Source organism: Symphodus melops (genome assembly GCF_947650265.1).
Source record: "Symphodus melops genome assembly, chromosome: 5".
NCBI classification, from domain to species: Eukaryota; Metazoa; Chordata; class Actinopteri; order Labriformes; family Labridae; genus Symphodus; species Symphodus melops.
In genome coordinates this window covers 23,094,054-23,238,232 of record NC_136695.1, presented here as the reverse complement: position 1 = coordinate 23,238,232, position 144,179 = coordinate 23,094,054, and the positions used below count along the sequence as shown (strand labels likewise).

The 144,179-nt window shown below is 39.5% G+C and overlaps 11 protein-coding genes and 2 long non-coding RNA genes across 13 annotated transcripts in view; 9 read left to right on the top strand and 4 right to left on the bottom strand.

The window, feature by feature from the left end:
* Window positions 1-18,717: 18,717 nt before the first annotated feature.
* LOC306823963 (uncharacterized protein) lies at window positions 18,718-20,998 on the bottom strand. The gene is made up of 5 exons (XM_079343917.1): window positions 20,945-20,998; window positions 20,103-20,360; window positions 19,469-19,765; window positions 19,111-19,386; window positions 18,718-19,018 (listed from the first exon to the last, which is right to left on the bottom strand). Exons 1-5 carry the CDS (start codon window positions 20,994-20,996, stop codon window positions 18,918-18,920), a joined length of 984 nt encoding a protein of 327 aa, XP_079200043.1. The 5' UTR covers window positions 20,997-20,998; the 3' UTR covers window positions 18,718-18,917.
* A 3,671-nt stretch (window positions 20,999-24,669) lies between these two features.
* Window positions 24,670-32,427, bottom strand: LOC306823962 (cell adhesion molecule CEACAM1-like). The gene is made up of 9 exons (XM_079343916.1): window positions 32,204-32,427; window positions 31,358-31,672; window positions 29,552-29,827; window positions 29,152-29,415; window positions 27,655-27,924; window positions 27,379-27,493; window positions 26,517-26,551; window positions 26,364-26,404; window positions 24,670-25,738 (listed from the first exon to the last, which is right to left on the bottom strand). The coding sequence occupies exons 1-9, from the start codon at window positions 32,247-32,249 to the stop codon at window positions 25,523-25,525; spliced, it is 1,578 nt and encodes a 525-aa protein (XP_079200042.1). The 5' UTR covers window positions 32,250-32,427; the 3' UTR covers window positions 24,670-25,522.
* Window positions 32,428-34,540: 2,113 nt separating this feature from the next.
* On the top strand, window positions 34,541-40,782 carry LOC306824017 (cell adhesion molecule CEACAM6-like; the record flags this gene model as incomplete). The annotated part of the gene is made up of 7 exons (XM_079343974.1): window positions 34,541-34,583; window positions 35,608-35,922; window positions 37,757-38,032; window positions 38,165-38,431; window positions 39,653-39,922; window positions 40,049-40,300; window positions 40,673-40,782. The coding sequence occupies 7 exons, from the start codon at window positions 34,541-34,543 to the stop codon at window positions 40,780-40,782; spliced, it is 1,533 nt and encodes a 510-aa protein (XP_079200100.1).
* A 3,849-nt stretch (window positions 40,783-44,631) lies between these two features.
* On the top strand, window positions 44,632-64,827 carry LOC306824016 (cell adhesion molecule CEACAM5-like; the record flags this gene model as incomplete). Its single annotated transcript, XM_079343973.1, has 7 exons — window positions 44,632-44,670; window positions 45,637-45,951; window positions 47,717-47,965; window positions 48,129-48,389; window positions 49,331-49,600; window positions 64,209-64,460; window positions 64,730-64,827. The coding sequence occupies exons 2-7, from the start codon at window positions 45,702-45,704 to the stop codon at window positions 64,825-64,827; spliced, it is 1,380 nt and encodes a 459-aa protein (XP_079200099.1). The 5' UTR covers window positions 44,632-44,670; window positions 45,637-45,701.
* On the top strand, window positions 50,377-51,277 carry LOC306823499. The gene is made up of 3 exons (XR_013779008.1): window positions 50,377-50,456; window positions 50,633-50,664; window positions 50,759-51,277. It is a non-coding gene; the product is annotated as an uncharacterized lncRNA (long non-coding RNA).
* A 3,738-nt stretch (window positions 64,828-68,565) lies between the features above and the next one.
* On the top strand, window positions 68,566-81,298 carry LOC306823277 (cell adhesion molecule CEACAM5-like; the record flags this gene model as incomplete). Its single annotated transcript, XM_079342731.1, has 9 exons — window positions 68,566-68,988; window positions 70,025-70,339; window positions 73,842-74,117; window positions 74,254-74,517; window positions 75,740-76,009; window positions 76,138-76,389; window positions 78,810-78,880; window positions 79,925-80,045; window positions 81,072-81,298. Exons 1-9 carry the CDS (start codon window positions 68,946-68,948, stop codon window positions 81,296-81,298), a joined length of 1,839 nt encoding a protein of 612 aa, XP_079198857.1. The 5' UTR covers window positions 68,566-68,945.
* LOC306823495 (uncharacterized protein) lies at window positions 70,717-73,758 on the bottom strand. Its single transcript, XM_079343061.1, has 4 exons — window positions 73,296-73,758; window positions 72,108-72,171; window positions 71,856-71,912; window positions 70,717-71,760 (listed from the first exon to the last, which is right to left on the bottom strand). Exons 1-4 carry the CDS (start codon window positions 73,470-73,472, stop codon window positions 71,093-71,095), a joined length of 966 nt encoding a protein of 321 aa, XP_079199187.1. The 5' UTR covers window positions 73,473-73,758; the 3' UTR covers window positions 70,717-71,092.
* Window positions 81,299-85,797: 4,499 nt separating the features above from the next.
* On the top strand, window positions 85,798-92,312 carry LOC306824015 (cell adhesion molecule CEACAM5-like; the record flags this gene model as incomplete). Its single annotated transcript, XM_079343972.1, has 7 exons — window positions 85,798-85,840; window positions 86,659-86,973; window positions 89,431-89,706; window positions 89,843-90,106; window positions 91,325-91,594; window positions 91,722-91,973; window positions 92,236-92,312. 7 exons carry the CDS (start codon window positions 85,798-85,800, stop codon window positions 92,310-92,312), a joined length of 1,497 nt encoding a protein of 498 aa, XP_079200098.1.
* Window positions 87,817-89,241, bottom strand: LOC306823498. The gene is made up of 4 exons (XR_013779007.1): window positions 88,887-89,241; window positions 88,693-88,741; window positions 88,454-88,510; window positions 87,817-88,357 (listed from the first exon to the last, which is right to left on the bottom strand). It is a non-coding gene; the product is annotated as an uncharacterized lncRNA (long non-coding RNA).
* A 1,729-nt stretch (window positions 92,313-94,041) lies between the features above and the next one.
* LOC306824014 (cell adhesion molecule CEACAM6-like) lies at window positions 94,042-106,151 on the top strand (the record flags this gene model as incomplete). The annotated part of the gene is made up of 9 exons (XM_079343971.1): window positions 94,042-94,084; window positions 96,843-97,157; window positions 102,929-103,204; window positions 103,341-103,601; window positions 104,402-104,671; window positions 105,049-105,297; window positions 105,682-105,787; window positions 105,964-105,995; window positions 106,090-106,151. The coding sequence occupies 9 exons, from the start codon at window positions 94,042-94,044 to the stop codon at window positions 106,149-106,151; spliced, it is 1,614 nt and encodes a 537-aa protein (XP_079200097.1).
* A 4,681-nt stretch (window positions 106,152-110,832) lies between these two features.
* Window positions 110,833-113,362, top strand: LOC306824013 (cell adhesion molecule CEACAM1-like; the record flags this gene model as incomplete). Its single annotated transcript, XM_079343970.1, has 5 exons — window positions 110,833-110,854; window positions 110,959-111,234; window positions 111,371-111,631; window positions 112,813-113,082; window positions 113,244-113,362. 5 exons carry the CDS (start codon window positions 110,833-110,835, stop codon window positions 113,360-113,362), a joined length of 948 nt encoding a protein of 315 aa, XP_079200096.1.
* Window positions 113,363-132,797: 19,435 nt separating this feature from the next.
* Window positions 132,798-144,179, top strand: part of LOC306824012 (cell adhesion molecule CEACAM5-like) — a gene marked incomplete at its 5' end in the record, with an annotated part of 15,493 nt that continues 4,111 nt past the window's right edge. The window contains 4 exons of the mRNA XM_079343969.1: window positions 132,798-132,840; window positions 133,867-134,181; window positions 135,973-136,248; window positions 136,385-136,645. Coding sequence (XP_079200095.1) covers window positions 132,798-132,840; window positions 133,867-134,181; window positions 135,973-136,248; window positions 136,385-136,645 — 895 coding nt within the window. The remainder of the gene's footprint in view (window positions 132,841-133,866; window positions 134,182-135,972; window positions 136,249-136,384; window positions 136,646-144,179) is intronic.
* LOC306823497 (cell adhesion molecule CEACAM20-like) lies at window positions 137,579-139,155 on the top strand. Its single transcript, XM_079343071.1, has 5 exons — window positions 137,579-137,653; window positions 138,027-138,275; window positions 138,571-138,676; window positions 138,853-138,884; window positions 138,979-139,155. The coding sequence occupies exons 1-5, from the start codon at window positions 137,623-137,625 to the stop codon at window positions 139,038-139,040; spliced, it is 480 nt and encodes a 159-aa protein (XP_079199197.1). The 5' UTR covers window positions 137,579-137,622; the 3' UTR covers window positions 139,041-139,155.

Genomic DNA, 144,179 nt, shown 5'->3' with positions numbered 1-144,179 from the left:
CAGTCAGAGTCAGACCTGTCGCTGTGAAATACCAGTTATCAAGCAACCAATTTAGCACATGCATAACTGCACAAACTGTGGCTCACATTAACCATCTGTTACATTTACATTTTTATTATGTTCAACTCAACACTATAAGCCAAAGTTTTAATGCTGAATGTGTGTGTAAGCATTCCCGGCCAATAAAGCTGATTCTGATGTTACCTGTGGATGTGTGCGTGTTTATTGGCATATGTGTGCGGGGCTTTCCCCGGATATCATCCACCAACGCAGAGTCGCCACCTGCATGCGATTGGTTGGCATGATGTAGCTGAGCGACCAATCAGAGCAGAGCCTTATATGATAGTGACGAGAAGCCTGGCGTTCAGTCCAGTGCTTCAAGAGGCAGCAGACAACTACGAACTCCATGTAGAGAACTGCTGAGATTTTTCATGTGCTCTGCTGGCTTTTAAATGGAGGATTTCTTGTCACCATCCTCACACCTCGATGCATACGATGCATTGCTCTGCTGCGCTGCGGTTGTTTCTCTTGAATATCGCCATCAGCAGTGACATATCCTGTGAAATGGTTTGTGGAGGCAGAGACAACTCCGTTGCCTCAACATGAAAAAAACGAAGGAAATGTCAGGTTTAGGAGAAGTCTGTTTTCTCCTCACAGTGGCCGCGGAGTGTCTGTGGTTCATTCCACAAACGTCCTCCTCTCCGGTTTCTTTCTCCAATTAAATTGTACAAGCAAAACCCGAGCTTCTGTCTCCGTCGACCAGTGAATTACAACAACTTTTAAAATAAAATTACAACTGTTTTTCGTTTTAAATTTTGAAAAACTAAACGTGTAAAAAAACTACATATACAGACTGGGGAAAAGGCATGACTTTAAGATCACACAAACTATATCACAAAGTGAAATTAAATACATTTAAAATTCTTCACAAAAATATCCTTTTAACTTTTCATTTTCAAAATTCATGGATGTGGACATCTGTTGTGTTTTTTGTGGGCATGTTGATGAAACTTTAAATAATCTGGTCTTCATCCATGTTAACACGTCATACTGGTTTCCCGAAAAAAATATGTTATTGTAAAAATAAATATGTTAAGAAAATATTTGTTACTGTAAAAATAACTCGAACAAGTGTCTTCTCGAGAGAGAAAGAGAGAGAACAGTCTTTCTATTTTTCAAAACTGAGCCTCCTCTGCTCCGTTCAATCCGCCCTTTGGGGAGGAGTCTCCGAAGTGATCCTCGACACTCTGCAAGCGATGATATACCATGTCGAGCATGTCTCTTTTCATTGGTCAGTGTGTACAGCTCGTTCATGGGGAGTGTTGTGTTTCAACAAGAGCCACACGGGATGTCTGTGATCGTTCACTTTCACGGCCTGAGGCTTGCTGTGAAACCCATCACGCACTGCTGATGGTGATATTCGATAACTTCTTCATCGAGGAAGTAAATCCTCCCCAGATTACAGCAAATATGTCTGTCTCTCTGCAAAGTTTGTCGAGCCAGGCAGGGGTCGTGTCTGCGTTAGAGATCATTTTATACCAAAACAACCCGACAGAAGAACCGTTTCTGCACCCAGGCTGTCACTCTGATAAACAGTCAGAGTCAGACCTGTCGCTGTGAAATACCAGTTATCAAGCAACCAATTTAGCACATGCATAACTGCACAAACTGTGGCTCACATTAACCATCTGTTACATTTACATTTTTATTATGTTCAACTCAACACTATAAGCCAAAGTTTTAATGCTGAATGTGTGTGTAAGCATTCCCGGCCAATAAAGCTGATTCTGATGTTACCTGTGGATGTGTGCGTGTTTATTGGCATATGTGTGCGGGGCTTTCCCCGGATATCATCCACCAACGCAGAGTCGCCACCTGCATGCGATTGGTTGGCATGATGTAGCTGAGCGACCAATCAGAGCAGAGCCTTATATGATAGTGACGAGAAGCCTGGCGTTCAGTCCAGTGCTTCAAGAGGCAGCAGACAACCACGAACTCCATGTAGAGAACTGCTGAGATTTTTCATGTGCTCTGCTGGCTTTTAAATGGAGGATTTCTTGTCACCATCCTCACACCTCGATGCATACGATGCATTGCTCTGCTGCGCTGCGGTTGTTTCTCTTGAATATCGCCATCAGCAGTGCTTTGACACAGATCTTGATAGTTTTCACAGCGAGCCCGTGCAAGTCAACGATCACAGCCATCCTGTGCGGCTCCTCATCAATGAGTTGGACAAATTGACCCATGAAATTCACGAGAGACGTGATTGTCTGCCTCAGTGTGTCCATGCTTCTGTCTTCTGTTCGTGCGGGTTTCTTGTCATTTATTTTTCGGTTGTCGATGACGTGAAGGGTTTGGGTATCGTTCGAGTGAGCTCGTTAGACCACACTGCATTTAGCAGCAACGAGACAGGTTTTAAATACAAATGATTGCGTAATTTTATAATTCGGTATCATGACATCACGTGACAACTTGTCGTCAGGTAACATCCCGTCAATACAGCCTTAAAAAACCATCGGAGTGTTGCTCGTGAAGGGAGCGCAGGCAGCCACCAAGCTCACTGACAGCGAAATGAACACTGTGAACAATGATGTGTGGCTCGAACTGCCTCTGAAGACATTTCTTGTACAGCTCGACAAGAAGCCCCAGGACAAGTCCTCAACAAAAAGTCAGCAGATGGAACATTTACCCTGCGCAGCAGTGCACGTCGAGGCAGCATCGGACATTGAGGAAAAAGGACAACACTCTTTTTGTAAATGGAAAAGATTTGAATGTCTTGTCACTCTTGGTTCCTCCACCTTACAAGATCCGCACAATAAAAACTTTGTGGGCTATTCTTGATTCAATTTCATGTTTCTTAGACATTTCATTGCACACAGACTCTGCTGTGGAGTTGAGAGTTTTGAGCTGCTTCGATCAGGAAGTGCAGCCTAAAATCCTCCGCAGATTACAGCGAGTCTCTCTCCGTCCAAATAAAAAAACCTGTCGAGAAAGGTCACAGTGACATATCCTGTGAAATGGTTTGTGGAGGCAGAGACAACTTCGTTGCCTCAACATGAAAAAAACGGAGGAAGTGTCAGGTTTAGGAGAAGTCTGTTTTCTCCTCACAGTGGCCGCGGAGTGTCTGTGGTTCATTCCACAAACGTCCTCCTCTCCGGTTTCTTTCTCCACTTAAATTGTACAAGCAAAACCCGAGCTTCTGTCTCCGTCGACCAGTGAATTACAACAACTTTTAAATTAAAATTACAAATGTTTTTCGTTTTAAATTTTGAAAAACTAAACGTGTAAAAAAACTACATATACAGACTGCGGAAAAGGCATGACTTTAAGATCACACAAACTATATCACAACGTGAAATTAAATAATTTTAAAATTCTTCACAAAAATATCCTCTTAACTTTTTATTTTCAAAATTCATGGATGTGGACATCAGTTGTGTTTTTTGTGGGCAGGTTGATGAAACTTTAAATAATCTGGTCTTCTCATACTGGTTTCCCGAAAAAAATATGTTATTGTCAAAACAAATATGTTCAAAAAATATGTTATTGTAAAAATAACTAGAACAAGTGTCTATGTGTTTGCATATTTTATGCAAACATTTTCAGCCTCCATCCAACATTTCCTTCTTTTTTGGTTCAATTTAATTCACTTCATAAATCCTTAGTTAAAAATAAAAAGAATACATAACATTTAGAACTCAGATATTTGATGTACTCTCTGACCTTTAACGAAATTTATGATTATAAAGATTGTTAAATACATTTATATGTCAATGACATTGTATGAACTATAAGTATTTGTTATGGTTGTACAAAGGTGAGGATTTGGACCCAGACGCACGACTCAGAGACAGGTACGGTGTAACAAGTCGTTTTAATAAACAACTAAATAAACAATGTACGGTGAAAGGTGCAAAGTCCTCGCTCTCCAGTGAGCGGTGAAGGTGCGTGAAATCCCAGTGACAGTACTCAATTCCCAAAACGCGTGATGTGAAGACTTGAACGGAAGAGCAGCAGACAGGCAGGCAGGCAGGCGAGCAGGAGTGAATATGAACTGCACTTGTGTTGACAATAATCCGGCAGGGAGTGGTTGACCAGACCAGGTATATATAGACAGGAGGTTGATGAGAAGATGACATACAGCTGGGCTGCCACCGCTGATTGCAACAAGACACATGGGGTGAGAACCAGGAGGAGCAAGACAGACAACACACAAGTGGGAGGGCACTATACTGAACAGAATCATAACAGTACCCCCCCCTCAATGACCGCCTCCAGGCGGTCCACCTGGTTTACCCGGATTAGCACTATAGAAGTCCCTGATAAGAGAAGCATCCAGGATGAGGGCCCGAGAGATCCAACTCCTCTCCTCCGGGCCGTACCCTACCCAGTCTACCAAAAACTGGAAGCCGCGCCCCCTGCGACGGACGTCCAGGATCTTGTTGACTGTAAAGGCAGGGTGATCGTCGATGAGCCGGGGGGGTGGAGGGGCGACGGCAGGAGGGCTAAGAACACTGGAGGAGACTGGCTTGATTTGAGACACATGAAACGTGGGATGAATCTTTAAAGCTGCAGGAAGTTTGAGGCGGACAGCAGTGGGGTTAATGATTCTTTCGATTTCGTAAGGACCGATATAACGGGGAGCCAACTTCTTAGAAACCACACAGAGGGGAATGTCTTTGGAGCTCAACCAAACCTTTTGACCAAGAGCATAGTTGGGTGCAGGAACCCTGTGGCGGTCCGCCAGTCTCTGGTTGCGCTCCCTGGTCCTAAGAAGAGCTGCTCTAGCCACTTTCCAAAGTCTGCGAAGCCGACGTAGGTGAGCTTGAACCGACGGGACAGCAATATCAACTTCCTGAGCAGGAAAGAGAGGTGGTAAGTAGCCCAAGGTAACTTCAAAAGGTGCCATACCTATCGCCGAGGAGGTGAGGGAGTTGTGTGCATACTCCACCCATGCCAGGTGTTGACTCCATGAAGAGGGTTTTTGTGCACATACACATCTGAGGGCAGCCTCAAGATCTTGGTTTGTCCTTTCAGTCTGTCCGTTGGTCTGCGGATGGTGCCCCGATGACAAACTAACTGTAGCCCCCAGCGCCCGACAGAATGCCTTCCAAACTTGAGAGGTGAATTGCGGTCCTCGATCCGAGACAATGTCCAATGGAATCCCATGAAGACGGAAAACATGCAGAGTCAGGAGTTCAGCAGTTTCTGTGGCAGATGGTAGTTTTGGGAGAGCAACAAAGTGTGCCGCTTTGGAGAATCGGTCAACAATGGTGAGTACTGTAGTGTTACCTTCTGAAGGTGGTAATCCAGTAATGAAGTCCAGGGCAATGTGAGACCAAGGACGGCCAGGCACGGGGAGCGGACGGAGGAGACCCACAGGAGGACGATGGGATGCTTTCCCACGAGAGCAAACTGAACAGGCCAGAACAAACTCCTTAGTATCTGCATTCATAGTGGGCCACCAGAAGTGCCGTCGTAGCAGATCCAAGGTACGAGAAACCCCTGGATGGCAGGCAATCCTTGAAGAGTGACCCCACTGGAGGACTTGAGAACGGACAGGTTCTGGAACAAAGAGACAGTTTAGAGGACCCCCACCCGGATCAGGATGTGTGTTCTGTGCAGATCTCACCACAGACTCGATCTCCCACGTGACAGCTGCCACCAGGCACGATGAAGGGAGGATCGTGTCAGGGTGGTTTGGTTTCTCATCTGATGTGGCAAACTGTCTGGAGAGGGCATCAGGCTTGATGTTTTTGCTACCTGGTCTATAAGTTACAGTAAACTTGAAACGAGCAAAAAACAAAGCCCACCGGGCTTGTCTGGAGTTGAGTCTCTTGGCATTTTGGATGTAAGACAGATTTTTGTGGTCGGACCAAACCAAAAAAGGCACTTCCACTCCCTCCAACCAGTGTCTCCATTCTTCCAGAGCCAACTTCACTGCTAGAAGTTCCCGATTACCCACGTCGTAATTTCTCTCTGCGGGGGAAAGTTTGCGGGAAAAAAAAGCACATGGATGCAATTTCTGGTCACCTGATGATCTTTGTGAGAGAACAGCACCAACCCCAACATCCGAGGCATCCACTTCAACAATGAATTGGAGGGCGGGGTCAGGTTGGATCAGGATGGGTGCGGATGAAAACCTTTGCTTGAGCTCCTGAAATGCATCCTTGGCTGCTGGAGACCACACAAAGGGAGTAGAGGGAGAAGTGAGTCTGGTGAGTGGGGCTACTACCTGACTGTAGTTTCGAACAAATCGACGGTAGAAGTTAGCAAAACCAAGGAAGCGTTGCAGTTGTTTTCGTGAGGTAGGCGTGTCCCATTCCATTACTGCTTTAACTTTAGCCGGATCAGTCTTCACCTGCCCGCTCTCTATGATGTAGCCCAAAAAAGACACAGAGGATGAATGAAAGTCACATTTTTCAGCCTTGACAAAGAGCTTGTTCTCCAGTAATCTCTGCAGCACTTGTCGGACATGACGGATGTGTTCGTCGAGAGTGCGAGAGAATATTAAGATGTCGTCCAGGTAGACGAAAACTGAGTGGTTTAAAAGGTCACGGAGAACATCGTTAACCAGAGCCTGGAACACTGCAGGTGCATTGGTCAGACCAAAGGGCATCACCAGGTATTCAAAGTGCCCGAGGGGAGTATTGAAGGCCGTTTTCCATTCGTCACCTTCCCGGATGCGGACAAGGTGGTAAGCGTTTCGGAGATCTAATTTTGTAAATATGGTCGCCCCATGGAGAGGTTCAAAGGCAGAGCTAATAAGTGGTAGTGGGTATTTGTTTTTTACAGTTATGTGATTTAAGCCTCTGTAGTCAATACAGGGTCGTAGGGATTTGTCTTTCTTATCAACAAAGAAAAAACCTGCACCGAGTGGAGATGATGAGGGTCGTATGAAGCCGGAGTTCAGAGATTCAGTAATATACGTCTCCATGGCATCACGTTCGGGAGCTGAGATGTTGAACAACCGACTGGTAGGTAAGGGAGCACCAGGTAGTAGGTCTATGGCACAATCATAGGGCCTATGAGGTGGAAGAGAGAGTGCTTTCTGTTTGTTGAACACTTCACTGAGATCATGATAGACTGGTGGAACTGCGGAGATGTCAGGTGGTTCGGAAGGAGATGAGCGAGATTCTTTACATGAAGGGGAAGCTGAAGTAAGACAGGTAGAATGACAGTAGGTACTCCAACTGATAATCTTCCCTGATGCCCAATCAATAACAGGGTTATGGAGTTGAAGCCAGGGGAGCCCCAACACAATGGGGGCATGAGACGAAGGCATTATATGAAAGGCTAACTGCTCCCGGTGATTACCCGCTAGGAGCAAGGGTAAGTTCCCTGTCTCATGTGTAACACGAGCAAGCTCCTTGCCATTTAAAGCATCAACCACAAGGGGCTGGGCAATAGGAAATGTGTTGATGCGCGCCTGTTTAACAAGCTCGACATCTAGAAAGTTTGAGTCTGCGCCTGAGTCAACCAGGGCTAGCATAGTAATGGGTTTACCTTCAACAAAGATGCTAGCTTCCAAGTTGAGACGTCTTCGGGGAGAACTGAGGACAGCAGCTCTACTCACCAGAACCCCGGCTGAGACTGGTGAGGCTTGTTGTTTAAACGGTTAGGGCACTTTGCTAGCTGATGTCCGTCCTCTCCGCAGTAGATGCATAGCCTCCTTTGAAGGCGTCTGTTCCTTTCTGCAGGGGTGAGTCGATTACGTCCCAGTTGCATGGGTACCTCTGGTGGAGTTACAGAGTACATGGTTTCGCCACTGGGGTTCCTGTTTTCCCCTGACCAACCAGCGGTTGACTGCGTGGAGGAAGCTGAGCCAGGATGTTGGGACGTGAGATTCAGCCCCTTTTCACGATGCCTCTCTCTCAGTCGATTGTCGATTTTGATGGCTAATGTTATGAGCTCTTGCAAACTGTTAGTCTCTGGTCGCCCAACTAAACTGTCCTTCACTGCCCCGTTAAGCCCCTTAAAAAAAATCCCCTGTAGCGCTTTGTCATCCCAACCTAGCTCAACTGCTAACGTCCTGAACTCAATGGAAAATTCAGCTACACTGAGAGGGCCCTGACGGAGACTAAGCAACTGATTGCTAGCATCCTTGCTAGCCACGGGGTGGTCAAACACGGAGGTAATCTCATCAGAGAATTGATGGTAAGTGGCGTTCACAGTAAGTGGGCTGTGCCAAAAAGCAGTTCCCCAGGACCTAGCTCTACCTGACAGTAAACCTAACACATAGGCAATCTTAGTTCTGTCATTAGCATAAGTCAAGGGCTGCTGTTCAAACACTAATGAACACTGAAACAGAAATGACTTGCAGTCACCTAAACTACCACTATATCTCTCTGGAGCCGGAACACATGGCTCACGAGGCTGGACAGGGCTGGGGGACGGGGCAGGAGGCTCTGCAGGAGTAGGAGCTGGCGGTTGGACGATTTGGAGCTGGTTCTCCACACGATTGAGGCTTGTGGAGATTACTTGGAGTGATTCCATGAGACTACGGAGAGTCTGGTCGTGTTGTCCAAGCATGATTCCTTGAGAGGAAATAGCATGGCGCAGAGAGTTAAAGTTTGTTTGTTCAACTGAGTCGGCTGGGTCCATGTTGGCCGGATTATTCTGTTATGGTTGTACAAAGGTGAGGATTTGGACCCAGACGCACGACTCAGAGACAGGTACGGTGTAACAAGTCGTTTTAATAAACAACTAAATAAACAATGTACGGTGAAAGGTGCAAAGTCCTCGCTCTCCAGTGAGCGGTGAAGGTGCGTGAAATCCCAGTGACAGTACTCAATTCCCAAAACGCGTGATGTGAAGACTTGAACGGAAGAGCAGCAGACAGGCAGGCAGGCAGGCGAGCAGGAGTGAATATGAACTGCACTTGTGTTGACAATAATCCGGCAGGGAGTGGTTGACCAGACCAGGTATATATAGACAGGAGGTTGATGAGAAGATGACATACAGCTGGGCTGCCACCGCTGATTGCAACAAGACACATGGGGTGAGAACCAGGAGGAGCAAGACAGACAACACACAAGTGGGAGGGCACTATACTGAACAGAATCATAACAAGTATTTATTGATTTATTTTTATTGTTCAGGGTCTACCCGAGTGCTTGGGAATATTTTCTGGATTTTTTTTTCTTTTTCTTTTTGTGAACACCTCTAATGATTTGTGTTATGTGCAACCATTGGAGTGCTGGCAAAGGGACAGCAGGCAGCCACTAACTTCACGGAGAGCGAAGCAGACTATGAACACTGTATGATGTGTAAGGCGGTGTCAACATGAAAGTCTTCTGCATTCTTAAATTGAAAAAAAAAAGATTTAAATTTCGTGTCAGTCTTTAATTCATCACATTGGGCATAATATTACATAAAATAAAAACTGTGTAGGCTACTCATTAACACGGCCAATTTTTCTGAGATTCCGGCCCTCAACTAAATCTTTTTTTCTTTTTTTTTGGGCTACAAATTCATGACATTGATAGAGCCTATGAATCGACACAGACACTTTATTACAGACTGCTGCACACAGACTGCTGTGAAGTTGACAATTCTGCCCTGCTATCGGGAGAGTAAAGTCCTCCGCAGATGACAGCGAGCCTCTCTCCTGTCGAGCTGAGCAGAATCTGACAGCAGTAAAACACGATGTAGGCTCATCCCAGCGTCATGTGCTGCGTAAGGGCAGAGACCATAGCGGAGACAAAATGTGTTTCCACAACATGAAAATCTATGCGGAAACGAAAAAATAAGCACGGATCAGAACAGGAGAAAAACGACTCTCTGACGGATGGAGGTAGTGATCCTCGACACTCTGCAACCGGTGATCAACCATGTCGATCATGTCTCTTTTCATGGGTCAGTGTGTACAGCTCGTTCATGGGGAGACATGCACGGGATGTCTGTGATTGTTCACTTTCACGGGCAGAGACTCGTGAATGGACACCTCAGGTCCTTTTTCTGCACTCTTAATAAACCTGTGTATGCATTCAGCTGTCACTCTTTATTTCCTCCACACAGGCACAATGTCACATCAAATAATAAACCGTGTAGGCTACTGTTGGAAAATGCTGAGCGCTGTGCTCACACTGATTAAGTGTGTTGTTCTTTTAGAAGTCTTAAAGTTTAGTTGGAGTGAGCAGGTGTCCTTGGGGACATTCACAGAAAGTCGACACTCTATGACAGACTGCTGCACACAGATTGCTGTGAAGTTGAGAGTTTTGCTCGGCTTCGTCGAGGAAGTGTAAAGTCCTCCACAGATTACAGCGAGAGTCTCTCCTGTCGAGCTGAGCAGACGCAGTGTCCTCTGAACAGCAGTAAACAGGGTGTGATCACGGCGTCATGTGCTGTGTGAGGGCAAACACAACTTTGTTTCCTCAACATGAAAATCCAAGCAGAGACGATAAATAGAAAAACATCTCAGAACCGTAGTCTTGCCTACTCCCTCCATGGAGTTCGTAGTTGTCTGCTGCCTCTTGAAGCACTGGACTGAACGCCAGCCTTCTTATCGCTCTCATATAAGGCTCTCCTCTGATTGGTCGCTCAGATACAAGGCGTGTCTGACGTCGTGATCACGGCGTCATGTGCTGTATGAGGGCAGAGGCAACTTTGTTTCCTCAACATGGAAATATAAGCGGAGCCGAAACAAAGCACATCCCAGAACATGAGAAATCGGCTCTCTGACTGATGGAGGTGAACAACAAGAAGAAATGACCGCGGAGCTGTGCCAATCGAGAGATTTACGAGGCTGCAATTTGAATTCAAACCGAAAACGTGTCTTTGAAAATTGTGTCCCGTTGTTGTTGATTCCAAAAATAATCCTGGACTAGGCTACAGGAGGTCAAACTTAAACTATTGACAGAAAATTTAGCGGAACCAAAAACCGTCTCTGTCCTCTGAACAGCAGCGTAACTCCGGGGCGCACTCTACAAATAACAGCACCAGTTCTACACATGAAGCCCTACAACAACATCCCTGATAAAAATTGCTATGAATTTTTTTGAAGTCCATTTTTATTCACATTTAGAGAAATATTTATTTACTTCTTCACGTTTAATTTTGTTGATATATAGATAGGCCTACCTTTAGCAAATATATGTTCAATGTTTTCTAAATGTTACATGTTATAGTAGGGTGACCATATTTTGATTTCCAAAAAAGAGGACACTCGGGATGGCCATGAGACACAAATTCAGACAAGCTTCTCAGAGGTCTATGATCATGATTTATTATGCCTCAATGGTGCAAATGTAACTTCTGTAATGAAATATGTAACTACCTGTGACAAAATAATAGCTCTCTTTTCAAATAATGTGAAAATATGAACTCTTTGTGTTAGAAAATCCAGCTTTTAATATATCCCTTTTCAAGGTAACAAGATAAATAATAAATTAGAAAAAAAGCTCACAAAAATACTAACTAAACAAACAAAAATGATCTACTTTTAATCATTTTATTTGTCTTATTCATCCTGCTTTTCTTCTTCATCCTCCTCGTCTGCCCATCCATATTTTCTGCAGAACTGGTCTTTCCCATCAGTTTCCAGTTGCTCAACAAATAAGCATAAACGTCTTTGCAAGACATCTCTTTGCTGTTGCTGTGTAGCTGCTGTAGTGTTTTACAGTGTTTTTGTAGTTCATCTGTGAAGCTGCACTTACGCTTCGGCATTTTGTGTGCAATCAATGCTGCTCCGCGGTCAGCTCTGTTGCCGCTGTCTGCTGCAACGAAGTAGCTACTGTAGTATTTTGTACCGGGCAATTTAAATATAAACTTGATGGTTCCATGAAAGACAGTGAACCCCGGACATTTTCATGATTTTATAAACCCCCCCCCCCAGACGCCCCGGACAGGACGTAAAAAGAGGACGTTTGGTCACCCTATGTTGTAGCCTGTGTTAAAAGTTGCATACATGACCTGATTCAAAATATATTAAAAAATAAAATATTAAATTTAGATTCTAAATATTTAACACATTTTAAACAAAATAAATTTGAGCTTTTGTTGGCAAATAAAGGCTTTATGTACATAAAGGCCTAGAGCCTGTATAAGATTTAAGTAGCTATAATCTGAGCGTTTGGCAGACTACATAAGAAACTCACAGCGACAACAAATCACATAATACAGATGGTAAAGTAAACCCAGAGCACTCAGTTATTCTGAATCAAGTCTCGGGTAAACACTCGTCCTTACATGCTGTATAATTCTTAGGCTATTTCAGCACCTTTTGCACTACTCGGTGTATTGAATTGTTATACTTTGAGCACAGTTCACCAATGAAAGACACCCGTCTGCCACCCAGTGGCACATTTGCCTTTTGCAATGGGAGCAAAGACCAGTTTAGATCAGTGCATGGCAGCGTCGCCTTCACACTGCGAAAGCTAAAATTAACCGCAAAATAAATGCACACGGAGACCTCTTTAAAGGCTCCTTTAGAAGAAAAGAAATACATTTAGAAACAAAAGTTTTTGGTGGGAAACAAGTTTCTGTTATCTTTCAATTGTAGTATCTGCAAGTAAAGCAGTTAGCTTTAAGTCAGGAAACTAAAAGCTCAAAAACTGTGATTGTTCATTTTATATTTGGTAATGAAGATCCTCCAAATGATTCCAGAAAGGTTGAAGGAAAACACACGTGCCTCTTAGTTATAACCTATATTTTACCAACAATTAGTTAGACTACTTGAATCCTAGTAGCAATAATAAAATACACCTATGGCCTATATGCTGACTTTACTGAACGAAATGAGCAGAACTTTGCCATGCAGACTTTGTGCTTGTGAGATAGTGCCTTTTAATTCAGAGGACAGTGAGGAGTACAGCAGCTCTAAAAAGCCATAGCATTAGCAGGTAAATCAGAGGGAGAAGATGTAACACTGGAATTCTTGGCAGGACAGCAAAGGAGAGTGTCAGCAGAGATTTGAGGCTGACTGAGCACTTTCATCAATCTGTCCTTATACAGGGACAGCAAGAGTCAGCATCACAGGCTCCTTCTTTCTATTGGCTCAAGCAGCAGACCCGACCCCCTGAGACCAGAGCTGAGGCACATTATTACACCTAAAATCCACAAAATCAGATAGATGAGGATTTGAGAACTATTTGATATATTTTAATGACATTAAAACATGGAAATGGTTTGCGACTAATGTCTCATTTCGACCGCTGAATTTGAAGGCATTGCTGACATGCTACTATGGGTAAATCTAACGAAAATAATGAATGAGCAAAGGCCAGTGAAGGAACTTCTAGCTTTCAAAGCTCAGGCTCTATTAGCCTACTCAGTGAGCCCAGTCCAGACCTCTAAGGGAAGAGAGGAGGAGCATTCAGATGACACCAACAGAGCCCCAAACCAGCAAGCATCCTGTAACCTTCTTTCTACATGCAGGCTGAAAGTCACACAGTGTTGTTAATTTTCTGGTCATTGCTGAAATAGCTCTTCCAGAATTGCTATAAACAAACACTGAGAAGAGTTGTTTTTATGGCTTGAAGCCACGTAACAGAACTCCTGTGTGTCCCATAAACAAAGATACACTCACAGACCCTGTGGATGTATTTCTAGTAATATAAGCCTCGTAGCTATAGACATTTGGCATATTAGTGTGGCTATGTTTTGCTGTTTGTATTGTTTTATTGCCATTCAAAGTTAATGCTTGACAATGTTAATGTTTCAAATAGTAGGGAGACCTCTGCTGGACATTTGGGAGTAGAGTCGTACATTTCGTATAAATGCCTCTGTTGGAGCATTGAAATGGAAATAAACACGTTTATTTGAATAAAAGATCTTGAGCCAAGTAGTAGTCTTTGTGTTGAGTTTAAGTCTGTTGCAAGAAGAAGGATCAGAGATACAGAGCGTAAGAAAGAGTCTGCAGCAAAGTTCAAAGGAGACAAAGAGAAATACACTTTATAAAGTTGTATCAAAAGAAAGGATAGGTATTGACAACTTCTGTTGTTGGGCAGATTTAAGAGTTTAATGCTAAACTTAGTCTAGGCCAGGGGTGTCCAAACCTTTTTCACAGAGGGCCACATACACTGAAAAAAATGATTTTTTGGCCTTGTAAATATCACCTCTACTTCATCATTAAATTCTACATGAGTTTCCTGTTTCCTTGATTTTACTTAGAAAAACATCATATTTTTCAGATATGATACTTGACATTTCGATGTATTTCTTTAACTTCATTTAACAAGGTAAACATGAATGACATTATGAAGTAATAATTATTCAATTTATTAATTACATGGTTAACTTGCTAAAAGCAGGTAACTTTTACTTGACAAATCTGGCAACCTCATTCAAACCTGGCGAGTGACGTCAGCAAAAAACGCGCTACAACTGGAAACGGACAGGACGTGAACCGGCAGAGCGGAGGCAGTCAGCTAATTCTTGTAAGTATTAAATGCGCTTTTATGTGCTTTCTTGACTGTTAAAATTAAATGTAACTTAATTCAGAGCGAAGTTATTACAAATGGAGAACATACGTAGTTCTCCGTTCTCTAGTTATCCGTCAGTTTATTTCCTAGCTAGCTAACACGTAACGTGCAAGAGTGCAGATAGAAATAGATATGAAGCCCAGTTTAAACTGTAACGTAGCCTTCTCAGCAGTATACCGGTATGGCTAAAGTACTTGTGCAAACACAATTTGTGTTGCCGAGCTTTTCATTCATTGCGGTGCATAACCATCAGCCCCGTGCAGTGTAGCATGCTGCGGTTAGTCTGCTGAGGGCTGTTTATCTGCGCCGCGTCGGGTCTCTGTCCAAGTTGTGAATGACAAGTCACAACGAGTGGGGAACTGATATTTTGCGTGTTGTATTGACCAAAAAAACGTATAGAAAGCCTCGACTGGACAGAAGTAAATATTAAGAGTGAACAGTGTGGAGCAGCTATTATGGGAGGAACTTATTTAAACAGTAGGTCGTCTCAAGGGGACACAGATTGTGGGGAAGGGTCTATGTGGTCGATTAAGTAATTATATTCGTGTTACATATACAAACTGAATTTTAAATGACAACATATATTGACTGTCTCTACTAATGAAATCTCAAACTACGTTTTCACTTTTGTTACTTACCAGTAAGGTGAACCTTGGTGTGATTTAAAGCTAATTTCTAGGTAAGCTAAAGTAAAAATATTTGTTGGTGTATTCCTCATTATTATATTGATGCGTTTAAAATCTTAAGTGGCCACTATCCACTATAGACCTGCAGACTAACATTATTTCAACAAAAGACAGTGATTCGAAGTTTATTTGGTGTCATGTTTGTGAAATTTCAGTGTGTGATTTGTATTTCTACTTTGATTTGTCCCTCAGCTCTAAGCAACAAGTCTGCAGTTGGTTGAAACCGTTGAAACAGTGCCCGCTCAAGCAACAGCTTTACCACAAGAAAATGATTTGGCCTTACAGGTAAGAAAGCAAAATATCTACTGATTCTGCTACACTGTGGCAGGAAGACCTCTGGTTACCTTGAAGCACCACATTTGCTTCCCTTTTTAGTATATTGGCCATTACCAAAGGCAAATGCAGGTTTTGAATCATGTACTTTTCTTTTAAGATTAAGGAGGAGTTCAAAAGAATTACAGCAGTTCACCTGGAGAGAACCTTTCGGTGTGGCCTACCACACCCCAAAACTGCAGGAGATATTTGCCAGAAAAGGTGGAGTTTGTGGGACTAAAATAAGACCCCTGCTGGATTCACTTAGCCAGGTAAAGAGTTAAATGAATACAATTGGTGTGATTCAGGATGTCATTATATTATATACTGTTTGATGCAGCTCTCACCAACAATAACACAACACTTGTGCATTAATGAGTTCATATTGTAGTCCCTACAAAAGTATCGTCTGTCTGTTACAGCAACACATTGAAGCCAAACGGGAGACCATAATCCACTGCCTGATGATATTCCTGGGGGAGTCGTCAGAGGAATTCATCAAGGACTATATGGTAAATCTGATACCCAAAAATCAATAACATAACAATAACATTTAAGCTTTTGTCACACTCTTTGAATGGTATTAAATTGATTTACAAATATGCAATTGTCTAATTAAAACTTCTAAACAGATTGAACTGTCAGTCAATAAACTTTGGGTAATCAGGAGATTATTGTTATCAACTGGTACTAAATTTCTATCTGTCACTATTGTCTAAAATTTAAAATTATGTTAAAGTGATTAACATCATTTCATCTGAAATTATCATTTCAGGTGTAATTCGAAATTACGAACATTTCTTCTTTTAATTAATCCAACAAATTACCTGTTCAAAACTCAGTGATTTTCATAACAAATTGAGTCATACTGTGCACCTGAACATGGATTTCTCATATATTTTGCAGGATGTCAGCAGCGATGCAGTCAAAGAGGACCAGACTGAGCAAGTTCTGACAATTTGTGTCTGACTAACATGAAGGCCCATCCAGTCCTGATGTGTCCATTGTTGTTGAAGGAACTGAGGTACTTTACAATTGTTGAAGTGTTGACGAGGCGTGCCTCTTTCTCATTGGCATCATCTACACAATTAACTTGAGTTACCCACCAAAGGTGAAGCAAACTGTCACCCAAAGTCCTTTCACTGCGAAACAAACTTGGAACGTGAATGCAGGTTGGACACTGTATTTTAAAAGAAGTTGTATACGCATTTGGTCACTTCAAGGCCAAAACTACTGCGAATTGTACTGTCTTAAGAAATCTATTTTTTGGTTTCTTCTTTCAGTGTTGTGGATTTTTTTCCCCAAAAGTTTTTTAGAAATTACACATTTGGATGTTGTATTGGCATTTATTTTGAGATGTACTGAGCCAATTTTTCTAATTGTTTATGTGATGTCTTCAGTGGTCTCTATATAGAGTTAATAGATCAAAGGAATCAGCAAAGTATGATCCTTGAACCTACCTTGTAAACACATAAAAGAAAAATAAAGGTGTTGTTGTTTAAACAGAGCTGCTTCCGTTTGTGTAAAGATTTCTTCCAATGAACAGAACCAATATAGGGAATATTTGCCATAGGAATTGAATGTTAACAAATGTTGTGTAAATGTTACTTGTATATAGCTTGTAAAAAAATGGGAAAAACAATTTTAAAAGATACTCTGAAAAATAAATAAAATTCAATGAAAAAATTGGTTATGACCAGTAAAGTTACTGACTTATTCTTGTAGAAATGACTCATATTTGTAAGTAAAGTTTACTTGAAAATCACCCTTGTAAAATTTACTCAGGATTTCTGCGTGGAAAAACTTACCTAGGTTTTTCTAAGTAAATAGCACTCCATTTTTTTTTCAGTGTACAGGAAAATATACAAACGGACGGGCCACACACTAGAGGTGAGGTATATCACTGCATTATGTTGACAGTTTTCACCACAGTGTTCATCACATCGCCAAGCTGGACTGTCTTGGCACAGAGGGCTTCTTGATGGATGATACAGTGCGTCTTAACAGCCTCACCTCCACTTTCTTGCACCTTGGCGCAAACCATAGATGCCATTCCTTTGCGCTCCCGTGTCATAGAAGCTCCTCCGTCATACAAAAGTTATTGTCAACTCCCCGCAAAAAAATGAACAGCTGTGCGGGGTCTGTGACATCTGTGCTCTCGTCACATGCAATGGAGTAAAAATAGCGGGCGATTGTGGCATTTTCTTGTGTTTTATTAGCTCTTATATTTGCATTTGTTGAACTTTCTGTTCACGCTCGGCACCAGTGCAGGACGTGTAGGTCTGATGTTTGGTTTCATAATGTCGCCGTACATTATATTCTTTCATCACTGCAACTGTTTCATTGCAAACCAAACAGACACACTTCCCCTTGACTTCTATGAAGAAACTCATTTTCCCACCGTGTCTGAAGTTTTCTACACTCACTTGCTGTCTTGCGTTTCTTTGATTCTGCCATTTCTGGGTTTTTTTTCTTTTATTTCTCTTTTCTGGGAAGAAGCTGCCTTGTTCAAAACAAGTAGGACTCCCCCTAGTGTCAAAACTAGGAAGTACATTAAAGTCAAGTTCCATGTGTGGGCCATATTCCATTATATTTTTAGAATTTGCTGCGGGCCAATTAAAACCGGACCACGGGCCGCAGTTGGCACGCGGGCCGTAGTTTGGACACCCCTGGTCTAGGGCTAGGCAATGTCTGAGTCTTCGTTCAAAGAAAAGCAGAAGTTCATGTCGAGGTTTTCTGGTAAAAACGGAAGTTCATGTGGAGGTCTCCATAGAACAGGACATGCGGGGGCCAGGTGTGACTTTCACAATGGTGTTTTTGTACATGTCACAGACAAGTTGATTTTAAGACAATCAGCAAAAATGATATTTCCATGATAGCTTTCAGTTTTATGTTATGCTATCTATAAGTCTTGTGATGATAAGGAGAACATTTGTTTTGTTGTTTGTCTTTACTTTAGAAAACAACACACACTCACATCATTGAAACCCTTTAAACATCATTAAATATTGTTAATTAAACTCCGGGATTGCAGTCTCTGTTATTGAAGATGTAGGCCAGACTTTTGTATGCCAGTATATTAGAAATAACCTATTCACAGGTCAAAGAACGGTCAATAAACATGGACCGGTGGGAGAAAGAGGAATTGAATGATACTGTTTCTTGTTTGTTGTTACTGTAGCTTGTCTATTTGTGCTGTTGGTTTGAGGTGGGAGTGAAAGCTGAAACTTTGAGAAAAAGCCAAGTCCATCACATCTGGATAGATCAATCAAATAACATCAGTACACAAAAATGAGTTGAATTGTATCAACATTGAATTGTGTGCTTTATAACTTTACAATTACAAATTCACAAATGCTTCCATGGTTTTACTCAATACTTCAATTTTGCATGTAAGCAAAAACTGACTATAGTATCGCTTAGTAGAAAACTTGATGGCAAAGCTACATGAAATATTATTACATGTTTATGTATTACATGTACACATATTTGAGCTTCAATAACAAACAGCAGACTGAATCACCAGCAGTCCCAGGCAGAGGATCACTGGAAAAAATCTTTTAAATTGCACCGACTCTGATCCAGAGAGAGGAATACCTGTATAAGGACAACAATGACAGAAAGGACCCAGTTTTTAGGCATTTGATCCTGACTTTACAAAATATGAAATACGTAAGTGTGCTCTGTACCTTTAACTTCTACCATCTTGGTGGCCTCAGCAGAACGTCCGACAGCTGCATTTTCAGCAACACAGGTGAAGTTTTGAAAAGTACCGGATATGGAAGGGGTCCACTTGAGCTCATTTTTATGGATTGATAAGAACTGTCCAATGGGGACACCATCCCTGAACTGCCATTTTACAGTGCAGTCCACATTTATGGTGCAACTTGTCAAGCAGATGAATTTACTCTGTCTGCCAGGAAACACAGCGTCAGGCCCGCTGATGCTGACATTCCAAGGATCAACTACAAGAGATTAGAGAGTGCACTAGTTTGAGAAAACACAACGTAAACTTTCTTTAAAAGTCCTCACCTCATGTGCACTTACAGCTGAGTTGATAGCCGCTGCTGAAAACTCTTGCCTGTTGTGCAGAAATTTCACAGTGGTAGAATCCAGAATTGGAGGGCAGCAGATAGTCAAAGTGAAGAGTGAGGTTGTTTTGCAGCTGCTGCACTTCGTCCTGCAGGGTCACTTTCTGTCCATCTTTGTACCAGAAAACCACCTGGTCCATCCAGTGTGAGGGGCCTGAAGGGTCCTTTGATGTGGCGTCTTGGCAGATGAGATCCAAAGACTGGTTGAGAGAAGGGACATTGTTGGCTGGACTAATTTGCACCGACAATGGATCTGTAACAAAGGGCCCCAGAAAGAGAGGAATTCATTCATTCAAATCATAATGAATGATAATACTCAAGTCAAAACCAATTGAGTTCGATATAGCTGTGTTGATGTACTCACTTTTATTTAGGTAAACAACAGTAATTGAAGACTAAATGTACTCAAAGCATCAAAGAGGAAGCTCAGAGAAAAAAAGTGCTGTCATTGTATTTTGAAGACATGATTTGCATTTTTAAAATTGATCCAATAAGTCATTAAGCTTGTCAAAGTTCAATGGGGGCCCCACCTAGAGGGCCCCATTAAAATTTGGAGGTGTCGTAGGAAAACAGTAAAGCATAAAACTTACTCTTTATTTCTACAACAGTGGTTGTTCTGGTGGTGACTCTTGTTTCTGAATTCAGCACAGCACACTGAATGTCCACGCTATTCTCCAGTCCATCTGGGGTCCAGTTTAATGTGTTTCCTGTGATGTCTCGGCCCTTTAAAGACCAAGTGTAGGAGCAGTTTGAGAGGCATGAAGAGGAACAGGTGAAAGTGGCACTGAAACCAGCTGTCACTACACCTGCCCAGGTAATCTGTACCCAGGCCTGAGAACATGGCACACCTGTAGGAGACAAGGAGGGGATATGGCTCTGTGACACATGGTTCACTTTATTACGTAATCTCTCAAGTCAATGGCAGACAAATCCCTTTTTTTGAATATAATTTTATTTATTTTACTGACACAGTAGCAACAACATGTAGGCCCGGCAGACCTGGGATGCACGAAGAATCTTATGTCCAGTAAACAAAGGACAATGCTTCCATCTATCTATGATCATTTAGCTCTAAGATAAAGCTCCTATATATTCTTTTTGGCCTTGTAAAGTTGATTTATTTTTGCTATATGTTAACCCCATGCGAAACAGGTATCTTAATGAATCTAATTCCTTCACTAATTCAAGTTAAAGGCTTATCCGAGGACTTGCTGAAAAACAAATATGGTATTTCTTAGAGGTTTAAAACAAGTTTACACAAAAACCCATATCCAGTAATCACAACAGTGTGTCAAGGCAAATCTCAAGATAATAAACATCAAATTACTATCATATAACAAGCATTGCTGATGTAGCACTGAAAAATACAAATAGTGCTTTAAACCAGTCTCTTCAGTAACATTAAGGAGTATTAATCACTGATTGTTCTTACCCATCAGAGCCGCAAACAAAACACAGTAAAGATTCTTCCAGTCAAGTGCCATGTTTGTCTCTGTTCCTCCTCTCTGGGTTTAAACTGGATCTTCTGTTTTATACTTACTATGACTCTGAAATAATGTTTAATATTTAACTGTAAGCTTCTGTCACTCCCCTATTCATCATGCATCATCTTGTTTCACACCGGAGTTTACTGGATGATGCAATCCACAAGAAGAGGAAATTTACAGAAGCTGCAATCATTGGATTTTGTCACTGGGTGGAGTTATTGTTGATGGCATTGTGTGTGTGTGTGTGTGTGTGTGTGTGTGTGTGTGTGTGTGTGTGTGTGTGTGTGTGTGTGTGGGTGTGTGTGTGTGTGTGTGTGTGTGTGTGTCTCCTGCCAGGTAGAGAAATTTCACCATTGTTGTCTGTTAAACACTAGATGGAGCTGTTCCACAGGAGTTTGACATTACTTCTAGTTCCTTCAAAGCGGACTATGTAGCCAACTGCAAAGCTTCATGTTGTGTGCTTGTTTGACTTCTCAGTATTACCTAGTGAAGAATCATTTTTATTACTGTAAACCACTCCTCTTCCCAGCAGCTGCAACAAAACGAGTGCAGTTGAAATAGGCGAGTGTGGTCTAAAAAAGGCTTCTGCAACTTTATGTACACATTGGAAAGAAACTTGTGAAATGTATTGCTTTGTACATTCACATCCTGTTATGTGAGTGGAGTGTATTACTGTGGGAACTTTAGGTTTGTATGACAACGTGTTGAGTCACAGTGAACTTTGAATTCATTGTAGTTTGAAACGCTCTCGTCAAATTTTGCATATTGTTTGCCTGGAACAACTTCCTACCTCTCTTAATTTTTCCATTATTTCAATGACAGACAGTAACAGTCAGTGTTTAACAGAATAAATGTTTACCAGTAAGAAATGTAGATTTTTGATTTTACAGTATATCATTTCTCTGTTCTAAATTGTATATATACCAGCACTCAACTTCACCTGCATTTATGTTTCCCTATTGACCACCAGCAACATGCTGTTGACCTCATGGTCCTTTGCAGGTTCACTGTTTTTATGAAAAAAAATCAAACATGTCAAGAAGATGTTTAAAACACCAAAAGGCTACAGTAGAATCAGACTGGCTTTATGCACAAGAGAAATTTGGATCAAAAGCACAATGGTTGAAAAAATATGCAAATGTCACTTATATTTAAAATAACGTTTCTTAATTTCTCTGAACAATTATTCATCATATATGTAGACCTTAGATCAGCAGTTACTGAGGGATTTCTTTGAACCAGTCAAACATTAATGACATTTAAGACAAAGCTGAGAGTTACTGGGAAACAAACCGCGATGCAACACAAGAGTTCTCTGAAAACCTTTTTATAAGTATGAAACATAGATGAAGCATTTAGCCTGAAACCTATGATTGAAAGTAGAAAATAAACAAATTCCCGCTTAGAGAAATAGAATATTTGTACATGCTGGTGGCATACTAACCAATGTGTCACCATACCACATTCCAATTAATGATGATATTTAAATGGATTTTATGAATGATACGTCATTGTATAACATGGAACAATTTAAATACAATAATATAAAATAACATGTACCCTTTAATTCATACTTCAAGGTGTAGATTACCAGTTCAACATTGATTCAGTCCATCAGAAATAGCTAAACATTTCCATACATGTGTTTATCACAATAAAATCCAATAACACATATAACTTCATTCAATCATTATATCGTCAATTCCAAGGGCATATTTTTTTTTCATAATGGTATAAAAAAAAGTTACATTTCTATATAAACACTGTTAAGTCATTTCATGCAGCAGGTGAAAGCTCTTGTGTGAAGCTCTCACTGGAAGTTTGAGTTTGACAAATAATTAACTGATGGGGGAGGGAAACCCTGTCCACACTTTTACTCATTGACTCAGGTTGAGAGACATCATCATCTCTCATGATGTTTTCAAGAAGGTAGACTAGAGTTTGTGTGTTTGACTGCTTTCAACATGTCCTTTCAACATGTTCTGTGAGTACTTTATAAGTCTTAGTAAGTCTTCTAAGTCGATCTCTGAGTTTCGTTTGAACAATCTCACAAGCAGAGGAGGCTGCCAGTGATCTGAGAAGGTTTGTATTGTGTGGGACTGAAGAATAATGACTCTCCACCTTTAAATGATGCTTACTAAATACACACATAAAACCAAGAATGACATTTGAGACCCGACAAAACAAGATATTTTAAGTGTTACCATTAACAGCCTTCTTATAACCAGCATCTATTTCTAATGATAGGAATGTTGATGTCTCCAGTACAAATTTGGTCATACATCTTTTTTAAATGACCTATTTATACATAGTGTTGTGGAATTTTTCCCATTACCAAAGAGTGAAAATAAAGAGTGAGAAGATCTATTCAAAAAGGAACCCCAAGATCGATCTGGTCTCAATGAACATTTATTCGAAGGCAAAATAAGCGTTCGAAGACCCCTCTCTCACACGGTGAGGAGAGAAAGAGGCCCCGAGAAAAGGCAAACATGAACACTTATACATTTCCATCACACTACCCAGAGCACTTCCCCATCACGCCACATAGAGTCACTGCCCACCTGGCAGGGCACAATCTATCCCCTAGTGTGAGAAAAGAGACTACATGACTATTTACCATCTCCCAATGCTGAGAAGGAGATGGAGTCCTGTGTGACTCTTCCCATATGTACAGAGTGTGAGAAACAGAATAGAGGGAACGAAATGATGTGAAACAAAACACCCAATATGCTGTGCATGTAGTATTCTAAGACATTTCAGATACATTTTATATGACAGATTCTATGAGACCTTCGTATTACAAATGAAGTAAAATTTTCCATAACAATAGCATCACGTTCTCCAGGAGATTAGAACAGTTTTTTTTGTTATCCATTGACAGCATAGCAGGGCAGGACTTTCAGTGAAACATAGTAAAACTATTGAACACTGCCACTGGAGGCTGGCTCCATGAGTGACTCAATTCCCATCAGGCCTTACAACAAAATGCTCAACTTTATTGAAATACATTTTTTGCTGTGTATTTCAGAAACTGTTATGTATGAGCGCTGTACAGTGTTTATATTGAATCAAGGATAAAACTTGAGGATTATTTGGGGCATGGTCATTTTGAGTGACAGTTAGTAACTGCTAGCTGTCACCTGAGCTAATTGACTGTCACATGGCCATGCTAATGTTCAAGCCTTTCAAGAATTATTTGTAATTATGCTAATATCAGAGAAGCATATGGCTTTTATTCTTTTAATATGCCATCAGAGTACTCTATACTCAGTTTTGTTTTTCTTTTTTATGGCAAATGAAAATCTGTAATTATGTTTAAAGTGATACATGAAATCATAGTTCAATGGTCAGTGGATTTTTAAACAATATAAATGATCCCGTTATTGATTCAATATTTATTTTTTGGGGTAAAAAGTTATTTAATGTGTTTTAAAAAAAGGAAAAATCTGAGCTAACCCTGATTTATTCCTCAATCTCTTACGATCTCAAGAGGCACTTCCTTATTACACGGTATCTTCCTCGCTATTCTTGATATGAATCCTCCATTAAAAGTCAGTGCAAGCATTGCATTAGTTCCCTTGGACAAGAATACAGAACTTAATACAGTTAAGTGAACACACTTCTTAATAAAAGGCAGGTTGCTACAGATGTCGAGTCTCACAATGAGGTGTTTATGTTCATTTGTCTCTCTTTTATTCTCGCACTATAACTTATTTTTAAAACAAATATGCTGACTGAGATGTTATCACGTTTTCATCCTATCATCACTTAGAAGTTATGACTGACATTGAACTTTATTGGATTCTAATTACTCTGATTGTCATATGCGGGAAAAGATATATTTCCTGAAAGCCAGTTTCCGCATTCTATTTTGATGGACTTTAAAAACATTTATTGCACCTGTAGATAACTGTTTCATAACCACTGATCATCTCTTCATCTCCCCTTTGTGAAATGCTAAACTTTAACTTTATCGTAATGGAACTAAATGACAAAGATGTGAAAGATGTCAATCATCCAATCATTCCTTCGACCGACAGACTGCATATTCATTTTAGTTTAAAAGCTCAGTTTAGTATGCAAGCTCCACTGGTGTGAAGTAGTTTTCTTATCCTGTAAATGACACTGAAATATAGATGTTTCTTTGTTAAAAACAACCAGCATTTAACATGTTTTAATTGTACATTCATACAAGTATCAATATGGAAATGCAAACTGGAATTAAACAGGATCAAATATGAAACCATACCAGCGTCAAACATTTATCTCAAGCAAACAAACCGAATCACAAACAAAGAATATTTACAGCCTGAGATGTGCAACCAACAAACGCAGAGGGAAGTTATAAAAGCAGTGTGTGCCTGCTTATATGGCAACATTGTGCCATGCGATCTCAATACCCATCATCAACTGTTGATCATTAACTAAAGTGCATTCACTGTAAACTCATATTCAAATAAGTCATCCATAAAAGACCTGAGGAGGGAGTGCAGTGCTAGTTTACAGTATTATATCTGATGTGATCAGGGCTTGCGGACCTGAGAGTAAAGTTCAGCTCCATTAGCAGCAGGCCTCTTGGTTCTCTGAATATGGGCATCATAGGTAGGAGGGGAGGAAGTTGAAGGAGAGGTGTTGTTCCCCCTGACCTGAGCGTACACTGATGTCTCATTTTGCGACCCTAACTGAACGGCCCCACCGTCTTTTCTGCGGAAAACTGCGATATCGACGTAGTTCAGCTCCTGGAGAGAAAAAAGGGAAGGAGTGGATTGTTTTAGCAATCTGTTTCAAAATGGTTCTTCATAAAATGCATTTACAGCTACACTACACTAAAGACAGATGTAAACGTCAAAATACGTCATTAATGTTGCAGAAAAATACACCACAACAACAGGCTATGAGGCCTTAGACACACATATAATCTCCACTTTATTGTGTCCTGACGAAATAGTTCCTGGGTCAAAGTCTAATGTTGAGCACTGTGGTATTTATAGATCTGACAGGAGTCGAAGCCTGTTTGAGTCAACTTAAAGGAACCACACCACAGACTGACAACTAACACACAAGAGCAAGAAAGCATGGATCAGTAATATACCCTTATTAAGCCATTTTCTGTTCCTACATTATATTTAACTTTCATTTAAACCTTTGGATTTAAAGAAAACTTTTCTCCATTAATCGTTCATCACGAGTTCACAGATTCAAATATACTGTATGTGTGTCTGTGTAAGCACAGTTTTACATCAGATTCAGCAGTATATGGGAGTACATTTCAATAGGACAAATCTTGTTTTCCGACATACTCTGATTTCTCTGAGTTAGCTGGTTTCTTAACATCATGCAAACACACAGATGATTTTCTCTCACCTTATTTCCTGAGTAGGCTGTGTTGTCCTGGCCTCTACCTCCTTTAAAGAATGAGAAATAAACAATGCTGAGCAGAGTTCAACAAGGAACGTGTAAAATACAGTTTGAATACAGAAAACTAAAGACAAACACAAACACACATTCATCACTTACCCACTGTCTGGTTGGCTGAAGCTTTCGGACTTTTTCTGTTTAGAGAAACGATGAATCAATAAAATATATCTTAAGAGACGGACAGCATCTACATTTTGTAAGATAATTATAATTAAAAATACAATTCTTTGAAAAATATCTTTGAAAAAAACCAGCCAGGCCAATTAATGTTTAAACTTTTTCTAACTCATCACATTGATTGTTCTCACAGTAAACTTTATTTTCTCACAAATTTAAAACAAGATGGTTCTCAGTGCTGTGAAGGGTTTTCATCACACTGATGTTTAACATTGGGCAACAAAATGTGACCAGGAAGTTGTACATTGTCACAGCTTCCCTGACAACACTATATAGAGAATACATGTATGTATTCCTTAGACTAACACAAGAAGCACATAGATGAGGGATTCTTTGTTGAAAATCAACCATCTGTAGGTTCAGTGAGCACGTTTGTCCAGTCAATCTGTATAACTGAATCTAGTTGAACATTTTCTATCTGCTTTTTCCTCTGAACTCACTCGTGTCTTCTTGGATTCCAACTCTCTCTTTTGTTTTGCAATCTTTGTCTTTCCACTACGTACATTTTTACATCTTCTGTGCTGCACACTTTTAATATAATCTCGTTCTCCTCCTGTTGCTTTCAATTTAATGTTGGAGCAACCCCCTGTAACTCCACAAACCCGTTACTGCATTTTAAACTTCTCACCTTTGTGGCTGCTTCATAAGTGGAGAGGTCGTCCTCACTCTCCTACTGTAGGCAACAACTAAATAACTACTAGTCATAATGAACTATTACATTCAAACATGCTGGGATGAAAAAATAAGCTTTCCCTGTTACATTTCAAAGACCTTTTTAACTTACTTCTTTTTATAGAGAAAGTATCCTGCAACAGCAGCTGCTCCAAGGATCAGCAAACATGCAATAACTATTCCAGTGATACAACCACCCGGACAGCCTGATACAAAGGGTTCATATGCTGAAAAGAAAAGAGGGGGACAAAAACATGTTCTGTAAACAGGAACTGTACCATACGAACAGCAGATAGGTCGCATTCATTGATTTACCCTGATTTCTACAGACAGATTATTAAGGCATTATGGGTAATGAAGCAGATTCGCACAGTCGTTTGTTACCTACAGTTCACAACCAAGTGGTATTTAGCTTCCATGTTGTTGATGGGGTTGCTGATGTTACAGGAATATTCTCCTGTGTCTGTTTTATTCAGACGTTGAAAAGACAGCACTCTGTTGTTATCATGAAGTATAAAATCAGCTTGAGTCAGATCAGATCCATCCTTCATCCACTTTCTGGTAGACACGGAGCCAGCAGCGTCACAGGTTAAGCTGACAGACTTCCCCTCTATTGCCTCCTTTGGTGATGATGTGATAGAAGCACTTAATATTCTCTCTGTTGGACAAAAGATCACAGAAACGTCTGAAATGTATGAAGAAGAAAAACACCGGTTCCTGTAGGTATAAACTAACAATTGATTTTAAAAATTCAACAGCAACAAGGACTTTGAGCTCTAATTGAACGTCATTGTTTGAATCGTTTAAAAGTCTTAATGAAATCCTTAAACCCATGGAAACTTTTTCTGGTAACTAAGGGGCAGTGGAAACAAGCGTATACAGCACATTGTTATCTAACATGCAAACTAACATGTTACCAAAAAGTTCACAACTTCACAAGCACAAACTTCATTCAGAGCAACTTTCTTCTTCATTCTTTCAACCAGGTGAGTCAAACCTGTATTGAGAAAATGTGTTTTCTAATAATCAGTATTTGATGTTTGAAATAAAATCACAGACGATGTTTGACTGAATGAAACACGACGGTTACTACAACAATGGTTTTACAGTGATCGGTGCTCAAACCCTGGTCAGTGGATAAGTCCGGGCCACAAAATCACTTTTCTAAAGTGAAGAGAAAGATTGAGTTTACAGTTAATACGACATTTTATGAAGTCATTGCTGAGCTTCATGTGTCAACTGTACTGTCAGTCACGTCATTATATCTCTTTGTATTGCATCAAATAACTACAGAACACTCAACGACACAGAGAAATGAACACGAGGTAATAAATCAGCATGTGTCAAACTAACAGACAAAAACTATGTTTAACTAAAACAGTTTTAAAAGTAAAAGCGCTCTGAGCTCAGCTGTCAGACTCACTCTGAATGTTTAATGATTACATCTTAACATTTCTGAGTCCTGGTTCTTGGTGCAATAATTAACCAGTGTTGGAGCCTCTTCCCTATTCACTATCAGCACTGATAAACTTTCTGAAAAAAATGTTTGCCAAACAGACAAAACAGGAAAACCATGATCTAATCCCCAACGAAAAGAAAGACAGACTTGTCAAAGATGTATATTTTGTGGGTTATTGATCATAAGTAAGAGTTTCAGTTTGAACACGTGGTGTGCATTCACATGTTGATTGGGTTTCAATGGGACTTAATGTGTGACCTCTCAGTTGTTTCTGTTCTGGATGGAAAAGGCAGAAACATCTGAAGAACAAACACATGGATGTGTTTGTGTGTTTGTGTTTGTTCCACAAATTTAAAGTTCATTCTTTTAAAAAAGGTTTTACGATTAATCTACTTTATTTTTTACAAACATTTCATAGAAACTCACCCAGTACAGTCACAGGTGACTGCAGAGATGTTTCATATGTTAGAGTTTTGGCGTTAAAAGCCCGGCAGCTATAATTTCCACTCTGACTCTCCTGAATGTTGGTCAGTCTGAGCTCAGGTCCAGTATGAGTCTGACCTCCATTTAGAAACCAGTCAAACTGAGCTTCAGGTCTGGAGTCAGCATGGCAGGACAGCACAACGTTTGATCCTTTCTCAAAGTATTCTTTTAAAGGTGACAACTTCAAAGTTGTGTTTTCTGGGCCATCTGAATATCAGGGAACAACAACAGCAAACCAATCATCATAATGTTATTGGAACATTAAAGATAGTGCAGAGTCATGCAGCTTGACTCATCTTAATGTAGTCAGAAAATGGTCTGAGTATGTAGGTAAGAAACTCACAGCTGAAGGTGAGGTGAACTTCATTACTGACACCATTACTGACAGGATTGGACACATGACAGCTGTATGGTCCCTGGTCATAATGGCTCACACTGCTTATAGTGAGAGTGGAGCCTCCATCAGTGAGCTGGACTCTGTCACTGGCTGTGACCTCAGAGCTGTCGTTCATCCAGAGGAAAGAGAGGGAGGATCCAGAGGAGGAGCAGGAGAGACGGACAGAGCTGAACTCTACCAAGTCTGTATCGTTAGCATGAGCTGTTACTGCAGTGATCGGCTCTGTGAGTGTAAAAGAAAATGGCTTTATTTTGGGTCTTTTTATGCTGCTATGTTAGAGATACGACAGGATGCAGGAAAGGAGCCACAGGTCAGAGTCAAACAGGCTGCCTGCTTGGAGCACTATAGTCTGTGTACATGGGGCGCACGCACCAACCACTATAGACTCTCAGTGCATCCATATATTCTTAAAGGAATCTGATCGTCAGACCATAAAGATTATATTTTTACTTTTAAAAAAATGTAATGCACCTATGGTGAATACAAGCTCAGATTTTGTTGATATATTTTTAATATTTTATGATTAAACTCACAGGTTTTTAAACATGTTTTTTTGGTGCTGAATAATCTGGACCAATTTTCAAAACAAAGCAGTCCAATTTCACACCACCAGAAAGTATGAACCTAAAAATATAAACAAAGTTTCACTTTGATACGCTCTCAACAAAAGTTTTACAAATAACCACTGAACCTTAACTCTGTCTGCTCAGTGTGTCTGTCACATACTGTTAGTATTTACATTCATACTAATGCTCATCCATCAGTAAAATCCTTCAAATGAAGCAGCTATTACAACAGGAGGATCTATATTTCATTGTCAGGAAGAATTCATCCCACAAAGTATGTAATAAAGTTATTTGTGTGTGAAAGTTTATCATTGATCTTGGAAACATTAGTTTGAAGAAGAAAAATAAACAATTCTTTAAGGTACCAAACAGACTTATTTTCAGGCTTTCAACCAGATCTCAGATTCATTATTCATCAGTTCATATTTCTGTGTGTCAGTGTCTCATCATAGAGCAGCAGGAGCTCAGGGAACCAGAGGGTTGCTGGTTCAAGTCCCACAGCAGTTTGAATCTGGAATTTGGTGCGTCTCGTCTGATGAAGACCAGAAGAAGTAGCAGACAATGTTTGTACTAATTGACTTTAGCAGTACATTGTTTTCAACCTTTTGTTGAATTAGAAAAAAGTTGGATTTATGACATTTTGTTACATATTTCTGATTCAAATCTTTTTTTTAAAGGGAAACAAAAACATAATGATCTCAGATTAATTATTCATCAGTTCATATTTCTGTGTGTCAGTGTCTCATTAGAGCAGCAGGAGCTCAGGGAATTACATATTTCTGACTCAGATCTTTTTTTGAAAGGGAAAGCAGTTTTAACATTTAGGGAGCAAAAAAAACAAAAAATGCTTGACAATCCGGAGAAAACCAACTAAAGCATAAGGAATGAACAAACACATAGAAAACTGATCAGGTTTTGATCCAAAAATTCCCAAATCTTAATTTTACCACTGAAGGTGAAGCAATTACCGATACATGTTTCCATTTATTTTGTCCTCGTATGAAGTACACACGTACAGAATCATTTACAACATATTCTGATTGTGCTTGAGCTGATATGTGTTGAATCTATGTCAAAGATCTAACATGAAAACACTTTACACCTAAACACACATTTATTACTCTCCTGCTGTGCATAATCTCTATTCAGCAATCTGACAGATATATCAATTGAAACATTGTCTTACCATAAACACCCAGTGTGGTTACACCATCAAAGTCATGAGGATCCCCTGTAATCCTGACTGTGTATTCTCCACTGTCACTGAGAGACAGACTCCTGAGCTCCAGAGATGCAGTAGAGGGGAAGTAGGTGATTCTTCCCTCATAACCTGGATAAGTTGTGTTTACAGTAATCGAAGTAAATATAAATGTGTCCCCAAACATCCAGCTAACTTTTACAAATGGACCCTCTGGTGGATTCACTGTGGTGAACATCACTGTCCCTCCAACAGAACTATTCAGAGGACCATCTGGCAACAAACCAACTCCATGAGTTAAACCTGGAAGACACAGAAACACATCTTAGAGGATCTTTAATAATGTGAAACTTGAGGATAACTTCACTCTTTTTTAAAGCCTTGTAGTTCTTGTCATTACTTTTGATGTATTTTTATTGAAAGAAGTCTATCCTGCATTTTTGTCAATCATAAACATTTGAAGAAGTTCATGGCTTTTGGAAATCATGCAGTCTGTACAATGTCAGTGAATGATCAGAGCTTCTACAACATACAAACACATAAGACACACAAACACGTAATTTATACTACCCAGGATTATTATTCAGACTTTGGAAGAGTAATATTTTTCTTTTTTAATTGTAAACCCAGTAGAATATGTCCATATCTCCCAAACCAAGTGTACAGGACCAACATTACATTCTTTCTCTATTCAGTAAACTTATAAGGTAGGCTAACACGTTTTGGTAGCATAAGATCAGCTCCTCCATCATTATCTTAAATCATTTCAAACAAGTCTACAACAACTTTAAATTTAACAGAAATATGAACGGGGAAAGAAGATGTTAATCTTACCTGTAAAAGACACTGCGACGACAAATAGTACAGTTAATTTATCCATTGTTCTTTCTTTGTGACATTCACGCAGCTAAAGGAAGGTCAACCATTAAACTCGGACTGTGCTTTAGATGTGAGTCTTCAACAGCTCCACTCACACAAGTCAATCATCAAGTTCCTTAGTGTGGAGTAAAGACTGTCTGCATGAATGGGTAAACCCACTGAAGCTGCTGTCACTACAGCTGACACACGGCGCCCTCTTGTGGTGGCTTTTGCATGTTGTTTCTGCTGTAATTATACCATGGTGCAGGTTCAAAGATTCAAAGGTTCAAAGAATAGCCTGTCCTGCTTTAATAACACCTTCCCAGTTCTATTGGTTTATCAACCAGTCAATCTTTATATGTGTATATATATATACACACACACACACATGTATATACACACACACACACACACACACACACACACACACACACACACACACACACACACATATATATATATATACATACATATATATATATATATATATATATATACATATATATATATATATATATATATATATATATATATATATATATATATATATATATATATATATATATATATATATAGCGCCAATTCACAATTGTTTTGATTTTAGGACACTTTACCAAAAGAGCAATCAAGAACATACTCTTGTAGCATTTTAGATCCTGACAGACAGAAACCTCGAGCAAACTCGTGCTGAACAGCCATCTGCTGACACAGTGTTCGGCCTACAGGAAGAGGCGGTCTAAATGTAACATCTGTGCTGTGCTTTTGTCAAAATAAAACATGAATCAAGAGTCCAGATTGTGATGCCACAACTTGAAAAAACACAAAAACAGAGTAATTTTCTCTGTGTTGTAAGACTAATGCAGACCACAAACAAAGGACCGGATTTTTTTTTTTTTCAACTTTAATGGATTAATAGACACTTATGTTACCCAATTATCATTTTTTCCACAATATGTCTCCTTGAAATGTTCCAGTTGTGTCACTGTTGGGTGACGCACCAGGGAGAAACACCCGTTTTTTTGTTACCAATTGTCAACGGGACAGGTCAAAGGAACAGATGAATAAGATGCCATATGACATGTTTGTTTTTGTGCACCATTATGAATTAAACTGAAGAACAGTGACAAATGACCAGACATGAACTTTCTTGTAGCCTGCGTAAGACCTCACTGGAACGATGCGTCAGTGGCTGTTTGTTGAGTTCAGTTGGTTTGTAGTTTGTAGTTTGATCTTTGATTTGTTTTATGACAAATAGCCACAATAAGACAAACAAACAGAAACAACATTAAGAAATAAAACTGATTTTACCTTTACCAGTGATACTGGTAAAAGTATGTGAGGTGTAAGCAGTAATAAAGTATGATAATTGAATGATCTATCTATCAACAGAATTATTATAACAACAATACAATAGGCAGAAGTGATCACGTTAATCACAGCGGATGAAGTTGAGACGCGTTTTGATCCCCATTTTCACTCATAATAATGACGATAGATGTAAGACTGATACTGATGGTTCAATGGTTCAACAAAACTGACAGTAACATTGCATTATAGCTGTGTCCGGATTTGATAAAATAAAGGATATAATCAATTTTGTTTTATTGTACAGCACTTTGGTCAGCTGTGGTTGTTTTAAAGTGCTTAATTAAATAAAGTTGGATTGGGATTGGATTATCAAATAAAACATTTTAACTAACGTGAAAAGAGTGAAACAATCAGTCACATGTCACATCCTGCTGTCCCAGATAGATAGATAGATAGATAGATAGATACTTTATTGATCCCGAGGGAAATTCAAGCCCCAAGTCCCATGCTGAAACCAAAGACACTGAACTCCAAATGTTCCTGAAACAGTGTCAGAAGTGTTTGAATCTGCCCTTCACCAGACATTTTTTCCTCATATTTTGGCACCAACCATTCGTGCCTCCCTCCTCGCCTCATTCTGACCTCTGACCGAGGACAAAGTGTCTCAGCCTGTATTAGACTCAGCTCACCACCTGTCCTCAAACCATTGAGCCTTCTTTGGACTATTTCCTCTACGCTGAATGCTGCAGTTATGCATATCATCACCTTATATTTGTTCACAGGTGTTTTCACTGCATTGCTGTTCCAAAGTTGCTTGTTATCAAGATAAATTAGGTAAATGATTAATTTACTGATGCAGACAGAGGAACATAAAAAAGACATTACTTCCTTATTCTGCTATCAGATCAGAAACCCACTTTCTGATACTCACACATCCGTAGGGCTTGTTCAGAAGTGTGAAACATCAACTCTTTTCTCTGTTGTACTTGACAGTACGTGAGATAAATGGACAAAGCTGTGATCAGCATCCTCCTGGGAGTCTTTTCAGGTAAGCTGTCATTATAATCATGAAGATTTTTCATTAGATTATTCCGGACATGTAGTCAGATTTTGTCATATAATCGGGCATTTGTTTTAGGAAATGGAAATTGTATTGATCAATGTATTAATCACTGACATCATGTAGATCCCACAGCTGTAAAAATATCTGCTTTTTTCAAGAAGTTTAAACTCAGTACAGCCTGGATAAAAACAAGATATATGAACATTTAACTAATCTGTCATTTACTATTCTAATATTCAGTTTATCCAAATGCACAGCCAAAGAGCAATTTACTTTCCAGTGAATAATTATCTTCTGTCCATGCAGATATTATGAAAAGACATTTTAAGCATAACTTAATTTGTGACGTCTTGGAGCTTGGAGTGAACAACAACTTTTCCACGACATCCTTGCAGATATCAGGAAGAACTGTTGAGACTCTAAACTGTCCTTGGTTTCTAGTTAAAGCAGAATCAAATCAGCTCTGACTGACATCAGAAACAGTGAATTAATATTGCACATTTTATTACAGAAATTCTATAATATTATGAAGACACACTTTAAGTATATTTATCACAGGCTTTCTGAAAGTGTTTGACGGTCATTCTTTTTGTATTTACCTTCATGGATATTTCCACGTTTGGGTTTTGAAAGAGAAAGCATCAAACAAAAACAGCATTACATTAGAACAAAAGACCTCAAACCAGCCTGTGTTCATGATGAATTCAAGTTTGATTTTAAACTCTACAAAAACAGAGAGGCCTTTTTTAGTTTGAAACTGTAACTGCTGTGGAATAATGGTTAAATCAATCCCCTTAAAGTCATTTTCTGAATGTTTCTGGTTTAACTCATGCCATGAACAGTGAACTCCTTCAAATGTTGACGATTGAGAAAAATGCAGGATAGACTTCATTCAATAAAAATACATCAAAAGTAATGACAAGAACTACAAAGCTTTAAAAAAGAGTGAAGTTGTCCTCAAGTTTCACATTATTAAAGATCCTCTAAGATGTGTTTCTGTGTCTTCCAGGTTTAACTCATGGAGTTGGTTTGTTGCCAGATGGTCCTCTGAATAGTTCTGTTGGAGGGACAGTGATGTTCACCACAGTGAATCCACCAGAGGGTCCATTTTTTAAAGTTAGCTGGTTGTTTGGGGACACATTTATATTTACTTCGACTACTGGAAACACAACTTATCCAGGTTATGAGGGAAGAATCACCTACTTCCCCTCTACTGCATCTCTGGAGCTCAGGAGTCTGTCTCTCAGTGACAGTGGAGAATACACAGTCAGGATTACAGGGGACCCTCATGACTTTGATGGTGTAACCACACTGGGTGTTTATGGTAAGACAATGTTTCAATAGATATATCTGTCAGATTGCTGAATAGAGATTATGCACAGCAGGAGAGAAATAAATGTGTGTTTAGGTGTAAAGTGTTTTCATGTTAGATCTTTGACGTAGATTCAACACATATCAGCTCAAGCACAATCAGAATAAGTTGTAAATGATTCTGTACATGTGTGTACTTCATACGAGGACAAAATAAGTGGAAACATTTGTATTTAAATAATCTTGTGGCGCTCACATGATGATGTAATTGCTTCACCTTCAGTGGTAAAACTAAGATTCAGGAACTTTTTGATCAAAACCTGATCAACTAAATATTAGCTTTCCATGTGTTTGTTCATTCCTTATGCTTTAGTTGGTTTTCCCCAGATTGTCAAGCATTGTTTTTTTTTTTTGCTCCCTAAATGTTAAAGACTACAAGTATAACTGCTGCACATTTAGTCATGAAGGTTCATTATGTTTTTGTTTCCCTTTTTAAAAAAGATCTGAATCAGAAAAATGCAACAAAATGTCATAAATCCAACTTTTTTCTAATTCAACAAAAGGTTGAAAACAATGTAATTCTGTCAATTAGTACAAACATTGTCTGCTACTTCTTCTGGTCTTAGAGGAGGGAACTTGCTTTAATACATGAAGTATTTAATCATCATTCTAATGTAGCAAAGCAAAGACCAGAAATCCCCCTTTCATACATTTCACTTTGTGATGAAAGGACTGGAGTGTTACTCTGTTGTTGAACATGCCACACACACACACACACACACACACACACACACACACACACACACACACACACACACATAGGCTGAAATACACACACGCCCAACATCCTATGGACATGCACATGCACCAATTTCCAGATTCAACCTGCTGTGGGACTTGAACCAGCAACCCTCTGGTTCCCTGAGCTCCTGCTGCTCTATGATGAGACACTGACACGCAGAAATATGAACTGATGAACAATGAATCTGAGATCTGGTTGAAAGCCTGAAAATAAGTCTGTTTGGTACCTTAAATAATTGTTTCTTTTTCTTCTTCAAACTAATGTTTCCAAGATCAATGATAAACTTTCACACACAAATAACTTTATTACATACTTTGTGGGATGAATTCTTCCTGACAACGAAATATAGATCCTCCTGTTGTACAATAGCTGTTTCATTTGAAGGATTTTACTGACGGATGAGCATGAGTATGAATGTAAATACTAACAGTATGTGATAGACACACTGAGCAGACAGAGTTAAGGTTCAGTGGTTATTTGTACAACTTTAGTTGAGAGCGTATCAAAGTGACTTTGTTTATATTTTTAGGTTCATACTTTCTGGTGCTGTGAAATTGGACTGCTTTGATTTGAAAATTGGTCCAGATTATTCAGCACCAAAAAAACATGTTTAAAAACCTGTGAGTTTAATCATAAAATGTTAAAAAGATATCAACAAAATCTGAGCTTGTATTCACCATAGGTGCACTACATTTTTTTGAAGTAAAAATATAATCTTTAGGGTCTGACGATCAGATTCCTTTAAGAATATATCGATGCACTGAGAGTCAACAGTGGTTGGTGCGTGCGCCCCATGTACACAGACTATAGTGCTCCAAGCTGACAGCCTGTGTTTGACTCTGACCTGTGGCTCCTTTCCTGCATGTCATTCCCCACTCTCTCTCTCTCTCTCTCTCTCTCTCCCTCTCCTCTCTCTCTCTCTCTCTCTCTCTCTCTCTCTCTCTCTCTCTCTCTCGCCTCAATTTCTGACTTCACCAACTGTCCTATCTCCAACATAGCAGCATAAAAAGACCCAAAATAAAGCCATTTTCTTTTTCACTCACAGAGCCGATCACTGCAGTAACAGCTCATGCCAACGATACAGACTTGGTAGAGTTCAGCTCTGTCCGTCTCTCCTGCTCCTCCTCTGGATCCTCCCTCTCTTTCCTCTGGATGAACGACAGCTCTGAGGTCACAGCCAGTGACAGAGTCCAGCTCACTGATGGAGGCTCCACTCTCACTATAAGCAGTGTGAGCCGTTATGACCAGGGACCATACAGCTGTCATGTGTCCAATCCTGTCAGTACTGGTGTCAGTAATAAAGTTCACCTCACCTTCAGCTGTGAGTTTCTTACCTACTCAGACCTTTTTCTGACTACATTAAGATGAGTCAAGCTGCATGACTCTGCACTATCTTTAATTTTCCAATAACATGATGATGATTCGTTTGCTGTTGTTGTTCCCTGATATTCAGATGGCCCAGAAAATACAACTTTGAAGTTGTCCCCTTCACAAGAATACTTTGAGAAAGGATCAAACGTTGTGCTGTCCTGCCATGCTGACTCCAGACCTGCAGCTCAGTTTGACTGGTTTCTAAATGGAAGTCAGCAGAATTATACTGGACCTGAGCTCAGACTGACCAACATTCAGGAGAGTCAGAGTGGAAATTATAGCTGCCGGGCTTTTAACGCCAAAACTCTAACATATGAAACATCTCTGCAGTTACCTGTGACTGTACTGGGTGAGTTTCTATGAAATGTTTGTAAAAAATAATGTAGATTAATTGTAAAACCTTTTTTAAAAGAATGAACTTTAAATTTGTGGAACAAACACAAACACATCCGTGTGTTTGTTCTTCAGATGTTTCAACATTTTACATCCAGAACAGAAACAACTGAGGGGTCACACGATAAGTCCCATTTAAACGCAATCAACATGTGAACGCACACCACGTGTTCAAACTGAAACTCTTACTTATGATCGATAACCCACAAAATATATACATCCTTTTACAAGTCTGTCTTTCTTTTCTTTGGGGTTTAGATCATGGTTTTCCTGTTTCGTTTGTTTAACAAACATTTTTTTCAGAAAGTTTAGCAGTGCTGATAGTGAATAGGGAAGAGGCTCCAACACTGGTTAATTATTGCAGCAAGAACCAGGACTCAGAAATGTTCAGATGTAATCATTAAACATTCAGAGTGAGTCTGACAGCTGAGCTCAGAGCGCTTTTACATTTCAAACTGTTTTAGTTAAACATAGTTTTTGTCTGTTAGTTTGACACACGCTGATTTATTTCCTTGTGTTCATTTCTCTGTGTCGTTGAGTGTTTTGTAGTTATTTGATGCAATACAAAGAGATATAATGACGTGACTGACAGTACAGTTGACACATGAAGCTCAGTAATGACTTCATAAAATGTCGTATTAACTGTAAACTCAATCTTTCTCTTCACTTTAGAAAAGTGATTTTGTGGCCCGGACTTATCCACTGACCAGGGTTTGAGCACCGATCACTGTAAAACCATTGTTGTAGTAACCGTCGTGTTTCATTCAGTCAAACATCGTCTTTGATTTTATTTCAAACATCAAATACTGATTATTAGAAAACACATTTTCTCAATACAGGTTTGACTCACCTGGTTGAAAGAATGAAGAAGAAAGTTGCTCTGAATGAAGTTTGTGCTTGTGAAGTTGTGAACTTTTTGATAACATGTTAGTTTGCATGTTAGATAACAATGTTGTGTATACGCTTGTTTCCACTGCCCCTTAGTTACCAGAAAAAGTTTCCATGGGTTTAAGGATTTCATTAAGACTTTTAAACGTTTCAAACAATGACGTTCAATTAGAGCTCAAAGATCTTGTTGCTGTTGAATATTTTAATCAATTGTTATGTCATACCTCCAGGAACCTGTGTTTTTCTTCTTCATACATTTAAAAAGTTTCTGTGATCTTTTGTCCAACAGAGAGAATATCAAATGCTTCTATCACATCATCACCAAAGGAGGCAATAGAGGGGAAGTCTGTCAACTTAACGTGTGACGCTGCTGACTCCGTGTTTACCAGAAAGTGGATGAAGGATGGATCTGATCTGACTCAAGCTGATTTTATACTTCATGATAACAACAGAGTGCTGTCTTTTCAACGCCTGAATAAATCAGACACAGGAGAATATTCCTGTAAAATCAGCAACCCCATCAACACCATGGAAGCTAAATACCACTTGGTTGTGAACTGTAGGTAACAAACGACTGTGCTCATTAACTGTTCAAATGATGAGCGTCATAACACTAATATGCCATTAAAACACAGCTTACCTTTACCTGTTACACATTGATTTTGATTTTTTTTACTTTTTTCAGACGGACCAGAACGCCCCACAATCAAAGGCCACCATGTCGTATCTTTGGGACAAACCATCACTTTAACCTGTGATGCAAAGTCTGAACCACCTGCAAACTACAAATGGTTACTGAATGGGACAGAGATACACAATTCTCCTGAGTACACTAAACAGAACGCTGAACAGTCCGACAGTGGAAACTACACCTGTCAAGCTGATAATATCATAACTGGAGGATCATCTTCTTCAGTGTTTGAAGTGACTGTAACAGGTAACAAGACTGTCGATTTAAATTAGATAAAGGAGTTTTCAAATGAATTCCATTAAGACTTGAGGTGAAACCTTTTAAACAACGACATTCAATCAGAGCTCAAAGTCCTTGTTGCTGTTGAATATTTAAATCAATTGTTAATCTATACCTACAGGAACCTGTGTTTTGTAACAAGTAACAAGATAGGATTTATTGTAAATTCTGTTTGTGTGACATGTCTATAAGATCAATTTCACCAATTAAATGTCTGATCGTTTTTTAGCCATGAGGCTGATAGTGGTGAGAGTAGGAAATGAGTGTGGGAAAGGACGGAGCAACATGGGAACAGCTGTGTTTAAAAGAACATGTTTTCTATTTGTTCATGTGTCTCAGAGAAACCAGGTCTTCTGTCAGCTGGTGCCATTGCTGGTATAATAATTGCATGTTTGATTGTTGCCTCTGCTGCTGCTGCTGGAGGATACATGTTTTATAAAAAGAAGTGAGTATAAGAATTTAACATCATAACAACTGAATGTTTTCTGGCAGACTAGCCCTTATTATTGATTAATCATAATGAGGTCAGTAACAGTACTTTTAAATAGACAAATGTTAATTCAGATGATCAGAAGAATCTAGAAATATTTCACGGGTTTCTCTTATTAATATTCATTTCAGAGCCAACAACAAACCTCAGCAAAAGCAGACAGGTAAACACTCATCTGATTCAAATGCATCCTTTACTTAAATATATACTTAAACTCTATTACATGTAATTCACCATAACGGCTCTTTGTTTCCCAGATAAACCAAAACAAGAAGATCATGTTTATGAGAACACTTCAGAGGTATATGAGAACTTATAAAGTCAGCGGTCTTTTGAAGGTAAATTGAACTTGTCACATGAGGAAACATTTACCATGAAGGTAGAGCACCAAGAGGAACTTGTCCACAGAGACATCCTTATTATAATGTCAAAGCACTTTGTAAATATATTTTATTGACTCACATTTTTAGTTGTTGGGTCGGTTTACCTGTGGCTGCTGGCGTGAGTCCAAAAAACACAAATTTATTTTAGTAAAGTCACTTCTTTTTATTGTCAACATAAGAAAATTCCCGATCTTTTCACCACGGTGTGCCACGGTCAAACACCTTTTTCCTGTCAATGGTCTGAGTCCTTTAAATAAAGTTTGACTGCCTGGGTTCACAGCGCCACCCATTGGTCAGTCCAATAAAACAAAACACCCCCAAAATGGGTCTAATATTTAAATGTGATATCATAAGTTAATATATAAAGAGAGATGCATCTCTTTGGGCGAGATGTATATATTGTGTATATATTATTTTTTCCAGGTATTTTAAACTTTAAAAGTCTTCACAAGCAGCTAAAAAGAAAATTAATATACTACTAATACGTTTTTTCTATCTTTAGGTTGTATAAATACTTTTAGAGAAGTTAGACACAATGCAGGGAAACTACACAGTAAGAAAATCATCAGTATGACCTATAGAGTAACAATCAGTGTGCCTTACGGCTGAAATAATTAACTTTTTTTTATAACAAACAACACAAGCATTTTTTCATATTTTACTGTAGCAATATCATCCATGAAGAGAATTTCTGTTTTCTGTGAACTCTCTTTATTTTTAATTGTTCAGCTACAGAAAGCAGACAGATGTTTTAATTATTTGTTTCACCTTTGATTCCAAATAATAATAATATTACTAAGAGAGTCTAATCGTAGAGGAGACTGTTGCAGTAGTCTTGTTTGGAGGTGATGAATGTGTGGCTGAGGGTTTTGACAGCTAAAAATGAGAGGGAGGGGCGGGCGATGTTTCGGGGATGGAAAAAAGGTTGTTTTGGTGATGTGTTTGATGTATTTGTCAAAGGAAAGGGTTAAAATATTAAAATATTTTAAATAAAATGTGTTATGTTGATAGATAAAGAAAAAAGTTTATTTTAAAATGATTTAAAAATTTTATTTATGTGCAGTTAAACATACTTTATCGTCCCCAAAGAGAACAATCAAGTGTTTCAGTCAGCACAATGTGAGATAGGTTATCTGTGATTTCAACTGAACAGACAAGTGACCCTACCAGGCTGTTATCCTGCATGAAATAATGCAGAACTCTGCCAATTTCATGAATGTGAGCCCGCTGTAATAACGACTCCATGTTGTTAAATGAAGTGATTTTATATTGGCCCCTGAACTAATGTGGTTTGTAGTGTACATTTGGTACTCTAGTAAAGCTGTATACAGTAAAAGCTCATATTGTAGAATTAATACATTTGCCTTTTTACTTACACATCATACACACACTAAACACATGGTTTTGATGAAATGAACTCCAGTCCAAATTTTTACAAAAATGTAAAGTGCTGTGTGGAAAAATTCGAACAGGATAACATTACATCCTTATATGCACTGTGTGCATGATAGTGTTCATACTGTTTACACACAGACTTACATCGTTAAGTTACTGGCATTTCAACTGTTCCTTTTTTAATGCATATTTTTTACAAGCTCTCTTGTTATTGTTTTGATGCTTTTTTTACACTTATATTTTGATCTATTTTAATTATTTGCACTGTGTGATTCTGCTCTCCTGCTTTGCTGCTGTAATCCTGTACATTTTTCCGCTTGTGAGATGAATAAAGGATTATTTCTCTCTTGAGTGCCTTCAGAGCATGACACTGCTGTATGTAACGCTTTACACTGCTGTATGCTGCCCTCTTGTGGTTTGACTGTGGTTGTTCAAGCAGTCTGGATTGATGACATTTGACCAACTATTACTAATCTGATTTACACACCTAGATGTTATCACAGAATTCCTTCTTTGATCAGTTTTGTAAAGGACAGGAAGCTCCCTCTGATGACAATCACCAGTCCCAAGGTCTCCAGACCAACCCTGAGAAGTGGACCTGACAGGAGGAGAAATTATATTGTTATAAATGTATATATTTGTCTGGTCTTTGAATTTAAAATCTTTATAGCTATTCAATGTAACATGTTAAGCTAACAACAGTGCAGCATAGCTAATATCACAATTCAAGTAGGAGCACAACTTAAATAAAACCCACTTACTCCCAAAACTTCAATGAGACACTACACATAACAAAATCAAACAACCCATACACTTGAAAATGTAGGTCAAAGGAAGAGATGAATAAGATGCCATATGAAATGTTTGTTTATGTGCATTATCATGAATTAAACTGAAGAACAGTGACAAATGACCGGACATGAACTGTCTTGTTGCCTGTGTAAGACCTCACTGGAACGATGCGTCAGTGGCTGTTTGTTGAGTTTCGTTGGTTTATAGTTTGATCTTCATTTGTTTTTTGACAAATAGCCACAATAAGACAAATAAACAGAAACAACAACGTTAAGAAATAAAACTGATTTATAGCTACAACGCCAGTAATATTGGTAAAAGTATGTGAGGTGTAAGCAGTAATAAAGTATGATAATTGAGTGATCTATCTATCAACAGAATTATTATAACAACAATACAATAGGCAGGAGTGATCACGTTAATCACAGTGGATGAAGTCGAGAAGCGCATTGATCCCCATTTTCACTCATCATAATGACGATAGACGTAAAACTGATACTAATGGTTCAATTGCCAGCAGCCCGATCTTTAACTGATTCATATTCAGCAGTGGAAGAAGGCACCACACCTGTTGGGCCTCAAACAAGAAACAAACTGACAGTAACATTGAATCAAAGCTGTGTCCAGATTGGATAAAATAAAGGATTTTATCATTATCAAATAAAACATTTTAACTAACATGTGAAAAGGGTGAAACAATCAGTCACATGTCATATCCTGCAGTCCCATGCTGAAACCAAAGACACTGAACTCCTTAATGTTACTGAAGTTACTGAAATGTCAGAAGTGTTTGAATCTGCCCTTCACCAGACATTTTTGTCTCATATTTTGGCACCAACCATTCGTACCTCCCTCCTCGCCTCATTCTGACCTCTGACCGAGGACAAAGTGTCTCAGCCTGTATTAGACTCAGCTCACCACCTGTCCTCAAACCATTGAGCATCCTATGGACTATTTCCTCTACGCTGAATACTGCAGTTATGCAAATCATCACCTTATATTTGTCAACAGGTGTTTTCACTGCATTGCTGTTCCAAAGTTGCTTGTTATCAAGTTAAATGAGGTAAATGATTAATTTACTGATGCAGACAGAGGAACATAAAAAAGACATTACTTCCTTATACTGCTATCAGATCAGAAACCCACTTTCTGATACTCACACATCCGTAGGGCTTGTTCAGAAGTGTGAAACATCAACTCTTTTCTCTGTTATACTTGACAGTACGTGAGATAAATGGACAAAGCTGTGATCAGCATCCTCCTGGGAGTCTTTTCAGGTAAGCTGTCATTATAATCATGAAGATTTTTCATTAGATTCTTCAGGACATGTAGTAAGATTTGTTTTAGGAAATGGAAACTGCAGTAATCACTAACATCATGTAGATCCCACAGCAGGAAAAATATCTACTTTTTTCAAGAAGTTTAAACTCAGTACAGCCTGGATAAAAACAAGATATACGAACATTTAACTAATCTGTCATTTACTATTCTTATATTCAGTTTATCCAAATGCACAGCCAAAGAGCAACTTACTTTCCAGTGAATAATTATCTTCTGTCCATGCAGATATTATGAAAAGACATTTGAAGCATAACTTAATTTAATTTAATAATAAACAACTTTTCCCCAACATCCTTGCAGATATCAGGAAGAACTGTTGAGACACTAAACTGTCCTTGGTTTCTAGTTAAAGAAGAACCACATCAGAAACACTGGATTAATATTGCACTTTTTGTTACAGAAATTCTATAATATTATGAAATGACACTTCAAGCATTTATATCGCAGGCTTTCTGAAAGTGCTTGACAGTAGTTCTTTTTGTATTTACCTTCATGGATATTTCCACGTTTGGGTTTTGAAAGAGAAAGCATCAAACAAAAACAGCATTACATGAGAACAAAAGACTTCAAACCAGCCTTGTGTTAATGATGAATTCAAGTTTGATTTTAAACTCTACAAAAACAGAGAGGCCTTTTTTAGTTTGAAACTGTATCAAGTGCTGTGGAATAATGGTTATATCAATCCCCTTAAAGTCATTTTCTGAATGTTTCTGGTTTAACTCATGCCATGAACAGTAAACTCCTTCAAATGTTGACGATTGAGAAAAATGCAGGATAGACTTCATTCAATAAAAATACATCAAAAGTAATGACAAGAACTACAAAGCTTTAAAAAAGAGTGAAGTTGTCCTCAAGTTTCACATTATTAAAGATCCTCTAAGATGTGTTTCTGTGTCTTCCAGGTTTAACTCATGGAGTTGGTTTGTTGCCAGATGGTCCTCTGAATAGAACTGTTGGAGGGACAGTGATGTTCACCACAGTGAATCCACCAGAGGGTCCATTTTTAAAAGTTGTCTGGATGTTTGGGGACACATTTGTATTTTTTTCGGCTGGTGAAAACACAACTTATCCAGGTTATGAGGGAAGAATCACCTACTTCCCCTCTACTGCATCTCTGGAGCTCAGGAGTCTGTCTCTCAGTGACAGTGGAGAATACACAGTCAGGATTACAGGGATCCCTAATGACTTTGATGGTGTAACCACACTGGGTGTTTATGGTAAGACAATGTTTCAATTGATATATCTGTCAGAGTGCTGAACAGAGATTATGCAGAGCAGGAGAGAAATAAATTAGGTGTAAAGTGTTTTCATGTTAGATCTTTGACATAGATTCAACACATATCAGCTCAAGCACAATCAGAATATGTTAAAAATGATTCTGTACATGTGTGTACTTCATACGAGGACAAAATAAGTGGAAACATTTTTATTTAAAGAATCTTGTGGCGCACGCATGATGATGTAATTGCTTCACCTTCAGTGGTAAAATTAAGATTCAGGAGTTTTTTGATCAAAACCTGATCAACAATATATTCGCTTTCTATGTGTGTGCTCGTTCCTTATGCTTTAGTTGGTTTTCCCCAGATTGTCAAGCATTGTTTTTTTTGCTCCCTAAATGTTAAAAACTTTAACTGCTGCACATTTAGTCATGAAGGTTCATGATGTTTTTGTTTCCCTTTCAAAAAAAGATTTGAATCAGAAATATGCAACAAAATGTCATAAATCCAACTTTTTTCTAATTCAACAAAAGGTTGAAAACAATGTAATGCTTAAGTCAATTAGTACAAACATTGTCTGCTACTTCTTACAGTCTTCATCAGAGGAGGGAACTTGCTTAAATACATGAAGTATTTAATCATCATTCTAATGTAGCAAAGTAAAGACCAGAAATCCCCCTTTCATACATTTCACTTTGTGATGAAAGGACTGGAGTGTTACTCTGTTGTTGAACATGCCACACACACACACACACACACACACACACACACACACACACACACACACACATAGGCTGAAATACACACGCCCAACATCCTATGGACATGCACCAATTTCCAGATTCAACCTGCTGTGGGACTTGAACCAGCAACCCTCTGGTTCCCTGAGCTCCTGTTGCTCTATGATGAGACACTGACACACAGAAATATGAACTGATGAACAATTCTGAGATCTGGTTGAAAACCTGAAAATAAGTCTGTTTGGTACCTTAAATAATTTTTTCTTCTTCAAACTAATGTTTCCAAGATCAATGATAAACTTTCACACACAAATAACTTTATTACTTTGTGGGATGAATTCTTCCTGACAATGAAATATAGATCCTCCTGTTGTACAATAGCTGCTTCATTTGAAGGATTTTACTGATGGATGAGCATGAGTATGAATGTAAATACTAACAGTATGTGATCGACACACTGAGCGGGCAGAGTTAAGGTTCAGTGGTTATATGTACAACTTTTGTTGAGAGCGTATCAAAGTGAAACTTTGTTTATATTTTTAGGTTCATACTTTCTGGTGGTGTGAAATTGGACTGTTTTGATTTGAAAATTGGTCCAGATTATTCAGCACCAAAAAAACATGGTTAAAAACCTGTGAGTTTAATCATAAAATATTAGAAAGATATCAACAAAATCTGAGCTTGTATTCACCATAGGTGCATTACATTTTTTTTAAAGTAAAAATATAATCTTTATGGTCTGACGATCAGAATCCTTTAAGAATATATCGATGCACTGAGAGTCTACAGTGGTTGGTGCGTGCGCCCCATGTACACAGACTATAGTGCTCCAAACAGGCAGCCTGTGTTTGAATCTGACCTGTGGCTCCTTTCCTGCAAGTCATTCCCCACTCTCTCTCTCTCTCTCTCTCTCTCTCTCTCTCTCTCTCTCTCTCTCCTCGATTTCTGACTTCACCAACTGTCCTATCTCTAACATAGCAGTATAAAAAGACCCAAAATAAATCCATTTTCTTTTTCACTCACAGAGCCGATCACTGCAGTAACAGCTCATGCCAACGATACAGACTTGGTCGAGTTCAGCTCTGTCCGTCTCTCCTGCTCCTCCTCTGAATCCTCCCTCTCTGTCCTCTGGATGAACGACAGCTCTGAGGTCACAGCCAGTGACAGAGTCCAGCTCACTGATGGAGGCTCCACTCTCACTATAAGCAGTGTGAGCCGCTATGACCAGGGACCATACAGCTGTCATGTGTCCAATCCTGTCAGTAATGGTGTCAGTAATAAAGTTCACCTCACCATCAGCTGTGAGCTTCTTACCTACATACTCAGACCTTTTTCTGACTACATTAAGATGAGTCAAGCTGCATGACTCTGCACTATCTTTAATGTTCCAATAACATTATGATGATTTGTTTGCTGTTGTTGTTCCCTGATATTCAGAAGGCCCAGAAAATGTCATTTTGTCACCTTCACAAGAATACTTTGAGAAAGGATCAAACGTTGTGCTGTCCTGCCATGCTGACTCCAGACCTGAAGCTCAGCTTGACTGGTTTCTAAATGGAAGTCAGCAGAATTATACTGGACCTGAGTTCAGACTGACCAACATTCAGGAGAGTCAGAGTGGAAATTATAGCTGCCGGGCTTTTAACGCCAAAACTGTAAAATATGAAACATCTCTGCAGTCACCTGTGACTGTACTGGGTGAGTTTCAATAAAATGTTGATTAAGTTTTGCAAACCCTTTTAAAAAGAATTAACTTTACATTTGTGGAACAAAAACAAACACATTTGTTGTGTTTATAAAACAAATGGACAAGATGACTGCTCCCCAAATGTTCCACCAAAACCTTTAGTGCTTCCCCTACTGACTGGCTGCTCTATAGCTGAAAAAGACTTCCTCAGTGGAAACAGATTGGGCATCAGTCAGAGTATACGCAGACAGGGGTAAGACCGACATGGACCGACAACTAACAGATGACAGTGATCTGCCACAAAATCTGAATCTCCAAATCAGATTTTTTTTTCAGATTCCTACCAATCCGATTCAATCTGAACATCTCGGTCGCTTTATTGTTTCTTCTGCGTCACTCGTAACGTGACACCATCGACAATAAAAACGACGACGTAGATCACATTACATAAACTGGTCTAAGCTTTGGTCAGTGGAAGAAAACAGCAAGAATACAAACGAACATGAAGCAAAACAAAAGCCCGCTGACAGACTGCTCCACAAGATGGTTTGCATCACTTCTCTGTCACCCATTTTGCAGTTGTATATCCTGGGTGTAACCTGTTACCATAGAAATCTATGTGGATCAGATCAATACAGATAGGCAGATCGGATCTGGCCACTTGCAATTTATGCGGACAGACTGTCAGTTAGAACGGATTCTGATTGGATTTGGGATAGATACACAGATAACTCATAAACACATTTGAATTTAGAGTACACCAAGATTACAGATTATAAAATAAAACAGGAAACACTAAAGATTCAACTAGGAAACACACAAGGGAAACAAACAACAAAAGGGAAGAATGAGAACTAAAATTCTGCAAGTAACAAAATGCTGAACCAGATCAAATAATGACACACGGTCTTTCGTGAACCAATAACTACAGAAACCTGTTTTTGTCCAACAGAGAGAATATCAAATGCTTCTATCACATCATCACCAAAGGAGGCAATAGAGGGGAAGTCTGTGAACTTAACGTGTGACGCTGCTGGCTCCGTGTTTACCAGAAAGTGGATGAAGGATGGATCTGATCTGACTCAAGCTGATTTTATACTTCATGATAACAACAGAGTGCTGTCTTTTCAACGCCTGAGTAAAACAGACACAGGAGAATATTCCTGTAAAATCAGCAACCCCATCAACACCATGGAAGCTAAATACCACTTGGTTGTGAACTGTAGGTAACAAACGACTGTGCTCATTAACTGTTCAAATGATGAGCGTCATAACACTAATATGCCATTAAAACACAGCTTACCTTTACCTGTTACACATTGATTTTGATTTTTTTACTTTTTTTCAGATGGACCAGAACGCCCCACAATCAAAGGCCACCATGTCATATCGTTGGGACTAACCATCACTTTAACCTGTGATGCAAAGTCTGAACCACCTGCAAACTACAAATGGTTGCTGGATGGGACAGAGATACACAATTCTCCTGAGTACACTAAAAAGAACGCTGAACAGTCAGACAGTGGAAACTACACCTGTCAAGCTGATAATATCATAACTGGAGGATCATCTTCTTCAGTGTTAGAAGTGACTGTAACAGGTAACAAGACGGTCGATTTAAATTAGATAAAGGAGTTTTCAAATGAATTCCATTAAGACTTGAGGTGAAACCTTTTAAACAACGACATTCAATCAGAGCTCAAAGTCCTTGTTGCTGTTGAATATTTAAATCAATTGTTAATCTATACCTACAGGAACCTGTGTTTTGTAACAAGTAACAAGATAGGATTCATTGTAAATTCTGTTTGTGTGACATGTCTATAAGATCAATTGCACCAATTAAATGTCTGATCGTTTTTTAGCCATGAGGCTGATAGTGGTGAGAGTAGGAAATGAGTGTGGGAAAGGACGGAGCAACATGGGAACAGCTGTGTTTAAAAGAACATGTTTTCTATTTGTTCATGTGTCTCAGAGAAAACAACAGGCCTGTCAGCTGGTGCCATTGCTGGTATAATAATTGCGTGTTTGATTGTTGCCTCTGCTGCTGCCGCTGGAGGATACATGTTTTATAAAAAGAAGTGAGTATAAGAATTTAACATCATAACAACTGAATGTTTTCTGGCAGACTAGCCCTTATTATTGATTAAACATAATGAGGTCAGTAACAGTACTTTTAAATAGACAAATGTTAATTCAGATGATCAGAAGCATCTGGAAATATTTCACGGGTTTCTCTTATTAATATTCATTTCAGAGCCAACAACAAACCTCAGCAAAAGCAGACAGGTAAACACTCATCTGATTCAAATGCATCCTTTACTTAAATATATACTTAAACTCTGTTACATGTAATTCACCATAACGGCTCTTTGTTTCCCAGATAAACCAAAACAAGAAGATCATGTTTATGAGAACACTTCAGCGGTATATGAGAACTTATAAAGTCAGCGGTCTTTTGAAGGTAAATTGAACTCGTGCCATGAGGAAACATTTACCATGAAGGTAGAGCACCAAGAGGAACTTGTCCACAGAGACATCCTTATTATAATGTCAAAGCACTTTGTAAATATATTTTATTGACTCACATTTTTAGTTGTTGGGTCGGTTTACCTGTGGCTGCTGGCGTGAGTCCAAAAAATAAACTTCTGAACACAAATTTATTTTAGTAAAGTGACTTCTTTTAATTGTCAACATAACGCAGATGTATAAATAAAACAGAAAATTCCCTATCTTTTCACCACGGTGTGCCACGGTCAAACACCTTTTTCCTGTCAATGGTCTGAGTCCTTTAAATAAAGTTTGACTGCCTGGGTTCACAGCGCCACCCAGTGGTCAGACCAATAAACAAAACCCCCCAAAATGGGTCTAATATTTAAATGTGATATCATAATTTAGTATATAAAGAGAGATGTTTATGTATATACTGTGTATATATTATTTTCCAGGTATTTTAAACTAAAAAGTCTTCACAAGCAGCTAAAAAGAGAATTAATACTTTGTGTACTGTAACGGTTGTGATTATGGAATGTACCTTTAACAATGTGTATACTGTGTCGCTTAGTGGCGACGTCATCAAGCAGTGCTTTTGCTACCTGCTCCTCGTGGAACGATGCGCACACTACGCTGGTCGGACGTATTATTTTTTGCTCCTGTTTTCTTTATTTTATAGAACAACAATGATGGTCAAATATGGCACTATTTTGTTCATGTATGAAACGATAGTAGCCGTACAACCGGGCTTGATAAGGTTGGAGTGTTTATTTAAATAAACGACGAGCATTGAAATCCCCGTATAGTGTGGACGTGAGTTTTTGCCTGCCGTTTTCCTCCACTCTCCACGGCCTTAACAGAGCAATGGACCCAAAACCATCACAAATGGCGCCCGAACAACTTTTCCTTGGACCTTTCATCAACGACCAGTGCAAGTATTCGAAGTGAACATTTTTTTCACCATTCTTTTTTCGCCGTTTTGGACTGTGTTAAGCTTGGCCGCGCTTTTCGGCGACATCAAAGTCACAAGCGGGTACGCGCGCGGGAGTGTCGCAGCGCGTACGGACAGAGAGTCGGCTTCAGACGGAACGCTCCACGTTTCCCGGACTTTTGGAGTTTCGGTGTACAGAGTTTCCCTCCGGCAGCTACGGTAGGCGACCCGGTGGACGCGGCGACGGCTCCCGGTTTGCTGTTACTGAGTGCTTCGTCCCTGGCTGTACGTGAAGGCTCCTCGGATCCCCAAAGACGTGTTTTTCTCCTCCCCAGCCCCTGCCACTCTCCTGCTCTTTTCCCCCCCGTGGATTTCCGTCACTCATGCCCGGACTGTTTCTGTGGAGCTGACGTGATCGGTTGGGTAAAGTATACTAACTGGAATAATTACTAACAAATAAAGGAGAAAAGAAAGAAGAAACACAGCATTGATAGACTGAAACTGTAGTTATCGCCTCTTACAAGTGTGTGAAAATAACTATTCAGACTGTGGTTGGCATAACTTATTTGTGAATAACACTTTATTCATAATCTATATTTCAGTGATTTCATTCAGTATTTACAAGAGAAGTGTTTTCCTGCTGTTTATGCCATTTCTAATTTTTCTCTTGTATTTCTGGTGTGTTTTCAGTGAAAAATATTTTCTCTACGAGTGATTTAAAGGAGTACACTGTCTAATGTCTATACCTTATCGCAGTATTTGCTACACTGTGTGGTTTAGTAGACCCGAGCTACATTTATAATTATATGAATCACTTTTGGAAGTTAACTAATATTTGTCTCTAAAAAAAAAAAAAAAAAAACACATACAATGGCGACCCATCCTGACTTAACTGACTGCGACGTTCACGTTGACTTTATGCCCCTCCCACCTCGAGCCACTCGGAGTCTGCCCACTGCTGACCTTGAGCTGGAGGTGAAGAGTCTGCAAGCCGAGGTGGAGATGCTTCAGATGTGTCTGCATGATTCTCTTGAGCTACAGAAAAGTATCTTACGGCAATGGGACCAAAGCAACAAGGCAGGCCTCAAAGCCCCCTCTGCTCAGCCCGCTAATCTTGTCCCAATGTCCGCTTCAACCCCACATGCACCTGATTCTTCCTACATAAGACCTCAGTATTCTGACATGATGGCTCCCGATCGCACTCCAGCTGTTACACCTGCTTCACGCCTTCAGTCAAATTCTCTTGAAATCAACAATACTACAAGAGTTCTTGCAGCCGCGCTGCATCAGGCAAAAATTGAGCCTCCTGTGTTCACTGGTGATGGTGTAATTCATCCGGAAGACTGGCTACAATCTGTCAATACATACAGGTCTTCCCTCGACTTAACAGATATTCAGATCCTCAGGGAACTACCACGCTTCCTAGCTAAAGAGCCGAAGAAGTGGTTCAGCGTGCTCAAAACTCATGTTTGTACTTGGAACGACTTCTGTGAACTGTTCAGGATGGTCTTCCTACCCGCTGACAATCAGGAGCGTATCTTGAGAGGTATCCTGGATCGCATCCAAAGGCCTGAGGAACCCCTCCCCACGTTCATTGCCCATATGCTCAGCGAGTTTAAGAAACTTAGGAGTCCACCATCAGAGCTCGAACAAATTGAACTGATCTGTAAACACACTCTCGAAAAGTACAGAGTCGCGCTTTATGGCGCATCTGTCAAATCAGGCATTGAGCTAATGCTGCGAGCACATGAACTTCACTCTGTCCTCGGCCCTAACCCTCCTCAGCCATCCCGTGCTAAAGTGAAAAATATGCCCGATAGAGAAACTTATTGCTTCAAATGTTCCATGCCGGGTTTTACTTCCCGCACCTGCCCTAACTGTTCCACAGGCCCCCAGAGACCCCCACAGTCACCTAGGTCCACAGTTGAGCTATCACAAAACCCACCTCTAGACTCTAGTCCCCACTTGGATGCTGTGAGAGCTGAAAACGGATATGCTGTGGCAGAGGCAAGGCCATTCACTAGGAAGCAGGAAAACTTCCAGGGGGGGAGGACATTTCGCAGAGGCAACCCTCCCCCCAGTCGCTAACCCCGCCTCCCCCTCCATCGCCCGCCCCAAATGATCAACCTGTGCTCGGTCACGTGGAAGATGAAACTTCAGAGTCATTATGGAACACCCCACTTAAGGCGAAGGTGTGTTTTAAAGGGGCAGCGATAGAAGCCACTTTCGACACAGGTGCCTCACTCTCAGCTGTGAGAGCAGACTTAGTCCACGAAAATATTCAGAACGGATCCTACACTAACACATGGTCAGGCCCGCCAATCCGGCTCGCAAACAGCGCACCCTGCAACCCATCAGGGGTCACCTGGCTAACAATCGGGTTTATGGGCAAACGTTTCTATCAGCGGTTTGTTATAATCCCTGGACTCTCCTCTCCCCTAGTTATGGGAATGGACTTTATGAAACGTGCATCAATCACCATACATGTACCTACTAGAACTGTGCTCAGGGGTGACGACTCACTCTGCCTTGATGACTTTGTTGAAGATGGACTAGAACATGTCTGTCAAATGAAATCATGATGTGTCTCGATTCTCCACAACCTGCCCTTCGTGATAAGGTAGACCAAGCAAACTTAGTGGAGAACGAGAAAACAGAGCTGTTAAAGCTGCTTGAAGACTACAGTGATCTGTTCGATGGTCGCCTCGGCCGCACCTCCCTCACTGAACATGTCATTGTCACCGGAGATGCAAAGCCTGTCAACCTTCCCCCTTATCGCACCTCTCCTGCTAAGAAACGGATAATTGAGGAACAAGTTCAAATGATGCTACAGGAAGGCATCATCGAGCCAGCATCAGGGCCCTGGGCCGCTCCTGTGGTCATAGTGAACAGGCCCCCTCGCGACCCACGGTTCTGTGTAGACTTTCGGGGTCTCAACCAACTGACAGTAAAGGACTCATATCCTTTACCACGAGTTGATGAGTCTCTTGACTTCCTGTCCAGAGGAAAATTTCTCACCACCCTGGACCTTACTCGAGGTTATTGGCAAGTGGCTGTCGCCGAGAAATCCAGACCAAAAACTGCTTTCATCTCACACTGTGGCCTGTTTCAGTTCAGAGTCCTCCCCTTTGGTCTTTGTAACGCGCCTGCCACCTTTCAGAGGCTCATGAACTCAGTCCTTGCTGGCCTCATATACAAGTCATGTGCTGTGTACCTCGACGACATTGTTGTTGCCTCGCCCACCTTTGAACAACATCTGGCGGACCTGGAAGAAGTCCTCGCCAGACTGAAGTCGGCCGGTCTTTCCTTAAAACTAATCAAATGTCAGTTCTGCCTCAGTGAGCTGACCTTCCTCGGCTACCGTGTCACCCCATCTGGCGTTCACCCTGACCCAGACAAAGTGAAAGCTGTGATGGAATTCAAGGTGCCGTCTACTGTAAAGGACGTGCAACAGTTTCTTGGCCTAACAGGTTATTACCGTCGCTTTGTGCAAGATTATGCCAAGCATGCTGAGCCGCTCTTTGCCCTCACAAAGAAAGATGCCCCGTTCAACTGGGACAGCAACTGCCAAAAAGCTGTGGATTTCCTGAAGAGTAGCATAACTTCGGCACCTGTATTGAGATTCCCAGACTTTTCACGTCCTTTCTTCATTCATACAGACGCATGTGATGCTGGCCTTGGAGCAGCGCTGATGCAAAGAGACACCGAAGGCAGAGATGTTGCAGTGGCATATGCTAGCCGCGCTCTGCACAAGGCTGAAAAACCATACTCGACGCCGGAGAAGGAGTGTTTGGCCGTCATATGGGCTTTGGAGCACTTCAGGCCGTATGTCGAAGGCCTCCATGTGACCGTTTTCACAGACCATAGCAGCCTCAGGTGGCTGATGTCTCGTCCCAATCCTTCTGGCAGACTGGCTCGATGGTCTCTCCGACTCCAGGACTTCGACTTCGATATAGTCCATAAACCTGGTGAACGTAACAAAGTACCTGACGCCTTGTCCAGAAACCCTCTACCCGCAACTGACTCTCCCATGGATCTCTTGCCTGCATATGCTACGATAGGGAGCTTGGATCTCCGTACACTGCCCCCAGTGATGCTGACAGACCGCCTAAACGTGCGACAGCTTCAGCTGGAGGATCCAGTAACTGGCGAGTTACTCCGTCAGTTGGACGATGACCGACAAAATGTGGATGAAAGCCACGTCCCTCTTCAGTATGCGGTGCAAGATGGTCTCCTCTACTTCCTTGACCCAAAAACCAAATGTGGTCTACACCCACTAAAACAAATGAAACTGTACGCCCCTACTGCCATACGGGGTTGTCTACTGAAGCATTATCATGACCATCCCACAGCTGGTCATCTGGGCATTACAAAGACTCTGGCACGCCTTCGGCTCAGGTTCTTTTGGCCGACAATGGCCTCTGATGTCAAGAACTATGTGGTCTCGTGCGCTGTATGTCAGATCACCAAGCCAAATCAAAGAAAACCAGCTGGTCTTATGGTCCCGATTCGCCCACAAAGGCCTTGGGAATACACGGGTGTGGACTATGTCGGCCCACTGCCTCGCACACAAAATGGAAATGCTTACATCCTCGTCTTCGTGGATTACTTTTCAAAATGGATTGAGGTGAGCGCAGTGAAAGAAGCAAATGCTCAGGTCGCAGCTAACAAGTTTATCACCGACATCTTTGCCCGACACGGTGCTCCAACATACCTCATATCAGACAGAGGGACACCATTCGTAAGCGACCTCTTTGAGCACGTTGTATCTACACTTGGGACTGAGCACAGGCTCACTACGGCGTATCATCCACAGACAAATGCAACAGAGCGCGTCAATCGTACTCTAAAAACAGCCATTCGTGCATATGTGGGAGACAAGCACACGTCATGGGACAAATTCATCCCTCAGATCTGTTTTGCATTACGCACAGCACCCCACGAGAGCACAGGCCTTAGTCCCTCTATGATGTTGTATGGCCGAGAGCTAGAGACTCCACTTGACCTCGTCACTCAGCCCACACCTGATGGGATGGATGACCCCGGAATCCCCTATCCGGAATGCCTGAAAGCCTCTCTTCAAGAAGCACATGATCACGCCCGAGCGGTGCTTTCTGAGAGTCACGATCGCCAGAAACGTTACTATGACCTGAGACGTCGTCAAGTCTCCTACAAGATTGGGGATCTTGTCAGAGTAAAGACCCATCCAAGGTCTGACGCGCTGACTAACTTCACAGCCAAGCTGGCCCCACTATTTGCTGGCCCATACCGCATCTCCCAGAGACTCTCTGATGTGAACTATAGTCTCACGAAAGCTGACACTGGAGAGGAAGCTGGAGTTTTTCATGTAGTGAACATACAGCCGTTCCACACGTGGACCTCAGCTTCAGCCAACAAACGTAAGAGTCATGTGAACCCTGATGAACGATGTCCTGACTTACCAGAAAACGAACCTGGGCCTGCTGACAACGTCGCTGACGCTGACTGTGACCCCTTTGACCCTGCTCAGAACTCTGTTCGAGAGACTGACGATATGACTCTAGACTCTGGCCCACAAGATGTTGACCCGCCTCTGTCTGACTCCGTCACTGACCGTGCTAGACACTACAACCTAAGACCTAGACTAAATCCCAGAGTGACCTCTGGATGGTCAGACATTAGGTGGACGAACCCGTATCATGCTACCAGATTGGATTTAGAATGAACACTTTCTGGTTGTTGTTCATATGTGTTTTAAAAAAAAAAAAAAGCACAATTGTTTTATTTGTCAGTGGTGTACGTTTATTATGCATCCTACCAGAGCGGTAGTGTTTTGTTTATTCTGTACACAACAAGAAGAAGAATAAGTTTTGGTTTTATATTTGTACTTGATATGGTTAAGATGTTGTTTTTCATGCATGAAAAGGGATTTCATGCTGTGTTTGTTTTAGGAGCCTAAACTTGTGTTTTGTTTATTTTTGATGTTTAAGGACTTCCATTTACCTGGTACTGACATGTATGCCGGTTACCTGATTAATCCACTGTATATTATCCTACTTGGTCCTGACAGCTTAACTGCTTACTCATGTGTGAGGGTATGTTGAGTATAGACTGTATCTCTGTGTACGGCTGGGGACAGCCTTTGTCTCACCGGGGGGAATATGTAACGGTTGTGATTATGGAATGTACCTTTAACAATGTGTATACTGTGTCGCTTAGTGGCGACGTCATCAAGCAGTGCTTTTGCTACCTGCTCCTCGTGGAACGATGCGCACACTACGCTGGTCGGACGTATTATTTTTTGCTCCTGTTTTCTTTATTTTATAGAACAACAATGATGGTCAAATATGGCACTATTTTGTTCATGTATGAAACGATAGTAGCCGTACAACCGGGCTTGATAAGGTTGGAGTGTTTATTTAAATAAACGACGAGCATTGAAATCCCCGTATAGTGTGGACGTGAGTTTTTGCCTGCCGTTTTCCTCCACTCTCCACGGCCTTAACAGAGCAATGGACCCAAAACCATCACAGTACTATACTACTAATACTTTTTTCTATCTTTAGGTTGAATAAATACTTTTAGAGAAGTTAGACACAATGCAGGGAAACTACACAGTAAGAAAATCATCAGTATGACCTATAGAGTAACAATCAGTGTGCCTTACAGCTGAAATAATGAACTTTTTATAAAAAACAACACAAGCATTTTTTATTTTTTATTTTACTGTAGCAATATCATCCATGAAGAGAATTTCTGTTTTCTGTGAACTCTCTTCATTTTTAATTGTTCAGCTACAGAAAGCAGAAAGATGTTTTCATTATTGTGTTCACCTTTGTGTCCAAAAGAAATATCTTAAATAAAAGGTTTTATGTTGATCGATTAAAAAAGAAAGTTATTTTAAAATGCATCACAAGTTATAAATGTTTTTTGTCAGGTCTCACAGCAGCTGAATGTCTCCATGTTGTTAATAAAAGTGATTTCATATTGGCCCCTGCACTAATGTGGTTTGTACTGTACATATGTCATGGTTTGGTTTTGTTTCTGTATTTAATCTTGTTTTAGTTTTCATTATTTCCCTCCTGTTCTGTGTATGTATGATTCCTAGTGTGGTTTAATTTAGTCCTTAGTGTGTTTCCCTGTATCCTTGTGTTCTTCTATGTTGTCTGTAGGCTTGTTTTCCTGTTACTTGTGTTTTGCAGTTCTTAGTTTGGTGTTTAATGTTTCCTAGTCTTGTTTTAAGTGTTTCCTGTTTTATTTTGTAATATCTTGTTTTAGTTCATGGCATTTCAGTGTCAGGTTTTACTTTGTACATGTCCTCAGTGTTCTGGTCTTGTGTTCTTTGTTCCTTGTGTTTCCCGCCTTTGTGATTACCCTGATGTTCCTCACCTGTCTCGTTGGTCTCACCTGCGTCTGATTACCCCATGTCTATTTAGTCTCTGTGTTTTCCTCAGTCCTCTGTCGGTTCATTGTCTTGTGTAGTTGTAGTCTGTCGTTGATCGTTTGTTCCCTGCCTTTCTGGATTTAGTGTTGAGTAAGTTTTTGCCTTTTGATTTTGAGTCTGCTTTTTGTTAAATAAATCCCTATTTTCTGCAATTGGGTCCTCCTCCCTGTTTCCTACCTGCAACGTGACAACATATGGTACTCTAATAAAGCTGTATACAGTAAAAGCTCATATTGCAGAACTAATAGATTTGCCTTTTTACTCACACATTATAGACACACTTCTATTTATCAACAGGTGTTTTCCCCACTGAATTGCTGTTTTAAAGTCGCTTGTGGGATAGGTCAATGATTAATTCACTCACACTGATAAATAGATAAACAAAAACACATTAGATAATACTTCCTTATGCTGCCATCATGTTAGAAATCCACTTTCTGATGCTCACACATCCGTAGTGCTTGTTCAGAAGTGTGAAACATCACTCTTTTTTCAGTTACACTTGACAGTAAATCAGATTTTAAAAAAAGCTGTGATCAGCATCCTTCTGGGAGTCTTTTCAGGTAAGCTATCATAATACAGCACATTTATGAAGATTTTCCATCAGCATGTTCAAGGACATGTAAGATTTTGTCACACTTTTAGGAAATAGAAATGGTATTGATCAATATATTCATTGAATACCATCATGTAGATCCCATAGCTGAAAAATATCTGCTTGTTTTCAAGTTCACACTCAGCACAGCCTGGCTAAAAACAGGACTTAAGACCATTTAACTTTCATTTACTACTCTGATGTTGAGTATATCCAAGGACACAGCCAGAGAGCATTTACCTTCAGGTCTGTCGAGGAAATTATCAAGACTTGACTCAACAAAAAAAGACTCCTTAGACTCAGATGGCTTGTTGATGAAAGTTTATACATCAGATACATACTGCAGGAGACATGGTTCAGTGTGCTGCTCAAACATACTGCCAGGCTCTTCTAAAGGCTCTGCTGCATATATTTAAGATGTCGAGGAGCTTGGAGCGAACAACAAGTTTTCCCCGACATCCTTGCAGATATCATGAAGAACTGTTGAGACTCTAAACTGTCCTTGGTTTCTAGTCAAAGCAGAACCGTATCAGGTCTGATTGACATCAGAAACAGTGAATTCATATTACACATTTTTTTTACAGAAATTCTTTAATATTATGAAAAGACACTTCAAGCAAATAGATTGCAGGATTTCTGAAAGTGTCTGACAGCTGTTCTTTCAAGCCAAAGCATCAAACAAAAACACAACATTACATTAGAACGAAAGACTTCAAACCAGCCTTGTGTTAATCATTAATTCAAGTTTGAATTTAAACTCCACAAAAATAGAGGGGCTTTTTTAGTTTGAAACTCGATTAAGTTGCTTGTCATCAAGTTAAATGAGGTAAATGATTAATTCACTGATGCAGAGAGATGAACACGAAAAAACATTACTTCCTTATACTGCTATCATAAATCCACTTTCTGATACTCACACATCAGTAGGGCTTGTTCAGGTGAAACATCACTCTTTTCTCTGTAACACTTGACAGTACGTGAGACGAAATGGAAAAAGCTGTGATCAGCATCCTCCTGGGAGTCTTTTCAGGTAAGCAATCATTACAATACAGCACATTTATGAAGATTTTTCATGAGATTATTCAAGGACATGTAAGTAGATTTTGTCATATAAACTGGCATTTGTTTTAGGAAATAGAAATGGTATTGATCAATATATTCATTGAATACCATCATGTAGATCCCATAGCTGAAACATATCTGCTTGTTTTCAAGTTCAAACTCAGCACAGCCTGGCTAAAAACAGGACTTAAGACCATTTAACTTTCATCTACTACTCTGATGTTGAGTATATCCAAGGACACAGCCAGAGAGCATTTACCTTCAGGTCTGTCGAGGAAATTATCAAGACTGGACTCTACACAAAAAGACTCCTTAGACTCAGATGGCTTGTGTTGATGAAAGTTTATACATCAGATACATACTGCAAGAGACATGGTTCAGTGTGCTGCTCAAACATACTGCCAGGCTCTTCTAAAGGCTCTGCTGCATATATTTAAGATGTCGAGGAGCTTGGAGCGAACAACAAGTTTTCCCGACATCCTTGCAGATATCATGAAGAACTGTTGAGACTCTAAACTGTCCTTGGTTTCTAGTTAAAGAAGAACCACATCAGCTCTGACTGACATCAGAAACAGTGAATTAATATTGCACTTTTTTTTTTACAGAAATTCTTTAACATTATGAAAAGATACTTTAAGCATATATATCACAGGCTTTCTGAAAGTGTTTGACAGCAGTTCTTTTAGTATTTACCTTCATGTATATTTCCACGTTTGGGTTTTGAAAGAGAAAGCATCAAACAAAAACAGCATTACATGAGAACAAAAGACCTCAAACCAGCCTTGTGTTAATGATTCATTCAAGTTTGATTTTAAACTCTACAAAAACAGAGAGGCCTTTTTTAGTTTGAAACTCATGTGATGTGGAATAATGGTTACATCAATCCCCTTAAAGTCATTTTCTGAATGTTTCTGGTTTAACTCGTGCCATGAACAGTAAACTCCTTCAAATGTTTATGATTGACAAAAATGCAGGATAGACTTCTTTCAATAAAAATACATCAAAAATAATAACAAGAACTACAAGGCTTTAAAAAAGAGTGAAGTTGTCCTCAAGTTTCACATTATTAAAGATCCTCTAAGATGTGTTTCTGTGTCTTCCAGGTTTAACTCATGGAGTTGGTTTGTTGCCAGATGGTCCTCTGAATAGAACTGTTGGAGGGACAGTGATGTTCACCTCTGGATGAACGACAGTTCTGAGGTCACAGCCAGTGACAGAGTCCAGCTCACTGATGGAGGCTCCACTCTCACTATAACCAGTGTGAGCCGTTATGACCAGGGACCATACAGCTGTCATGTGTCCAATCCTGTCAGTAATGGTGTCAGTAATAAAGTTCACCTCACCATCAGCTGTGAGTTTCTTACCTACATACTCAAACCTTTTTCTGACTACATTAAGATGAGTCAAGCTGCATGACTCTGCACTATTTTTAATGTTCCAATAACATTATGATGATTCGTTTGCTGTTGTTGTTCCCTGATATTCAGATGGCCCAGAAAATGTCATTTTGTCACCTTCAAAAGAATACTTTGAGAAAGGATCAAACGTTGTGCTGTCCTGCCATGCTGACTCCAGACCTGAAGCTCAGTTTGACTGGTTTCTAAATGGAAGTCAGCAGAATTATACTGGACCTGAGCTCAGACTGACCAACATTCAGGAGAGTCAGAGTGAATATTATAGCTGCCGGGCTTTTAACGCCAAAACTCTAACATATGAAACATCTCTGCAGTTACCTGTGACTGTACTGGGTGAGTTTCTATGAAAGGTTTGTGAAAAATAATGTAGATTTATCGTAAAACCTTTTTTAAAAGAATGAACTTTAAATTTGTGGAACAAACACAAACACATCCGTGTGTTTGTTCTTCAGATGTTTCTGCCTTTTCCATCCAGAACAGAAACAACTGAGGGGTCACACGATAAGTCCCATTTAAACCCAATCAACATGTGAACGCACACCACGTGTTCAAACTGAAACTCTTACTTATGATCTATAACCCACAAAATATATACATCCTTTTACAAGTCTGTCTTTCTTTCTTTTCTTTGGGGTTTAGATCATGGTTTTCCTGTTTTGTCTGTTTGTTTGACAAAAAATTTTTTCACAAAGTTTACCAGTGCTGATAGTGAATAGGGAAGAGGCTCCAACACTGGTTAATTATTGCACCAAGAACCAGGACTCAGAAATGTTCAGATGTAATCATTAAACATTCAGAGTGAGTCTGACAGCTGAGCTCAGAGCGCTTTTATATTTAAAACTGTTTTAGTTAAACATAGTTTTTGTCTGTTAGTTTGACACACGCTGATTTATTTCCTCGAGTTCATTTCTCTGTGTCGTTGAGTGTTCTCTAGTTATTTGATGCAATACAAAGAGATTTAATGACGTGGCAGACAGTACAGTTGACACATGAAGCTCAGTAATGACTTCATAAAATGTTGTATTAACTGTAAACTCAATCTTTCTCTTCACTTTACAAAAGTGATTTTGTGGCCCGGACTTATCCACTGACCAGGGTTTGAGCACCGATCACTGTAAAACCATTGTTATAGTAACCGTCGTGTTTCATTCTGTCAAACATCGTCTGTGATTTTATTTCAGGCATCAAATACTGATTATTAGAAAACACATTTTCTCAATACAGGTTTGACTCACCTGGTTGAAAGAATGAAGAAGAAAGTTGCTCTGAATGAAGTTTGTGCTTGTGAAGTTGTGAACTTTTTGGTAACATGTTAGTTTGCATGTTAGATAACAATGTAGTGTATACGCTTGTTTCCATTAGACTTGAGGTGAAACCTTTCAAACAATGACGTTCAATTAGAGCTCAAAGACCTTGTTGCTGTTGAATATTTTAATCAATTGTTGTTTTATACCGACAGAATCCTGTGTTTTTCTTCTTCATACATTTAAGAAGTTTCTGTGATCTTTTGTCCAACAGAGAGAATATCAAATGTTTCTATCACATCATCACCAAAGGAGGCAATAGAGGGGAAGTCTGTCATCTTAACCTGTGACGCTGCTGGCTCCGTGTTTACCAGAAAGTGGATGAAGGATGGATCTGATCTGACTCAAGCTGATTTTATACTTCATGATAACAACAGAGTGCTGTTTTTTCAACGCCTGAGTAAAACAGACAAAGGAGAATATTCCTGTAAAATCAGCAACCCCATCAACACCATGGAAGCTAAATACCACTTGGTTGTGAACTGTAGGTAACAAACGACTGTGCTCATTAACTGTTCAAATGATGAGCGTCATAACACTAATATGCCATTAAAACACAGCTTACCTTTACCTGTTACACATTGATTTATATTTTTGTACTTTTTTTCAGACGGACCAGAACGCCCCACAATCAAAGGCCACCATGTCGTATCTGTGGGACAAACCATCACTTTAACCTGTGATGCAAAGTCTGAACCACCTGCAAACTACAAATGGTTACTGGATGGGACAGAGATACACAATTCTCCTGAGTACACTAAAAAGAACGCTGAACTGTCCGACAGAGGAAACTACATCTGTCAAGCTAAGAATATCATAATTGGAAGATCATCTTTTTCAGTGTTTGACGTGACTGTAACAGGTAACAAGACAGTCAGACTTAAAGTTGATAAAGGAGTATTCAAATGAATGAGCACAGGACCAGAGATTTCGTGGTTTAATTCCAAGCATTCATCTTCCTTGTTTAAACTGAATCTGCTTCATTACCCATAATGCCTTAATAATCTGTCGAGAGAAATCAGGGTAAATCAATGAATGCGACCTATCTGCTGTTCGTATGGTACAGTTCCTGTTTACAGAACATGTTCTTGTCCCCCTCTTTTCTTTTCACCTTTGAACTCCTTACATCAGGCTGTCCGGGTGGTTGTATCGCTGGAATAGTTATTGCATGTTTGCTGATCCTTGGAGCAGCTGCTGTTGCAGGATACTTTCTCTATAAAAAGAAGTAAGTTAAAAAGGTCTTTGAAATGTAACAGGGAAAGCTTATTTTTCATCCCAGCATGTTTGAATGTAATAGTTCATTATGACTAGTAGTTATTTAGTTGTTGCCTACAGTAGGAGAGTGAGGACGATCTCTCCACTTATGAAGCAGCCACAAAGGTGAGAAGTTTAAAATGCAGTAACGGGTTTGTGGAGTTACAGGGGGTTGCTCCAACATTAAATTGAAAGCAACAGGAGGAGAACGAGATTATATTAAAAGTGTGCAGCACAGAAGATGTAAAAATGTACGTAGTGGAAAGACAAAGATTGCAAAACAAAAGAGAGAGTTGGAATCCAAGAAGACACGAGTGAGTTCAGAGGAAAAAGCAGATAGAAAATGTTCAACTAGATTCAGTTTTACAGATTGACAGGACAAACGTGGAGGAGTGATTAGTAAATGGGATTTAAAGATAGTTACAGTAGCAGTAATATGATATGAGAGCAGAGAGAGAGAGAGAGAGAGAGAGAGAGAGAGAGAGAGAGAGAGAGAGAGAGAGAGAGAGAGAGAGAGAGAGAGAGAGAGAGAGAGAGAGAGAGAGAGAGAGAAGAGTTCAAGGTGCCAGTTCCGACTGTAGTCTAGGCCTATAGCAGAATAACTATGAGCTGGTCTATACCTGCACCAGCCCTAACTATATGAATCAAATAATATTGAATGAATTAATATTTGGTCTGATAATTATTTATTTTAGAGCCAACAACAAACCTCAGCAAAAAGGGACAGGTAAGAACTCCTCAGATTGAATTGAACACATGACTGATATAAATATCTACATATATTCATCTATTACATGTAATTCACCATCACGGCTCTTTGTTTCAGATACACCACAACAACCAAAACAAGAAGATCCTGTGTATGAGAACACTTCAACGGTATATGACAACACATTAATAGTGTATGAGAACGTATCAACAGTATATGACAAGTCATCAGCAGAATATGAGGACACATTAAGGGTATATGAGTGCATATAAAGTCAGCTGTCTTTTGAAGGTTAATGGAACTTGTGACATGAGGAAACATGGACCAGGAGGAACTCGTCCACAGAGACATCCTTATTATAATGTCAAAGCACTTTGTAAACATCTGTTTTAAATGAGATATAGTAAAACAGATGCTTAAATATATGTATATAGTTTTTTTCCTGGTAATTACTTTAATTAATACATTTTTAATTTTCTGAGACAATAACCACTCAGTTTAGGATAAATACTTTTAGAGAAGTTAGTCACAATGCAGGGAAACTACAATCATCAGTATGACCAAGGGTAACAATCAGCGTGCATTACAGCTGAAATAATGAACTTTTTGTAACAAACAACACAAGTATTTCTGTTTTTATTGGGCTGTAGCAATATTATCTATGAAAAGAATTTCAGTTTTCTGTGAACTCTCTTTATTTTTAATTGTTCAGCTACAGAAAGCAGACAGATGTTTTAATTATTTGTTTCACCTTTGATTCCAAAAAATAATAATATTAATAAGAGAGTCTAATCGTAGAGGAGACTGTTGCAGTCGTCTTGTTTGGAGGTGATGAATGTGTGGCTGTGGGTTTTCACAGCTAAAAATGAGAGGGAGGGGCGGGCGATGTTTCGGGGATGGAAAAAGGTTGTTTTGGTGATGTGTTTGATGTATTTTTCAAAGGAAAGGGTTTGGTCAAATGAAATATTTTAAATAAAAGGTGTTATGTTGATAGATAAAAAAAAAAGTTTATTTTAAAAAGATTTTAAAATGTTTATTTATGTTCAGTTAAACATACTTTATCGTCCCCAAAGAGAACAATCAAGTGTTTCAGTCAGCACGATACGAGATAGGATATCTGTGATTTCAACTGAACAGACAAGTGACCCTACCAGGCTGTTATCCTGCATGTAATAATACAGAACACATTTCATGAACGTGAGCCCGCAGTAATAACGACTCCATGTTGTTAAATGAAGTGATTTTATATTGGCCCCTGCACTAATGTGCTTTGTAGTGTACACATGGTACTCTAGTAAAGCTGTATACAGTAAAAGCTCATATTGTAGAATTAATACATTTGCCTTTTTACTTACACATCATACACACACTAAACACATGGTTTTCATGGTTTTACAATAATGTAAAGTGCTGTGTGGAAAAATTCGAACAGGATAACATTACATCCTTATATGCACTGTGTGCATGATAGTGTTCATACTGTTTACACACAGACTTACATTGTTAAGTTACTGGCATTTCAACTGTTCCTTTTTTAATGCATATTTTTTACAAGCTCTCTTGTTATTGTTTTGATGCTGTTTTTACACTTATATTTTCATCTATTTTAATTATTTGCACTGTGTGATTCTGCTCTCCTGTTTTGCTGCTGTAATCCTGTACATTTTTCTGCTTGTGAGATGAATAAAGGATTATTTCTCTCTTGAGTGCCTTCAGAGCATGACACTGCTGTATGTAACGCTTTACACTGCTGTATGCTGCCCTCTTGTGGTTTGACTGTGGTTGTTCGAGCAGTCTGGATTGATGACATTAAAACAACTATTACTAATCTGATTTACACACCTAGATGTTATCACAGAATTCCTTCTTTGATCAGTTTTGTAAAGGACAGGAAGCTCCCTCTGATGACAATCACCAGTCCCAAGGTCTCCAGACCAACCCTGAGAAGTGGACCTGACAGGAAGAGAATTTATATTGTTATAAATAAATATATTTGTCTGGTCTTTGAGTAAAAAATCTTTATAGCTATTCAATGTAACATGTTAAGCTAACAGCAGTGCAGCATAGCTAATATCACAATTCAAGTAGGAGTACAACTTAAATAAAAACCCACTTACTCCCAAAACTTCAATGAGACACTACACATAACAAAATCAAACAACCCATACACTTGAAAATGTAGGTTAAAGGAAGAGATGAATAAGATGCCATATGAAATGTTTATTTGTGTGCATTATCATGAATTAAACTGAAGAACAGTGACAAATGACCGGACATGAACTTTCTTGTTGCCTGTGTAAGACCTCACTGGAACGATGCGTCAGTGGCTGTTTGTTGAGTTTAGTTGGTTTATAGTTTGATCTTCATTTATTTTTTGACAAATAGCCACAATAAGACAAATAAACAGAAACAACACCATTAAGAAATAAAACTGATTTATAGCTACAACGCCAGTAATACTGGTACAAGTATGTGAGGTGTAAGCAGTAATAAAGTATGATAATTGAGTGATCTATCTATCAACAGAATTATTATAACAACAATACAGTAGGCAGGAGTGATCACGTTAATCACAGCGGATGAAGTTGAGAAGCACTTTGATCCCCATTTTCACTCATAATAATGACGATAGACGTAAAACTGATACTAATAGTTCCATGGTGGCCAGCAGCCCGATCTTTAACTGATTCATATTCAGCAGCTGAAGAAGGCACCACACCTGTTGGGCCTCAAACAAGAAACAAACTGACAGTAACATTGAATCAAAGCTGTGTCCAGATTGGATAAAATAAAGGATTTTATCATTATCAAATAAACATTTTAACAAACATGTGAAAAGGGTGAAACAATCAGTCACATGTCATATCCTGCAGTCCCATGCTGAAACCAAAGACACTGAACTCCTTAATGTTACTGAAGTTACTGAAATGTCAGAAGTGTTTGAATCTGCCCTTCACCAGACATTTTTGTCTCATATTTTAGCACCAACCATTCGTGCCTCCCTCCTCGCCTCATTCTGACCTCTGACCGAGGACAAAGTGTCTCAGCCTGTATTAGACTCAGCTCACCACCTGTCCTCAAACCATTGAGCCTCCTTTGGACTATTTCCTCTACGCTTAATACTGCAGTTATGCACATCATCACCTTATATTTGTCCACAGGTGTTTTCACTGCATTGCTGTTCCAAAGTTGCTTGTTATCAAGTTAAATGAGGTAAATGATTAATTCAATGATGCAGACAGATGAACACCAAAAAGACATTACTTCCTTATTCTGCAATCATATTAGAAACCCACTTTCTGATACTCACACATCCGTAGGGCTTGTTCAGAAGTGTGAGACATCAACTCTTTTCTCTGTTATACTTGACAGTACGTGAGATAAATGGACAAAGCTGTGATCAGCATCCTCCTGGGAGTCTTTTCAGGTAAGCTGTCACTATAATCATGAAGATTTTTCATTAGATTATTCAGGACATGTAGTCAGATTTTGTCATATAATCGGGCATTTGTTTTAGGAAATGGAAATTGTATTGATCAACGTATTGATCACTAACATCATGTAGATCCCACAGCAGGAAAAATATCTGCTTTTTTTCAAGAAGTTTAAACTCAGTACAGCCTGGATAAAAACAAGATATACGAACATTTAACTAGTCTGTCATTTACTATTCTTTCAGTTTATCCAAATGCACAGCCAAAGAGCAATTTACTTTCCAGTGTATAATTATCTTCTGTCCATGCAGAGATTATGAAAAGACATTTTAAGCATAACTTAATTTGTGACGTCTTGGAGCTTGGAGTGAACAACAACAACTTTTCCCCAACATCCTTGCAGATATCAGGAAGAACTGTTGAGACTCTAAACTGTCCTTGGTTTCTTGTTAAAGCAGAATCAAATAAAATAAAAAAGCAGGTCTGACTGACATCAGAAACAGTGAATTAATGTTACACATTTTATTACAGGAATTCTTTAATATTATGAAAAGACACATTAAGCATTTATATATCAGGTGCTCTGAAAGTGTTTGACAGCAGTTCTTTTTGTATTTACCTTCATGGATATTTCCACGTTTGGGTTTTGAAAGAGAAAGCATCAAACAAAAACAGCATTACATGAGAACAAAAGACCTCAAACCAGCCTTGTGTTAATGATGAATTCAAGTTTGATTTTAAACTCTACAAAAACAGAGAGGCCTTTTTTAGTTTGAAACTCATGTGATGTGGAATAATGGTTATATCAATCCACTTAAAGTCATTTTCTGAATGTTTCTGGTTTAACTCGTGCCATGAACAGTAAACTCCTTCAAATGTTTATGATTGACAAAAATGCAGGATAGACTTCTTTCAATAAAAATACATCAAAAGTAATGACAAGAACTACAAGGCTTTAAAAAAGAGTGAAGTTGTCCTCAAGTTTCACATTATTAAAGATCCTCTAAGATGTGTTTCTGTGTCTTCCAGGTTTAACTCATGGAGTTGGTTTGTTGCCAGATGGTCCTCTGAATAGAGCTGTTGGAGGGACAGTGATGTTCACCACAGTGAATCCACCAGAGGGTCCATTTTTAAAAGTTACCTGGATGTTTGGGGCCACAGTTATATTTACTTCGACTACTGTAAACACAACTTCTCCAGGTTATGAGGGAAGAATCACCTACTTCCCCTCTACTGTATCTCTGGAGCTCAGGAGTCTGTCTCTCAGTGACAGTGGAGAATACACAGTCAGGATTACAACTACCCTTGAGGACATTGAAGGTGTAACCACACTGAGTGTTTATGGTAAGACAATGTTTCAATTGATATATCTGTTAAACTGTAACATCTCTGTGATATCTCTGAGTGCTGAAAAGAGATTATGCACAGCAGGAGGATAATACATGTTCAGAATGATTTCATGTCTCTCTCCTCGACTTTATTAACTATCTTAACATAACTTTATGTCCTATCTCTAACATAACAGCATTAAAAGCCCCAAAATAATAATTGCAAATAATGATATGAGGAAATACTGCTGTTTAAAAGTGGCAGTCAACACTTTCCCCGCCAGAGAATTCTAGAATGGTTGCCAGCCAGCGCCAGCCTTTTTCACCTCAGAATATTTTGTTCTTTGAATATGTAAATATTGACTACATCAAAAGAAAGATCAGAGCCTCTGCTTTCATATACAAAAAAACTATTTTATTCAAACTTCATTCAATCTTTTTTTATCAGCACTTGAATATCGGCCATTTTCACAAAAAAACAACATTCCGGACAAAAAGCTGAGAAAACAGCACTTTTGTAAAACATACTTATTTTCAAGAAAAAAAAGTGATTTTGAGTTTACATTTGGATTCTTTTTACTTTCATTTGACAACTACAGTTATATTTTAAAATAAATAACTAAAATAAATAAAAATGATTACATAAAATTATACATTTTCTTTGAATAGTGTAGCACTACAACATTTACAAACTATATTATACATTTTTCTTCTCTTATACACTCAGAAATACTTTGTTTTTACAAACACTGAAATATCATTATTATTTTCAATAGTAAAACATTAGTTGAACAGAAACCTGATCAAGAAGAGAGACAACTGTGTCTCCCAGGGAAGTGCCTTCTCCACAATAGGGTTTCATGTTGTAACAGTACCCTGTGTTAGAATCACAAAGGATGTAGGATTTGAACCCATATTTGACAAGTTTTTGGGGATTGTATACCCTGAACGCTAGCCGTCCACGCCACAGAAGCATACCCTCATCAATGCAAATGTTGGTGTTAGGTTGATACATTTGACTCAATTTACATATAAGGTAACATAACACAGGGCGGACTTTGTACAACCTGTCAGTACTATTTGCTGGCCTTGATTCATAATCATTGGAGTGTAGAAATCTCCATATGATTTCAAACCGGTTGCGGGACATGACCTTGTTGAAGTAGGGAGTGGCCAAAATGTCATCTGTAGACCAGTACATTTCAAGGTCAGGCTTACGAATGATATGATCAAGAGCAGCATCATCATTCAGAGGTCCAGGATTCTCAGTGAAAAAGTCTTTTGGCTGCCAGTTCATTTCTTTCCACATCAGATTACCTGGACCAGGACCTGCACCTGGCTGGTTTACAGAGCCTCTTGCTTGGTCACCAGGTACTTCACCTCCACCACGCCCATGAGATCCACAGGTCCGACCTCTGCCTCTTTGCTGTGATCGACCTGTCAATAATTAGAATGACAACTTTTTTATTCAACAGTGTGATGTGCACAAAGAGAGGAACGTTATTTTTCGGCCTCTTCATATCATATCTTACCTCTTTCACCTTGGGTAGGTCTGTATAAAGGACACCTGGGCCTTGAGTCCCTGGACTCTGTGTGTAAAATGACAGTAAAATGTCATACAAATATTCATTTGGTAAATAGTTTGTGTACAAAACGAGAGATAAATTATTTCTTTTTTATCTTCTCTCACAAATTAGCAGATGCTCTTGACTTGTAGTATCTAATAATCATATAATCCAAGTAACATACTATCAAACTAAATAAAACATGTTATCATAACTCACCTCTTGCACCTACATGCATGTCTGAATCTTGGAGACCTGGATCTTGGAGACCTGGACTCTGTGTCTGGAAAGTTACAATAAAAAGTCTATCAAAAATTCCTTTGGTACATAGTTTATGTACAAAACTGAGGGATATATTATTTCGACATCACTAGAGCTGCAGCTATCAAATATTTTAGTAATCGAGTATTCTATCGAATATCCCGTCAATTAATCGAGTAATCGAATAAATCCTAATTTTGCTTAATTAAGGTTTAACTCGTCTCGGGTCGTCCCTACAGCTACCATGGTAACGCCTGCTTGTTACAACCAACCACCTCTGCTCTACAGCTGCTGACACTCACCATATTACTGACAGGGTCCCAAATAAACTTTTTAATTCACTGGTCAATGTGGCAGGTAAATTAAAAATACAGGCCAAACATGTTTTAATGGCTGAAATAACAAATTTGTGTTTTGTGTAGCCTACACATCTGTTACAGTACATTTAATTGAGAAAGCATTATGTTCTGTTGAATCAATCACAGAATCAATCATTATGTCAGATAAGGAAATTGAGAAACTTTAAATATATATTTGCTAAATTATTATTCCACAAACAAGTTATCTCTTGATTTAGCTTTGAAGACATCAGACATTTAATATAATCAGCCTGTTCATTATTAGAAGTGTGCGCATCTCTGTCTGCTCCTGCAGCGCGTGCATTCAGCGCGCTCACAGACTACAGAGACCATAGACGTGTCTATGACAGAGACTGTGAGAGGACGTTGCTATCGTTATGTTAGCTGCAAACACGGAGAGAGTGAACGGCGAAAAGCCGACCGTTTGACCGGATCACGTGTTCCCGACTCGGTCGTATGGATCACGGATCAACTGTGTGCTGACTAAAAGTTAAAAGGGGCACGCCGCGCTCGCGTGTGCGTGTTAGCGCTAAAGTGTGTGTGTGTGTCAGAGAGAGGAGCAGGTAGCTGCAGCTACATTAAACGTGTTTTATACACATAGCAAAAAGTTTTGATGACGCAAAAAAAAAAAAAAATTAACGAAGCCTCGAGGCAGCGAAAATTCCTCGATGAATTTTTGTAATCGAATTATTCGAGTTATTCGAGGAATCGTTTCAGCTCTAGACATCACGTTATCAGATGCGTATGCTATCACGGGGAATCAAAAAACAACGTGATCATATCTTACCTCTAACACGTCCTGAAGGTCTGAATGTAGGTCCTGAATCCCTCCGCTGCTGCCTTCATCCAGATCAGTTTCACGGAGGTCAAAAAATGAATTATCAGAGTCTGTATCGATAATTAACTCTGTAGCTTCCGCAGCCGAATATCTCCTTGCTGGCGCCGGCATGTTTGTACTGTTCATGAGCTTTTATCTCATATCTATACGGCTAATGTTGACTTTATGACGCGCGTCAAACTCACATACAGACTGATTGAACTCCACCCGCTGGAAAATAAGAACGAAGAAGATGTTTGTTTTTTCTCTCTACTTTCCCGCGGGGGGTCGTGTTTGTTGGTTTTTGACCCCACAGTCCTGTAACTTTTTCACAACATCCGTCAGAGCGCCCCCTATCGTATTTCACTTAAAACACCAATTGACGGAAAATCTCGTCAATGGCGGGGAATGAGTTAATGTAACTCTCAAACATGGGGTTAAATTCATCCTGTAGTTTCTCTCCACTCTACCTCGATTATGTGGGAACTATAAAGCCATTTTCTTTTTCACTCACAGAGCCGATCACTGCAGTAACAGCTCATGCCAACGATACAGACTTGGTAGAGTTCAGCTCTGTCCGTCTCTCCTGCTCCTCCTCTGGATCCTCCCTCTCTTTCCTCTGGATGAACGACAGCTCTGAGGTCACAGCCAGTGACAGAGTCCAGCTCACTGATGGAGGCTCCACTCTCACTATAAGCAGTGTGAGCCGTTATGACCAGGGACCATACAGCTGTCATGTGTCCAATCCTGTCAGTACTGGTGACAGTAATATAGTTAACCTCACCATCAGCTGTGAGTTTCTTACCTACATACTCAGACCTTTTTCTGACTACATTAAGATGAGTCAAGCTGCATGACTCTGCACTATCTTTAATGTTCCAATAACATTATGATGATTCGTTTGCTGTTGTTGTTCCCTGATATTCAGATGGCCCAGAAAACACAAATTTGAAGTTGTCACCTTCACAAGAATACTTTGAGAAAGGATCAAACGTTGTGCTGTCCTGCCATGCTGACTCCAGACCTGAAGCTCAGTTTGACTGGTTTCTAAATGGAAGTCAGAGTCATACTGGACCTGAGTTCAGACTGACCAACATTCAGGAGAGTCAGAGTGGAAATTACAGCTGCCGGGCTTTTAATGCCAAAACTCTAACATATGAAACATCTCTGCAGTCACCTGTGACTGTACTGGGTGAGTTTCTATGAAATGTTTGTAAAAAATAATGTAGATTAATTGTAAAACCTTTTTTTAAAAGAAGGAACTTTAAATTTGTGGAACAAACACAAACACATCTGTGTGTTTGTTCTTCAGATGTTTCAACATTTTACATCCAGAACAGAAACAACTGAGGGGTCACACATTAAGTCCCATTTAAACCCAATCAACATGTGAATGCACACCACGTGTTCAAACTGAAACTCTTACTTATGATCAATAACCCACAAAATATATACATCCTTTTACAAGTCTTTCTTTTCTTTGGGGTTTAGATCATGGTTTTCCTGTTTTGTCTGTTTGTTTGGCAAACATTTTTTTCAGAAAGTTTACCAGTGCTGATAGTGAATAGGGAAGAGGCTCCAACACTGGTTAATTATTGCACCAAGAACCAGGACTCAGAAATGTTCAGATGTAATCATTAAACATTCAGAGTGAGTCTGACAGCTGAGCTCAGAGCGCTTTTACATTTAAAACTGTTTTAGTTAAACATAGTTTTTGTCTGTTAGTTTGACACATGCTGATTTATTTCCTTGTGTTCATTTCTCTGTGTCGTTGACGGTTCTGTAGTTATTTGATGCAATACAAAGAGATATAATGACGTGACTGACAGTACAGTTGACACATGAAGCTCAGTAATGACTTCATAAAATGTTGTATTAACTGTAAACTCAATCTTTCTCTTCACTTTAGAAAAGTGATTTTGTGGCCCGGACTTATCCACTGACCAGGGTTTGAGCACCGATCACTGTAAAACCATTGTTGTAGTAACCGTCGTGTTTCATTCAGTCAAACATCGTCTGTGATTTTATTTCAAGCATCAAATACTGATTATTAGAAAACACATTTTCTCAATACAGGTTTGACTCACCTGGTTGAAAGAATGAAGAAGAAAGTTGCTCTGAATGAAGTTTGTGCTTGTGAAGTTGTGAACTTTTTGATAACATGTTAGTTTGCATGTTAGATAACAATGTAGTGTATACGCTTGTTTCCACTGCCCCTTAGTTACCAGAAAAAGTTACCACGGGTTTAAGGATTTCATTAAGACTTTTAAATGTTTCAAACAATGACGTTCAATTAGAGCTCAAAGACCTTGTTGCTGTTGAATATTTTAATCAATTGTTGTTTTATACCGACAGGATCCTGTGTTTTTCTTCTTCATACATTTAAGAAGTTTCTGTGATCTTTTGTCCAACAGAGAGAATATCAAGTGCTTCTATCACATCATCACCAAAGGAGGCAATAGAGGGGAAGTCTGTCATCTTAACCTGTGACGCTGCTGGCTCCGTGTTTACCAGAAAGTGGATGAAGGATGGATCTGATCTGACTCAAGCTGACTTTATACTTCATGATAACAACAGAGTGCTGTCTTTTAAAAGCCTGAGTAAAACAGACACAGGAGAATATTCCTGTAACATCAGCAACCCCATCAACACCATGGAAGCTAAATACCACTTGGTTGTGAACTGTAGGTAACAAACGACTGTGCTCATTAACTGTTCAAATGATGAGTGTCATAACACTAATATGCCATTAAAACACAGCTTACCTTTACCTGTTACACATTGATTTTGATTTTTTTTACTCTTTTTTCAGACGGACCAGAACGCCCCACAATCAAAGGCCACCATGTCGTATCTTTGGGACAAACCATCACTTTAACCTGTTATGCAAAGTCTGAACCACCTGCAAACTACAAATGGTTACTGGATGGGACAGAGATACACAATTCTCCTGAGTACACTAAACAGAACGCTGAACTGTCCGACAGTGGAAACTACACCTGTCAAGCTGATAATATCATAACTGGAGGATCATCTTCTTCAGTGTTTGAAGTGACTGTAACAGGTAACAAGACGGTCGATTTAAATTAGATAAAGGAGTTTTCAAATTAATTCCATTAAGACAGTGAAACCTTTTAAACAACGACATTCATCAGAGCTCAAAGTCCTTGTTGCTGTTGAATATTTAAATCAATTGTTAATCTATACCTACAGGAACCTGTGTTTTGTAACAAGTAACAAGATAGGATTTATTGTAAATTCTGTTTGTGTGACATGTCTATAAGATCAATTTCACCAATTAAATGTCTGATCGTTTTTTAGCCATGAGGCTGATAGTGGAGAGAGTAGGAAATGAGTGTGGGAAAGGACGGAGCAACATGGGAACAGCTGTGTTTAAAAGAACATGTTTTCTATTTGTTCATGTGTCTCAGAGAAAACAACAGGCCTGTCAGCTGGTGCCATTGCTGGTATAATAATTGCGTGTTTGATTGTTGCCTCTGCCGCTGCTGCTGCTGGAGGATACATGTTTTATAAAAAGAAGTGAGTATAAGAATTTAACATCATAACAACTGAATGTTTTGTGGATTAAGATATGTTGTAATCTGAACTAAACCCGGTTCATTGATTAAACATAGTGAGGCCAGTAACAGTACTTTTAAATAGACAAATATTCATTCAGATGATCAGAATCATCTGTCAATAAATCAATCATCTTTATTTGTTTATTATCAATTCATAAAAAGTGTTATCTCAAGGCACTTTACAAAAAGCAGGTAAAGGACCTTACACAATCTGTTAACATTAACAAAAGAGCAGGTAAACAGACCATGCTCATTGTTTTTATTACACAAAGCAGGTAAAGGACCTTACTTATGGCTATATTAAAAGAGCCCAGCTTAATCCGTCATGGCAAAGGCAAAACAAACTTCCCTTTAACAAGCAGAAATCTTCAGCAGACGGAACAGCCATCTGTTAAACTGCGCTGGGTTTGAGAATGGGATGGGAGAGATGGGATAAGATGCAGAAAGAAGGGTAGGATTGGATGGGGGCGGGGAGAGAGATCGGCTGTTCGGGCAGGCCGTCCTTTCCAATGGTCCCGAGGAACTTAAGAGAGCTCAGGAGCTCCCAGAAAAAGGAGTGATTAGTAAATGGGATTTATAGATAGTTACAGTAGCAGTAATATGATATGAGAGCAGAGAGAGAGAGAGAGAGAGAGAGAGAGAGAGAGCAGAGAGAGAGAGAGAGAGAGAGAGAGAGAGAGAGAGAGAGAGAGAGAGAGAGAGAGAGAGAGAGAGAGAGAGAGAGAGAGAGAGAGAGAGAGAGAGAGAGAGAGAGAGAGAGAGAGAGAGAGAGAGAGAGAGAGAGAGAGAGAGAGAGAGAGAGAGAGAGAGAGAGAGAGTTCAAGGTGCCAGTTCCCACTGTAGTCTAGGCCTATAGCAGAATAACTATGAGCTGGTCTATACCTGCACCAGCCCTAACTATAAGAATCATCAAATTAATATTTGGTCTGATAATTATTTATTTTAGAGCCAACAACAAACCTCAGCAAAAAGGGACAGGTAAGAACTCCTCAGATTGAATTGAACACATGACTGATATAAATATCTACATATATTCATCTATTACATGTAATTCACCATCACGGCTCTTTGTTTCAGATACACCACAACAACCAAAACAAGAAGATCCTGTAAATGAGAACACTTCAACGGTATATGAAAACACATTAATAGTGTATGAGAACGTATCAACAGTATATGACAGGTCATCAGCAGAGTATGAGGACACATTCAGGGTATATGAGTGCATATAAAGTCAGCTGTCTTTTGAAGGTTAATGGAACTTGTGACATGAGTGTTATGGAAAATTTTACTCCATGTGTACTATATGTGTTGTACGAAGGTCTCATCGAATCTGTCATATAAAATGTATCTGAAATGTCTTAGAATACTACATGCACAGCATATTGGGTGTTTTGTTTCCCATCATTTTGTTCCCTTTATTCTGTTTCTCACACTCTGTACATGTGGGAAGAGTCACCCAGGAGTCCATCTCCTTCTCAGCCTTGGGAGATGGTAAATAGTCATGTAGTCTCTTTTCTCACACTAGGGGATAGATTGCGCCCTGCCAGGTGGGCAGTGGCTCTATGTGGCGTGATGGGGAAGTGCTCTGGGTAGTGTGATGGAAATGTATAAGTTTTCATGTTTGCCTTTTCTCGGGGCCTCTTTCTCTCCTCACCGTGTGAGAGAGGGGTCTTCGAACGCTTATCTTGCCTTCGAATAAATGTTCATTGAGACCAGATCGATCTTGGGGTTCCTTTTTGAATAGATCTTCTCACTCTTTATTTTCACTCTTTGGTAATGGAAAAAATTCCACAACAATTTGGCGTTGTCGGCAGGATCCAGCGAGCTGCTACACGAGGGGAACGGGAGAACGGTGCTTGGCCAGCCTGAGGAAAAAAACTCAGTCCACCTGTTTGAACAGGGGAGCCGGAATCTCGTTTCCTGCGTCTACGGCCGCCTGGATCCAACGGACTTGATCCGAGAGAATACTGGGTGAGATACTATTCAAATCATAATTATGGACTATCTGGGAAAGGGAAGACGGGTGTTTTTATGATTTCGTGCACTATAAAGAGAGAAAATCAGGGACTTTCCAAGGAAAAATCAGTGCTCTTATGATTTCAAGCACAATAAAATCTGAAAATCCGGAGATTTTCCAGGGGGAAAATTGAGTGTTTTTATGATTTCATGCACTATAAAGAATAGAAATCAAGGATTTTTCTTGGAGACTCAGTGTTCTTATGATTTCGAGCACTAAAAAATAGAAAAGGAATCAGACTTCCCAGTGGGAAATTCAAGGTGCTCTTAGTATTTCAAACTTTATGAAGCTAAGAGCTCTGGATTTTCTCCGGGGGACTCAGTGCTCTTATGATTTCGAGCACTATAAAAGTGAAGAATCAGGGGACTTTCCAGGGATGTTCAAAGTGTGAGAATATTCTCGTGGCAAGCCAGTGCCCTTAGCATTTCGGCACTATAAAGTTAGGAAAGCCAGCAAGAGACGTCTTGACTGTAACAGGGGGGTCCGGATCCACTAAGTGTCAAGTACCTTTCCCCGACAGTCCAGTGTAATATTATGATATAAAAAATTAAAAAAAAGAGAAAGAGAAAACAGAAAAAAAGGGAAAAAACAAACAACAAAAAAACAAATACGGTGAAAAATGTTTCGAATGTCTGAATGAGTGGATGAATGAATATGGATTTCCAGAATGAGTTTCGTTGGGCTTAAATCAGTTATAATAATAATAATAATACTACTACTAATAATAATAATATAAATAATAAATACAGTATAAATAAATAAAAGGTAAAGGTGAAAGTCAAGGATTTGGAAAGATATGGGAGTCATAGCAAATGCATGACAATGTGGAAAACTGCAGTGCACTCGCTGCAAAAGAGAGAGAGGAAAAAAGGTCATGTAAAAGGATGGCAGAGGGAAGAGTTTAAAGTGGGGATGTAACTGGAAGAAAAAACCAGTTCAGCCCACCTCCATATAGGTCTAGTGATACCTCACGCCTGTCTCCTTATGCCCCATTGCAGGCACCATTGCAGGCCCTCAGGGTGACGGACTCGGGCCTGGACTCCTACCCTCCCATGCCGCCGTCCCTGCCACCACTGGAACCAGACCAGCCGGAACCAGACGACCAGCCTCCTCCCCATGGTCAACAGGGCCCAGCTTACGGTTCTTCAACATCACAACGTTATGACAGCCCTAACATTGCCAGCTCCAGACCAAAGAGCAAAGCATCCAGATGGGAATAACACAGACACTGGAATACAAAGCTGCTGTTGCTACTCTGACCCGAGACCTGAGAGACGAATTCTTCAGAAACACTGATACCAGCGCTATCAGGAGTGTTATGCAGCGCCCAGAGAAGCAAGCTGCTGATTTCCTGCATTGCCTGACGGAAGCCTTTAACCGTCACTCAGGCCTCCTCTGCAACCACATTATGGATTATGGACGTTGCAAGGCAGACATGGTGTCATGGTGTACGGTATGGAGAGCTCCAAAGACACGTTTTACACGCTCAGGACATGGTGAATGAGCGAGAAGGGAGCAGAAAAGAAAAGAGAGACACTGTTGCAGAAGGCTAAGCTCATGATGGACAGTGGATCTGCCCATTTCCAGGGCCTGTCCCAAAGACACGGATGCGAAGGGGGCCGAGCCCTTGACTGACATTCTGACATGTGTCGAAGCATTTCCAACTAAACATGTTGACAGAAGTGCCGTCGCAAAAGCTCTTTTGACAGAGATCATTCCAAGGTGGGACATACCTAAACCTTATTCCAGTGATAATGGCATCCATTTTATTAAGAAAGCCCGAACAAGAAGTAAGTGCTCTGTAGGGGTTCAAGCTAAAAACACTCTGTGCCTCCCATCTACAGTCAGGTGGCGCTGCGAGCGTGAAAATGGCACTTTAAAAAGCAGATTGGCTGAATGTTGTGAAGATACCAAGTTACCCTGGACAAAAGCACTTCCGCTTGTTCTCATGTAAATGCGTACACGCACACGTGCACGCACCTCACTTAACTTTTATGAAATATTGTTTGAACATCTAGATAACACTGGAGGGGAAACCAGCACAAAACTAACTCCACAAAACTAACTAACATCTACTGCTTTATTAGAACGTAGCATGTTGAAATATTGCAAAAGTCTGTCACGGTCCCTTTCTGTCTCCACCAGGCGGTGAAAGCTGCACGACCCATTCCAGCGGCCTCTGGACCGCTCTACACCTTCTGGCCAGGACAGTGGGTTGCTGTGAAGGACCACAGGCACCGCCACTGAAAGTCCGAGCGCCGGTTAGGTCCGAACCAGGTTCTGCTGACCCACACCGTTTGAAGGTCGCAGAGATGGCCACGTGGATTCACGCCTGCCGCCTCTTTACTGGAGAGCCCAGTAGCTGCCCCTAATCCAGCCCATAATTACTCTGAGGTGTTCAGAGCGTTCCTGTGTGGCCACCATTGGAGCCGTTGCCTTTACCATCTTGTGCCTCCCCTTGTGGGGGTCCGTTCGGGGAGACCCTGTCCATGTGTCTCCCACCAAAGGTGGAAACACAAAACACTCAGCAACCGCATAGTTTGTGGATTATTGCCCCATACCACTCCTTCTAACTGCTTGCTGATTCCCTATCCCGCCTCAGTACACGTTTCCACTTCTGTTTTCCTACTGTGGAAAAGCAACCACACTCCACACCTTTTCACTGGAAAAGAAATCTGACTCAAACTTTTCACTGGAAAAGAAATCAGACTCAGACTGTGAATCTTCCCCCTGGAGGAAGAATGTAACGGAAGTTATTATGTTCTTCGTGATCCTCACACCTTTACTGCACCGACTAATGTTTTTTTGTGTTCGATCTCGATCAGTGTACATGTAAAAAAAAAAAAAAAAAGGTCTCAACCTCTTTGTTAACCCTTCTGTCTGTATTACTTGTCAAGACCCCAAAAGCACATATTTGGGTACCAATGCGGGATGTAATATCCCTCTTAATGACTCCTGCTCTTTCTTTCTTTCTTCTATGATAAATTTGCTGTTTATTGGAATTGTGCTGCTGATTTTGTTTTTTTCTTGTGATAGATAGATAGATAGATAGATAGATAGATAGATAGATAGATAGATAGATAGATAGATAGATAGATAGATAGATAGATAGATAGAAATTTTATTGATCCCAAGGGAAATTCAAGGCATGAATTTTGTCATGGTTTGGTTTTGTTTCTGGTTCTTCTAGTTTCATTCTGTCCTTAGTGTACTTGTTTCCTCGTGTTGATTGTTTTCCCGTGGGTGCTTTAATGTTTCTTAGTCTTGTGGTTAACTTTAGTCATCTCTGGTTGTTCCCTGTGTTTTCGTCTCCTGGTTTTTGGATTTTGGTTTTTGTTTTTTTGAGACGTTTTGGATTTAGTTTTTGGTTTGCCTTTTTGTTAAATAAATTAGTATATTCTGCACATGGGTCCTCCTCCCTGTTTCCTGCCTGCTCGAGCGTGACAAATTTCCCTATGTTATTCCTGCACCAGAGCTTGGGTTCAGCACCTAGAGAATCAAACTGGTCAATATCAACTCCTTTCAATGACTTCCCCTGTTGTTAAGAATTGTGAGAGTCCAGCAGCGACAGTAATGATGAAGAAGACTATAATCCGTAAATATTGATATGCTGTACCTTTATGAAGTTTTGACTTGAAGTGGTTACACATTGTCATTGTGAGTACGGATGTTTGGTTTACTGTGACTGCACACACATTTAAGAAAATTTCCCAAGTATCATATGGTGTGATTAACATGTAATCAAAAGGGAGGAATGTTATGGAAAATTTTACTCCATGTGTACTATATGTGTTGTACGAAGGTCTCATCGAATCTGTCATATAAAATGTATTTATTTTCACTCTTTGGTAATGGAAAAAATTCCACAACATGAGGAAACATGGACCAGGAGGAACTCGTCCACAGAGACATCCTTATTATAATGTCAAAGCACTTTGTAAACATCTGTTTTAAATGCTTATATATATGTATATAGTTTTTTTTTCTTCTGGTAATTACTTTAATTAATACATTTTTAATTTTCTGAGACAATAACCACTCAGTTTAAGATAAATACTTGAATGTGTGGCTGAGGGTTTTGACAGCGAAAAATGAGAGGGAGGGGCGGGCGATGTTTCGGGGATGGAAAAAGGTTGTTTTGGTGATGTGTTTGATGTATTTGTCAAAGGAAAGTGTTTGGTCAAATTAAATATCTCAAATAAAATGTGTTATGTTGATAGATAAAGAAAAAATGTATTTTAAAATGCATCAAATATAATGAAGGTTTTTTATCATGTGGGTCTCACAGCAGCTACATGCCTCCATGTTGTTAGACAAAGTGATTTCATATTGGCCCCTGCATTAATGTGGCTTGTAGTATATAGTATGGTACTCTATAGCTCACATTGTATTCAAATGAATATATTTGCCTTTTTACTCACATAGTATGCACACTGGACACCATGGACAAATAAAAGTTTATAATTTTTTATGTTCAGTTAAATATACTTTATCGTCCCCAAAGAGAACAATCAAGTGTTTCAGTCAGCACAATGCGAGATAGGTTATCTGTGATTTCAACTGAACAGACAAGTGACCCTACCAGGCTGTTATCCTGCATGTAATAATGCAGAACACATTTCATGAACGTGAGCCCGCTGTAATAACGACTCCTTGTTGTTTAATGAAGTGATTTTATATCGGCCCCTGCACTAATGTGGTTTGTAGTGTACATATGGTACTCTAGTAAAGCTGTATACAGTAAAAGCTCATATTGTAGAATTAATACATTTGCCTTTTTACTTACACATCATACACACACTAAACACATGGTTTTGATGAAATGAACTACACTCCAAATTATTACAAAAATGTAAAGTGCTGTGTGGAAAAATTCGAACAGGATAACATTACATCCTTATATGTACTGTGTGCATGATAGTGTTCATACTGTTTACACAGACTTACATCGTTAAGTTACTGGCATTTCAACTGTTCCTTTTTAATGCATATTTTTTACTAGCTCTCTTGTTATTGTGTTGATGCTTTTTTTACACTTATATTTTGATCTATTTTAATTATTTGCACTGTGTGATTCTGCTCTCCTGCTTTGCTGCTGTAATCCTGTACATTTTTCTGCTTGTGATATGAATAAAGGATTATTTCTCTCTTGAGTGCCTTCAGAGCATGACACTGCTGTATGTAACGCTTTACACTGCTGTATGCTGCCCTCTTGTGGTTTGACTGTGGTTGTTCGAGCAGTCTGGATTGATTACATTAAAACAACTATTTCTAATCTGATTTACACACCTGGATGTTATCACAGAATTCTTTCTTTGATCAGTTTTGTAAAGGACACTTTACAGTATTAGCCTCTTACCAACACCAAACAATGTGAAGCTTCCTCTGATAACAATCACCAGTCCCAAGGTCTCCAGACCAACCCTGAGAAGTGGACCTGACAGGAGGAGAAATTATATTGTTATAAATATATATATATATATTTGTCTGGTCTTTGAATATAAAATCTTTATAGCTATTCAATGTAACATGTTAAGCTAACAGCAGTGCAGCATAGCTAATATCACAATTCAAGTAGGAGCACAACTTAAATAAAAACCCACTTACTCCCAAAACTTCAATGAGACACTACACATAACAAAATCAAACAACCCATACACTTCAAAATGTAGGTCAAAGGAAGAGATGAATAAGATGCCATATGAAATGTTTGTTTGTGTGCATTATCATGAATTAAACTGAAGAACAGTGACAAATGACCGGACATGAACGACCTCACTGGAACGATGCGTCAGTGGCTGTTTGTTGAGTTTAGTTGGTTTATAGTTTGATCTTCATTTGTTTTTTGACAAATAGCCACAATAAGACAAATAAACAGAAACAACACCATTAAGAAATAAAACTGATTTAGCTAGAAGATAAAGCTACAACGCCAGTGATATTGGTAAAAGTATGTGATGTGTAAGCAGTAATAAAGTATGATAATTGAGTGATCGATCTATCAACAGAATTATTATAACAACAATACAGTAGGCAGGAGTGATCACGTTAATCACAGCGGATGAAGTTGAGAAGCACTTTGATCCCCATTTTCACTCATAATAATGACGATAGACGTAAAACTGATACTAATAGTTCCATGGTGGCCAGCAGCCCGATCTTTAACTGATTCATATTCAGCAGCTGAAGAAGGCACCACACCTGTTGGGCCTCAAACAAGAAACAAACTGACAGTAACATTGAATCAAAGCTGTGTTCAGATTGGATTAAATAAAGGATTTTATCATTATCAAATAAAAAACTTTAACTAACACATACATGTGAAGAAGGGTGAATCATGCATGTCACATCCTGCAGTCCCATGCTGAAACCAAAGACACTGAACTCCTTAATGTTACTGAAGTTACTGAAATGTCAGAAGTGTTTGAATCTGCCCTTCACCAGACATTTTTGTCTCATACTTTGGCACCAACCATTCGTGCCTCCCTCCTCGCCTCATTCTGACCTCTGACCGAGGACAAAGTGTCTCAGCCTGTATTAGACTCAGCTCACCACCTGTCCTCAAACCATTGAGCCTCCTCTGGACTATTTCCTCTACGCTGAATACTGCAGTTATGCAAATCATCACCTTATATTTGTCAACAGGTGTTTTCACCACTGCATTGCTGTTCCAAAGTTGCTTGTTATCAAGTTAAATGAGGTAAATGATTAATTTACTGATGCAGACAGAGGAACATAAAAACACATTACTTCCTTATACTGCTATCAGATCATAAACCCACTTTCTGATACTCACACATCCGTAAGGCTTGTTCAGAAGTGTGAAACATCAACCCTTTTCTCTGTTATACTTGACAGTACGTGAGATAAAATGGACAAAGCTGTGATCAGCATCCTCCTGGGAGTCTTTTCAGGTAAGCTGTCACTGTAATTATGAAGATTTTTCATTAGATTATTCAGGACATGTAGTAAGATTTTGTCATACAATCGGGCATTTGTTTTAGGAAATGGAAATTGTATTGATCAATGTATTGATCACTAACATCATTTAGATCCCACAGCAGGAAGAAGTTTCAACTCAGTACAGCCTGGATAAAAACAAGATATACGAACATTTAACTAATCTGTCATTTACTATTCTTATATTCAGTTTATCCAAATGCACAGCCAAAGAGCAATTTACTTTCCAGTGAATAATTATCTTCTGTCCATGCAGATATTATGAAAAGACATTTTAAGCATAACTTAATTTGTGACGTCTTGGAGCTTGGAGTGAACAACAAGTTTTCCCCAACATCCTTGCAGATATCAGGAAGAACTGTTGAGACTCTAAACTGTCCGTGGTTTCTAGTTAAAGCAGAACCACATCAGGTCTGACTGACATCAGAAACAGTGAATTAATATTACACTTTTTATCACAGAGATTCTTTAATATTATGAAAAGACACTTTAAGCATATATATCGCTTTTTTAGTTTGAAACTCAGGTGCTGTGGAATAATGGTTATATCAATCCACTTAAAGTCATTTTCTGAATGTTTCTGATTTAACTCATGCCATGAACAGTAAACTCCTTCAAATGTTTACGATTGAGAAAAATGCATGATAGACTTCTTTCAATAAAAATACATCAAAAGTAATGACAAGAACTACAAGGCTTTAAAAAAGAGTGAAGTTGTCCTCAAGTTTCACATTATTAAAGATCCTCTAAGATGTGTTTCTGTGTCTTCCAGGTTTAACTCATGGAGTTGGTTTGTTGCCAGATGGTCCTCTGAATAGAACTGTTGGAGAGACAGTGATGTTCACCACAGTGAATCCACCAGAGGGTCCATTTTTAAAAGTTACCTGGATGTTTGGGGGCACATTTATATTTACTTCGACTACTGTAAACACAACTTCTCCAGGTTATGAGGGAAGAATCACCTACTTCCCCTCTACTGTATCTCTGGAGCTCAGGAGTCTGTCTCTCAGTGACAGTGGAGAATACACAGTCAGGATTACAACTAACTTTGAGGACATTGATGGTGTAACCACACTGGGTGTTTATGGTAAGACAATGTTTCAATTGATATATCTATTAGAGTGCTGAATAGAGATTATGCACAGCAGGAGAATAATACATGTTCATAATGATTTCATGTCTCTCTCCTCGACTTTATTAACTGTCCTATCTCTAACATAACAGCATTAAAAGCCCCAATAATAATAATTGCAAATAATGATATGAGGAAATGCTGCGGTTTAAAAGTGGCAGTCAACACTTTCCCCGCCAGAGAATTCTAGAATGGTTGCCAGCCAGCGCCAGCCTTTTTCACCACAGAATATTTTGTTCTTAGAATATGTAAATATTGAATACATCAAAAGAAAGATCAGAGCCTCTGCTTTCATATACAAAAAAAACTATTTTATTCAAACTTCATTCAATCTTTTTTATCAGCACTTGAATATCGGCCATTTTCACAAAAAAACAACATTCCGGACAAAAAGCTGAGAAAACAGCACTTTTGTAAAACACACTTATTTTCAAGAAAAAAAAGTGATTTTGAGTTTACATTTGGATTCTTTTTACTTTCATTTGACAACTACAGTTATATTTTAAAATAAATAACTAAAATAAATAAAAATGATTACATAAAATTATACATTTTCTTTGAATAGTGTAGCACTACAACATTTACAAACTATATTATACATTTTTCTTCTCTTATACACTCAGAAATACTTTGTTTTTACAAACACTGAAATATCATTATTATTTTCAATAGTAAAACATTAGTTGAACAGAAACCTGATCAAGAAGAGAGACAACTGTGTCTCCCAGGGAAGTGCCTTCTCCACAATAGGGTTTCATGTTGTAACAGTACCCTGTGTTAGAATCACAAAGGATGTAGGATTTGAACCCATTTTTGACAAGTTTTTGGGGATTGTATACCCTGAACGCTAGCCGTCCACGCCACAGAAGCATACCCTCATCAATGCAAATGTTGGTGTTAGGTTGATACATTTGACTCAATTTACATATAAGGTAATATAAGACAGGGCGGACTTTGTACAACCTGTCAGTACTATTTGCTGGCCTTGATTCATAATCATTGAAGTGTAGAAATCTCCATATGATTTCAAACCGGTTGCGGGACATGACCTTGTTGAAGTAGGGGGTGACCAAAATGTCATCTGTAGACCAGTACATTTCAAGGTCAGGCTTACGAATGATATGATGAAGAGCAGCAGCATCATCATTCAGAGGTCCAGGATTCTCAGTGAAAGGAAAGTCTTTTGGCTGCCAGTTCATTTCTTTCCACATCAGATTACCTGGACCAGGACCTGCACCTGGCTGGTTTACAGAGCCTCTTGCTTGGTCACCAGGTACTTCACCTCCACCACGCCCATGAGATCCACAGGTCCGACCTCTGCCTCGTTGCTGTGATCGACCTGTCAATAATTAGAATGACAACTTTTTTTATTCAACAGTGTGACGTGCACAAAGAGAGGAACGTTATTTTTCGGCCTCTTCATATCATATCTTACCTCTTTCACCTTGGGTAGTTCTGTATAAAGGACACCTGGATCTTGAATCCCTGGACTCTGTGTAAAATGTCATACAAATATTCATTTGGTAAATAGTTTGTGTACAAAATGAAAGATAAAATATTTCTTTTTTATCTTCTCTCACAAATTAGCAGATGCTCTTGTCTTGTAGTATCTAATAATCATACAATCCAAGTAACATACTATCAAACTAAATAAAACATGTTATCATAACTCACCTCTTGCACCTACGTGTATGTCTGGATCTTGGAGACCTGGACTCTGTGTCTGGAAAGTTACAATAAAAAGTCTATCAAAAATTCGTTTGGTACATAGTTTATGTACAAAAGTGAGGGATATGTTATTTCGACATCACGTTATCAGATGCGTATGCTATCACAGGGAATCAAAAAACAACGTGATCATATCTTACCTCTTACACGTCCTGAAGGTCTGAATGTAGGTCCTGAATCCCTCCGCTGCTGCCTTCATCCAGATCAGTTTCACGGAGGTCAAAAAATGAATTATCAGAGTCTGTATCGATAATTAACTCTGTAGCTTCCGCAGCCGAATATCTCCTTGCTGGCGCCGGCATGTTTGTACTGTTCATGAGCTTTTATCTCACATCTATACGGCTAATGTTGACTTTATGACGCGCATCAAACTCACATACAGACTGATTGAACTCCACCCGCTGGAAAATAAGAACGAAGAAGATGTTTGTTTTTTCTCTCTACTTTCCCGCGGGTGGTCGTGTTTGTTGGTTTTTGACCCCACAGTCCTGTAACTTTTTCACAACATCCATCAGAGCGCCCCCTATCGTATTTCACTGAAAACACCAATTGACGGAAAATCTCGTCAATGGCGGTTTGAGTTAATGTAACTCTCAAACATGGGGTTAAATTCATCCTGTAGTTTCTCTCCACTCTACCTCGATTATGTTGGAACTATAAATCCATTTTCTTTTTGACCCAGAGAGCCGATCACTGCAGTAACAGCTCATGCCAACGATACAGACTTGGTAGAGTTCAGCTCTGTCCGTCTCTCCTGCTCCTCCTCTGGATCCTCCCTCTCTTTCCTCTGGATGAACGACAGCTCTGAGGTCACAGCCAGTGACAGAGTCCAGCTCACTGATAGAGGCTCCACTCTCACTATAAGCAGTGTGAGCCGTTATGACCAGGGACCATACAGCTGTCATGTGTCCAATCCTGTCAGTAATGGTGTCAGTAATAAAGTTAACCTCACCATCAGCTGTGAGTTTCTTACCTACATACTCAGACCTTTTTCTGACTACATTAAGATGAGTCAAGCTGCATGACTCTGCACTATTTTTAATGATCCAAAAACATTATGATGATTCGTTTGCTGTTGTTGTTCCCTGATATTCAGATGGCCCAGAAAATGTCATTTTGAAATTGTCACCTTCAAAAGAATACTTTGAGAAAGGATCAAACGTTGTGCTGTCCTGCCATGCTGACTCCAGACCTGAAGCTCAGTTTGACTGGTTTCTAAATGGAAGTCAGAGTCATACTGGACCTGAGCTCAGACTGACCAACATTCAGGAGAGTCAGAGTGGAAATTATAGCTGCCGGGCTTTTAACGCCAAAACTCTAACATATGAAACATCTCTGCAGTCACCTGTGACTGTACTGGGTGAGTTTCTATGAAATGTTTGTAAAAAATAATGTAGATTAATTGTAAAACCTTTTTTAAAAGAATGAACTTTAAATTTGTGGAACAAACACAAACACACAAACACATCCATGTTCTTCAGATGTTTCAACATTTTACATCCAGAACAGAAACAACTGAGGGGTCACACGATAAGTCCCATTTAAACCCAATCAACATGTGAACGCACACCACGTGTTCAAACTGAAACTCTTACTTATGATCTATAACCCACAAAATATATACATCCTTTTACAAGTCGGTCTTTCTTTTCTTTGGGGATTAGATCATGGTTTTCCTGTTCCGTTTGTTTGACAAACATTTTTTTCAGAAAGTTTACCAGTGCTGATAGTGAATAGGGAAGAGGCTCCAACACTGGTTAATTATTGCACCAAGAACCAGGACTCAGAAATGTTAAGATGTAATCATTAAACATTCAGAGTGAGTCTGACAGCTGAGCTCAGAGCGCTTTTACATTTAAAACTGTTTTAGTTAAACATCGTTTTTGTCTGTTAGTTTGACACATGCTGATTTATTTCCTCGTGTTCATTTCTCTGTGTCGTTGAGTGTTCTGTAGTTATTTGATGCAATACAAAGAGATATAATGACTGACAGTACAGTTGACACATGAAGCTCAGCAATGACTTCATAAAATGTCGTATTAACTGTAAACTCAATCTTTCTCTTCACTTTAGAAAAGTGATTTTGTGGCCCGGACTTATCCACTGACCAGGGTTTGAGCACCGATCACTGTAAAACCATTGTTGTAGTAACCGTCGTGTTTCATTCAGTCAAACATCGTCTGTGATTTTATTTCAGGCATCAAATACTGATTATTAGAAAACACATTTTCTCAATACAGGTTTGACTCACCTGGTTGAAAGAATGAAGAAGAAAGTTGCTCTGACTGAAGTTTGTGCTTGTGAAGTTGTGAACTTTTTGGTAACATGTTAGTTTGCATGTTAGATAACAATGTAGTGTATACGCTTGTTTCCACTGCCCCTTAGTTACCAGAAAAAGTTACCATGGGTTTAAGGATTTCATTAAGACTTTTAAACGTTTCAAACAATGACGTTCAATTAGAGCTCAAAGATCTTGTTGCTGTTGAATATTTTAATCAATTGTTATTTTATACCTACAGGAACCGGTGTTTTTCTTCTTCATACATTTAAGAAGTTTCTGTGATCTTTTGTCCAACAGAGAGAATATCAAGTGCTTCTATCACATCATCACCAAAGGAGGCAATAGAGGGGAAGTCTGTGAACTTAACGTGTGACGCTGCTGGCTCCGTGTTTACCAGAAAGTGGATGAAGGATGGATCTGATCTGACTCAAGCTGATTTTATACTTCATGATAACAACAGAGTGCTGTCTTTTCAACGCCTGAATAAATCAGACACAGGAGAATATTCCTGTAAAATCAGCAACCCCATCAACACCATGGAAGCTAAATACCACTTGGTTGTGAACTGTAGGTAACAAACGACTGTGCTCATTAACTGTTCAAATGATGAGCGTCATAACACTAATATGCCATTAAAACACAGCTTACCTTTACCTGTTACACATTGATTCACATTTTTTTTACTTTTTTTCAGGCGGACCAGAACGCCCCACAATCAAAGGCCACCATGTCGTATCTTTGGGACAAACCATCACTTTAACCTGTGATGCAAAGTCTGAACCACCTGCAAACTACACATGGTTACTGAATGGGACAGAGATACACAATTCTCCTGAGTACACTAAAGAGAACGCTGAACAGTCCGACAGTGGAAACTACATCTGTCAAGCTGATAATATCATAACTGGAGGATCATCTTCTTCAGTGTTTGAAGTGACTGTAACAGGTAACAAGATGGTCGATTTAAATTAGATAAAGGAGTTTTCAAATTAATTCCATTAAGACTTGAGGTGAAACCTTTTAAACAACGTCATTCAATCAGAGCTCAAAGTCCTTGTTGCTGTTGAATATTTAAATCAATTGTTAATCTATACCTACAGGAACCTGTGTTTTGTAACAAGTAACAAGATAGGATTTATTGTAAATTCTGTTTGTGTGACATGTCTATAAGATCAATTTCACCAATTAAATGTCTGATCGTTTTTTAGCCATGAGGCTGATAGTGGTGAGAGTAGGAAATGAGTGTGGGAAAGGACGGAGCAACATGGGAACAGCTGTGTTTTAAAGAACATGTTTTCTATTTGTTCATGTGTCTCAGAGAAAACAACAGGCCTGTCAGCTGGTGCCATTGCTGGTATAATAATTGCATGTTTGATTGTTGCCTCTGCTGCTGCTGCTGGAGGATACATGTTTTATAAAAAGAAGTGAGTATAAGAATTTAACATCATAACAACTGAATGTTTTCTGGCAGACTAGCCCTTATTATTGATTAATCATAATGAGGTCAGTAACAGTACTTTTAAATAGACAAATGTTAATTCAGATGATCAGAAGCATCTGGAAATATTTCACGGGTTTCTCTTATTAATATTCATTTCAGAGCCAACAACAAACCTCAGCAAAAGCAGACATCTGATTCAAATGCATCCTTTACTTAAATATATACTTAAACTCTATTACATGTAATTCACCATAACGGCTCTTTGTTTCCCAGATAAACCAAAACAAGAAGATGATGTTTATGAGAACACTTCAGAGGTAAATGAGAACTTATAAAGTCAGCGGTCTTTTGAAGGTAAATTGAACTCGTGCCATGAGGAAACATTTACCATGAAGGTAGAGCACCAAGAGGAACTTGTCCACAGAGACATCCTTATTATAATGTCAAAGCACTTTGTAAATATCTTTTATTGACTCACATTTTTAGTTGTTGGGTCGGTTTACCTGTGGCTGCTGGCGTGAGTCCAAAAAACAAACTTCTGAACACACTTTTATTTTAGTAAAGTCACTTCTTTTAATTGTCAACATAACGCAGATGTATAAATAAAAGAAAGAAAATTCCCTATCTTTTCACCACGGTGTGCCACGGTCAAGCACCTTTTTCCTGTCAATGGTCTGAGTCCTTTAAATAAAGTTTGGCTGCCTTGGTTCACAGCGCCACCCAGTGGTCAGTCCAATAAAACAAAACCCCCCAAAATGGGTCTAATATTTAAATGTGATATCATAATTTAGTATATAAAGAGAGATGTTTATGTATATACTGTGTATATATTATTTTTTCCAGGTATTCTAAACTTTTAAAAGTCTTCACAAGCAGCTAAAAAGAGAATTAATACTTTGTATATACTATACTACTAATACTTTTTTCTATCTTTAGGTTGAATAAATACTTTTAGAGAAGTTAGACACAATGCAGGGAAACTACACAGTAAGAAAATCATCAGTATGACCTATAGAGTAACAATCAGTGTGCCTTACAGCTGAAATAATGAACTTTTTTATAACAAACAACACAAGCATTTTTTATTTTTATTTTACTGTAGCAATATCATCCATGAAGAGAATTTCTGTTTTCTGTGAACTCTCTTCATTTTTAATTGTTCAGCTACAGAAAGCAGAAAGATGTTTTCATTATTGTGTTCACCTTTGTGTCCAAAAGAAATATTTTAAATAAAATGTTTTATGTTGATCGATTAAAAAACAAAAGTTATTTTAAAATGCATCACAAGTTATAAATGTTTTTTGTCAGGTCTCACAGCAGCTGAATGTCTCCATGTTGTTAAATAAAGTGATTTCATATTGGCCCCTGCACTAATGTGGTTTGTACTGTGCATATGGTACTCTAATAAAGCTGTATACAATAAAAGCTCATATTGCAGAACTAATAGATTTGCCTTTTTTACTGCCATCATGTTAGAAATCCACTTTCTGATACTCACACATCCGTAGTGCTTGTTCAGAAGTGTGAAACATCAACTCTTTTTTCGGTTACACTTGACAGTAAATCAGATAAAATGGAAAAAGCTGTGGTCAGCATCCTTCTGGGAGTCTTTTCAGGTAAGCTATCATAATACAGCACATTTATGAAGATTTTCCATCAGCTTATTCAAGGACATGTAGTAAGATTTTGTCACAGTTTTTGGAAATAGAAATGGTATTGATCGATATATTGATTGAATACCATCATGTAGATCCCATAGCTGAAAAAAAAATGCTTGTTTTCAAGTTCAAACTCAGCACAGCCTGGCTAAAAACAAGACTTAAGACCATTTAACTTTCATTTACTTCTCTGATGTTGAGTATATCCAAGGACACAGCCAGAGAGCATTTACCTTCACGTCTGTCGAGGAAATTATCAAGACTGGACTCAACACAAAAAGACTCCTTAGACTCAGATGGCTTGTGTTGATGAAAGTTTATACATCAGATACATACTGCAGGAGACATGGTTCAGTGTGCTGCTCAAACATACTGCCAGGCTCTTCTAAAGGCTCTGCTGCATATACACTCAACAAAAATATAAACGCAACACTTTTGTTTTTGCTCCCATTTGTCATGAGATGGACTCAAAGATCTAAAATTCATTCCAGATACACAATATTACCATTTCTCTCAAACATTGTTCATAAATCTGTCTAAATGTGTGATAGTGAGCACTTTTGCTTTGCTGAGACAATCCATCCCACCTCACAGGTGTGCCACATCAAGATGCTCATCAGACACCATGATTAGTGCACAGGTGTACCTTATACTGCCCACAATAAAAGGCCACTCTGAAATGTGCAGTTTTGTCTCACAGCAAAATGCCACAGATGGCGCAAGCATTGAGGGAGCGTGCAATTGGCATGCTGACAGCAGGAATGTCAACCAGATCTGTTGCTCGGGCATTGAATGTTCATTTCTCCACCATAAGCCGTCTCCAAAGGCGTTTCAGAGAATATGGCAGTACATCCAACCGGCCTCACAACCGCAGACCACGTGTAACCACACCAGCCCAGGACCTCCACATCCAGCAGGTTCACCTCCAAGATCGTCTGAGACCAGCTACTCAGACAGCTGCTGAAACAATTGGTTTGCATAACCAAAGAATTTCTGCACAAACTGTCAGAAACCGTCTCAGGGAAGCTCAACTGCATGCTCGTCGTCCTCATCGGGGTCTTAACCTGACTCCAGATCGTCGCCGTAACAGACTTGAGTGGGCAAATGCTCACATTCGATGGCGTCTGGCACGTTGGAGAGGTGTTCTCTTCACGGATGAATCTCGGTTTACATTGTTCAGGGCAGATGGCAGACAGCGTGTGTGGCGTCGTGTGGGTGAGCGCTTTGCTGATGTCAATGTTGTGGATCGAGTGGCCCATGGTGGTGGTGGGGTTATGGTATGGGCAGGCATCTGTTATGGACGAAGAACACAGGTGCATTTTATTGATGGCATTTTGAATGCACAGAGATACCGTGATGAGATCCTGAGGCCCATTGTTGTGCCATACATCCATGAACATCACCTCATGTTTCAGCAAGATAATGCACGGCCCCATGTTGCAAGGATCTGTACACAATTCTTGGAAGCTGAAAATGTCCCAGTTCTTGCATGGCCAGCATACTCACCGGACATGTCACCCATTGAGCATGTTTGGGATGTGCTTGACCGGCGTATACGACAGCGCGTACCAGTTCCCACTAATATCCAGCAACTTCGCACAGCCATTGAAGAGGAGTGGACCAACATTCCACAGGCCACAATTGACAATCTGATAAACTCTATGCGAAGAAGATGTGTTGCACTGCATGAGGCAAATGGTGGTCACACCAGATACTGACTGGTTCTGAGTCCCCAGACCCTCAATAAAGCAAAAACTGCACATTTCAGGGTGGCCTTTTATTGTGGACAGTCTAAGGTACACCTATGCACTAATCATGGTGTCTGATGAGCATCTTGATGTGGCACACCTGTGAGGTGGGATGGATTGTCTCAGCAAAGCAAAAGTGCTCACTATCACACATTTAGACAGATTTATGAACAATGTTTGAGAGAAATGGTAATATTGTGTATCTGGAATGAATTTTAGATCTTTGAGTCCATCTCATGACAAATGGGAGCAAAAACAAAAGTGTTGCGTTTATATTTTTGTTGAGTATATTTAAGATGTTGAGGAGCTTGGAGCGAACAACAAGTTTTCCCCAACATCCTTGCAGATATCATGAAGAACTGTTGAGACTCTAAACTGTCCTTGGTTTCTAGTTAAAGAAGAACCACATCAGCTCCGACTGACATCAGAAACAGTGAATTAATATTACACTTTTTGTTTTTTACAGAAAATCTATAATATTATGAAAAGATACTTTAAGCATTTATATCACAGGCTTTCTGAAAGTGTTTGACAGCAGTTCTTTTTGTATTTACCTTCATGGATATTTCCACGTTTGGGTTTTGAAAGAGAAAGCATCAAACAAAAACAGCATTACATTAGAACAAAAGACCTCAAACCAGCCTTGTGTTAATGATGAATTCAAGTTTGATTTTAAACTCTACAAAAACAGAGAGGCCTTTTATAGTTTGAAACTGTATCAAGTGCTGTGGAATAATGGTTATATCAATCCCCTTAAAGTCATTTTCTGAATGTTTCTGGTTTAACTCATGCCATGAACAGTGAACTTCTTCAAATGTTTATGATTGACAAAAATGCAGGATAGACTTCTTTCAATAAAAATACATCAAAAGTAATGACAAGAACTACAAGGCTTTAAAAAAGAGTGAAGTTGTCCTCAAGTTTCACATTATTAAAGATCCTCTAAGATGTGTTTCTGTGTCTTCCAGGTTTAACTCATGGAGTTGGTTTGTTGCCAGATGGTCCTCTGAATAGTACTGTTGGAGGGACAGTGATGTTCACCACAGTGAATCTACCAGAGGGTCCATTTTTAAAAGTTACCTGGATGTTTGGGGGCACAGTTATATTAGCTTCGACTACTGTAAACAAAACTTCTCCAGGTTATGAGGGAAGAATCACCTACTTCCCCTCTACTGTATCTCTGGAGCTCAGGAGTCTGTCTCTCAGTGACAGTGGAGAATACACAGTCAGGATTACAGGGAACCCTAATGACTTTGATGGTGCAACCACACTGGGTGTTTATGGTAAGACAATGTTTCAATTGATATATCTGTCAGATTGCTGAATAGAGATTATGCACAGCAGGAGAGTAATAAATGTGTGTTTAGGTATAAAGTGTTTTCATGTTAGATCTTTGACATAGATTCAACACATATCAGCTCAAGCACAATCAGAATATGTTGTAAATGATTCTGTACATGTGTGTACTTCATACGAGGACAAAATAAGTGGAAACATTTGTATTTAAAGAATCTTGTGGCGCTCACATGATGATGTAATTGCTTCACCTTCAGTGATAAAATTAAGATTCAGGAACTTTTTGATCAAAACCTGATCAACTATATACTCATACTCACCTGTGCGCCGACGTGAGTGGCCGCACATTCAGTAGCTCCGTCCCTGTCGTACTTGTCTGATATGTTATTCGTTTGTTGTGGCTCTGTGCCAACTTCTACGTTTATAGTTTATATAGTTTTTATAGTACTATACTATATAGTTTTTATAGTACACCTTCAGTGTATAACTTTATGTATCCTATGGATACTTTTTCGTGTTTTCGTGGAAAGAGCAGCGGAAAACTTTCCTATTCACGGGAAACGCTGCTCTCGCTCCGGTCAGCGGGACAAGCCGGCATCGTTCACCCGATACCAGAGGAGCTGAGGCGGCGGTATAGAGGCTGTAGAGCGGGGGCCCTGGTAAGGGCTAAGCTCGCGGCTAAGCGATGGAGGTACAAGCCCTCGGTTCCGGTGATAGTTATGGGGAACGTAAACTGTCTAACCAACAAGACAGACGAGCTGGCTGCGCTTGTGAGGAACAATCGGACATTTAGAGAGTGCAGTTTAATGTGCCTCACAGAAACCTGGCTGACTCAAAACACCCCAGACGCTAACGTGGATCTACCGGGCTTTACTACAGTGAGAGCGGACAGAGACACGAAACGCAGCGGCAAACGGAAAGGAGGAGGACTCGCGCTGTTTATTAACAACAGATGGTGCCACCATGGACATGTTACTGTGAAGGAGGCAACGTGCAGCAGAGACATCGAGCTGCTGGCGGTAAGTCTCCGTCCTTACTACATGCCGAGGGAATTCTCTCACGCGATCGTGCTCTGCGTCTACGTTCCTCCCCGGGCACACGCCGAAACTGCGTGTGACGTCATCCACGCGACCACCTCAAGATTACAAACGCTGCACCCGGATGCTTTCATCGCCATCTCAGGGGACTTTAACCATGTTACTCTGAACTCCACACTACCGGACTTTCACCAGTTTGTAAGCTGTCCCACCAGGAAGAACAGGACAATAGACCTCCTGTATGCAAACGTGAAGGACGCCTACACTGCCACCCCGTTACCACCTCTGGGTAAGTCAGACCACAACCTGGTCCTACTCAAGCCACAGTACAAAACTATGATCCAGAGACAACCGATAACCACACGCACCTTCAGAAAGTGGTCTCCCGAGGCAGAGGAGGCCCTCAGAGACTGTTTTGAGACCACTGACTGGAGTGCCCTACAAGAGACCCATGGTGATGACATTGAGGGCGTCACACACTGCACAACTGACTACATGAACTTCTGCATGGACGTTGTGGTTCCCACTAAAACTGTGCGCTGCTTCCCGAATAACAAGCCCTGGATCACCAGTGATGTCAAGGAGATCCTTAACAGGAAGAAAAGGGCATTCAAGGAGGGAGACCAGGCAGAGCTGAAGCGGGTGCAGGGGGAACTCAAGGTCAGACTCCGAGAGGCAAAGGAGGATTACAGAAGGAAGGTAGAACAGAAGCTTCAGCAGAATAACATGAGAGAGGTCTGGGAGGGCATGAAGACCATCACAGGCTGCAGGAAGAAAAACAACAACGAAGAAGACGGGGACCCTGAGAGAGCAAACCAGCTCAACTTGTTTTTTAACAGGTTCGACAGCCCCGTCGCTGCAGCCAGTGCCTGTCCCCCCAGCACCCCTCTACACACCCCCTCCCCCCCTCCACACACCCCCTCCCCCCCTCTCACTCCTCCCCCCCCCAGCACCCCTCCTCCCCCCCCCAGCACCCCTCTACACACCTCCCCCCCCCCTCTCACTCCCCCCAACACCTCCACCAGAACAGATACAACCTCCAGTGACAATCCATCCCCCCTCCCCCCCACCATCACCAGAGACCAGGTGAGCAAGGAGCTGAAGAGACTCCGCCCCAGGAAGGCAGCAGGCCCAGACAAGGTGTGTCCCAGGATGCTAAAGGCCTGCTCTGCTGAGCTGGGGGAGCCACTTCAGCACATCTTCAACATGAGCCTGCGGCTCGGGAAGGTTCCTGTGCTCTGGAAGACCTCGTGCCTCACCCCTGTCCCCAAGAAGAAGAACCCCAGTGAACCAGGCGACTTCAGACCAATCGCTCTGACATCCCACGTTATGAAGACCTTCGAACGGCTGCTGCTCCAACACCTCAGACCCCAGGTACAACACGCACAGGATCCCCTGCAGTTTGCATACCAGGCAAAGGTGGGCGTGGACGATGCCATCCTCTATCTTCTACACAGGGCTTACTCTCATCTGGACAAAGGGAGCAGCGTGATGAGAATCATGTTCTTTGATTTCTCAAGCGCTTTCGACACCATCCATCCCCTCCTACTGAGAGACAAGCTGACCGAGATGAGGGTGGACTCGCACCTGGTGAGGTGGATCACGGACTACCTCACAGAGAGACCACAGTACGTCAGACTGAAGGACTGCACATCTGACACTGTGGTCAGCAGCACCGGAGCACCACAGGGGACCGTGCTCTCCCCCGTCCTGTTCACCCTGTACACCTCGGACTTCCAGTATAACTCTGAGCTCTGCCACATGCAGAAATACTCGGACGACACTGCGATAGTTGCTTGTGTCAGGGATGGACAGGAGGAGGAGTACAGGAGCCTGATCGAGGACTTTGTGACGTGGTGCAGTGCCAACCATCTGCAGCTTAACACCTCCAAGACCAAGGAGATGGTGGTGGACTTCCGAAGGAAGAAACCACATCTAGAACCTGTTTCCATCGGCGGGGTCGACGTGGAGGTGGTCAGAACCTACGGGTACCTGGGGCTGCAGCTGGATGACAAGCTGGACTGGTCGCCTAACATGGACACTACCTGCAGGAAGGGACAGAGCCGTCTGTACTTCCTGAGAAGGCTGGGGTCCTTCAACATCTGCAAAAAGCTGCTGCAGATGTTCTACCAGTCTGTGGTGTCCAGCGTCCTCTTCTACGCCGTGGTGTGCTGGGGAGGAAGCAGCAAGAAGAGGGACGCAGCACGCCTGGACAGACTGGTGAGGAGGGCCGGCTCTGTGGTGGGTACAGAGCTGGACTCACTGGTGACAGTGGTAGAGAGGAGGTCTCTGGACAAAATGCTCTCCATCATGGACAACACACACCACCCTCTGCACAGCACCTTCACCGGCCAGAGGAGCATGTTCAGCGAAAGACTGCTGTCACAGTCGTGCTCCACGGACAGACTCAAGAACTCTTTTGTCCCCCTGGCAACAAGGCTGTATAACACTTCACTGTCACGGCAGGGAAGAAGCGCACGGTGATCCCTGGAATCTTTTTTCACTTTTTTCTCACTCCTCACCTGCACTACTGACCTCAGAGTCAGCCCCCAGTTGGACACTGTAATGCATATTGATAGTCACCTTACTGAGCACTGGTCACTTTAAAGATAATCACCCTAATCATGTCTGGTTTCATCCTACTGTTGTGTTATGCTACATCTGTAAGGGTTGACATGATCACCCTAATTAGGTCAAGTTTCACTCTATTGTCTCCAACACTTAATGCTAATCTGCCCATCAATAGTTGGGTACTTAACGATAATTACCCTAAGCACTCCTGGTTTCACCATATTGTCTAGGTCACTTAATGCAAATCACTGCTCCTTTAAGTGGGTGAGCCAATTTACATTCCTGCATTGACTGTTTAACGACTGTACTCACACCTCTGGCATAAGCTCAAACACCTCTGTACATGCACATGTAACTAGTTTCTAGAAGGTCAGCACTTTGTTTCTAAGGCTCTTTAACTGTTTACAGGTCTCTTTTAACCAACACATATTTTTCTCTCCTCACAGGTTATGTACATTATGCCATATTAGTTTTAAGTCTAACTGCTAATGCTAACTGCACAGGTTTAACATATAATTATGTTTATTCTTAGTCACATAGGGGCTGCTAAATCTGTTTGGGGGATTTGTATACAGAGGGGAGGGGGGACAGCGGGTGTGTATTGTAACTAATGTCTTGTGTCCTGCCTGTCTGTATACTGCTACTGAATGCCTTGAATTTCCCTCGGGATCAATAAAGTATCTATCTATCTATCTATCTATCTATCTATATATTAGCTTTCCATGTGTTTGTTCATTCCTTATGCTATAGTTGGTTTTCCCCAGATTGTCAAGCATTGTTTTTTTTTTTTGCTCCCTAAATGTTAAAGACTACAAGTATATCTGCTGCACATTTAGTCATGAAGGTTCATTATGTTTTTGTTTCCCTTTTTAAAAAAGATCTGAATCAGAAAAATGCAACAAAATGTCATAAATCCAACTTTTTCTAATTCAACAAAAGGTTGAAAACAATGTAATGCTGAAGTCAATTAGTACAAACATTGTCTGCTACTTCTTACAGTCTTCATCAGAGGAGGGAACTTGCTTAAATACATGAAGTATTTAATCATCATTCTAATGTAGCAAAGCAAAGATCAGAAATCTCCCTTTCATACATTTCACTTTGTGATGAAAGGACTGGAGTGTTACTCTGTTGTTGAACATGCCACAAACACACACACACACACACACACACACACACACACACACAGGCTGAAATACACACACGCCCAACATCCTATGGACATGCACATGCACCAATTTCAAGATTCAACCTGCTGTGGGACTTGAACCAGCAACCCTCTGGTTCCCTGAGCTCCTGCTGCTCTATGATGAGACACTGACACGCAGAAATATGAACTGATGAACAATTAATCTGAGATCTGGTTGAAAGCCTGAAAAGAAGTCTGTTTGGAACCTTAAATAATTGTTTCTTTTTCTTCTTCAAACTAATGTTTCCAAGATCAATGATAAACTTTCACACACAAATAACTTTATTACATACTTTGTGGGATGAATTCTTCCTGACAACGAAATATAGATCCTCCTGTTGTACAATAGCTGCTTCATTTGAAGGATTTTACTGATGGATGAGTATGAATGTAAATACTAACAGTATGTGACAGACACACTCAGCGGGCAGAGTTAAGGTTCAGTGGTTATATGTAAAACTTTTGTTGAGAGCGTATCAAAGTGAAACTTTGTTTATATTTTTAGGTTCATACTTTCTGGTGGTGTGAAATTGGACTGCTTTGTTTTGAAAATTGGTCCAGATTATTCAGCACCAAAAAAACATGTTTAAAAACCTGTGAGTTTAATCATAAAATATTAAAAAGATATCAACAAAATCTGAGCTTGTATTCACCATAGCTGCATTACATTTTTTTTAAAGTAAAAATATAATCTTTAGGGTCTGACGATCAGATTCCTTTAAGAATATATCCATGCACTGAGAGTCTATAGTGGTTGGTGCGTGCGCCCCATGTACACAGACTATAGTGCTCCAAGCAGGCAGCCTGTGTTTGAATCTGACCTGTGGCTCCTTTCCTGCAAGTCATTCCCCACTCTCTCTCTCTCTCTCTCGCCTCGATTTCCGACTTCACCAACTCTCCTATCTCCAACATAGCAGCATAAAAAGACCCAAAATATTTTAATTTTCTTTTTCACTCACAGAGCCGATCACTGAGGTAACAGCTCATGCCAGCGATACAGACTTGATAGAGTTCAGCTCTGTCCGTCTCTCCTGCTCCTCCTCTGGATCCTCCCTCTCTTTCCTCTGGATGAACGACAGCTCTGAGGTCACAGCCAGTGACAGAGTCCAGCTCACTGATGGAGGCTCCACTCTCACTATAACCAGTGTGAGCCGTTATGACCAGGGACCATACAGCTGTCATGTGTCCAAGCCTGTCAGTACTGGTGTCAGTAATGAAGTTCACCTCACCATCAGCTGTGAGTTTCTTACCTACATACTCAGACCATTTTCTGACTACATTAAGATGAGTCAAGCTGCATGACTCTGCACTATCTTTAATGTTCCAATAACATTATGATGATTCGTTTGCTGTTGTTGTTCCCTGATATTCAGATGGCCCAGAAAATGTCATTTTGTCACCTTCACAAGAATACTTTGAGAAAGGATCAAACGTTGTGCTGTCCTGCCATGCTGACTCCAGACCTGAAGCTCAGTTTGACTGGTTTCTAAATGGAAATCAGCAGAATTATACTGGACCTGAGTTCAGACTGACCAACATTCAGGAGAGTCAGAGTGGAAATTACAGCTGCCGGGCTTTTAATGCCAAAACTCTAACATATGAAACATCTCTGCAGTCACCTGTGACTGTACTGGGTGAGTTTTCATAAAATGTTGATTAAGTTTTGTAAACCCTTTTAAAAAGAATTAACTTTACATTTGTGGAACAAAAACAAACACGTTTGTTGGGTTTATAAAAAAAATGGACAAGATGACTGCTCCCCAAATGTTCCATCAAAACCTTTAGTGCTTCCCCTACTGACTGGCTGCTCTATAGCTGAAAAAGACTTCCTCAGTGGAAACAGATTGGGCATCAGTCAGAGTATACGCAGACAGGGGTAAGACCGACATGGACCGACAACTATCAGATGACACTGATCTGCCACAAAATCTGAACCTCCAAAAATCTGAACCTCGAAATCCAAATCAGACACACTTCTCTGTCACCCATTTTGCAGTTGTATATCCTGGGTGCAACTTTTTACCATAGAAATGTATGTGGATCAGATCAATACAGATAGGCAAATCGGATCTGGCAACTTGCAATTTATGCGAACAGACTGTCAGTTTAGTTTAGTTTAGTTTATTAGTTTATTTGTCAGGGACAATGTACAAAATACATTAATCTTTCAGTTAGAACGGATTCTGATGGGATTTGGGATAGATACACAGATAACTCATAACACATTTGAACTTAGAGTAAACCAAGATAACAGATTATAAAATAAAACAGGAAACACTAAAGATTCAACTAGGAAACACACAAGGGAAACAAGCAACAAAAGGGAAGAATGAGAACTAAAATTCTGCAAGTAACAAAATGCTGAACCAGATCACATAATGACACACGGTCTTTCGTGAACCAATAACTACAGAAACTTGTTTTTGTCCAACAGAGAGAATATCAAATGCTTCTATCACATCATCAACAAAGGAGGCAATAGAGGGGAAGTCTGTCAACTTAACCTGTGACGCTGCTGGCTCCGTGTTTACCAGAAAGTGGATGAAGGATGGATCTGATCTGACTCAAGCTGACTTTATACTTCATGATAACAACAGAGTGCTGTCTTTTCAACGTCTGAATAAAACAGACGCAGGAGAATATTCCTGTAAAATCAGCAACCCCATCAACACCATGGAAGCTAAATACCACTTGGTTGTGAACTGTAGGTAACAAACGACTGTGCTCATTAACTGTTCAAATGATGTTTTACTTTTCATCAGACTTCATCTGCAAATATCAGTGAGACATGTTTGTCTGCCACATTTAGAAAGGTGTACTTATCCTATTTGTTTTTGTCAGTATTTTTGTTCTCACATGCACCCAGCAAATAATTGGGATTAAAATATTTTAGCGTATACTCCTCACTCACATGGCAAAGAGTTGTTCTTACTTTTTGTGATATTTTGAATCAAAAGACACAAGGCACATGTATTATTTGTACTATTTCACTATAAAACAAGCTGCAAGCCTCACCTTATTCATTTCATGTTCCAATAACATTGTGATTATTCTTCTGCTGTGGTTTTCTCTGATATTCAGATGGACCAGTAAATGTTCAAATCGAAGGTCCAAGTGAGATACATCTTCATCAAACCTTCTTATTGAACTGCTCTGCTGAGTCCACACCATCTGCGAGCTACACCTGGATACTGGATGGCCCAGAGATGTGGAACACAAACTACTTTGAAAAGGTTGCTGAACCTGCTGACAGTGGAAACTACATTTGTTTCACAGAGAATAGTCTAACTGGAAAAGCATCCTATGCAGTTCATGGACTGACTGTAACAGGTGAAGAGCTGTATTTTGTTGGCAGCAGTAAAATCCATGTAAAGCTTTGCTTCCTTAACAAAAGAAGGCAGCAATTGTGTACAACAGTGTAATGGCCCTCCTGATATTCATGTTTAGAAGAACTGGGTTCAGTCCATATTAGAGTATATTTAAAAAATATATATGTTTATAATACATTTAATTTGTGTGTTAATAATTATGTGAGAATGTATTCATATTTTGTACATGTCATGACAATCACACTGTGTTTAAAAGAACATGTTTTATTTTGTAGCCATGAGGCTGATAGTGGTGAGAGTAGGAAATGAGTGTGGGAAAGGACGGAGCAACATGGGAACAGCTGTGTTTTAAAGAACATGTTTTCTATTTGTTCATGTGTCTCAGAGAAACCAGGTCTTCTGTCAGCTGGTGCCATTGCTGGTATAATAATTGCGTGTTTGATTGTTGCCTCTGCTGCTGCTGCTGGAGGATACATGTTTTATAAAAAGAAGTGAGTATAAGAATTTAACATCATAACAACTGAATGTTTTCTGGCAGACTAGCCCTTATTATTGATTAAACATAATGAGGTCAGTAACAGTATTTTTAAATAGACACATGTTAATTCAGATGATCAGAAGCATCTGGAAATATTTCACGGGTTTCTCTTATTAATATTCATTTCAGAGCCAACAACAAACCTCAGCAAAAGCAGACAGGTAAACACTCATCTGATTCAAATGCATCCTTTACTTAAATATATACTTAAACTCTATTACATGTAATTCACCATAACGGCTCTTTGTTTCCCAGATAAACCAAAACAAGAAGATCATGTTTATGAGAACACTTCAGAGGTATATGAGAACTTATAAAGTCAGCGGTCTTTTGAAGGTCAATTGAACTCGTGCCATGAGGAAACATTTACCATGAAGGTAGAGCACCAAGAGGAACTTGTCCACAGAGACATCCTTATTATAATGTCAAAGCACTTTGTAAATATCTTTTATTGACTCTCATTTTTAGTTGTTGGGTCGGTTTACCTGTGGCTGCTGGCGTGAGTCCAAAAAACACAAATTTATTTTAGTAAAGTCACTTCTTTTAATTGTCAACATAACGCAGATGTATAAATAAAAGAAAGAAAATTCCCTATCTTTTCACCACGGTGTGCCACGGTCAAAAAACTTTTTCCTGTCAATGGTCTGAGTCCTTTAAATAAAGTTTGACTGCCTGGGTTCACAGCGCCATCCAGTGGTCAGTCCAATAAAACAAAACACCCCAAAATGGGTCTAACATCATTTTTAAATGTGATATAATTTAGTATATAAAGAGAGATGTTTGTGTACATACTGTGTACATATTATTTTTTCCAGGTATTTTAAACTTTTAAAAGTCTTCACAAGCAGCTAAAAAGAAAATTAATATACTACTAATACGTTTTTTCTTTCTTTAGGTTGAATAAATACTTTTGAGAAGTTAGACACAATGCAGGGAAACTACACAGTAAGAAAATCATCAGTATGACCTATAGAGTAACAATCAGTGTGCCTTACGGCTGAAATAATGAACTTTTTTTATATAACAAACAACACAAGCATTTTTATTTTTATTTTACTGTAGCAATATCATCCATGAAGAGAATTTCTGTTTTCTGTGAACTCTCTTCATTTTTAATTGTTCAGCTACAGAAAGCAGAAAGATGTTTTCATTATTGTGTTCACCTTTGTGTCCAAAAGAAATATTTTAAATAAAATGTTTTATGTTGATCGATTAAAAAAGAAAGTTATTTTAAAATGCATCACAAGTTCTAAATGTTTTTTGTCAGGTCTCACAGCAGCTGAATGTCTCCATGTTGTTAAATAAAGTGATTTCATATTGGCCCCTGCACTAATGTGGTTTGTACTGTGCATATGTCATGGTTTGGTTTTGTTTCTGTATTTAATCTTGTTTTAGTTTTCATTATTTCCTTCCTGTTCTGTGTATGTATGATTCCTAGTGTGGTTTAATTTAGTCCTTAGCGTGTTTCCCTGTATCCTTGTGTTCTTCTATGTTGTCTGTAGGCTTGTTTTCCTGTTACTTGTGTTTTGCGGATCTTAGTTTGGTGTTTAACGTTTCCTAGTCTTGTTTTAAGTGTTTCCTGTTTTATTTTGTAATATCTTGTTTTAGTTCATGGCATTTCAGTGTCAGGTTTTACTTTGTACATGTCCTCAGTGTTCTGGTCTTGTGTTCTTTGTTCCTTGTGTTTCCCGCCTTTGTGATTACCCTGATGTTCCTCACCTGTCTCGTTGGTCTCACCTGCGTCTGATTAACCCATGTCTATTTAGTCTCTGTGTTTTCCTCAGTCCTCTGTCGGTTCATTGTCTTGAGTAGTTGTAGTCTGTCGTTGATCGTTTGGTCCCTGCCTTTCTGGATTTAGTGTTGAGTAAGTTTTTGCCTTTTGATTTTGAGTCTGCTTTTTGTTAAATAAATCCCTTTTTTCTGCAATTGGGTCCTCCTCCCTGTTTCCTACCTGCAACGTGACAACATATGGTACTCTAATAAAGCTGTATACAGTAAAAGCTCATATTGCAGAACTAATAGATTTGCCTTTTTACTCACACATTATACACACACTTCTATTTATCAACAGGTGTTTTCCCCACTGAATTGCTGTTTTAAAGTTGCTTGTTGGATAGGTCAATGATTAATTCACTCACACTAATACATAGATTAACAAAAACACATTAGATAATACTTCCTTATACTGCCATCATGTTAGAAATCCACTTTCTGATACTCACACATCCGTAGTGCTTGTTCAGACGTGTGAAACATCACTCTTTTTTCGGTTACACTTGACAGTAAATCAGATTTTAAAAAAAGCTGTGATCAGCATCCTTCTGGGAGTCTTTTCAGGTAAGCTATCATAATACAGCACATTTATGAAGATTTTCAATCAGCTTATTCAAGGACATGTAAGATTTCGTCACACTTTTAGGAAATAGAAATGGTATTGATCGATATATTGATTGAATACCATCATGTAGATCCCATAGCTGAAAAATATCTGCTTGTTTTCAAGTTCAAACTCAGCACAGCCTGGCTAAAAACAGGACTTAAGACCATTTAACTTTCATCTACTACTCTGATGTTGAGTATATCCAAGGACACAGCCAGAGAGCATTTACCTTCAGGTCTGTCGAGGAAATTATCAAGACTGGACTCAACACAAAAAGACTCCTTAGACTCAGATGGCTTGTGTTGATGAAAGTTTATACATCAGATACATACTGCAGGAGACATGGTTCAGTGTGCTGCTCAAACATACTGCCAGGCTCTTCTAAAGGCTCTGCTGCATATATTTAAGATGTCGAGGAGCTTGGAGCGAACAAGTTTTCCCTGACATCCTTGCAGATATCAGGAAGAACTGTTGAGACTCTCTAAACTGTCCTTGGTTTCTAGTCAAAGCAGAACCGTATCAGCTCTGACTGACATCAGAAACAGTGAATTAATATTACACATTTTATTACAGAAATTCCATAACACTGTCCATGTAGATATTATGAAAAGACACTTTAAGCATATATTGCAGCCTTTCTGAAAGTGTCTGACAGCTGTTCTTTCAAGCCAAAGCATCAAACAAAAACACAACATTACATTAGAACGAAAGACTTCAAACCAGCCTTTTGTTAATCATTAATTCAAGTTTGAATTTAAACTCTACAAAAACAGAGGGGCCTTTTTTAGTTTGAAACTCGATTAAGTTGCTTGTCATCAAGTTAAATGAGGTAAATGATTAATTCACTGATGCAGACAGATGAACACGAAAAAACATTACTTCCTTGTACTGCTATCAGAAACCCACTTTCTGATACTCACACATCTGTAGGGCTTGTTCAGGTGAAACATCACTCTTCTCTCTGTAACACTTGACAGTACGTAAGACAAAATGGAAAAGGCTGTGATCAGCATCCTCCTGGGAGTCTTTTCAGGTAAGCAATCATTACAATACAGCACATTTATGAAGATTTTTCATGAGATTATTCAAGGACATGTAGTAAGTAGATTTTGTCATATAAACTGGCATTTGTTTTAGGAAATAGAAATGGTATTGATCAATATATTCGTTGAATACCATCATGTAGATCCCATAGCTGAAACATATCTGCTTGTTTTCAAGTTCAAACTCAGCACAGCCTGGCTAAAAACAAGACTTAAGACCATTTAACTTTCATTTACTACTCTGATGTTGAGTATATCCAAGGACACAGCCAGAGAGCATTTTCCTTCAGGTCTGTCGAGGAAATTATCAAGACTGGACTCCACACAAAAAGACTCCTTAGACTCAGATGGCTTGTGTTGATGAAAGTTTATACATCAGATACATACTGCAAGAGACATGGTTCAGTGTGCTGCTCAAACATGGCCAGGCTCTTCTAAAGGCTCTGCTGCATATATTTAAGATGTCGAGGAGCTTGGAGCGAAGTTTTCCCCGACATCCTTGCAGATATCAGGAAGAACTGTTGAGACTCTAAACTGTCCTTGGTTTCTAGTTAAAGCAGAACCGTATCAGCTCTGACTGACTTTTTTTACAGAAAATCTATAATATTATGAAAAGACACTTTAAGTATATATATTGCAAGCTTTCTGAAAGTGTTTGACAGCAGTTCTTTTTGTATTTACCTTCATGGATATTTCCACGTTTGGGTTTTGAAAGAGAAAGCATCAAACACAAACAGCATTACATTAGAACAAAAGACCTCAAACCAGCCTTGTGTTAATGATGAATTCAAGTTTGATTTTAAGCTCTACAAAAACAGAAAGACCTTTTTTAGTTTGAAACTCAGGCTCTGTGGAATAATGGTTATATCAATCCCCTTAAAGTCATTTTCTGAATGTTTCTGGTTTAACTCATGCCATGAACAGTAAACTCCTTCAAATGTTTACGATTGAGAAAAATGCAGGATAGACTTCTTTCAATACAAAATACATCAAAAGTAATGACAAGAACCACGAGGCTTTAAAAAAGAGTGAAGTTGTCCTCAAGTTTCACATTATTAAAGATCCTCTAAGATGTGTTTCTGTGTCTTCCAGGTTTAACTCATGGAGTTGGTTTGTTGCCAGATGGTCCTCTGAATAGAAATGTTGGAGGGACAGTGATGTTCACCACAGTGAATCCACCAGAGGGTCCATTTTTAAAAGTTGTCTGGATGTTTGGGGACAGTTTTATATTCATGTCGACTACTGTAAACACAACTTTTCCAGGTTATGAGGGAAGAATCACCTACTTCCCCTCTACTGTATCTCTGGAGCTCGGGAATCTGTCTCTCAGTGACAGTGGAGAATACACAGTCAGGATTACAGGGGACCTTGAGGACATTGACGGTGTAACCACACTGGGTGTTTATGGTAAGACAATGTTTCAATTGACATATCTGTTAGAGTGCTGAATAGAGATTATGCACAGCAGGAGAATAATACATGTTCATAATGATTTCATGTCTCTCTCCTCGACTTTATTAACTGTCACAGCAATAAAAGCCCCAAAATCCTAGTTGAAAATAATTATGTGAGGAAATGCTGCTGTTTAAAAGTGGCAGTTAATGTAACTCTCAAACATGGGGTTAAATTCATCCTGTAGTTTCTCTCCACTCTACCTCGATTATGTGGGAACTATAAAGCCATTTTCTTTTTGACCCACAGAGCCGATCACTGCAGTAACAGCTCATACTAACAATACAGACTTGATAGAGTTCAGCTCTGTCCGTCTCTCCTGCTCCTCCTCTGGATCCTCCCTCTCTTTCCCCTGGACGAACGACAGCTCTGAGGTCACAGCCAGTGACAGAGTCCAGCTCACTGATGGAGGCTCCACTCTCACTATAAGCAGTGTGAGCCGCTATGACCAGGGACCATACAGCTGTCATGTGTCCAATCCTGTCAGTAATGGTGTCAGTAATAAAGTTAACCTCACCATCGGCTGTGAGTTTCTTACCTACATACTCAGACCTTTTTCTGACTACATTAAGATGAGTCAAGCTGCATGACTCTGCACTATCTTTAATTTTCCAATAACATTATGATGATTCGTTTGCTGTTGTTGTTCCCTGATATTCAGATGGCCCAGAAAATGTCATTTTGTCACCTTCAAAAGAATACTTTGAGAAAGGATCAAACGTTGTGCTGTCCTGCCATGCTGACTCCAGACCTGAAGCTCAGTTTGACTGGTTTCTAAATGGAAGTCAGCAGAATCATACTGGACCTGAGCTCAGACTGACCAACATTCAGGAGAGTCAGAGTGGAAATTATAGCTGCCGGGCTTTTAACGCCAAAACTCTAACATATGAAACATCTCTGCAGTCACCTGTGACTGTACTGGGTGAGTTTCTATGAAATGTTTGTGAAAAATAAAGTAGATTAATTGTAAAACCTTTTTTAAAAGAATGAACTTTAAATTTGTGGAACAAACACAAACACACAAACACATCCATGTGTTTGTTCTTCAGATGTTTCTGCCTTTTCCATCCGGAACAGAAACAACTGAGGGGTCACACATTAAGTCCCATTTAAACCCAATCAACATGTGAACGCACACCACGTGTTCAAACTGAAACTCTTACTTATGATCTATAACCCACAAAATATATACATCCTTTGACAAGTCTGTCTTTCTTTTCTTTGGGGTTTAGATCATGGTTTTCCTGTTTTGTCTGTTTAGCAAACATTTTTTTCAGAAAGTTTACCAGTGCTGATAGTGAATAGGGAAGAGGCTCCAACATTGGTTAATTATTGCACCAAGAACCAGGACTCAGAAATGTTAAGATGTAATCATTAAATATTCAGAGTGAGTCTGACAGCTGAGCTCAGAGCGCTTTTACATTTAAAACTGTTTTAGTTAAACATAGTTTTTGTCTGTTAGTTTGACACACGCTGATTTATTTCCTTGTGTTCATTTCTCTGTGTCGTTGAGTGTTCTGTAGTTATGTGATGCAATACAAAGAGATATAATGACTGACAGTACAGTTGACACATGAAGCTCAGTAATGACTTCATAAAATGTCGTATTAACTGTAAACTCAATCTTTCTCTTCACTTTAGAAAAGTGATTTTGTGGCCCGGACTTATCCACTGACCAGGGTTTGAGCACCGATCACTGTAAAACCATTGTTATAGTAACCGTCGTGTTTCATTCAGTCAAACATCGTCTGTGATTTTATTTCAATCATCAAATACTGATTATTAGAAAACACATTTTCTCAATACAGGTTTGACTCACCTGGTTGAAAGAATGAAGAAGAAAGTTGCTCTGAATTAAGTTTGTGCTTGTGAAGTTGTGAACTTTTTGGTAACATGTTAGTTTGCATGTTAGATAACAATGTTGTGTATACGCTTGTTTCCATTAGACTTGAGGTGAAACCTTTCAAACAATGACGTTCAATTAGAGCTCAAAGACCTTGTTGCTGTTGAATATTTAAAACCAATTGTTAGTTTATACCTACAGGAACCTGTGTTTTTCTTCTTCATACATTTAAAAAGTTTCTGTGATCTTTTGTCCAACAGAGAGAATATCAAATGCTTCTATCACATCATCACCAAAAGAGGCAATAGAGGGGAAGTCTGTCAGCTTAACCTGTGACGCTGCTGGCTCCGTGTTTACCAGAAAGTGGATGAAGGATGGATCTGATCTGACTCAAGCTGATTTTATACTTCATGATAACAACAGAGTGCTGTCTTTTCAACGCCTGAATAAATCAGACACAGGAGAATATTCCTGTAAAATCAGCAACCCCATCAACACCATGGAAGCTAAATACCACTTGGTTGTGAACTGTAGGTAACAAACGACTGTGCGAATCTGCTTCATTACCCATAATGCCTTAATAATCTGTCTGTAGAAATCAGGGTAAATCAATGAATGCGACCTATCTGCTGTTCATATGGTACAGTTCCTGTTTACAGAACATGTTCTTGTCCCCCTCTTTTCTTTTCAGCATATGAACCCTTTGTATCAGGCTGTCTGGATGGTTGTATCGCTGGAATAGTTATTGCATGTTTGATGATCCTTGGAGCAGCTGCTGTTGCAGGATACTTTCTCTATAAAAAGAAGTAAGTTGAAAAGGTCTTTGAATCGTAAGCGGGAAAGCTTATTTTTTCATCCCAGCATGTTTGAATGTAATAGTTCATTATGACTAGTAGTTATTTAGTTGTTGCCTACAGTAGGAGAGTGAGGACGACCTCTCCACTTATGAAGCAGCCACAAAGGTGAGAAGTTTAAAATGCAGAAACGGGTTTGTGGAGTTACAGGGGGTTGCTCCAACATTAAATTGAAAGCAACAGGAGGAGAACGAGATTATATTAAAAGTGTGCAGCACAGAAGATGTAAAAATGTACGTAGTGGAAAGACAAAGATTGCTGCAAAACAAAAGAGAGAGTTGGAATCCAAGAAGACACGAGTGAGTTCAGAGGAAAAAGCAGACAGAAAATGTTCAACTAGATTCAGTTATACAGATTGACAGGACAAACGTGGAGGAGTGGTTAGTAAATGGGATTTAAAGATAGTTACAGTAGCAGTAATATGATATGAGAGCAGAGAGAGAGAGAGAGAGAGAGTGAGTTCCCACTGTAGTCTAGGCCTATAGCTGAATAACTATAACTATGAGCTGGTCTATACCTGCACCAGCCCTAACTATAAGAATCATCAAATTAATATTTGGTCTGATAATTATTTATTTTAGTGCCAACAACAAACCTCAGCAAAAAGGGACAGGTAAGAACTCCTCAGATTGAATTGAACACATTACTGATATAAATATCTACATATATTCATCTATTACATGTAATTCACCATCACGGCTCTTTGTTTCAGATACACCACAACAACCAAAACAAGAAGATCCTGTAAATGAGAACACTTCAACGGTATATGACAACACATTAATAGTGTATGAGAACGTATCAACAGTATATGACAGGTCATCAGCAGAATATGAGGACACATTCAGGGTATATGAGTGCATATAAAGTCAGCTGTCTTTTTTTTTTTTTTTTTTCATATACTTTATTAATCCCGCGAGGGGAAATTCGGTTTTCACTCTGCATTTTTTAATGGAGAGGTCTCAGAGTGAGGGGGCTGCCCACAGAGGGCGCCCCAGAGCGGTTGTTGGGGTTCGGTGCCTTGCTCAAGGGCACCTCGGCAGTGCTCAGGAAGTGGACTGGCACCTCTCCAGCTACCAGACCAATTTCCGGACTTGGTCCGTGCCGGGACTTGAACCGGCGACCCTCCGGTTCCCAACCCAAGTCCCTACAGACTGAGCTACTGCCGCTACTGAAGGTAAATGGAACTTGTGACATGAGGAAACATGGACCAGGAGGAACTCGTCCACAGAGACATCCTTATTATAATGTCAAAGCACTTTGTAAACATCTATTTTAAATGAGATATAGTAAAACAGATGCTTAAATATATGTATATAGTTTTTTTCCTGGTAATTACTTTAATTAATACATTTTTAATTTTCTGAGACAATAACCACTCAGTTTAGGATAAATACTTTTAGAGAAGTTTGTCACAATGCAGGGAAACTAAAATCATCAGTATGACCAAGGGTAACAATCAGTGTGCATTACAGCTGAAATAATGAACTTTTTGTAACAAACAACACAAGCATTTCTGTTTTTATTGGGCTGTAGCAATATTATCTATGAAAAGAATTTCAGTTTTCTGTGAACTTTCTTTATTTTTAATTGTTCAGCTACAGAAAGCAGACAGATGTTTTAATTATTTGTTTCACCTTTGATTCCAAAAAATAATAATATTAATAAGAGAGTCTAATCGTAGAGGAGACTGTTGCAGTCGTCTTGTTTGGAGGTGATGAATGTGTGGCTGTGGGTTTTGACGGCTAAAAATGAGAGGGGGGGCGGGCGATGTTTCGGGGATGGAAAAAGGTTGTTTTGGTGATGTGTTTAATGTATTTGTCAAAGGAAAGGGTTAAAATATTAAAATATTTTAAATAAAATGTGTTATGTTGATAGATAAAGAAAAAAGTTTATTTTAAAATGATTTTAAAATGTTTATTTATGTTCAGTTAAACATACTTTATCATCCCCAAAGAGAACAATCAAGTGTTTCAGTCAGCACAATGCGAGATAGGTTATCTGTGATTTCAACTGAACAGACAAGTGACCCTACCAGGCTGTTATCCTGCATGAAATAATGCAGAACACATTTCATGAATGTGAGCCCGCTGTAATAACGACTCCATGTTGTTAAATGAAGTGATTTTATATTGGCCCCTGCACTAATGTGCTTTGTAGTGTATATATGGTACTCTAGTAAAGCTGTATACAGTAAAAGCTCATATTGTAGAATTAATACATTTGCCTTTTTACTTACACATCATACACACATTAAACACATGGTTTTGATGAAATGAACTCCAGTCCAAATTTTTACAAAAATGTAAAGTGCTGTGTGGAAAAATTAGAACAGGATAACATTACATCCTTATATGCACTGTGTGCATGATAGTGTTCATACTGTTTACACAGACTTACATTGTTAAGTTACTGGCATTTCAACTGTTCCTTTTTTAATGCATATTTTTTACAAGCTCTCTTGTTATTGTTTTGATGCTTTTTTTACACTTATATTTTCATCTATTTTAATTATTTGCACTGTGTGATTCTGCTCTCCTGCTTTGCTGCTGTAATCCTGTACATTTTTCCGCTTGTGAGATGAATAAAGGATTATTTCTCTCTTGAGTGCCTTCAGAGCATGACACTGCTGTATGTAACGCTTTACACTGCTGTATGTTGCCCTCTTCTGGTTTGACTGTGGTTGTTCGAGCAGTCTGGATTGATGACATTAAAACAACTATTACTAATCTGATTTACACACCTGGATGTTATCACAGAATTCCTTCTTTGATCAGTTTTGTAAAGGACAGGAAGCTCCCTCTGATGACAATCACCAGTCCCAAGGTCTCCAGACCAACCCTGAGAAGTGGACCTGACAGGAAGAGAAATTATATTGCTATAAATATATATATATATTTGTCTGGTCTTTGAATATAAAATCTTTATAGCTATTCAATGTAACATGTTAAGCTAACAAAAGTGCAGCATAGCTAATATCACAATTCAAGTAGGAGCACAACTTAAATAAAAACCCACTTACTCCCAAAACTTCAATGAGACACTACACATAACAAAATCAAACAACCCATACACTTGAAAATGTAGGTCAAAGGAACAGATGAATAAGATGCCATATGAAATGTTTGTTTGTGTGCATTATCATGAATTAAAGTGAAGAACAGTGACAAATGACCGGACATGAACTTTCTTGTTGCCTGTGTAAGACCTCACTGGAACGATGCGTCAGTGGCTGTTTGTTGAGTTTAGTTGGTTTATAGTTTGATCTTCATTTGTTTTTTGACAAATAGCCACAATAAGACAAATAAACAGAAACAACAACATTAAGAAATAAAACTGATTTATAACTACAACGCCAGTGATACTGGTAAAAGTATGTGAGGTGTAAGCAGTAATAAAGTATGATAATTGAGTGATCTATCTATCAACAGAATTATTATAACAACAATACAATAGGCAGGAGTGATCACGTTAATCACAGCGGATGAAGTTGAGAAGCACTTTGATCCCCATTTTCACTCATCATAATGACGATAGACGTAAAACTGATACTGATGGTTCAATGGTGGCCAGCAGCCCGATCTTTAACTGATTCATATTCAGCAGCTGAAGAAGGCACCACACCTGTTGGGCCTCAAACAAGAAACAAACTGACAGTAACATTGAATCAAAGCTGTGTTCAGATTGGATAAAATAAAGGATTTTATCATTATCAAATAAAACATTTTAACTAACATGTGAAAAGGGTGAAACAATCAGTCACATGTCATATACTGCAGTCCCATGCTGAAACCAAAGACACTGAACTCCTTAATGTTACTGAAGTTACTGAAATGTCAGAAGTGTTTGAATCTGCCCTTCACCAGACATTTTTGTCTCATATTTTGGCACCAACCATTCGTGCCTCCCTCCTCGCCTCATTCTGACCTCTGATCGAGGACAAAGTGTCTCAGCCTGTATTAGACTCAGCTCACCACCTGTCCTCAAACCATTGAGCCTCCTTTGGACTATTTCCTCTACGCTTAATGCTGCAGTTATGCATTTCATCACCTTATATTTGTCCACAGGTGTTTTCACTGCATTACTGTTCCAAAGTTGCTTGTCATCAAGATAAATGAGGTAAATGATTAATTCAATGATGCAGACAGATGAACACCAAAAAGACATTACTTCCTTATACTGCTATCAGATCATAAACCCACTTTCTGATACTCACACATCAGTAGGGCTTGTTCAGAAGTGTGAAACATCAACTCTTTTCTCTGTTATACTTGACAGTACGTGAGATAAATGGACAAAGCTGTGATCAGCATCCTCCTGGGAGTCTTTTCAGGTAAGCTGTCATTATAATCCTGAAGATTTTTCATTAGATTATTCAGGACATGTAGTCAGATTTTGTCATATAATCGGGCATTTGTTTTAGGAAATGGAAATTGTATTGATCAACGTATTGATCACTAACATCATGTAGATCCCACAGCAGGAAAAATATCTGCTTTTTTTCAAGAAGTTCAAACTCAGTACAGCCTGGATAAAAACAAGATATACGAACATTTAACTAGTCTGTCATTTACTATTCTTTCAGTTTATCCAAATGCACAGCCAAAGAGCAATTTACTTTCCAGTGAATAATTATCTTCTGTCCATGCAGAGATTATGAAAAGACATTTTAAGCATAACTTAATTTGTGACGTCTTGGAGCTTGGAGTGAACAACAACAACTTTTCCCCAACATCCTTGCAGATATCATGAAGAACTGTTGAGACTCTAAACTGTCCTTGGTTTCTTGTTAAAGCAGAATCAAATAAAAAAAAAAAGCAGGTCTGACTGACATCAGAAACAGTGAATTAATGTTACACATTTTATTACAGGAATTCTTTAATATTATGAAAAGACACTTTAAGCATATATATCAGGTGCTCTGAAAGTGTTTGACAGTCGTTCTTTTTGTATTTACCTTCATGGATATTTCCACGTTTGGGTTTTGAAAGAGAAAGCATCAAACAAAAACAGCATTACATGAGAACAAAAGACCTCAAACCAGCCTTGTGTTAATGATTAAGTCAAGTTTGATTTTAAGCTCTACAAAAACAGAGAGGCCTTTTTTAGTTTGAAACTCATGTGATGTGGAATAATGGTTATATCAATCCCCTTAAAGTCATTTTCTGAATGTTTCTGGTTTAACTCATGCCATGAACAGTAAACTCCTTCAAATGTTTATGATTGACAAAAATGCATGATAGACTTCTTTCAATAAAGATACATCAAAAGTAATGACAAGAACTACAAGGCTTTAAAAAAGAGTGAAGTTGTCCTCAAGTTTCACATTATTAAAGATCCTCTAAGATGTGTTTCTGTGTCTTCCAGGTTTAACTCATGGAGTTGGTTTGTTGCCAGATGGTCCTCTGAATAGAACTGTTGGAGGGACAGTGATGTTCACCACAGTGAATCCACCAGAGGGTCCATTTTTAAAAGTTACCTGGATGTTTGGGGACACATTTATATTAGCTTCGACTACTGTAAACACAACTTCTCCAGGTTATGAGGGAAGAATCACCTACTTCCCCTCTACTGTATCTCTGGAGCTCAGGAGTCTGTCTCTCAGTGACAGTGGAGAATACACAGTCAGGATTACAACTACCCTTGAGGACATTGAAGGTGTAACCACACTGAGTGTTTATGGTAAGACAATGTTTCAATTGATATATCTGTTAAACTGTAACATCTCTGTGATATCTCTGAGTGCTGAAAAGAGATTATGCACAGCAGGAGGATAATACATGTTCAGAATGATTTCATGTCTCTCTCCTCGACTTTATTAACTGTCCTATCTCTAACATAACAGCATTAAAAGCCCCAAAATAATAATTGCAAATAATGATATGAGGAAATGCTGCAGTTTAAAAGTGGCAGTCATCACTTTCCCCGCCAGAGAATTCTAGAATGGTTGCCAGCCAGCGCCAGCCTTTTTCACCAGTCTTTCAAGACCCACAGAATATTTTGTTCTTTGAATATGTAAATATTGACTACATCAAAAGAAAGATCAGAGCCTCTGCTTTCATATACAAAAAAACTATTTTATTCAAACTTCATTCAATCTTTTTTTATCAGCACTTGAATATCGGCCATTTTCACAAAAAAACAACATTCCGGACAAAAAGCTGAGAAAACAGCACTTTTGTAAAACACACTTATTTTCAAGAAAAAAATGTGATTTTGAGTTTACATTTGGATTCTTTTTACTTTCATTTGACAACTACAGTTATATTTTAAAATAAATAACTAAAATAAATAAAAATGATTACATAAAATTATACATTTTCTTTGAATAGTGTAGCACTACAACATTTACAAACTATATTATAAATTTTTCTTCTCTTATACACTCAGAAATACTTTGTTTTTACAAACACTGAAATATCATTATTATTTTCAATAGTAAAACATTAGTTGAACAAAAATCTGATCAAGAAGAGAGACAATTGTGTCTCCCAGGGAAGTGCCTTCTCCACAATAGGGTTTCATGTTGTAACAGTACCCTGTGTCAGAATCACAAAGGATGTAGGATTTGAACCCATATTTGACAAGTTTTTGGGGATTGTATACCCTGAACGCTAGCCGTCCACGCCACAGAAGCATACCCTCATCAATGCAAATGTTGGTGTTAGGTTGATACATTTGACTGAATTTACATATAAGGTAACATAACACAGGGTGGACTTTGTACAACCTGTCAGTACTATTTGCTGGCCTTGATTCAGTATCATTGGAGTGTAGAAATCTCCATATGATTTCAAACCGGTTGCGGGACATGACCTTGTTGAAGTAGGGAGTGGCCAAAGTGTCATCTGTAGACCAGTACACTTCAAGGTCAGGCTTACGAATGATATGATCAAGAGCAGCAGCATCATTTAGAGGTCCAGGATTCTCAGTGAAATGAAAGTCTTTTGGCTGCCAGTTCATTCGTTCCACATCAGATTACCTGGACCAGGACCTGCACCTGGCTGGTTTACAGACCCTCTTGCTTGGTCACCAGGTACTTCAACTCTGATGGGTAGAATAATATAACTGTCCCTAAAGCTGAATCTATCAACAGACTGGATAATATTAATGCAGCGTATCACGATCGTGGTTCTACTCTGACAGACACACTGAGACTCTGTGCAGGCTGAAAGGTAGACAATTTTATTAGTTGTTGCAGGGCCCTTATATACAGCACAACAGATGTCACAAATTCCTTCCCACTTTAGATACTTCTGTACATGGTATGAAGAAACATATGACCTTTACTCTTCAAATGTCGGTACTCACCTGTGCGCCGACGTGAGTGGCCGCACATTCAGTAGCTCCGTCCCTGTCGCACTCGTCTGATATGTTATTCGTTTGTTTTGGCTCTGTGCCAACTTCTACGTTTATAGTTTTTATAGTACTATACTATATAGTTTTTATAGTACACCTTCAGTGTATAACTTTATGTATCCTATGGATACGTTTTCGTGTTTTCGTGGAAATAGCAGCGGAAAACTTTCCTATTCAAGGGAGACGCTGCTCTCGCTCCGGTCAGCCGGACAAGCCGGCATCGTTCACCCGATACCAGAGGAGCTGAGGCGGCGGTACAGAGGCTGTCGGGCCGGGGCCCTGGTAAGGGCTAAGCTCGCGGCTAAGCGATGGAGGTACAAGCCCTCAGTTCCGGTGATAGTTATGGGGAACGTAAACTGTCTAACCAACAAGACAGACGAGCTGGCTGCTCTCGTGAGGAACAACCGGACATTTAGAGAGTGCAGTTTAATGTGCCTCACAGAAACCTGGCTGACTCAAAACACCCCAGACGCTAACGTGGATCTACCGGGCTTTACTACAGTGAGAGCGGACAGAGACACGAAACGCAGCGGCAAACGGAAAGGAGGAGGACTCGCGCTGTTTATTAACAACAGATGGTGCCACCATGGACATGTTACTGTGAAGGAGGCAACGTGCAGCAAAGACATCGAGCTGCTGGCGGTGGGTCTCCGTCCTTACTACATGCCGAGGGAATTCTCTCACGTGATCGTGCTCTGTGTTTACATTCCTCCCCGGGCACACGCCGAAACTGCGCGTGACGTCATCCACGCGACCACCTCAAGATTACAAACGCTGCACCCGGATGCTTTCATCGCCATCTCAGGGGACTTTAACCATGTTACTCTAAACTCCACACTACCGGACTTTCACCAGTTTGTAAGCTGTCCCACCAGGAAGAACAGGACAATAGACCTCCTGTATGCAAACGTGAAGGACGCCTACACTGCCACCCCGTTACCACCTCTGGGTAAGTCCGACCACAACCTGGTCCTACTCAAGCCACAGTACAAAACTATGATCCAGAGACAACCGATAACCACACGCACCTTCAGAAAGTGGTCTCCCGAGGCAGAGGAGGCCCTCAGAGACTGTTTTGAGACCACTGACTGGAGTGCCCTACAAGAGACCCATGGTGATGACATTGAGGGGGTCACACACTGCACAACTGACTACATGAACTTCTGTATGGACGTTGTGGTTCCCACTAAAACTGTGCGCTGCTTCCCGAATAACAAGCCCTGGATCACCAGCGATGTCAAGGAGATCCTTAACAGGAAGAAAAGGGCATTCAAGGAGGGAGATCAGGCAGAGCTGAAGCGGGTGCAGGGGGAACTCAAGGTCAGACTCCGAGAGGCAAAGGAGGATTACAGAAGGAAGGTAGAACAGAAGCTGCAGCAGAACAGCATGAGAGAGGTCTGGGAGGGCATGAAGACCATCACAGGCTGCAAAAAGAAAAACAACAACGCAGAAGACGGGGACCCTGAGAGAGCAAACCAGCTCAACTTGTTTTTTAACAGGTTCGACAGCCCCGTCGCTGCAGCCAGTGCCTGTCCCCCCAGCACCCCTCTACACACCCCCTCCCCCCCTCTACACACCCCCTCCCCCCCTCTCACTCCTCCCCCCCCCGCACCCCTCTACACACCCTCTCACTCCCCCCAACACCTCCACCAGAACAGATACAACCTCCAGTGACAATCCATCCCCCCTCCCCCCCACCATCACCAGAGACCAGGTGAGCAAGGAGCTGAAGAGACTCCGCCCCAGGAAGGCAGCAGGCCCAGACAAGGTGTGTCCCAGGATGCTAAAGGCCTGCTCTGCTGAGCTGGGGGAGCCACTTCAGCACATCTTCAACATGAGCCTGCGGCTCGGGAAGGTTCCTGTGCTCTGGAAGACCTCGTGCCTCACCCCTGTCCCCAAGAAGAAGAACCCCAGTGAGCCAGGCGACTTCAGACCAATCGCTCTGACATCCCATGTTATGAAGACCTTCGAACGGCTGCTGCTCCAACACCTCAGACCCCAGGTACAACACGCACAGGATCCCCTGCAGTTTGCATACCAGGCAAAGGTGGGCGTGGACGATGCCATCCTCTATCTTCTACACAGGGCTTACTCTCATCTGGACAAAGGGAGCAGCGTGATGAGAATCATGTTCTTTGATTTCTCAAGCGCTTTCGACACCATCCATCCCCTCCTACTGAGAGACAAGCTGACCGAGATGAGGGTGGACTTGCACCTGGTGAGGTGGATCACGGACTACCTCACAGAGAGACCACAGTACGTCAGACTGAAGGACTGCACATCTGACACTGTGGTCAGCAGCACCGGAGCACCACAGGAGACCGTGCTCTCCCCTGTCCTGTTCACCCTGTACACCTCTGACTTCCAGTATAACTCTGAGCTCTGCCACATGCAGAAATACTCAGATGACACTGCGATAGTTGCTTGTGTCAGGGATGGACAGGAGGAGGAGTACAGGAGCCTGATCGAGGACTTTGTGACGTGGTGCAGTGCCAACCATCTGCAGCTAAACACCTCCAAGACCAAGGAGATGGTGGTGGACTTCCGAAGGAAGAAACCACATCTTGAACCTGTTTCCATCGGCGGGGTCGACGTGGAGGTGGTCAGGACCTACGGGTACCTGGGGCTGCAGCTGGATGACAAGCTGGACTGGTCGCCTAACATGGACACTACCTGCAGGAAGGGACAGAGCCGTCTGTACTTCCTGAGAAGGCTGGGGTCCTTCAACATCTGCAAAAAGCTGCTGCAGATGTTCTACCAGTCTGTGGTGTCCAGCGTCCTCTTCTACGCCGTGGTGTGCTGGGGAGGAAGCTGCAAGAAGAGGGACGCAGCACGCCTGGACAGACTGGTGAGGAGGGCCGGCTCTGTGGTGGGTACAGAGCTGGACTCACTGGTGACAGTGGTAGAGAGGAGGTCTCTGGACAAAATGCTCTCCATCATGGACAATACACACCACCCTCTGCACAGCACCTTCACCGGGCAGAGGAGCATGTTCAGCGAAAGACTGCTGTCACAGTCGTGCTCCACGGACAGACTCAAGAACTCTTTTGTCCCCCTGGCCATCAGATTGTACAACACTTCACTGTCACGGCAGGGAAGAAGGGCACGGTGATCCCTGGACTCTTTTTTCACTTTTTTCTCACTCCTCATCTGCTCTGCTGACCTCAGAGTCAGCCCCCAGTTGGACACTGTAATGCATATTGATAGTCACTTTACTGAGCACTGGTCACTTTAAAGATAATCACCCTAATCATGTCTGGTTTCATCCTACTGTTGTGTTATGCTACATCTGTAAGGGTTGACATGATCACCCTAATTAGGTCAAGTTTCACTCTATTGTCTTCAACACTTAATGCTAATCTGCCCCTCAATAGTTGGGTACTTAACGAAAATCACTCTAACCACTCCTGGTTTCACCATATTGTCTAGGACACTTAATGCAAATCACTGCTCCTTTAAGTTGGTGAGCCAATTTACATTCCTGCATTGACTGTTTAACGACTGTACTCACACCTCTGGCATAAGCTCAAACACCTCTGTACATGCACATGTAACTAGTTTCTAAAGGTCAGCACTTTGTTTCTAAGGCTCTTTAACTGTTTACAGGTGTCATTTAACCAACACATGTTTTTCTCTCCTCACAGGTTATGTACATTATGCTATACTAGTTTTAAGTCTAACTGCTAATGCTAACTGCACAGGTTTAACATATAATTATGTTTATTCTTAGTCACATAGGGGCTGCTATATCTTGTTTGGAGGATTTTGTATACAGAGGGGAGGGGGGACAGCGGGTGTGTATTGTAACTAATGTCTTGTGTCCTGCCTGTCTGTACACTGCTACTGGATGCCTTGAATTTCCCTCGGGATCAATAAAGTATCTATCTATCTATCTATCTATCTATATTTGAGGAGCACTTCAACATTGTACTGTCAACTGAAGCCGAACATTATACTTTTGTGGTACCTCATATATCGTGTTTCTCTTCAACTATGGTCATAGCTTCTCCGAATAGATCATAGTCTGCTAACAGCAAAGTCTTCTCTACAAGATGTATCCAAACTGAACGTATTCACAGAAATTCGGACTATCAACCTGCACCACGCCCATAAGATCCACAGGTCCGACCTCTGCCTCTTTGCTGTGATCGACCTGTCAATAATTAGAATGACAACTTTTTTATTCAACAGTGTGATGTGCACAAAGAGAGGAACGTTATTTTTCGGCCTCTTCATATCATATCTTACCTCTTTCACCTTGTGTAGTTCTGTATAAAGGACACCTGGGCCTTGAATCCCTGGACTCTGTGTCAAATGTCATACAAATATTCATTTGGTAAATAGTTTGTGTACAAAATGAAAGATAAATTATTTCTTTTTTATCTTCTCTCACAAATTAGCAGATGCTCTTGTCTTGTAGTATCTAATAATCATACAATCCAAGTAACATACTATCAAACTAAATAAAACATGTTATCATAACTCACCTCTTGCACCTACGTGTATGTCTGGATCTTGGAAACCTGGATCTTGGAGACCTGGACTCTGTGTCTGGAAAGTTACAATAAAAAGTCTGTCAAAAATTCGTTTGGTACATAGTTTATGTACAAAACTTTATGACGCGCATCAAACTCACATACAGACTGATAGAACTCCACCCGCTGGAAAATAAGGACGAAGAAGATGTTTTTTTTTTTTCTCTACTTTCCCGCGGGTGGTCTTGTTTGTTGGTTTTTGACCCCACAGTCCTGTAACTTTTTCACAACATCCGTCAGAGCGCCCCCCATCGTATTTCACTGAAAACACCAATTGACGGAAAATCTCGTCAATGGCGGGGAATGAGTTAATGTAACTCTCAAACATGGGGTTAAATTCATCCTGTAGTTTCTCTCCACTCTACCTCGATTATGTGGGAACTATAAAGCCATTTTCTTTTTCACTCACAGAGCCGATCACTGCAGTAACAGCTCATGCCAACGATACAGACTTGATAGAGTTCAGCTCTGTCCGTCTCTCCTGCTCCTCCTCTGGATTCTCCCTCTCTTTCCTCTGGATGAACGACAGCTCTGAGGTCACAGCCAGTGACAGAGTCCAGCTCACTGATGGAGGCTCCACTCTCACTATAAGCAGTGTGAGCCATTATGACCAGGGACCATACAGCTGTCATGTGTCCAATCCTGTCAGTAATGGTGTCAGTAATAAAGTTCACCTCACCTTCAGCTGTGAGTTTCTTACCTACATACTCAAACCTTTTTCTGACTACATTAAGATGAGTCAAGCTGCATGACTCTGCACTATCTTTAATGTTCCAAAAACATTATGATGATTCATTTGCTGTTGTTGTTCCCTGATATTCAGATGGCCCAGAAAATGTCATTTTGAAATTGTCACCTTCAAAAGAATACTTTGAGAAAGGATCAAACGTTGTGCTGTCCTGCCATGCTGACTCCAGACCTGCAGCTCAGTTTGACTGGTTTCTAAATGGAAGTCAGCAGAATCATACTGGACCTGAGTTCAGTTTGACCAACATTCAGGAGAGTCAGAGTGGAAATTACAGCTGCCGGGCTTTTAACGCCAAAACTCTAACATATGAAACATCTCTGCAGTCACCTGTGACTGTACTGGGTGAGTTTCTATGAAATGTTTTGGAAAAAAATAATGTAGATTAATTGTAAAACCTTTTTTAAAAGAATGAACTTTAAATTTGTGGAACAAACACAAACACACAGCACATCCATGTGTTTGTTCTTCAGATGTTTCAACATTTTCCATCCGGAACAGAAACAACTGAGGGGTCACACATTAAGTCCCATTGAAACCCAATCAACATGTGAACGCACACCACGTGTTCAAACTGAAACTCTTACTTATGATCAATAACCCACAAAATATACATCTTTGACAAGTCTGTCTTTCTTTTCTTTGGGGTTTAGATCATGGTTTTCCTGTTTTGTTTGTTTGGCAAACATTTTTTTCAGAAAGTTTACCAGTGCTGATAGTGAATAGTGTAGAGGCTCCAACACTGGTTAATTATTGCACCAAGAACCAGGACTCAGAAATGTTAAGATGTAATCATTAAACATTCAGAGTGAGTCTGACAGCTGAGCTCAGAGCGCTTTTACATTTAAAACTGTTTTAGTTAAACATAGTTTTTGTCTGTTAGTTTGACACACGCTGATTTATTTCCTTGTGTTCATTTCTCTGTGTCGTTGACGGTTCTGTAGTTATTTGATGCAATACAAAGAGATATAATGACATGACTGACAGTACAGTTGACACATGTAGTTCAGTAATGACTTCATAAAATGTCGTATTAACTGTAAACTCAATCTTTCTCTTCACTTTAGAAAAGTGATTTTGTGGCCCGGACTTATCCACTGACCAGGGTTTGAGCACCGATCACTGTAAAACCATTGTTGTAGTAACCGTCGTGTTTCATTCAGTCAAACATCGTCTGTGATTTTATTTCAAACATCAAATACTGATTATTAGAAAACACATTTTCTCAATACAGGTTTGACTCACCTGGTTGAAAGAATGAAGGAGAAAGTTGCTCTGAATGAAGTTTGTGCTTGTGAGGTTGTGAACTTTTTGGTAACATGTTAGTTTGCATGTTAGATAACAATCTTGTGTATACGCTTGTTTCCACTGCCCTTTAGTTACCAGAAAAAGTTTCCATGGGTTTAAGGATTTCATTAAGACTTTTAAATGTTTCAAACAATGACGTTCAATTAGAGCTCAAAGACCTTGTTGCTGTTGAATATTTTAATCAATTGTTAGTTTATACCTCCAGAAACCTGTGTTTTTCTTCTTCATACATTTAAGAAGTTTCTGTGATCTTTTGTCCAACAGAGAGAATATCAAATGCTTCTATCACATCATCACCAAAGGAGGCAATAGAGGGGAAGTCTGTCATCTTAACCTGTGACGCTGCTGGCTCCGTGTTTACCAGAAAGTGGATGAAGGATGGATCTGATCTGACTCAAGCTGACTTTATACTTCATGATAACAACAGAGTGCTGTTTTTTCAACGCCTGAATAAATCAGACACAGGAGAATATTCCTGTAAAATCAGCAACCCCATCAGCGCCATGGAAGCTAAATACCACTTGGTTGTGAACTGTAGGTAACAAACGACTGTGCTCATTAACTGTTCAAATGATGAGCGTCATAACACTAATATGCCATTAAAACACAGCTTACCTTTACCTGTTACACATTGATTTTGATTTTTTTACTCTTTTTTCAGACGGACCAGAACGCCCCACAATCAAAGGCCACCATGTCGTATCTTTGGGACAAACCATCACTTTAACCTGTGATGCAAAGTCTGAACCACCTGCAAACTACAAATGGTTACTGGATGGGACAGAGATACACAATTCTCCTGAGTACAATAAAATGAACGCTGAACAGTCAGACAGTGGAAACTACATCTGTCAAGCTGATAATATCATAACTGGAGGATCATCTTCTTCAGTGTTTGAAGTGACTGTAACAGGTAACAAGACGGTCGATTTAAATTAGATAAAGGAGTTTTCAAATCAATTCCATTAATACAGTGAAACCTTTTAAACAACAACATTCATCAGAGCTCAAAGTCCTTGTTGCTGTTGAATATTTAAATCAATTGTTAATCTATACCTACAGGAACCTGTGTTTTGTAACAAGTAACAAGATAGGATTTATTGTAAATTCTGTTTGTGTGACATGTCTATAAGATCAATTGCACCAATTAAATGTCTGATCGTTTTTTAGCCATGAGGCTGATAGTGGTGAGAGTAGGAAATGAGTGTGGGAAAGGACGGAGCAACATGGGAACAGCTGTGTTTTAAAGAACATGTTTTCTATTTGTTCATGTGTCTCAGAGAAAACAACAGGCCTGTCAGCTGGTGCCATTGCTGGTATAATAATTGCGTGTTTGATTGTTGCCTCTGCTGCTGCTGCTGGAGGATACATGTTTTATAAAAAGAAGTGAGTATAAGAATTTAACATCATAACAACTGAATGTTTTCTGGATTAAGATATGTTGTAATCTGAACTAAACCCGGTTCATTGATTAAACATAGTGAGGCCAGTAACAGTACTTTTAAATAGACAAATATTCATTCAGATGATCAGAATCAGCTGTCAATCAATCAATCATCTTTATTTGTTTATTATCAATTCATAAAAAGTGTTATCTCAAGGCACTTTACAACAAGCAGGTAAAGGATCTTACACAATCTGTTAACATTAACAAAAGAGCAGATGCTCATTGTTTTTATTACAAAAAGCAGGTAAAGGACCTTACTGATGGCTATATTAAAAGAGTCCAGCTTAATCCGTCATGGCAAAGGCAAAACAAACTTCCCTTTAACAGGCAGAAATCTTCAGCAGACGGAACAGCCATCTGTTAAACTGCGCTGGGCTTGAGAATGGGATGGGAGAGATGGAATAAGATGCAGAAAGAAGGGAAGGATTGGATGGGGGCGGGGAGAGAGATCGGCTGTTCGGGGAGGCCGTCCTTTCCAATGGTCCCGAGGAACCTAAGAGAGCTCAGGAGCTCCCAGAAAAAGGAGTGATTAGTAAATGGGATTTAAAGATAGTTACAGTAGCAGTAATATGATATGAGAGCAGAGTGAGAGAGAGAGAGAGAGAGAGAGAGAGAGAGAGAAGAGTTCAAGGTGCCAGTTCCCACTGTAGTCTAGGCCTATAGCAGAATAACTATGAGCTGGTCTATACCTGCACCAGCCCTAACTATAATTTAATAACACGTTTTTAATGATGTGTTATGTCTGTGTGTTGAGCTTTTAAGCTGTGTAAAGCACTTTGTCTAAAAGTGCTCTATAAATAAAATTATTATTATTATTATATTATTATTATAAGAATCATCAAATTAATATTTGGTCTGATAATTATTTATTTTAGAGCCAACAACAAACCTCAGCAAAAAGGGACAGGTAAGAACTCCTCAGATTGAATTGAACACATGACTGATATAAATATCTACATATATTCATCTATTACATGTAATTCACCATCACGGCTCTTTGTTTCAGATACACCACAACAACCAAAACAACAAGATCCTGTAAATGAGAACACTTCAAAGGTATATGACAACACAATAATAGTGTATGAGAACGTATCAACAGTATATGACAGGTCATCAGCAGAATATGAGGACACATTCAGGGTATATGAGTGCATATAAAGTCAGCTGTCTTTTGAAGGTAAATGGAACTTGTGACATGAGGAAACGTGTACCAGGAGGAACTCGTCCACAGAGACATCCTTATTATAATGTCAAAGCACTTTGTAAACATCTGTTTTAAATGAAATATAGTAAAACATATGCTTATATATATGTATATAGTTTTTTTTCTTCTGGTAATTACTTTAATTAGTACATTTTTAATTTTCTGAGACAATAACCACTCAGTTTAGGATAAATACTTGATAAATGTGTGGCTGAGGGTTTTGACAGCGAAAAATGAGAGGGAGGGGCGGGCGATGTTTTGGGGATGGAAAAAGGTTGTTTTGGTGATGTGTTTGATGTATTTGTCAAAGGAAAGTGTTTGGTCAATTTAAATATTTTAAATAAAATGTGTTATGTTGATAGATAAAGAAAACATTTATTTTAAAATGTTTATTTATGATCAGTTAAACATACTTTATTGTCCCCAAAGAGAACAATCAAGTGTTTCAGTCAGCACAATGCGAGATAGGTTATCTGTGATTTCAACTGAACAGACAAGTGACCCTACCAGGCTGTTATCCTGCATGTAATAATGCAGAACACATATCATGAACGTGAGCCCGCTGTAATAACGACTCCAGGTTGTTAAATGAAGTGATTTTATATTGGCCCCTGCACTAATGTGCTTTGTAGTGTACATATGGTACTCTAGTAAAGCTGTATACAGTAAAAGCTCATATTGTAGAATTAATACATTTGCCTTTTTACTCACACATTATACACACACTAAACACATGGTTTTGATGAAATGAACTCCAGTCCAAACTATTACAAAAATGTAAAGTGCTGTGTGGAAAAATTCGAACAAGATAACATTACATCCTTATATGCACTGTGTGCATGATAGTGTTCATACTGTTTACACACAGACTTACATCGTTAAGTTACTGGCATTTCAACTGTTCCTTTTTAATGCATATTTTTTACTAGCTCTCTTGTTATTGTTTTGATGCTTTTTTTACACTTATATTTTCATCTATTTTAATTATTTGCACTGTGTGATTCTGCTCTCCTGCTTTGCTGCTGTAATCCTGTACATTTTTCTGCTTGTGAGATGAATAAAGGATTATTTCTCTCTTGAGTGCCTTCAGAGCATGACACTGCTGTATGTAACACTTTACACTGCTGTATGCAGCCCTCTTGTGGTTTGACTGTGGTTGTTCGAGCAGTCTGGATTGATGACATTAAAACAACTATTACTAATCTGATTTACACACCTGGATGTTATCACAGAATTCCTTCTTTGATCAGTTTTGTAAAGGACACTTTACAGTATTAGCCTCTTACCAACACCAAACAATGTGAAGCTCCCTCTGATAACAATCACCAGTCCCAAGGTCTCCAGACCAACCCTGAGAAGTGGACCTGACAGGAAGAGAAATTATATTGTTATAAATAAATATATTTGTCTGGTCTTTGAATTTAAAATCTTTATAGCTATTCAATGAAACATGTTAAGCTAACAGCAGTGCAGCATAGCTAATATCACAATTCAAGTAGGAGCACAACTTAAATAAAAACCCACTTACTCCCAAAACTTCAATGAGACACTACACATAACAAAATCAAACAACCCATACACTTCAAAATGTAGGTCAAAGGAAGAGATGAATAAGATGCCATATGAAGTGTTTGTTTGTGTGCATTATCATGAATTAAAGTGAAGAACAGTGACAAATGACCGGACATGAACTTTCTTGTTGCCTGTGTAAGACCTCACTGGAACGATGCGTCAGTGGCTGTTTGTTGAGTTTAGTTGGTTTATAGTTTGAGCTTCATTTGTTTTTTGACAAATAGCCACAATAAGACAAATAAACAGAAACAACAAAATTAAGAAATAAAACTGATTTATAGCTACAACGCCAGTGATATTGGTAAAAGTATGTGAGGTGTAAGCAGTAATAAAGTATGATAAGTGAGTGATCTATCTATCAACAGAATTATTATAACAACAATACAATAGGCAGGAGTGATCACGTTAATCACAGCGGATGAAGTTGAGAAGCACTTTGATCCCCATTTTCACTCATAATAATGACGATAGACGTAAGACTGATACTGATGGTTCCATGGCCAGCAGCCCGATCTTTAACTGATTCATATTCAGCAGCTGAAGAAGGCACCACACCTGTTGGGCCTCAAACAAGAAACAAACTGACAGTAACATTGAATCAAAGCTGTGTCCAGATTGGATAAAATAAAGGATTTTATCATTATCAAATAAACATTTTAACTAACACATACATGTGAAGAAGGGTGAATCATGCATGTCACATCCTGCAGTCCCATGCTGAAACCAAAGACACTGAACTCCTTAATGTTACTGAAGTTACTGAAATGTCAGAAGTGTTTGAATCTGCCCTTCACCAGACATTTTTGTCTCATATTTTGGCACCAACCATTAGTGCCTCCCTCCTCGCCTCATTCTGACCTCTGACCGAGGACAAAGTGTCTCAGCCTGTATTAGACTCAGCTCACCACCTGTCCTCAAACCATTGAGCCTCCTTTGGACTATTTCCTCTACGTGTAATGCAGTTATGCACATCATCACCTTATATTTGTCAACAGTTGTTTTCACTTCATTGCTGTTCCAAAGTTGCTTGTTATCAAGATAAATGAGGTAAATGATTAATTTACTGATGCAGACAGAGGAACACAAAAAAGACATTACTTCCTTATACTGCTATAAGATCATAAACCCACTTTCTGATACTCACACATCTGTAGGGCTTGTTCAGAAGTGGGAAACATCAACTCTTTTCTCTGTTATACTTGACAGTACGTTAGATAAATGGACAAAGCTGTGATCAGCATCCTCCTGGGAGTCTTTTCAGGTAAACTGTCACTATAATCCTGAAGATTTTTCATTAGATTATTCAGGACATGTAGTCAGATTTTGTCATATAATCGGGCATTTGTTTTAGGAAATGGAAATTGTATTGATCAATGTATTAATCACTAACATCATGTAGATCCCACAGCTGGAAAAAATATCTGTTTTTTTTCAAGAAGTTTAAACTCAGTACAGCCTGGATAAAAACAAGATATATGAACATTTAACTAATCTGTCATTTACTACTCTAATATTCAGTTTATCCAAATGCAAAGCCGAAGAGCAACTTACTTTCCAGTGAATAATTATCTTCTGTCCATGCAGATATTAAGAAAAGAAATTTTAAGCATAACTTAATTTGTGACGTCTTGGAGCTTGGAGCGAACAACAACTTTTCCACGACATCCTTGCAGATATCAGCAAGAACTGTTGAGACTCTAAACTGTCCTTGGTTTCTAGTTAAAGCAGAATCGTATCAGCTCTGACTGACATCAGAAACAGTGAATTAATATTACACATTTTATTACAGGAATTCTTTAATATTATGAAAAGACACGTTAAACATATATATCACAGGCTTTCTGAAAGTGTTTGACGGTCATTCTTTTTGTATTTACCTTCATGGATATTTCCACGTTTGGGTTTTGAAAGAGAAAGCATCAAACAAAAACAGCATTACATTAGAACAAAAGACCTCAAACCAGCCTTGTGTTAATGATTCATTCAAGTTTGATTTTAAGCTCTACAAAAACAGAGAGGCTTTTTTTAGTTTTAAACTCAGGTGCTGTGGAATAATGGTTATATCAATCCACTTAAAGTCATTTTCTGAATGTTTCTGGTTTAACTCATGCCATGAACAGTGAACTCCTTCAAATGTTTATGATTGAGAAAAATGCAGGATAGACTTCTTTCAATAAAAATACATCAAAAGTAATGACAAGAACTACAAAGCTTTGATAAAGAGTGAAATTGTCCTCAAGCTTCACATTATTAAAGATCCTCTAAGATGTGTTTCTGTGTCTTCCAGGTTTCACTCATGGAGTTGGTTTGTTGCCAGATGGTCCTCTGAATGGAACTGTTGGAGGGACAGTGATGTTCACCACAGTGAATCCACCAGAGGGTCCATTTGTAAAAGTTAGCTGGATGTTTGGGGACACATTTATATTTGCTTCGACTACTGGAAACACAACTTCTCCAGGTTATGAGGGAAGAATCACCTACTTCCCCTCTACTGCATCTCTGGAGCTCAGGAGTCTGTCTCTCAGTGACAGTGGAGAATACACAGTCAGGATTACAGGGGACCCTAATGACTTTGATGGTGCAACCACACTGGGTGTTTATGGTAAGACAATGTTTCAATTGATATATCTGTTAGAGTGCTGAATAGAGATTATGCACAGCAGGAGAGAAATAAATGTGTGTTTAGGTGTAAAGTGTTTTCATGTTTGATATTTAACATAGATTCAACACATATGAGCTCAAGCACAATCAGAATATGTTAAAAATTATTCTGTACATGTGTGTACTTCATACGAGGACAAAATAAGTGGAAACATTTGTATTTAAAGAATTTTGTGGCGCTCACATGATGATGTAATTGCTTCACCTTCAGTGGTAAAATTAAGATTCAGGAATTTTTTGATCAAAACCTGATCAACTATATATTAGCTTTCCATGTGTTTGTTCATTCCTTATGCTTTAGTAGGTTTTCTCCAGATTGTCAAGCATTGTTTTTTTTTTTGCTCCCTAAATGTTAAAGACTACAAGTATATCTGCTGCACATTTAGTCATGAAGGTTCATTATGTTTTTGTTTCCCTTTTTAAAAAAGATCTGAATCAGAAATATGCAACAAAATGTCATAAATCCAACTTTTTTCTAATTCAACAAAAGGTTGAAAACAATGTAATGCTAAAGTCAATTAGTACAAACATTGTCTGCTACTTCTTACAGTCTTCAACAGAGGAGGGAACTTGCTTTAATACATGAAGTATTTACTCATCATTCTAATGTAGCAAAGCAAAGATCAGAAATCTCCCTTTCATATAGTTCACTTTGTGATGAAAGGACTGGAGTGTTACTCTGTTGTTGAACATGCCACACACACACACACACACACACACACACACACACACACACACACACACACACACACACACATAGGCTGAAATACACACACGCCCAACATCCTATGGACATGCACGTGCACCAATTTCCAGATTCAACTTGCTGTGGGACTTGAACCAGCAACCCTCTGGTTCCCTGAGCTCCTGCTGCTCTATGATGAGACACTGACACACAGAAATATGAACTGATGAATAATGAATCTGAGATCTGGTTGAAAACCTGAAAATAAGTCTGTTTGGAACCTTAAATAATTGTTTCTTTTTCTTCTTCAAACTAATGTTTCCAAGATCAATGATAAACTTTCACACACAAATAACTTTATTACTTTGTGGGATGAATTCTTCCTGACAATGAAATATAGATCCTCCTGTTGTACAATAGCTGCTTCATTTGAAGGATTTTACTGATGGATGAGCATGAGTATGAATGTAAACACTAACAGTATGTGATCGACACACTGAGCAGGCAGAGGTAAGGTTCAGTGGTTATTTGTAAAACTTTTGTTGAGAGCGTATCAAAGTGAAACTTTGTTTATATTTTAGGTTCATACTTTCTGGTGGTGTGAAATTGGACTGCTTTGTTTTGAAAATTGGTCCAGATTATTCAGCACCAAAAAAACATGTTTAAAAACCTGTGAGTTTAATCATAAAATGTTAAAAAGATATCAACAAAATCTGAGCTTGTATTCACCATAGCTGCATTACATTTTTTTGAAAGTAAAAATATAATCTTTATGGTCTGACGATCAGATTCCTTTAAGAATATATCGATGCACTGAGAGTCTATAGTGGTTGGTGCGTGCGCCCCATGTACACAGACTATAGTGCTCCAAGCAGGCAGCCTGTGTTTGAATCTGACCTGTGGCTCCTTTCCTGCAAGTCATTCCCCACTCTCTCTCTCTCTCTCTCTCTCTCTCTCGCCTCGATTTCCGACTTCACCAACTCTCCTATCTCCAACATAGCAGCATAAAAAGACCCAAAATATTTTAATTTTCTTTTTCACTCACAGAGCCGATCACTGCAGTAACAGCTCATGCCAACGATACAGACTTGATAGAGTTCAGCTCTGTCCGTCTCTCCTGCTCCTCCTCTGGATCCTCCCTCTCTTTCCTCTGGATGAACGACAGCTCTGAGGTCACAGCCAGTGACAGAGTCCAGCTCACTGATGGAGGCTCCACTCTCACTATAAGCAGTGTGAGCCGTTATGACCAGGGACCATACAGCTGTCATGTGTCCAAGCCTGTCAGTACTGGTGTCAGTAATGAAGTTCACCTCACCATCAGCTGTGAGTTTCTTACCTACATACTCAGACCATTTTCTGACTACATTAAGATGAGTCAAGCTGCATGACTCTGCACTATCTTTAATGTTCCAATAACATTATGATGATTCGTTTGCTGTTGTTGTTCCCTGATATTCAGATGGCCCAGAAAATGTCATTTTGTCACCTTCACAAGAATACTTTGAGAAAGGATCAAACGTTGTGCTGTCCTGCCATGCTGACTCCAGACCTGAAGCTCAGTTTGACTGGTTTCTAAATGGAAGTCAGCTGAATAATACTGGACCTGAGCTCAGACTGACCAACATTCAGGAGAGTCAGAGTGGAAATTACAGCTGCCGGGCTTTTAATGCCAAAACTCTAACATATGAAACATCTCTGCAGTCACCTGTGACTGTACTGGGTGAGTTTCTATGAAATGTTGATTAAGTTTTGTAAACCCTTTTAAAAAGAATTAACTTTACATTTGTGGAACAAAAACAAACACGTTTGTTGGGTTTATAAAAAAAATGGACAAGATGACTGCTCCCCAAATGTTCCATCAAAACCTTTAGTGCTTCCCCTACTGACTGGCTGCTCTATAGCTCAAAAAGACTTCCTCAGTGGAAACAGATTGGGCATCAGTCAGAGTATACGCAGACAGGGGTAAGACCGACATGGACCGACAACTAACAGATGACACTGATCTGCCACAAAATCTGAACCTCCAAAAATCTGAACCTCGAAATCCAAATCAGACACACTTCTCTGTCACCCATTTTGCAGTTGTATATCCTGGGTGCAACTTTTTACCATAGAAATCTATGTGGATCAGATCAATACAGATAGGCAAATCGGATCTGGCAACTTGCAATTTATGCGGACAGACTGTCAGTTAGAACGGATTCTGATTGGATTTGGGATAGATACACAGACAACTCATAAACACATTTGAACTTAGAGTACACTAAGATAACAGATTATAAAATAAAACAGGAAACACTAAAGATTCAACTAGGAAACACACAAGGGAAACAAGCAACAAAAGGGAAGAATGAGAACTAACATTTTGCAAGTAACAAAATGCTGAACCAGATCAAATAATGACACACGGTCTTTCGTGAACCAATAACTACAGAAACCTGTTTTTGTCCAACAGAGAGAATATCAAATGCTTCTATCACATCATCAACAAAGGAGGCAATAGAAGGGAAGTCTGTCAACTTAACCTGTGACGCTGCTGGCTCCGTGTTTACCAGAAAGTGGATAAAGGATGGATCTGATCTGACTCAAGCTTTAAACTTTATACTTCATGATAACAACAGAGAGCTGTCTTTTCAACGCCTGAGTAAAACAGACGCAGGAGATTATTCCTGTAACATCAGCAACCCCATCAACACCATGGAAGCTAAATATCACTTGGTTGTGAACTGTAGGTAACAAACGACTGTGCTCATTAACTGTTCAAATGATGTTTTACTTTTCATCAGACTTCATCTGCAAATATCAGTGAGACATGTTTGTCTGCCACATTTAGAAAGGTGTACTTATCCTATTTGTTTTTGTCAGTATTTTTGTTCTCACATGCACCCAGCAAATAATTGGGATTAAAATATTTTAGCGTATACTCCTCACTCACATGGCAAAGAGTTGTTCTTACTTTTTGTGATATTTTGAATCAAAAGACACAAGGCACATGTATTATACTATTTCACTATAAAACAAGCTGCAAGCCTCACCTTATTCATTTCATGTTCCAATAACATTGTGATTATTCTTCTGCTGTGGTTTTCTCCAATATTCAGATGGACCAGTAAATGTTCAAATCGAAGGTCCAAGTGAGATACATCTTCATCAAACCTTCTTATTGAACTGCTCTGCTGAGTCCACACCATCTGCGAGCTACACCTGGATACTGAATGGCCCAGAGATGTGGAACACAAACTACATTGAAAAGGTTGCTGAACCTGCTGACAGTGGAAACTACATTTGTTTCACAGAGAATAGTCTAACTGGAAAAGCATCCTATGCAGTTCATGGACTGACTGTAACAGGTGAAGAGCTGTATTTTGTTGGCAGCAGTAAAATCCATGTAAAGCTTTGCTTCCTTAACAAAAAAAGGCAGCAATTGTGTACAACAGTGTAATGGCCCTCCTGATATTCATGTTTAGAAGAACTGGGTTTCAGTCCATATTAGAACTTTAAAAAAATATATATATATGTTTTATAATATATTTAATTTGTGTGTTAATAATTATGTGAGAATGTATTCATATTTTGTACATGTCATGACCATATGTTCACACTGTGTTTAAAAGAACATGTTTTCTATTTGTTCACGTGTCTCAGAGAAACCAGGTCTTCTGTCAGCTGGTGCCATTGCTGGTATAATAATTGCGTGTTTGATTGTTGCCTCTGTCGCTGCTGCTGGAGGATACATGTTTTATATAAAGAAGTGAGTATAAGAATTTAACATCATAACAACTAAACGTATTCTGGCTGACTAGCCCTTATAATTGATTAATCATAATGAGGTCAGTAACAGTACTTTTAAATAGACACATGTTAATTCAGATGATCAGAAGCATCTGGAAATATTTCACGGGTTTCTCTTATTAATATTCATTTCAGAGCCAACAACAAACCTCAGCAAAAGCAGACAGGTAAACACTCATGTGATTCAAATGCATCCTTTACTTAAATATATACTTAAACTCTATTACATGTAATTCACCATAACGGCTCTTTGTTTCCCAGATAAACCAAAACAAGAAGATGATGTTTATGAGAACACTTTAGCGGTATATGAGAACTTATAAAGTCAGCGGTCTTTTGAAGGTAAATTGAACTCGTGCCATGAGGAAACATTTACCATGAAGGTAGAGCACCAAGAGGAACTGGTCCGCAGAGACATCCTTATTATAATGTCAAAGCACTTTGTAAATATCTTTTATTGACTCACATTTTTAGTTGTTGGGTTACCTGTGGCTGCTGAGTCCAAAAAATAAACTTCTGAACACAAATTTATTTTAGTAAAGTCACTTCTTTTAATTGTCAACATAACGCAGATGTATAAATAAAACAGAAAATTCCCTATCTTTTCACCACGGTGTGCCACGGTCAAACACCTTTTTCCTGTCAATGGTCTGAGTCCTTTAAATAAAGTTTGACTGCCTGGGTTCACAGCGCCACCCAGTGGTCAGTCCAATAAAACAAAACACCCCAAAATGGGTCTAATTTTTAAATGTGATATCATAATTTAGTATATAAAGAGAGATGTTTATGTATATACTGTGTATATATTATTTTTTCCAGGTATTTTAAACTTTTAAAAGTCTTCACAAGCAGCTAAAAGAGAATTAATACTTTTTGTTTACTATACTACTAATACGTTTTTTCTATCTTTAGGTTGAATAAATACTTTTAGAGAAGTTAGACACAATGCAGGGAAACTACACAGTAAGAAAATCATCAGCATGACCTATAGAGTAACAAACAGTGTGCCTTACAGCTGAAATAATGAACTTTTTATAACAAACAACACAAGCATTTTTTTTTTTTATTTTACTGTAGCAATATCATCCATGAAGAGAATTTCTGTTTTCTGTGAACTCTCTTCATTTTTAATTGTTCAGAAAGATGTTTTCATTATTGTGTTCACCTTTGTGTCCAAAAGAAATATTTTAAATAAAATGTTTTATGTTGATCGATTAAAAAAGAAAGTTATTTTAAAATGCATCACAAGTTATAAATGTTTTTTTGTCAGGTCTCACATCAGCTGAATGTCTCCATATTGTTAAAAAAAGTGATTTCATATTGGCCCCTGCACTAATGTGGTTTGTACTGTACATATGTCATGGTTTGGTTTTGTTTCTGTATTTAATCCTGTTTTAGCTTTCATTATTTCCCTCCTGTTCTGTGTATGTATGATTCCTAGTGTGGTTTAATTTAGTCCTTAGTGTGTTTCTCTGTATCCTTGTGTTCTTCTGTTGTCTGTAGGCTTGTTTTCCTGTTACTTGTGTTTTGCGGATCTTAGTTTGGTGTTTAATGTTTCCTAGTCTTGTTTTAAGTGTTTCCTATTTTATTTATGTCTTTTCATTGTCGGGTTTTACTTTGTACTTGTCCTCAGTGTTCTGGTCTTGTGTTCTTTGTTCCTTGTGTTTCCCGCCTTTGTGATTACCCTGATGTTCCTCACCTGTCTCGTTGGTCTCACCTGCCTCTGATTACCCCTTGTCTATTTAGTCTCTGTGTTTTCCTCAGTCCTCTGTCGGTTCATTGTCTTGAGTAGTTGTAGTCTGTCGTTGATCGTTTGGTCCCTGCCTTTCTGGATTTAGTGTTGAGTACGTTTTTGCCTTTTGATTTTGAGTCTGCTTTTTGTTAAATAAATCCCTATTTTCTGCAATTGGGTCCTCCTCCCTGTTTCCTACCCGCAACGTGACAACATATGGTCCTCTAATAAAGCTGTGTACAGTAAAAGCTCATATTGCAGAACTAATAGATTTGCCTTTTTACTCACACATTATACACACACTTCTATTTATCAACAGGTGTTTTCCCCACTGAATTGCTGTTTTAAAATTGCTTGTTGGATAGGTCAATGATTAATTCACTCACACTAATACATAGATTAACAAAAACACATTAGATAATACTTCCTTATACTGCCATCATGTTAGAAATCCACTTTCTGATACTCACACATCCGTAGGGTTTGTTCAGAAGTGTGAAACATCACTCTTTTTTCAGTTACACTTGACAGTAAATCAGATAAAAACAGCTGTGATCAGCATCCTTCTGGGAGTCTTTTCAGGTAAGCTATCATAATACAGCACATTTATGAAGATTTTCAATCAGCTTATTCAAGGACATGTAGTAAGATTTCGTCACACTTTTAGGAAATAGAAATGGTATTGATCGATATATTGATTGAATACCATCATCAATATCCCATATTGCTGAAAAGATGTGCTTGTTTTCAAGTTTAAACTCAGCACAGCCTGGCTAAAAACAAGACTTAAGACCATTTAACTTTCATTTACTACTCTGATGTTGAGTATATCCAAGGACACAGCCAGAGAGCATTTACCTTCAGGTCTGTCGAGGAAATTATCAAGACTGGACTCCACACAAAAAGACTCCTTAGACTCAGATGGCTTGTTGATGAAAGTTTATACATCAGATACATACTGCAGGAGACATGGTTCAGTGTGCTGCTCAAACATACTGCCAGGCTCTTCTAAAGGCTCTGCTGCATATATTTAAGATGTTGAGGAGCTTGGAGCGAACAACAACAAGTTTTCCCCGACATCCTTGCAGATATCATGAAGAACTGTTGAGACTCTAAACTGTCCTTGGTTTCTAGTTAAAGAAGAACCACATCAGCTCTGACTGACATCAGAAACAGTGAATTCATATTACACATTTTATTACAGAAATTCCATAGCACTGTCCATGTAGATATTATGAAAAGACACTTTAAGCATATAGATTGCAGCCTTTCTGAAAGTGTCTGACAGCTGTTCTTTCAAGCCAAAGCATCAAACAAAAACACAACATTACATTAGAACGAAAGACTTCAAACCAGCCTTGTGTTAATCATTAATTCAAGTTTGAATTTAAACTCTACAAAAACAGAGGGGCTTTTTTTAGTTTGAAACTCGATTAAGTTGCTTGTCATCAAGTTAAATGAGGTAAATGATTAATTCACTGATGCAGACAGATGAACACGAAAAAACATTACTTCCTTATACTGCTATCATAAATCCACTTTCTGATACTCACATCAGTAGGGCTTGTTCAGGTGAAACATCACTCTTTTCTCTGTAACACTTGACAGTACGTTAGACAAAATGGAAAAAGCCGTGATCAGCATCCTCCTGGGAGTCTTTTCAGGTAAGCAATCATTACAATACAGCACATTTATGAAGATTTTTCATGAGATTATTCAAGGACATGTAGTAAGTAGATTTTGTCATATAAACTGGCATTTGTTTTAGGAAATAGAAATGGTATTGATCAATATATTCATTGAATACCATCATGTAGATCCCATAGCTGAAACATATCTGCTTGTTTTGAAGTTCACACTCAGCACAGCCTGGCTAAAAACAGGACTTAAGACCATTTAACTTTCATTTACTACTCTGATGTTGAGTATATCCAAGGACACAGCCAGAGAGCATTTACCTTCAGGTCTGTCGAGGAAATTATCAAGACTGGACTCAACACAAAAAGACTCCTTAGACTCAGATGGCTTGTGTTGATGAAAGTTTATACATCAGATACATACTGCAAGAGACATGGTTCAGTGTGCTGCTCAAACATACTGCCAGGCTCTTCTAAAGGCTCTGCTGCATATATTTAAGATGTCGAGGAGCTTGGAGCGAACAACAAGTTTTCCCCGACATCCTTGCAGATATCATGAAGAACTGTTGAGACTCTAAACTGTCCTTGGTTTCTAGTTAAAGAAGAACCACATCAGGTCTGACTGACATCAGAAACAGTGAATTCATATTGCACTTTTTTTTTTACAGAAATTCTTTAACATTATGAAAAGATACTTTAAGCATATATATCACAGGCTTTCTGAAAGTGTTTGACAGCAGTTCTTTTTGTATTTACCTTCATATATATTTCCACGTTTGGGTTTTGAAAGAGAAAGCATCAAACAAAAGCAGCATTACATGAGAACAAAAGACCTCAAACCAGCCTTGTGTTAATGATGAATTCAAGTTTGATTTTAAACTCTACAAAAACAGAGAGGCCTTTTTTAATTTGAAACTGTATCAAGTGCTGTGGAATAATGGTTATATCAATCCCCTTAAAGTCATTTTCTGAATGTTTCTGATTTAACTCATGCCATGAACAGTAAACTCCTTCAAATGTTTATGATTGACAAAAATGCAGGATAGACTTCTTTCAATAAAAATACATCAAAAGTAATGACACGAAATTCAAGGCTTTAAAAAAGAGTGAAGTTGTCCTCAAGTTTCACATTATTAAAGATCCTCTAAGATGTGTTTCTGTGTCTTCCAGGTTTAACTCAAGGAGTTGGTTTGTTGCCAGATGGTCCTCTGAATAGAACTGTTGGAGGGACAGTGATGTTCACCACAGTGAATCCACCAGAGGGTCCATTTTTAAAAGTTAGCTGGATGTTTGGGGACACATTTATATTTACTTCGATTACTGTAAACACAACTTCTCCAGGTTATGAGGGAAGAATCACCTACTTCCCCTCTACTGCATCTCTGGAGCTCAGGAATCTGTCTCTCAGTGACAGTGGAGAATACACAGTCAGGATTACAGGGGACCTTGAGGACATTGACGGTGTAACCACACTGGGTGTTTATGGTAAGACAACGTTTCAATTGATGTATCTGTTAGAGTGCTGAATAGAGATTATGCACAGCAGGAGAATAATACATGTTCATAATGATTTCATGTCTCTCTCCTCGACTTTATTAACTGTCCTATCTCTAACATCACAGCAATAAAAGCCCCAAAATAATAATTGCAAATAATGATATATGGAAATACTGCTGTTTAAAAGTGGCAGTTAATGTAACTCTCAATCATGGGCTTAAATTCATCCTGTAGTTTCTCTCCACTCTACCTCGATTATGTGGGAACTGTAAATCCATTTTCTTTTTGACCCACAGAGCCGATCACTGCAGTAACAGCTCATGCCAACGATACAGACTTAATAGAGTTCAGCTCTGTCCGTCTCTCCTGCTCCTCCTCTGGATCCTCCCTCTCTTTCCTCTGGATGAACGACAGCTCTGAGGTCACAGCCAGTGACAGAGTCCAGCTCACTGATAGAGGCTCCACTCTCACTATAAGCAGTGTGAGCCGTTATGACCAGGGACCATACAGCTGTCATGTGTCCAATCCTGTCAGTAATGGTGTCAGTAATAAAGTTCACCTCACCATCAGCTGTGAGTTTCTTACCTACATACTCA

What these genes read in the sequence shown, in the direction of transcription:
- LOC306823963 (XM_079343917.1), bottom strand. Translation starts at nt 20,996, where the DNA reads ATGGCACTTGACTGGAAGAATCTTTACTGTGTTTTGTTTGCGGCTCTG. An exon ending in TTTGTTTGCGGCTCTGATGG is followed by an intron (nt 20,361 to 20,944) that starts GTAAGAACAATC and finishes TGTCTCCTACAG; the next exon opens with GTGTGCCATGTTCTCAGGCC. An exon ending in CAAGATGGTAGAAGTTAAAG is followed by an intron (nt 19,019 to 19,110) that starts GTACAGAGCACA and finishes GTCCTTATACAG; the next exon opens with GTATTCCTCTCTCTGGATCA.
- LOC306823962 (XM_079343916.1), bottom strand. Translation starts at nt 32,249, where the DNA reads ATGGATAAATTAACTGTACTATTTGTCGTCGCAGTGTCTTTTACAG. An exon ending in AGTTCACCTCACCTTCAGCT is followed by an intron (nt 29,416 to 29,551) that starts GTGAGTTTCTTA and finishes CCTGATATTCAG; the next exon opens with ATGGCCCAGAAAACACAACT. An exon ending in GTCACCTGTGACTGTACTGG is followed by an intron (nt 27,925 to 29,151) that starts GTGAGTTTCTAT and finishes TTTGTCCAACAG; the next exon opens with AGAGAATATTAAGTGCTTCT.
- LOC306823495 (XM_079343061.1), bottom strand. Translation starts at nt 73,472, where the DNA reads ATGAACAGTACAAACATGCCGGCGCCAGCAAGGAGATATTCGGCTGCG. An exon ending in ACCTTCAGGACGTGTTAGAG is followed by an intron (nt 72,172 to 73,295) that starts GTAAGATATGAT and finishes GTAACTTTCCAG; the next exon opens with ACACAGAGTCCAGGTCTCCA. An exon ending in ACCTACCCAAGGTGAAAGAG is followed by an intron (nt 71,761 to 71,855) that starts GTAAGATATGAT and finishes AATTATTGACAG; the next exon opens with GTCGATCACAGCAAAGAGGC.
- LOC306823497 (XM_079343071.1), top strand. Translation starts at nt 137,623, where the DNA reads ATGGAAGCTAAATATCACTTGGTTGTGAACT. An exon ending in TACATGTTTTATATAAAGAA is followed by an intron (nt 138,677 to 138,852) that starts GTGAGTATAAGA and finishes TATTCATTTCAG; the next exon opens with AGCCAACAACAAACCTCAGC. An exon ending in ACCTCAGCAAAAGCAGACAG is followed by an intron (nt 138,885 to 138,978) that starts GTAAACACTCAT and finishes TTTGTTTCCCAG; the next exon opens with ATAAACCAAAACAAGAAGAT.